The sequence below is a fragment of the Pseudophryne corroboree genome, chromosome 8, assembly GCF_028390025.1.
Source record: "Pseudophryne corroboree isolate aPseCor3 chromosome 8, aPseCor3.hap2, whole genome shotgun sequence".
Lineage (NCBI taxonomy): Eukaryota > Metazoa > Chordata > Amphibia > Anura > Myobatrachidae > Pseudophryne > Pseudophryne corroboree.
Window position 1 is genome coordinate 457,412,250 of NC_086451.1, and position 124,870 is coordinate 457,537,119.

A 124,870-nucleotide genomic window follows, 5' to 3' on the forward strand; every position below is an offset into this window, starting at 1 on the left:
AGATAGGTAGGATGAGAACCAAGAAAGGGCTGTGTCCTGAATACCTAGGGATTGTAGTGTTTGTATGAGAAGAGAGTGGTCAACAGTGTCAAAAGCAGCAGAGAGATCAAGGAGAATAAGTAGAGAGAAATGTCCTTTAGATTTAGCAGTGACCAAATCATTCACTACCTTAGTCAGTGCTGTCTCTGTGGAGTGTTGGGCACGAAATCCTGACTGAAGTGGGTCCAGTAGGCTGTGTGAGTTAAGAAAGTGTGTGAGGCGAGTGTAGGCAAGTCTCTCCAGTAGCTTGGAGGGGCATGGGAGCTGAGAGATGGGACGGTAGTTAGAGAGAGTGTTCGGGTCAGAGTTTTTTTTTTCAGAATGGGAGTAATCACTGCATGCTTGTACAGAGAAGGAAAGGTACCAGTAGAAAGGGAGAGATTACAGATGTAAGTTAAGGTTGGGATGAGCACAGTAGACAGAGCTTTACTAATTTGTGAGGGTATAGAGTCAAGGGGAGAGGTATTAGAGTAGGCAGATGAAAAGAGTGCAGATACTTCATCTTCATTTGTAGGATCAAAGGAAGAGAAGGTGTTAGAGGGTTCAGGTAGGGAATTGAGCAGGACACTTGCTGTGGAAGAGCATACCATTTCATTTCGAATCTTGTCAATCTTGTCCTTGAAATAGGAAGCAAGATCTTGCGCACTGACAGTGGCTGGTGGGTTAGGTGAGGGAGGGACAAGAAGTGATTTAAATGTATTAAAAAGTCGCTTGGGGTTAGAGACTTGAGCAGAGATGATAGATTGAAAATATGTTTGTTTGGCAGTGTCCAGAGCAGTACGATAAGAGTGGTAGGTGGTCTTATATGTGAGAAAGTCACTTGAACTACGAGATTTACGCCACTGGTGTTCAACTTTTCGTGAGTTTTTGTAAGTGTCTAGTGTATTTAGAGTGCCACGGTTGACATCTAAGTCTACGTGGAGTGTGATGGGTAGCTGGAGCCACTTCATCAAGTGCTGTTACTAGAGTTTGGTTATACATGTGCTCCCATTCTCCTATACATGTGCTCCCATTCTCCTACACATATGCTCCCATTCTCCTACGCATGGCGCCCATTCTCCTACACATGTGCTCCCATTCTCCTATACATGTGCACCCATTCTCCTATACATGTGCGCCCATTTTCCTATACATGTGCACCCATTCTCCTATACATGTGCTCCCATTCTCCTATACATGTGCTCCCATTCTCCTATACATGTGCACCCATTCTCCTATACATGGCACCCATTCTCCTACACATGTGATCCCATTCTCCTACACATGTGCGCCCATTCTCTTATACATGTGCTCCCATTTTCTTAGACATGTGCTCCCATTCTCCTATACATGTGCTCCCATTCTCCTATACATGTGCTCCCATTCTCCTATACATGTGCTCCCATTCTCCTATACATGTGCTCCCATTCTCCTACACATGTGCTCCCATTCTCCTACACATGTGCTCCCATTCTCCTATACATGTGCACCCATTCTCCTATACATGTGCACCCATTCTCCTATACATGTGCGCCCATTCTCCTACGCATGGCGCCCATTCTCCTTCACATGTGCTCCCATTCTCCTACACATGTGCTCCCATTCTCCTATACATGTGCACCCATTCTCCTATACATGTGCATTCATTCTCCTACACATATGCTCCCATTCTCCTACGCATGGTGCCCATTCTCCTACACATGTGCTCCCATTCTCCTATACATGTGCACCCATTCTCCTATACATGTGCGCCCATTTTCCTATACATGTGCACCCATTCTCCTATACATGTGCTCCCATTCTCCTATACATGTGCTCCCATTCTCCTATACATGTGCACCCATTCTCCTATACATGTGCACCCATTCTCCTATACATGTGCTCCCATTCCCCTATACATGTGCTCCCATTCTCCTATACATGTGCTCCCATTCTCCTATACATGTGCACCCATTCTCCTATACATGGCGCCCATTCTCCTACACATGTGATCCCATTCTCCTATACATGTGCTCCCATTCTCCTATACATGTGCACCCATTCTCCTATACATGGCGCCCATTCTCCTACACATGTGATCCCATTCTCCTATACATGTGCTCCCATTCTCCTATACATGTGGATCCATTCTCCTCTTTTAGCTGCAAGAAGTGAAAAGCTATAAGGACCAGATGTGAGGTGAGGTGTGGTGATTGGTTGCTATGGGCAACGTCTGCATTTGTCCACTTCTCCAGTCTTTAGAAGGCTTGATATAAGGGATGACCATTGACGGCTTTGCCATCCATGGTTGATCAGTAGTAACCATCTATGGCGAGCCAACGGTTGTTAGGCTATGTGACTGTGTATATGACGCAAATGCCTAACAGGGCTGGCGCCCACCATTGCTGGGATCAGACACCGATGTTTACTATTGGTAGCCTCTGCTTGATATAACTCTCTGAAGCAGGAATAGTATCAAATCTTGGATAGAGAAAGTACCAACCAATCAGCTCCATGCTGACATTTTATATGCTGTGTTTAGAAAATGGCAGAAGATGATTGTTTATACTTTATCTCTCTCTGAGGTTTGATACATCTCCCCATATGTTCCTAACATTTACAATTACTGTATGTACCCTGACATGTGTGCCTCTCAGTATACTGTGACATATATGTGTGCTGCACGGAGATACAGCACATATGGGGCCTAATTCTGAGTTGATCGCTCGCTAGCTGCTTTTAGCAGCAGTGCAAACGCTAAGCCGCCGCCCTCTGGGAGTTTATCTTAGCTTAGCAGAAGTGCGACCGAAAGGATTGCAAAACTGCTCCAAAAATATTTTCGAGCAGTTTCTGAGTAGTTCCAACCCTACTCCTACCTTGCGATCACTTCAGACTATTCAGTTCCTGTTTTGACATCACATATACGCCCTGCGTTCGGCCAGCCACTCCCCCGTTTTCTCAGCCACGCCTGCGTTTGTATCTGACACGCCTGCGTTTTTCAGCACACTCCCTGAAAACGGTCAGTTACCTCCCAGAAACGCCCCTTTCCTGTCAATCACTCAGTGGTCAGCAGTGCGACTGAAAAGCGTCGCTAGACCTTGTGTGAAACTGCTTCATTTGTTGTGAATGTACGCAGCGCGTGGGCATTGCATCCCATACGCATGCGCAGAAGTGCCAATTTTTAGCCTGATCGCTGCGCTGCGAACAACGGCAGCTAGCGATCAACTCGGAATGACCACCCTAATTCAGACCTGATCGCAGCAACAAATTTGTTAGCAGTTGGGCAAAACCATGTGCAGTGCGGGGGGCAGATGTAACATGTGCAGAGAGAGTTAGATTTGGGTGTGGTGTGTTCAAACTGAAATCTAAATTGCAGCGTAAAAATAAAGCAGACAGTATTTGCCCTGCACAGAAACAAAATAACCCACCCAAATGTAACTCTCCATGCACATGTTACATCTGCCCCCCTGCCCCCCCCCCAGCAGAGCACATGGTTTTGCCCAACTGCTAAAAAATTTGCTGCTGCGATCAACTCTGAATTACCCCCCCGTAGTGTATTTCATGCTATAAGCCGGAGGATTGTGTTTTACTGTTGAGTGCAGAACATAAGATAAAACCTTGTGCAACGTATAATTATATAATCTGTTACCTATTTTCTCTGCTTACCAAATATGTGCTAAAAACAGTCTGATATAGAATAAACCTTTATACCTGGTGTCGCCCTGCCCCCAGGCGCCAGGTCCCTTACTGGTTCTCAGGTAGGTAGGAGGCCAGGGGTAAGGGTCACATCTGGGCACCAGGTAAGTCAGAGGGAAATTGTGGAAATTATTTCTAATAAAATACAGACAACAAAGTAACTACTGACTGTTGCTCTGTGTGATGCTGCAGGTGTCCTGTAACCATTGTAGGATGTTATTGATGTCATTGTAGGACCTTATTGCACTGTGTAGCCTGTAACAGGGCTCTGTGTGTTTGTGTGCGCCGGCCCTTTAAGAGTCCTCTGCTGCCTCTCCCCTGTGTTCCTGCTGCAGCTGCTCCTGTGAAAGTTTTCTGATCTCTCTCTCACTCTCCCTTTTCCGCATTGTGGAGACAGGAGCCTGGATTATACCCTCCACACTGCAGCCTGGCTCCTTCCACCAAGAGCAGGTAGGTCCCAGACCCCTGATTACCCCTTAGCAGGTGTCACCTCAGTGCAGACACCTGTTCCAGCCACTCACCTGACCTGCCGCCTGTTTCCTGGTCACTATTGCAGCAGCTTTTGTGATTGTGTGTCCTACCCCTACTCCTGATGTGAGGCTTCTAGCTGTGGCTTGTGGTGCAATTATTGTACATATGAAGCACCGGCATAGTACACAGTATTGTACTGACACCTCTGATGCCTGTTTACAGCTCCTGTGTGATGAAGAAGGGAATATATAGGACATTTGCAGGACAATGGGGACTGGCGGAGTGCATGAGCACTTCTGCTGCAGATGCAGATTACACCTGAAAGCTGCTCAGCTAGACCTCAATTCCCTGCTGTTATCAGATGGCTTTAGTTCTCTCATTAACTGAATGAGTCCTAATGCGTGGAAGTCATTATCGGCCCTCTGAGATCAGGGTTCAGCAATTCTTGGCACGCCGTCTATTGATGAACTACAAGTTCCAGCAATACTTTTAAGACTTAGCTGCCAAGCACGCTGAGACTTGTAGTTCCACATCAGATGCAGAGCTTCCGCTGTAACTTGTTCTACTGCCATGGTTGTCAGTCATTAGAAGCTGTAGTTTTTTGTTATAAAGTCTGAGATGTATGAAGTTCTAGGTTGTCTGTAATTACTTTTAGTGTAAGTGACCTGCATGTGCTAAAGTTACTATTATTTACACTTGTATAGCGCCTGCATATTCCGCTGCCATTTATAATGTTCTTTTTTTTCCCCAGCCTCTGAGCTATTACATGTATAACCGTCCCCCTGGGTGACGCTTAGGAAGGGTGTGAGCGCTCTGGCTGTGAGTTCTTCTTGAGATGATAAACGTGGATTATTCTGCTGCACTTCCTGCTGGTGTTACCTGGTGTACACAGAGTTATGTTCTGTGTGTGTTCTGCTGCTGTACTGTTACATGGATGTGTCTTGTAACTTTGTATTACATGATTAATGTACACACATGGTACATGTGAGGAGGTCAGAGAGCTATACTAAAGGGAGACCAAGGGCGTGGACTGGAAAGTAACTTGTGTTTTAGTCCTGTATTGTTATTACAGCTTTCATGCATTGCGTTTTTAGCAACACAATCATGGACGTTCTGTATTTATGATAGGCGCAGGGTGGGCAGTGCATAGGGACCAGGGAGGCCCACACTGCACACCTTCAGAAACCTTATCTCCGCGTTTGTGCAGGGACAGTTCTAGACCTTGTGACGTCCAGGGCGAAAGTTTCCATCGGCGCTCCCCAGACAGTTAAAATAGAGTTAGCGTGGCCTCAGGGAAGGGGCATGGCCACAGAATAGTGCCCCCAGTGGTAATGCCTCCGTGTAGTATTGCCCCCTAAAGATGTGCCCCCTATTAGAGCCTCTTTCACACACAAAAATCCACACACAATACTCACCAGCCCCGCTCCTGCTCAGTGACCGTCCTCCCGCTCCTCAGCTCTATGGGAGAGACCTCATGACGTCTCTTCCATAGCGCCGTACAGACAGTAGAGGTCAATTAGGAGCTCTAGCGTCTGATTGGTGCCGGCTGCAGCTGTGGTACGGGATGCAGGTGGGACGGACGCCGGCGGGGTGACTATGGACGCAGAGCCACGGGCACTTGCCCGGCTTGCCCGCGTCTAAAACCGCTTCTGCGTTGGTGCCACAGATTTCACCAGAAACATGGTGCAGGTGTCATGTTTCCAGAGATCTGTACATGCGCGCAAAAGATATTGGGACGTCATTTTCCTGGAGATCGCCGCATGCCACTGCAGAAATTTGCCAATGAGAGAGAGAGAGGGGCTGCATGGGGGCTCTTTCCTCCTTTTATTCACTCCTGAATACAGTCTACTGGGCTGGTAGCGCATGTTAATGCATAGGAAATGTGCTTGTGTTGATATCTAAAACTTTAGTGCAGTCTTGACCTCAGCCTTCGTGTTTTCCCAACAGGTCATGTTTTCCGGATTACAGTCTGTGGATGCAGCTGTAATAATTATTAATTAATGTCCAGGCAAAAGAGATAAACTAATCTATGAATGATTAAAGAAATTCGCTAAACATGACCTGTTGGTGGTAGTTGAGGAATCTTTCATTCTACTTTTCTCGCGTTCGGTTACTATAATGTTATATAGATTAAGTAAATTCCGTTTTGGCTTCTAGAACGTAGGATGACCAGAACATCTATGTAAATCTGGACACATTAATTACAAACTCTGTAATTGTCACTGTGCAGGTGCGCTAACGGCAGTGCAGCCTGTGTAATATACTATACATGTGCGTTCACATTACTGATGTTCTGAAGTATGTACACAATAATAATTGTGTAAAAAAACAAACAACATTTTTTACATTGTTGTTCTCTTGCTCATGTTTCTCCACACAATTGTCAGTTGTGTTTATATGATGATTGTTTCATTTTTTTAACATTTGTTGATGACATAACTGAGGATTATTTTAGAAATTGCGTTGTGTAGCACAGGAGGAATGTTAGGTGTGTGTTGTACCCCTCTCAGACACCCCGCAGGAATTTCCCAGCTCAGATCCAGGTTTTACAACTCTGCAAAAACACAGGTTTTTGCTAGAGACCTCCTTGCACAATACACACTGCACACTGGACCCGGGAAATCCATGGCCGATCCAGTTCACAATGAACCTGGGAATTGTAAAGGAAAGAAATATAAATGTGTGTGTATGTGTGTGTGTGTGTATATATATACACACACACACACACACACACACACACACACACACACACACACACACTGCTCAAAAAAATAAAGGGAACACTTAAACAACACAATGTAACTCCAAGTCAATCACTCTTCTGTGAAATCAAACTGTCCACTTAGGAAGCAACACTGATTGACAATCAATTTCACATGCTTTTGTGCAAATGGAATAGACAACAGGTGGAAATTATAGGCAATTAGCAAGACACCCCCAATAAAGGAGTTGTTCTGCAGGTGGTGACCACAGACCACTTCTCAGCTCCTATGCTTTCTGGCTGATGTTTTGGTCACTTTTGAAAGCTGGCGGTGTTTTCACTCTAGTGGTAGCATGAGACGGAGTCTACAACCCACACAAGTGGCTCAGGTAGTGCAGCTCATCCAGGATGGCACATCAATGCGAGCTGTGGCAAGAAGGTTTGCTGTGTCTGTCAGCGTAGTGTCCAGAGCATGGAGGCGCTACCAGGAGACAGGCCAGTACATCGGGAGACGTGGAGGAGGCCGTTGGAGGGCAACAACCCAGCAGCAGGACCGCTACCTCCGCCTTTGTGCAAGGAGGAACAGGAGGAGCACTGCCAGAGCCCTGCAAAATGACCTCTAGCAAGCCACAAATGTGCATGTGTCTACTAAAACGATCAGAAACAGACTCCATGAGGGTGGTATGAGGGCCCGACGTCCACAGGTGCTGTTTGTGCTTACAGCCCAACACCATGCAGGACGTTTGGCATTTGCCAGAGAACACCAAGATTGGCAAATTCGCCACTGGCGCCCTGTGCTCTTCACAGATGAAAGCAGGTTCTCACTGAGCACATGTGACAGACGTGACAGAGTCTGGAGACGCCAAGGAGAACGTTCTGCTGCCTGCAACATCCTCCAGCATGACCGGTTTGGCAGTGGGTCAGTAATGGTGTGGGGTGTCTTTCTTTGGGGGGCCGCACAGCCCTCCATGTGCTCGCCAGATGTAGCCTGACTGCCATTAGGTACAGAGATGAGATCCTCAGACCCCTTGTGAGACCATATGCTGGTGCAGTTGGCCCTGGGTTACTCCTAATGCAAGACAATGTTAGACCTCATGTGGTTGGAGTGTGTCAGCAGTTCCTGCAAGACGAAGGCATTGATGCTATGGACTGGCCCGCCCGTTCCCCAGACCTGAATCCAATTGAGCACATCTGGGAGATCATGTCTCGCTCCATCCACCAATGCCACGTTGCACCACAGACTGTCCAAGAGTTGGCGGATGCTTTAGTCCAGGTCTGGGAGGAGATCCCTCAGAAGACCATCCGCCACCTCATCAGGAGCATGCCCAGGCATGTAGGGAGGTCATACAGGCACATGGAGGCCACACACACTACTGAGCCTCATTTTGACTTGTTTTAAGGACATTACATCAAAGTTGGATCAGCCTGTAGTGTGTTTTTCCACTTTAATTTTGAGTGTGACTCCAAATCCAGACCTCCATGGGTTAATAAATTTGATTTCCATTGATAATTTATGTGTGATTTTGTTGTCAGCACATTCAACTATGTAAAGAACAAAGTATTTAATAAGAATATTTCATTCATTCAGATCTAGGATGAGTTATTTAAGTGTTCACTTTATTTTTTTGAGCAGTGTGTGTATGTGTATGTATATGTATATACAGGTTGAGTATCCCATATCCAAATATTCCGAAATACGGAATATTCCGAAATACAGACTTTTTTTGAGTGAGATAGTGAAAACTTTGTTTTCTGATGACTCAATGTACACAAACTTTGTTTAAAATATTGTATTAAATGACCTTCAGGCTGTGTGTATAAGGTGGATATGTAACATAAATAGAAAAGAACGTCAGTGGGTGTGGTCCCACAGACAAACAGTGGGCGCTGATTACTAAAACTAATTTAATTAGAAGAAATAATTAATTAATTGAATAGGTGTTATACCTATGGTGTAAAAATCTCCTATTAGCTGCCCACAATGGTGGACCTGGGTATCCACCTGATTATGCGAAGAGAGAAAACTAATAAAAATGTGGGCGCTCAAGGGATTGGTAAATGCAACGGCTGCTGGTTTTGTAAAAAATCAATAACATTTATTAAAAAGAGCAAATCAACATGTAATAAACGGTTGCCATGAATGGCAACTAATAACAAATTAATAAACCAAATAATATTGCAATAGTTTAAAAAGTATTAGTAATCACTGTGTCCTGGGTCCCGGGACTTTAAATGATGTTAGTGCACTTTATCCCAGATTTAGGTTGTTAGTTCTTTTGCATGCATGCATATAACTGTTAATTAGTGATAGAAATAAAGTGCTGTTACTGGCTCAAAAGCACTTTGCGGGAAGGAGGAAGAAAAAAGGCTGTAGATAACCAATGCTTGTTTATACTTCACCGATTGGTGTGGCTAATATGGTGGTATGCCAATCCCGCAGCTGTCTCCCTCCGTACGACTGACCGCACTGCGGCGGTTTCTCTTGGGGCCGTGCCTGATGTGTGTGTCACAATGTCCTGTAGGCTGGTATTCGGCTACGTCGGGAGCGGAGACAGAGAGCCGTATGTGGGAATCCTCGGTAGCAGGGGACGCTACGATGCCGCGGCTCGCGGCTTCCGGTTACGGTGCTTCCGGCTTCCGGTTTGCGGTCCACCTGCGTTCCACGGCTGTGTAGATCACCTAAATCTGGGATAAAGTGCACTAACATCATTTAAAGTCCCGGGACCCAGGACACAGTGATTACTAATACTTTTTAAACTATTGCAATATTATTTGGTTTATTAATTTGTTATTAATTTGTTATTAGTTGCCATTCATGGCAACCGTTTATTACATGTTGATTTGCTCTTTTTAATAAATGTTATTGATTTTTTACAAAACCAGCAGCCGTTGCATGTAACATAAATGCATTCTGTGCTTAGATTTAGGTCCCATCACCATGATATCTCATTATGGTATGCAATTACTCCAAAGTACGGAAAAATCCGATATCCAAAATACGTCTGGTCCCAAGCATTTTTCCATATATATATGGAAAAAAAGGGGGGAATAGGGGTACCAGCGACTTACAGTGTCTACCAAATTAATATAACTATGAAGAATATAGCAGGATACGGTTTTAGAAAAGGGGTAACAATATATTTATTTATACAATTTATAACATAATGATGGGATAAAAAAGTAGGTACAAATTTGATATGCAGTAAAAAAAGATTATTTTAAAAAACATAAACGGGTTAAAATAGAGTATATAGTTTAGCTAGAATCCAAAATCATGAAAAATCAGTAAAAACAATTTCATACTGATAAAAAATATTTTAGGATGATAAAAATGATGCTTATCTTTTGAAGATGGAGAGTCAGTGGAGGTACATCCAACGCGTTTCGTCCTCAGACTTCATCAAGGGGTAAGGGACTAGTGTACAAACACTCTTATTTATAGCAGCACTGATTAAGGAAGAGTGTCTATGATATCACTTCCTGTTAGTGTTAATCTTTGAGAATTATAACACAAAATTGGATTTAGATGTAGGTAAGAGGTATGGCTACTGATAGTGAGCCCAAATATAGTTTGTGTTATGAAAAACGAGCAGAGTACATGGAGAAATCGTCTGAGGACGAAACGCGTATCCTGCTATATTCTTCATAGTTATATTAATTTGGTAGACACTGTCGCTGGTACCCCTATTCCCCCCTTTTTTTCCACATTTTAAAGGCAGCTTATCACTGCTGATTATTTAGGGGTTAGCCGACACCTTACATTCTCAAAAGGAGTGTCTATAAATAACATATTATATATTGTTTTAATAATTATATAGGGCCGTAACTACGTGTGTGCCAAGTGGGCTTGGCACACAGCGCAGTTGCCCTGAGCGCGCACGGCCAGCGGCATGTAATGAGTCAAATTGACTCATTACATGCCGCCCCTGCTGTGTGCGCCGCGCTGGAGGGAGAAGAGACCAGCGCTGGGTAGCGGACAAGGAGGAGGAGGGAAGGGGAGCAGGGAGCCGCAGCAGCGCTATTTCATTGTTAGTAAGCGCCGCTGCAGCATCCCCCTCTCCTTCTGTATTGGCTGCCCGGCGCTGCTATGGATGCTGGGATGCGGTTCCTCCCAGCATCCACAGCAGCGCCAGGCAGCCAATACGGAAGAAGAGGGGGATGCTGCAGCGGCGCTTACTACCAATTAAATAGCGCTGCGGCGGCTCCCTGCTCCCCCTCCCTCCTCCTCCTTCTAACCTCACTGCCTGCACCGAGAGGGAGATGCCAGCACGAGGAGCCTGTCAGCGGGGAGAAGGTAAGTATATCCCTTTCTTTCTCTCTCTCTCTCTCTCTCTCTCTCTCTCTCGGACACCGTCTGCTGCAATGTGTAAAAAGGGGGCCTGGCTGCCGCAATGTGTAAAAAGGGGGCCTAGCTGCCGCAATGTGTAAAAAGGGGGCCTGGCTGCCGCAATGTGTAAAAAGGGGGCCTGGCTGCCGCAATGTGTAAAAAGGGGGACTGGCTGCAGCAATGTGTAAAAAGGGGTCCTGGCTGCCGCAATGTGTAAAGAGGGGGCTGGCTGCCGCAATGTGTAAAAAGGGGGCCTGGCTGCCGCAATGTGTAAAGAGGGAGACTGGCTGCCGCAATGTGTAAAAAGGGGTCCTGGTTGCCGCAATGTGTAAAAAGGGGGACTGGCTGCCGCAATGTGTAAAAAGGGGGACTGGCTACCGCAATGTGTAAAAAGGGGGCCTGGCTGCCGCAATGTGTAAAAAGGGGTCCTGCCTGCCGCAATGTGTAAAAAGGGACTGGCTGCCGCAATGTGTAAAATGGGACTGGCTGCCGCAATGTGTAAAAAGGGGTCCTGGCTGCCGCAATGTGTAAAGAGGGGGTCTGGCTGCCGCAATGTGTAAAAAGGGGTCCTGGCTGCCGCAATGTGTAAAGAGGGGGCTGGCTGCCGCAATGTGTAAAAAGGGGGCCTGGCTGCCGCAATGTGTAAAGAGGGAGACTGGCTGCCGCAATGTGTAAAAAGGGGTCCTGGTTGCCGCAATGTGTAAAAAGGGGGACTGGCTGCCGCAATGTGTAAAAAGGGGGACTGGCTACCGCAATGTGTAAAAAGGGGGCCTGGCTGCCGCAATGTGTAAAAAGGGGTCCTGCCTGCCGCAATGTGTAAAATGGGACTGGCTGCCGCAATGTGTAAAATGGGACTGGCTGCCGCAATGTGTAAAAGGGGTCCTGGCTGCCGCAATGTGTAAAGAGGGGGTCTGGCTGCCGCAATGTGTAAAAAGGGGGCCTGGCTGCCGCAATGTGTAAAAAGGGACTGGCTGCCGCAATGTGTAAAAAGGGACTGGCTGCCGCAATGTGTAAAAAGGGGGACTGTCTGCTGTAATGTGTAAAAATAAAAATTTACTTACCGATAATTCTATTTCTCGTAGTCCGTAGTGGATGCTGTGGACTCCGTAAGGACCATGGGGAATAGCGGCTCCGCAGGAGACTGGGCACATCTAAAGAAAGCTTTAGGACTATCTGGTGTGCACTGGCTCCTCCCCCTATGACCCTCCTCCAAGCCTCAGTTAGGATACTGTGCCCGGACGAGCGTACACAATAAGGAAGGATTTTGAATCCCGGGTAAGACTCATACCAGCCACACCAACCACACTGTACAACTTGTGATCTGAACCCAGTTAACAGCATGATAACAGAGGAGCCTCTAGAAAAGATGGCTCACTACAGCAATAGCCCGAATTTTTTTGGTAACAATAACTATGTACCAGTATTGCAGACAATCCGCACTTGGGATGGGCGCCCAGCATCCACTACGGACTACGAGAAATAGAATTATCGGTAAGTAAATTCTTATTTTCTCTAACGTCCTAAGTGGATGCTGGGGACTCCGTAAGGACCATGGGGATTATACCAAAGCTCCCAAACGGGCAGGAGAGTGCGGATGACTCTGCAGCACCAAATGAGAGAACTCCAGGTCCTCCTCGGCCAGGGTATCAATTTTGTAGAATTTTACAAACGTATTTGCTCCTGACCAAGTAGCTGCTCGGCAAAGTTGTAAAGCCGAGACCCCTCGGGCAGCCGCCCAAGATGAGCCCACCTTCCTTGTGGAGTGGGCATTTACAGATTTTTGGCTGTGGCAGGCCTGCCACAGAATGTGCAAGCTGAATTGTATTACAAATCCAACGAGCAATAGTCTGCTTAGAAGCAGGAGCACCCAGCTTGTTGGGTGCATACAGGATAAACAGCGAGTCAGATTTCCTGACTCCAGCCGTCCTGGAAACATATATTTTCAGGGCCCTGACAACGTCTAGCAACTTGGAGTCCTCCAAGTCCCTAGTAGCCGCAGGCACCACAATAGGCTGGTTCAGGTGAACGCTGAAACCACCTTAGGGAGAAACTGAGGACGAGTCCTCAATTCCGCCCTGTCCGAATGGAAAATCAGATAAGGGCTTTTACAGGATAAAGCCGCCAATTCTGACACGCGCCTGGCCCAGGCCAGGGCCAACAGCATGACCACTTTCCATGTGAGATATTTTAACTCCACAGATTTAAGTGGTTCAAACCAATGTGACTTTTGGAACTCAAAAACTACATTGAGATCCCAAAGTGCCACTGGAGGCACAAAAAGAGGCTGTATATGCAGTACCCTTTTTACAAACGTCTGAACTTCAGGGACTGAAGCTAGTTCTTTTTGGAAGAAAATTGACAGAGCCGAAATTTGAACCTTAATGGACCCCAATTTCAGGCCCATAGACACTCCTGTTTGCAGGAAATGTAGGAATCGACCCAGTTGAATTTCCTCCGTCGGGCCTTACTGGCCTCGCTCCACGCAACATATTTTCGCCAAATGCGGTGATAATGTTTTGCGGTTACATCCTTCCTGGCTTTGATCAGGATAGGGATGACTTCATCCGGAATGCCTTTTTTCCTTCAGGATCCGGCGTTCAACCGCCATGCCGTCAAACGCAGCCGCGGTAAGTCTTGGAACAGACAGGGTCCTTGCTGGAGCAGGTCCCTTCTTAGAGGTAGAGGCCACGGATCCTCCGTGAGCATCTCTTGAAGTTCCGGTTACCAAGTCCTTCTTGGCCAATCCGGAGCCACGAATATAGTGCTTACTCCTCTTATCAATCTCAGTACCTTGGGTATGAGAGGCAGAGGAGGGAACACATACACTGACTGGTACACCCACGGTGTTACCAGAGTGTCTACAGCTATTGCCTGAGGGTCCCTTGACCTGGCGCAATACCTGTCGAGTTTTTCCCAACGGTTTATAATCATGTGGAAGACTTCTGGGTGAAGTCCCCACTCTCCCGGGTGGAGGTCGTGCTTCCCAGTTGTCCACTCCCGGAATGAATACTGCTGACAGTGCTATCACATGATTTTCCGCCCAGCGAAGAATCCTTGCAGCTTCTGCCATTGCCCTCCTGCTTCTTGTGCCACCCTGTCTGTTTACGTGGGTGACTGCCGTGATGTTGTCCGACTGGATCAACACCGGCTGACCTTGAAGCAGAGGTCTTGCTAAGCTTAGAGCATTGTAAATGGCCCTTAGCTTCAGGATATTTATGTGAAGTGATGTCTCCAGGCTTGACCATAAGCCCTGGATATTCCTTCCCTGTGTGACTGCTCCCCAGCCTCGCAGGCTGGCATCCGTGGTCACCAGGACCCAGTCATGAATGCCGAATCTGCGGCCCTCTAGAAGATGAGCACTCTGCAACCACCACAGGAGGGATACCCTTGTCCTTGGTGACAGGGTTATCCGCTGATGCATCTGAAGATGCGACCCGGACCATTTGTCCAGCAGGTCCCACTGGAAAGTTCTTGCGTGGAATCTGCCGAATGGGATTGCTTTGTACGAAGCCACCATTTTACCCAGAACCCTTGTGCATTGATGCACTGAGACTAGGCTCGGTTTTAGGAGGTTCCTGACTAGCTCGGATAACTCCCTGGCTTTCTCCTCTGGGAGAAACACCTTTTTCTGGACTGTGTCCAGGATCATCCCTAGGAACAGAAGACAAGTCGTCGGAACCAGCTGCGATTTTGGAATATTGAGAATCCAATCGTGCTGCCGCAACACAACCTGAGATAGTGCTACACCGACCTCCAACTGTTCCCTGGATCTTACCCTTATCAGGGAATCGTCCAAGTAAGGGATAACTAAAATTCCCTTCCTTCGAAGGAAAATCATCATTTCGGCCATTACCTTGGTAAAGATCCGGGGTGCCGTGGACCATCCATACGGCAGCGTCTGAACTGATAGTGACAGTTCTGTACCATAAACCTGAGGTACCCTTGGTGAGAAGGGTAATTTTGACATGAAGGTAAGCATCCTTGATGTCCCGAGACATCATGTAGTCCCCTTCTTCCAGGTTCGCAATCACTGCTCTGAGTGACTCAATCTTGAATTTGAACCTCTGTATGTAAGTGTTCAAAGATTTTAGATTTAGATTTAGAATCGGTCTCACCGAGCCGTCTGGCTTCGGTACCACAACAGTGTGGAATAATACCCCGTTCCCTGTTGCAGGAGGGGTACCTTGATTATCACCTGCTGGGAATACAGCTTGTGAATGGCTTCCAAAACTGTCTCCGTGTCAGAAGGAGACATCGGTAAAGCCGACTTTAGGAAACGGCGAGGGGGAGACGTCTCGAATTCTAATTTGTACCCCTGAGATATCACCTAAAGGATCCAGGGGTCTACTTGCGAGTGAGCCCACTGCGCGCTGAAATTCATTGAGACGGGCCCCCCCACCGTGCCTAATTCTGCTTGTAAAGCCCCAGCGTCATACTGAGGGCTTGGCAGAGGCGGGAGAGGGTTTCTGTTCCTGGGAACTGGCTGATTTCTGCAGCCTTTTTTCCTCTCCCTCTGTCACGGGGCAGAAATGAGGAACCTTTTGCCCCTTGTCCACGAAAAGACTGCGCCTGATAATACGGCGTCTTCTCATGTTGAGAGGCGACCTGGGGTACAAACGTGGATTTCCCAGCTGTTGCCGTGGCCACCAGGTCTGAAAGACCGACCCCAAATAACTCCTCCCCTTCATAAGGCAATACTTCCAAATGCCGTTTGGAATACGCATCACCTGACCACTGACGTGTCCATAACCCTCTACTGGTAGAAATGGACAACGCACTTAGACTTGATGCCAGTCGGCAAATATTCCGCTGTACATCACGCATATATAGAAATGCATCTTTTAAATGCTCTATAGGCAAAAATATACTGTCCCTATCTAGGGTATCAATATTTTCAGTCAGGGAATCCGACCACGCCAACCCAGCACTGCACATCCAGGCTGAGGCTATTGCTGGTCGCAGTATAACACCAGTATGTGTGTAAATACATTTTAGGATACCCTCCTGCTTTCTATCTGCAGGATCCTTAAGGGCGGCCATCTCAGGAGAGGGTAGAGCCCTTACAAGCGTGTGAGCGCTTTATCCCCCCTAGGGGGTGTTTCCCAACGCACCCCAACCTCTGGCGGGAAAGGATATAATGCCAATAACATTTTAGAAATTATCAGTCGTTATCGGGGGGAAACCACGCATCATCACACACCTCATTTAATTTCTCAGATTCAGGAAAACTACAGGTAGTTTTTCCTCACCGAACATAATACCCCTTTTTGGTGGTACTTGTATTATCAGAAATGTGTAAAATATTTTTCATTGCCTCAATCATGTAACGTGTGGCCCTACTGGAAGTCACATTTGTCTCTTCACCGTCGACACTGGAGTCAGTATCCGTGTCGGCGTCTATATCTGCCATCTGAGGTAACGGGCGCTTTAGAGCCCCTGGCGGCCTATGAGACGTCTGGACAGGCACAAGCTGAGTAGCCGGCTGTCTCATGTCAACCACTGTCTTTTATACAGAGCTGACACTGTCACGTAATTCCTTCCAACAGTTCATCCACTCAGGTGTCGACCCACTATTACAGGCAATCTGCTCCGTCTCCACATCATTTTCCTCCTCATACATGTCGACACAAACGTACCGACACACAGCACACACACAGGGAATGCTCTGATAGAGGACAGGACCCCACTAGCCCTTTGGGGAGACAGAGGGAGAGTTTGCCAGCACACACCAGAGCGCTATATATATATATACAGGGATAACCTTATATAAGTGTTTTTCCCCTTATAGCTGCTGTATCTTTAATACTGCGCTTAATTAGTGCCCCCCCCCCTCTCTTTTTTAACCCTTTCTGTAGTGTAGTGACTGCAGGGGAGAGACGGGGAGCTTCCCTCCAACTGAGCTGTGAGGGAAAATGGCGCCAGTGTGCTGAGGAGATAGGCTCCGCCCCCTTATCGGCGGCCTTATCTCCCGTTTTTCTATGTATTCTGGCAGGGGTTAAATGCATCCATATAGCCCAGGAGCTATATGTGATGCATTTTTTGCCATCCAAGGTGTTTTTTATTGCGTCTCAGGGCGCCCCCCCCCTAGCGCCCTGCACCCTCAGTGACCGGAGTGTGAAGTGTGCTGAGAGCAATGGCGCACAGCTGCAGTGCTGTGCGCTACCTTGTTGAAGACAGGACGTCTTCTGCCGCCGATTTTCCGGACCTCTTCTGCCTTCTGGCTCTGTAAGGGGGCCGGCGGCGCGGCTCTGGGACCCATCCAGGCTGGGCCTGTGATCGTCCCTCTGGAGCTAATGTCCAGTAGCCTAAGAAGCCCAATCCACTCTGCACGCAGGTGAGTTCGCTTCTTCTCCCCTTAGTCCCACGATGCAGTGAGCCTGTTGCCAGCAGGACTCACTGAAAATAAAAAAACCTAAACTAAACTTTTATTCTAAGCAGCTCAGGAGAGCCACCTAGATTGCACCCTTCTCGGCCGGGCACAAAAATCTAACTGAGGCTTGGAGGAGGGTCATAGGGGGAGGAGCCAGTGCACACCAGATAGTCCTAAAGCTTTCTTTAGATGTGCCCAGTCTCCTGCGGAGCCGCTATTCCCCATGGTCCTTACGGAGTCCCCAGCATCCACTTAGGACGTTAGAGAAAAGGGGGACGCTGTCTGCTGTAATGTATAAAAGGGGCTCTACCTGGTGTAGTGGCGCTACTGTGCAGCGTAATTTGAATAATGTAGACTACTGTGCACCGTAGTATGAATTGCTATTATTTTGTGGCCACGCCCCTTCCCCGTGAAGCCACGCCCCTATAAATTTTTCGTCTTAGCTCCTTGCAATGGCGTGAACAGCGCATGCAGGGCCCGATGAATCACCTAGTAGGTGCTGTGGTTGTGGGAGTGGCGGATGCGGGGGAGATGCAGATGGGGTCATTGGGTGCCACGGGTGGGGGAGGGGTGGTTGCGTGGGGTGCCGCGGGTGCAGTGGTGCTGCGGGTGGGAGAGGGGTGGGTGCCGTGGGTGGTGAAGGGGGTCAGGAGCCACTGCGGGTGTGGTAGGAGCGGTTGTGGTGGTGCCGCCGGTGGGGGAGGGGCGGGTGCAGGGGTGCTGAGGGTGGGGGAGGGGTCTGGAGCCACCGCGGGTGGTGGAGGAGGGGGGGGTGTGCCATTGATGGGGACTGGAGGTACTGCGAGTGGGGGAGGGGCGGGGCGGGTAATGCTTCTCCTGGAAACAGCTAAGCTGCTGTCCTCCCTTTGGCAGTGGCTCTCCCGGAGACTCACACAGCAGTCAGTCACTATTCTTGGCGCCGGTGTCCCAACGTGTCACATTACAGGGAAGAAGTTGCACTCAATAAACTACAGCTCCCAGCAGCCGTTAGCGCTGGAATGCTTCGGCGCTAAGGGCTGCTGGGAGCTGTAGTTTATTTAGTGCGTCTACTTCCCTGTAATGCGGTGCGTTGGGACACCGGCACTAACAATAGCACTGCACAGCACTGTCACCTTTAACATTGATTCAGCGTCCAGACATTATCCTCCGCGATATCACTCACTCTATCCATTACATTAGCCATCTCGGGGCTTTCAGGCCGGCAGCCCAGGTCCCTTTTTTTTATGGTCTGTACCGATTTTTGGCTCTCCAAACTTCCATTGAAAGTATAGGGAAAGGCCCTTTACCCATGGCCACGCCCCCTTTTCGAATTTGTACCAATTTTTATGTGTAAAATGTTGGAGGGTGTGTTGCTGCAGATTCAGTGGGCCTAATTTGGGTTCTCTAGATCGACAGTAACTAGGTTGACCACTATTGGTCGACAGGGTCTATAGGTCGACATGTTCTAGGTCGACATGAGTTTCTCAAAAACAATTATTTTTTTAAATATTTTTTTATACGTAGCGATCCACGCGGACTACGATTGGCAATAGTAACCTGCCGCGAGCCATGCGAGGGGACGCAGTGCACTTATTGGGGTTTAAGGTCACTGATTGGAGAAACGACACCAAAAAAACATAAAAAACTCATGTCGACATTTTGACCTGTTAACCTAGAACATGTCGACCTAGTGTCCCTGTCGACCTAGTTACTGTCTACCTTCCATACCACACCCTTGTTAATCCTGCTCTGTGAACACAGTGCAGTTAAAGGGCAGAGGTTCCCATTGGATGTAACCTGTGTGGGCGAGAAACGCCCTCCCAATCAGCTGTGGACTGGGTGTGATAGACCTGCCGCTAACCCAATGAGAGCTCCTAGCCACGCCCAGCGTTATCCACACAGTCACAGAGTGACAGATCTGGGCCATTATATAGGAGATATTATATTCATTCGAGTTTGCCTGCGGCTTCACCACAAATATTTTTTACTCTCCATAGTTCATAAACTCCGGACTGCGCAGGGGATTTCACGTGAGTAGCGAGATCCCGCGCATGCGCTGAGGAGCCGGCCGGGAAGGAGACACAGCGCGTCAGCACTGAGCTACCCCGCTTCGTCAGATAAGACGTTCTTGCATTTTGCCGATGTCACTTCCTGCTTCACCGCGCCAGTGAGGTGAAGCAGAAAGTGTTGTAGCAGCGCAATGCGTGCTGCTATAATACATGTACCCAATTATACTCAACACAGGGGCGGAACTACTGGCGGGGCAGGCAGTGCATTGCACTGGGGCCCCGCCGCACTCAAGGGCCCACAGCCGCCGGCCGGCATTTAGAACAGATTGACATGCGGACGAGCGTCCGCATGTCAATCTGCGGTCTCCTCTCCCTCCTTGCTGCGGTGCCTGCTCCCCCGGCCCCCCCTCTATGTGTTGGAGGGACACGAGCGCATCGCGCGTCTCTCCTGTGTCCCTCCTGGCTCTCCCCCGGCCGGTCTAAGGAAGCATGTGCCGTTCGTGAGCTCTGATTGGCTCACGAACGGCACTTCCTTCATTAGACCGGCCGGGGGGAGAGCCAGGAGGGACACAGGAGAGACGCGCGATGCGCTCGTGTCCCTCCAACACATAGAGGGGGGAGGGGGGGCCGGGGGAGCAGGCACTGCGGCATATACCTGGCACTGGGGGGACAGATCTGGCACTGGGGACATATACCTGGCACTGGGGGGACAGATCTGGCACTGGGGACATATACCTTGCACTGGGGGGGCATATACCCGGCACTGAGGGCATGTACCTGGCACTGGGGGGGCATATACCCGGCACTGGGGGGGGCATATACCTGGCACTGGGGGCATATACCTGGCACTGGGGGGGGGCATATACCCAGCACTGGAGGCATATACCTGGCACTGGGGGGGAAGCAGGCACTGGGGGGGAATATCTGGCACTGGGGGCATATACCCGGCATTGGGGGGGCATATACCCGGCACTGGGGGCATATACCCGGCACTGGGGGCATATACCTGGCACTGGGGGGGGAAGCAGGCACTGGGGGGGAATATCTGGCACTGGGGGCATATACCTGGCACTGGGAGCATATAACTGGCACTGGGGGGGCATGTACCTGGCACTGGGGGGGCATGTACCTGGCACTGGGGGCATATACCTGGCACTGGGGGCATATACCTGGCACTGGGGGGGAATATCTGGCACTGTGGGAGAATATCTGGCACTGGGGGGGCATATACCCGGCACTGGGGGCATATACCCGGCACTGGGGGCATATACCTGGCACTGGGGGGGAATATCTGGCACTGGGGGGGAATATCTGGCACTGGGGGCATATACCTGGCACTGGGGGCATATACCTGGCACTGGGGGGGCATGTACCTGGCACTGGGGGCATATACCTGGCACTGGGTGCATATACCTGGCACTGTGGGGGAATATCTGGCACTGGGAGCATATGTGGCACTGGGAGCACGGCCCTAGCAACAAGCACTACCCACTAGCAACGAGCATGGAACCAAGTGCATGAAACCCCTGGCAACAAGCAGGTAATTTAAAAGTAATTGGAAGCCTTACTGTAGAACTTAATGTGTAATGGGCATTACGGTGTGTGGCATAATGTATCACGGACATTGCGGTGTGTGTCATAATGTGTCAGGCATTACGGTGTGTTGTATACTATATCACGGGCATTGTGGTATGTGGTATAATGTCTCAGGATCATTGAGGTGTGTGTCATACCGTGTCACAGACATTGTATGTGCTATAATGTATCAGGGGCAGTGCAGTGTGTAGCATAATGTATAACGGGCAATGCGGCGCACGCATTTTTCTACCTTTGCTAGTGCCAATTACGGGGTGTATGGGGGGGGGGGGGGGGGGCGAAGGATTTTTTGGCTTGGGGGAGAAAAATTTCTAGTTACGCCACTGGTCACAATGACTCATTGTATGTCATGCCGCAGCCGCACACCAGCGCTCCCGTGACCCGCCCGTCATAAGGAACGATTCTGGCCACCCGCACACGAAGGAGGGAGGTGGGTCCGTCCCTCCCTCCCTCATATACAAACAGGTCACAGTCTCTCAGTGAAGGAGAGAGCCGCAGCAGCGCTTTGTTACTGGTGGAGGCGCTGCTGCTGCTGCTCCTCTGCTTCACTATAGGCTGTCTCTGAGAACAGCCTATAGGGAAGCAGAGGGGCAGCAGCAGCAGCGCCTCCACCAGTAACACAGCGCTGCTGCGGCTCCCTCCTTCACCTCCCTCCTCCTTCTTCTCTACTGCCCGGGAAGCTGCACCGAGGAGCCTGAGCCAACAGAGAGGGTAAGTATAATTCATTCTTTCTTTCTTTCTTTCTTTCTTTCTTTCTTTCTTTCTTTCTTTCTTTCTTTCTTTCTTTCTTTCTTTCTTTCTTTCTTTCTTTCTTTCTTTCTTTCTTTCTTTCTTTCTTTCTTTCTTTCTTTCTTTCTTTCTTTCTTTCTTTCTTTCTTTCTTTCTTTCTTTCTTTCTTTCTTTCTTTCTTTCTTTCTTTTTTCTTTTCTTTCTTTCTCTTTCTTTTTTTATTTGTTGGGACTGCCTGCCGCTATGTATAAAAATGGGGAATCTGCCTGCCGCTATGTATAAAAATGGGGAATCTGCCTGCCGCTATGTGTAAAAAGGTAGAATCTGCCTGCCGCTATGTGTAAAAAGGGCACGCTATCTGCCGTTATGTGTAAAAGTGTATGGTGTCTGCCGTAATGTGTAAAATGGGGACGCTGTCTGCCGTAATGTGTAAAATGGGGACGCTGTCTGCCGTAATGTGTAAAATGGGGACGCTGTGTGCCGCTATGTGTAACGAGGGCACGCTGTCTGCCGCTATGTGTAACGAGGGCACGCTGTCTGCCATTGTGTAAAAATAAGAATTTACTTACCGATAATTCTATTTCTCGGAGTCCGTAGTGGATGCTGGGGTTCCTGAAAGGACCATGGGGAATAGCGGCTCCGCAGGAGACAGGGCACAAAAAGTAAAGCTTTAGGATCAGGTGGTGTGCACTGGCTCCTCCCCCTATGACCCTCCTCCAAGCCTCAGTTAGGATACTGTGCCCGGACGAGCGTACACAATAAGGAAGGATTTTGAATCCCGGGTAAGACTCATACCAGCCACACCAATCACACTGTACAACCTGTGATCTGAACCCAGTTAACAGTATGATAACAGCGGAGCCTCTGAAAAGATGGCTCACAACAATAATAACCCGATTTTTGTAACTATGTACAAGTATTGCAGATAATCCGCACTTGGGATGGGCGCCCAGCATCCACTACGGACTCCGAGAAATAGAATTATCGGTAAGTAAATTCTTATTTTCTCTATCGTCCTAGTGGATGCTGGGGTTCCTGAAAGGACCATGGGGATAATACCAAAGCTCCCAAACGGGCGGGAGAGTGCGGATGACTCTGCAGCACCGAATGAGAGAACTCCAGGTCCTCCTTAGCCAGGGTATCAAATTTGTAGGATTTTACCAACGTGTTTGCCCCTGACTAAATAGCCGCTCGGCAAAGTTGTAAAGCCGAGACCCCTCGGGCAGCCGCCCAAGATAAGCCCACCTTCCTTGTGGAATGGGCATTTACATATTTTGGCTGTGGCAGGCCTGCCACAGAATGTGCAAGCTGAATTGTATTACACATCCAACTAGCAATAGTCTGCTTAGAAGCAAGAGCACCCAGTTTGTTGGGTGCATACAGGATAACAGCAAGTCAGTTTTCCTGACTCCAGCCGTCCTGGAACCTATATTTACAGGGCCCTGACAACATCTAGCAACCTGGAGTCCTCCAAGTCCCTAGTAGGCGCAAGGCACCAAAATAAGCTGGTTCAGGTGAAACACTGACACCACCTTAGGGAGAGAACTGGGGACGAGTCCGCAGCTCTGCCCTGTCCAAATGGACAACCAGATATGGGCTTTTTTGAGAAAAAAAACCACCAATTTGACACTCGCCTGGTCCAGGCCAGGGCCAAGAGCATGGTCACTTTTCATGTGAGATGCTTCAAATCCACAGATTTGACTGGTTTTAAACCAATGTGATTTGAGGAATCCCAGAACTACGTTGAGATCCCACAGTGCCACTGGAGGCACAAAAGGGGGTTGTATATGCAATACTCCCTTGACAAACTTCTGGACTTCAGGAACTGAAGCCACTTCTTTCTGGAAGAAAATCGACAGGGCCGAAATTTTGAACCTTAATGGACCCCAATTTGAGGCCCATAGACACTCCTGTTTGCAGGAAATGCAGGAATCGACCGAGTTGAAATTTCTTCGTGGGGCCTTTCTGGCCTCACACCACGCAACATATTTTTGCCACATGTGGTGATAATGTTGTGCGGTCACCTCCTTTCTGGCTTTGACCAGGGTAGGAATGACCTCTTCCGGAATGCCTTTTTCCCTTAGGATCCGGCGTTCCACCGCCATGCCGTCAAACGCAGCTGCGGTAAGTCTTGGAACAGACATGGTACTTGCTGAAACAAATCCCTTCTTAGCGGCAGAGGCCATAAGTCCTCTGTGAGCATCTCTTGAAGTTCCGGGTACCAAGTCCTTCTTGGCCAATCCGGAGCCATGAGTATAGTTCTTACTCCTCTACGTCTTATAAGTCTCAGTACCTTAGGTATGAGAAGCAGAGGATGGAACACATACACCGACTGGTACATCCATGGTGTTACCAGAACGTCCACAGCTATTGCCTGAGGGTCTCTTAACCTGGCGCAATACCTGTCCCGTTTTTTGTTCAGACGGGACGCCATCATGTCCACCTTTGGTATTTCCCAACGGTTTACAATCATGTGGAAAACTTCCCGATGAAGTTTCCACTCTGCCGGGTGGAGGTCGTGCCTGCTGAGGAAGTCTGCTTCCCAGTTTCCATTCCCAGAATGAAACACTGCTGACAGTGCTATCACATGATTTTCCGCCCAGCGAAAAGTCCTTGCAGTTTTTGCCATTGCCCTCCTGCTTCTTGTGCCGCCCTGTCTATTTACGTGGGCGACTGCCGTGATGTTTTTCCCACTGGATCAATACCGGCTGACCTTGAAGCAGAGGTCTTGCTAAGCTTAGAGTATTATAAATTTACCCTTAGCTCCAGTATATTTATGTGGAGAAAAGTCTCCAGACTTGATCACACTCCCTGGAAATTTTTTCCTTGTGTGACTGCTCCCCAGCCTCTTGGGCTGGCCTCCGTGGTCACCAGCATCCAATCCTGAATGCCGAATCTGCGGCCCTCTAGAAGATGAGCACTCTGTAACCACCACAGGAGAGACACCCTTGTCCTTGGATATAGGGTTATCCGCTGATGCATCTGAAGATGCGATCCGGACCATTTGTCCAGCAGATCCCACTGAAAAATTCTTGCGTGAAATCTGCCGAATGGAATTGCTTTGTAGGAAGTCACCATCTTTACCAGGACCCTTGTGCAATGATGCACTGATTTTAGGAGGTTCCTGACTAGCTCGGATAACTCCCTGGCTTTCTCTTCCGGGAGAAACACCTTTTTCTGGACTGTGTCCAGAATCATCCCTAGGCACAGCAGACTTGTCGTCGGGATCAGCTGCGATTTTGGAATATTTAGAATCCACCCGTGCTGTTGTAGCAGTATCCGAGATAGTGCTACTCCGACCTCCAACTGTTCCCTGGACTTTGCCCTTATCAGGAGATCGTCCAAGTAAGGGATAATTAAGACGCCTTTTCTTCGAAGAAGAATCATCATTTCGGCCATTACCTTGGTAAAGACCCGGGGTGCCGTGGACAATCCAAACGGCAGCGTCTGAAACTGATAGTGACAGTTCTGTACCACGAACCTGAGGTACCCTTAGTGAGAAGGGCAAATTTTGGACATGGAGGTAAGCATCCCTGATGTCTCGGGACACTATATAGTCCCCTTCTTCCTGGTTCGTTATCACTGCTCTGAGTGACTCCATCTTGATTTGAACCTTTGTAAGTGTTCAAATTTTTTTAGATTTAGAATAGGTCTCACCTAGCCTTCTGGCTTCAGTACCACAATATAATGTGGAATAATACCCCTTTTCTTGTTGTAGGAGGGGTAATTTGATTATCACCTGCTGGGAATACAGCTTGTGAATTGTTTCCCATACTGCCTCCTTGTCGGAGGGAGACCTTGGTAAACCAGACTTCAGGAGCCTGCGAAGGGGAAACGTCTCGACATTCCAATCTGTACCCCTGGGATACTACATGTAGGATCCAGGGGTCCTGTACGGTCCCAGCGTCATGCTGAGAGCTTGGCAGAAGCGGTGGAACGCTTCTGTTCCTGGGAATGGGCTGCCTGCTGCAGTCTTCTTCCCTTTCCTCTATCCCTGGGCAGATATGACTCTTATAGGGACGAAAGGACTGAGGCTGAAAAGACGGTGTCTTTTTCTGCAGAGATATGACTTAGGGTAAAAACGGTGGATTTTCCAGCAGTTGCCGTGGCCACCAGGTCCGATGGACCGACCCCAAATAACTCCTCTTCCTTTATACGGCAATACACCTTTGTGCCGTTTGGAATCTGCATCACCTGACCACTGTCGTGTCCATAAACATCTTCTGGCAGATATGGACATCGCACTTACTCTTGATGCCAGAGTGCAAATATCCCTCTGTGCATCTCGCATATATAGAAAATGCATCCTTTAAATGCTCTATAGTCAATAAAATACTGTCCCTGTCAAGGGTATCAATATTTTTAGTCAGGGAATCCGACCAAGCCACCCCAGCTCTGCACATCCAGGCTGAGGCGATCGCTGATCGCAGTATAACACCAGTATGTGTGTATATACTTTTTATGATATTTTCCAGCCTCCTGTCAGCTGGCTCCTTGAGGACGGCCCTATCTATAGACGGTACCGCCACTTGTTTTGATAAGCGTGTGAGCGCCTTATCCACCCTAAGGGGTGTTTCCCAACGCGCCCTAACTTCTGGCGGGAAAGGGTATACCGCCCATAATTTTCTATCGGGGGAACCCACGCATCATCACACACTTCATTTAATTTATCTGATTCAGGAAAAACTACGGTAGTTTTTTCACATCCCACATAATACCCTCTTTTGTGGTACTTGTAGTATCAGAAATATGTAACACCTCCTTCATTGCCCTTAACGTGTGGCCCTAATAAGGAATACGTTTGTTTATTCACCGTCGACACTGGATTCAGTGTCCGTGTCTGTGTCTGTGTCGACCGAAAGTAAACGGGCGTTTTAAAACCCCTGACGGTGTTTCTGAGACGTCTGGACCGGTACTAATTGTTTGTCGGCCGTCTCATGTCGTCAACCGACCTTGCAGCGTGTTGACATTATCACGTAATTCCCTAAATAAGCCATCCATTCCGGTGTCGACTCCCTAGAGAGTGACATCACCATTACAGGCAATTGCTCCGCCTCCTCACCAACATCGTCCTCATACATGTCGACACACACGTACCGACACACAGCACACACACAGGGAATGCTCTGATAGAGGACAGGACCCACTAGCCCTTTGGAGAGACAGAGGGAGAGTTTGCCAGCACACACCAAAAACGCTATAATTATATAGGGACAACCTTATATAAGTGTTTTCCCTTATAGCATCTTTTATATATTTCTAACGCCAAATTAGTGCCCCCCCTCTCTGTTGTAACCCTGTTTCTGTAGTGCAGTGCAGGGGAGAGCCTGGGAGCCTTCCCTCCAGCCTTTCTGTGAGGGAAAATGGCGCTGTGTGCTGAGGAGATAGGCCCCGCCCCTTTTTCGGCGGGCTCGTCTCCCGCTCTTTAATGGATTCTGGCAGGGGTTAAATATCTCCATATAGCCCCCGGAGGCTATATGTGAGGTATTTTTAGCCAAAAAAGGTTTTCATTTGCCTCCCAGGGCGCCCCCCTCCCAGCGCCCTGCACCCTCAGTGACTGCCGTGTGAAGTGTGCTGAGAGGAAATGGCGCACAGCTGCAGTGCTGTGCGCTACCTTAAGAAGACTGAGGAGTCTTCTGCCGCCGATTCTGGACCTCTTCTCGTTTCAGCATCTGCAAGGGGGCCGGCGGCGAGGCTCCGGTGACCATCCAGGCTGTACCTGTGATCGTCCCTCTGGAGCTAATGTCCAGTAGCCAAAGAAGCCAATCCATCCTGCACGCAGGTGAGTTCACTTCTTCTCCCCTAAGTCCCTCGTTGCAGTGATCCTGTTGCCAGCAGGACTCACTGTAAAATAAAAAACCTAAGCTAAACTTTTCTAAGCAGCTCTTTAGGAGAGCCACCTAGATTGCACCCTTCTCGGCCGGGCACAAAAATCTAACTGAGGCTTGGAGGAGGGTCATAGGGGGAGGAGCCAGTGCACACCACCTGATCCTAAAGCTTTACTTTTTGTGCCCTGTCTCCTGCGGAGCCGCTATTCCCCATGGTCCTTTCAGGAACCCCAGCATCCACTAGGACGATAGAGAAAAGTGTATGCTGTCTGCCGCTATGTGTAACGAGGGCACGCTGTCTGCCGTTATGTGTAAAAAGTGCACGCTGTCTGCCGTTATGTGTAAAAAGGGGAATCTGTTCGCTGTAAGGAGTAAAAGGGTCTCTACCTGGTGTAGTGGTGCTACTGTGCGGCGTAATTTGAAGAATGGAGACTACTGTGCACCGTTTTATGAATTGGTATTATTTTGTGGACACACCCCTTCCCCACGAAGCCACGCCACTATGTATTCTTGCGCGCGCCTATGGCGCGCACTGCCCATGGGGTGGACTTGGATGGGATGGGGGGGGGGGGGGGGCCCAAAGCATTTTGTTGCACCTGGGCCCACCGCTTGCTTGTTCCGCCACTGACTCAACATGTACAACTTTGGTGAGTTGTCCTCTTGGGGCCGCACTGTTACTGGCAGGGCACTGAGTAAGCTGTGATATTAGATGTCTGCACTTGGGACCTGTAATCGGACTGCTAGGCCTGGGTGTGAGGATTAAATGTCACACTTGATTTGATAGAACATCTGAACACCTCCAACCAGGGCTTGCTGAATCTACTATTAGGACCTGTCACTCTTCTCCCAGCTGTCACCAGGGTTATGGTCCTGGGTGTATTCAATAAGTGTAGGACGCTGCCGTCTTGTCAGAAAGGCGGCAGCTTCTGACAGATTTAGGCCGGATGGGGTTCCGACTTATTCATTAGAGGCCCTTTTTTACGACAAGTCGGGAAATCCAACTTGTCAGAATACACGCGGATCGGCGTCTTCAGCCGCTGAGCCGCGTGTATTGTCGGAAGCAGGGCCAAACCCGTCAGGTTTTAGCCCCGTTTCCGACAATGTCAATCCGATTTTTTTTTTAAAAAGTCAGATTGACAGTGTCGGAAACGGGCCAAACCTGTCGTGTTTGGCCCGGCATTGAATAGAGAGCTGTTGGGTCCTTTCCGTCGGACAGCTATTGAATACAGCCCAATGTAAGAAAGGTGGTCCGAGGCGGAAGCCCATTGAAGCACTACGTGGGGAGACAGCTGTCCAAACAGTGACAACTCTTTTAGGGTAGAGAGAGAAAGTGGTTGATTGTCTGGTATTTTATCTCTGTCCACTTAATAGCTCTCCAAGGGTTAGTAAATAGACCTCAAAGTACCAGCCAATCAGCTCTAACTGCCATGTTACAGACCGTGTTTGAAAAATGACAGTTAGGAGCTGATTGGTTTGTACTTTTATCTCCGTCCACTTTATCTCTCTCCACGGCTAAGTACAGCTCTAAGACTGATGCTTGGAATAGCTATTCAAAATGTTAGTACATAATGTAAAAGTACATGGGATACAGATTTATTCAATTGATTTTGAATATGATATCGTCGGCCTTGATTCGTAATACACATTTGTTATCGATTTCTGAAGTTTTACATCACTCAGCGGGTAATGTCCGGCGTTACCGCTGCAACTTCCTGATGAAGCTCACTGTCATCAGTGTTGTCGTTACTGGGCGGAAAACATCCTCATCCGCTTCATGACAGGCTTCTATACAGCCAGTGCGGCCATCTGATAGCTGAGGGCTTACAAACATCCACCAATGAACTGAAGGCTGCTATACACTAAGAAATTATGATATAATATTCAAAACCAGTTGATAATCTGAAAGTGCATGAAATACAATTTATTATGTACTAACATATTAAAAAGCATTTCCCATGCCTCACCTTGTACATATATTTATAGAGTGATATAATGTTTATTTTCAGTAGCAAGAAACATAGATCATTAAACAAACTGATGACAGCCTTCAACAGCACTAAATTTCAAGTAGCGTTAGCTCCCCCCCCCCCATGGCCATGAAAGTGTATAGGGCTATGGCCCCCTATATTTAGCCCTATAGATGTTATTATTTCTGCATATTGATACATTTTATTATTACATGTGCATACTGCCCAACTGTCCCGATTGGAGGGCTCTGTCCCTCTGATAGGGTTGTGACTGAACTCTCCTATTCAGCAGGCAGATGTGAGATAGGCACATGATAGTGGGGAGGTAGGCTCGTGATAGCTGGGCAGTTGGGAGGTAAGCACGTGATTGCCAGAGAGTTGGGAGGTAGCCGCGTGATGGCTGGGCTATAGCACAGTGGTTCTCAAACTCGGTCCCCTGGACCCCACGCAGTTCCTGTTGTACAGGTCACCTGTGGCTCTTTGAAATGTGACGGTTGGTCATACACCTGTGTCCGGCTAGGTAACATAGACACGTGACCTGTGTGGGGTTCCGACTCCTGAGGACCGAGTTTGAGAACGATTGCTATAGCATAACAGAGCAGCAGTGATCGGATTCTGCAGCAAAGAAGAGGTGCTATGTGGGGGACGGGAGAGGGGTAATAGGCTGCCTAGTAATTTTCAGTGCTAGACACACCCCTGGGAGTGGCTGAGATGCCTCCTAGATGTGACCACACCCTCTGCCACAGTCGCTCAGCCCCATTGTTGGGGTGTATGCATTTATGAATATTGGGAGGTACTGTTTGCATGGATGTGTGTGTCTGTAGCATATCCTCCATAACACCTATCTGATGATGCCCCTAGGCCCACCACCCGGCTGCAGCTAGTCCCTCTCATCTCTGGATAGAAGTAACAGAAATAAAACAAGAGACCGGTAAAGTGCTGCAATAATAACACAGGAGACAGTGGACACCAGGTCATCTTCTGAGTATACGTTATTATCTGTGTAATTACACATCGTGTTACTCAGTCTGCAGGGGAACACGTTATCTCTCCACAGTTATCCTTACTGTACATGGTAAGTACATACAGTCTCTGACTCTCACAAATCAATGAGTCATATTCACCTTCATCATCACTCCACCTCTGCTCAGACTTAATGGGTGATGTTATGCTTTCTTGTAACAAGAGCTGACGCTCGCCTACACTCCACTTATCCCCATCCTGACATGCGCCTTCTGGGTAACTGATTTATGATTACGCCGTAGCTTAGATGTCACTTATTCCCAAGGGAATTGGTATCCAAATTCACTCTTTAATAATGTTAAAAATGCTGCACAATTCTCCTCAGCGATGTATAAGTGTCCTAGTAATATGGACCCGTCGTACACCGGAGCACGCCCCTGCCCACCGTCTGCTTTTCCACTCTACTCTCTGCGTCCCCTCCGGGCTCTCTGTATCCTGGCTGCGCACTGCTGTGAGATTCAGCCGCAACACAGATCATCCTCCTTCTGCCTCATGTTGTCCCGTGTCTGTCCCAGAAGTGGGGAAGGGGGGTCTCAGTTCCCACTGCGCATGTCGGAGACGGGACAGATAATACGGGATTGTTATATAGAAAAATTTGGCACAAACATAGTAATAAAAAAGACTAGGTATTAACAGATGAAGAGGTAACCTATGATAGTTACATACACACATACTAGGGAGGCCAATCCCAGGCCGTTTTTTTCAATCGGGAATGAAAAATGGTCAATCCCGGACAAAATCCCAGGATCTCACTGATCCCGATCCTGGGATTGGCCACCATAATTAATAAATTTTTTCATAAAGTCGATTAGAAAAATTCATCATTTAACAATATCTACAGAGTACCGCCACTTCAACTACTGCGGCACCTGTAATACTATAACATTCCATTCACTGCGCCATAGACGTGGGTCAGAGGTGAGATGTGGTCCCTGACTGAAATCCATTAGATTATCGCTATGGATGCTGGGAAGCTGTACAGCTCCTCCCCGTGACTTGGAAACATGGCGTTGGCGTGGAACATAAAGACACCTGCTAATGCCAAGGTATTGTAATATTTAAATTGTAAATAATAATAAAAAAAGAAAAGAAAAGAAGAATTTACTTACCGATAATTCTATTTCTCATAGTCCGTAGTGGATGCTGGGGACTCCGTCAGGACCATGGGGAATAGCGGCTCCGCAGGAGACAGGGCACAAAAAGTAAGCTTTTAGGATCACATGGTGTGTACTGGCTCCTCCCCCTATGACCCTCCTCCAAGCCTCAGTTAGGTACTGTGCCCGGACGAGCGTACACAATAAGGAAGGATCTTGAATCCCGGGTAAGAATCATACCAGCCACACCAATCACACCGTACAACTTGTGATTTGAACCCAGTTAACAGTATGATAACAACGAAGAAGCCTCTGAAAAGATGGCTCACAGCAATAATAACCCGATGTTTGTAACAATAACTATGTACAAGTATTGCAGACAATCCGCACTTGGGATGGGCGCCCAGCATCCACTACGGACTATGAGAAATAGAATTATCGGTAAGTAAATTCTTATTTTCTCTAACGTCCTAGTGGATGCTGGGGACTCCGTCAGGACCATGGGGATTATACCAAAGCTCCCAAACGGGCGGGAGAGTGCGGATGACTCTGCAGCACCGAATGAGAGAACTCCAGGTCCTCCTTAGCCAGAGTATCAAATTTGTAAAATTTTACAAACGTGTTCTCCCCTGACCACGTAGCTGCTTGGCAAAGTTGTAATGCCGAGACCCCTCGGGCAGCCGCCCAAGATGAGCCCACCTTCCTTGTGGAGTGGGCATTTACAGATTTAGGCTGTGGCAGGCCTGCCACAGAATGTGCAAGTTGGATTGTGCTACAGATCCAACGAGCAATCGTCTGCTTAGACGCAGGAGCACCCATCTTGTTGGGTGCATACAGGATAAACAGCGAGTCAGATTTTCTGACTCCAGCCGTCCTTGAAATATATATTTTCAATGCTCTGACAACGTCCAGCAACTTGGAGTCCTCCAAGTCGCTAGTAGCCGCAGGCACCACAATAGGCTGGTTCAAGTGAAAAGCCGAAACCACCTTAGGCAGAAACTGAGGACGCGTCCGCAGTTCTGCCCTGTCCGAATGGAAAATCAGATATGGGCTTTTGTACGATAAAGCCGCCAACTCTGATACTCTCCTGGCTGAAGCCAGGGCCAGTAGCATGGTTACTTTCCATGTAAGATACTTAAAATCTACCGATTTGAGCGGCTCAAACCAATGGGATTTGAGAAAATCCAAAACTACGTTGAGATCCCACGGTGCCACTGGAGGCACAATCGGGGGCTGTATATGTAGTACACCTTTGACAAAGGTTTGTACTTCAGGCACTGAAGCCAATTCTTTCTGGAATAAAATCGATAAGGCCGAAATTTGAACCTTAATAGACCCCAATTTGAGGCCCATAGACAATCCTGCCTGCAGGAAATGTAGGAATCGACCCAATTGAAATTCCTCCGTTGGGGCCTTCTTGGCCTCACACCACGCAACATATTTTCTCCAAATGCGGTGATAATGTTGTGCGGTCACTTCCTTCCTGGCTTTAATCAAGGTAGGAATAACTTCCTCTGGAATGCCCTTTTCCTTTAGAATCCGGCGTTCAACCGCCATGCCGTCAAACGCAGTCGCGGTAAGTCTTGGAACATACAAGGTCCCTGCTGAAGCAGATCCCTTCTTAACGGTAGAGGCCACGGCTCTTCCGTGAGCATCTCTTGAAGTTCCGGGTACCAAGTCCTTCTCGGCCAATCCGGAGCCACGAGTATTGTTCTTACTCCCCGTAGCCGTATAATTCTCAGTACCTTTGGTATGAGAGGCAGAGGAGGAAACACGTACACGGACTGGTACACCCACGGTGTTACCAGAGCGTCCACAGCTATTGCCTGAGGGTCTCTTGACCTGGCGCAATATCTGTCCAGTTTCTTGTTGAGGCGGGACGCCATCATGTCCACCTTTGGTTTTTCCCAACGGTTCACAATCATGTGGAAGACTTCTGGATGAAGTCCCCACTCTCCCGGGTGGAGGTCGTGTCTGCTGAGGAAGTCTGCTTCCCAGTTGTCCACTCCCGGAATGAACACTGCTGACAGTGCTATGACATGATTTTCCGCCCAGCGAAGAATCCTTGCAGCTTCTGTCATTGCTCTTCTGCTTCTCGTGCCGCCCTGTCTGTTTACGTGGGCGACTGCCGTGATGTTGTCCGACTGGATCAACACCGGCTGACCCTGAAGCAGCGGTTTTGCCAGGCTTAGAGCATTGTAAATCGCTCTTAGCTCCAGTATATTTATGTGAAGAGACGTCTCCAGGTTTGACCACACGCCCTGGAAGTTTCTTCCCTGTGTGACTGCTCCCCAGCCTCGTAGGCTGGCATCCGTAGTCACCAGGACCCAGTCCTGTATGCCGAATCTGCGGCCCTCTAACAGATGGGCACTCTGCAACCACCACAGAAGAGACACCCTTGTTCTTGGTGACAGTGTTATCCGCTGATGCATGTGCAGATGCGATCCGGACCATTTGTCCAGCAGATCCCACTGAAATATTCGTGCGTGGAATCTGCCGAATGGAATTGCTTCGTAAGAAGCCACCATCTTTCCCAGGACTCTTGTGCATTGATGTACTGACACATTTCCTGGTTTTAGGAGGTTCCTGACAAGTTCGGATAACTCCCTTGCTTTCTCCTCCGGGAGAAACACCTTTTTCTGAACAGTGTCCAGAATCATTCCCAGGAACAGCAGACGTGTCGTCGGGGTCAATTGAGATTTTGGAAGATTCAGAATCCACCCGTGTTGTTGAAGCACTACTTGGGTTAGTGCTACTCCGACTTCCAGCTGTTCTCTGGACCTTGCCCTTATCAGGAGATCGTCCAAGTAAGTGATAATTAATACGCCTTTTCTTCGTAGAAGAACCATCATTTCGGCCATTACCTTGGTAAAGACCCGAGGTGCCGTGGACAAACCAAACGGCAGCGTTTGAAACTGATAATGACAGTTTTGTATCACGAACCTGAGATACCCTTGGTGTGAAGGGTAAATTGGGACATGCAGATAAGCATCTTTTATGTCCAGGGACACCATGAAGTCCCCTTCTTCCAGATTCGCTATCACTGCTCTGAGTGACTCCATCTTGAACTTGAATTTCTGTATGTACAGGTTCAAAGATTTCAGATTTAGAATAGGTCTTACCGAACCGTCCGGCTTCGGTACCACAAATAGTGTGGAATAATACCCCTTTCCCTGTTGTAGGAGGGGTACCTTGACTATCACCTGCTGAGAATACAGCTTGTGAATGGCTTCCAATACCGTCGCCCTTTCTGAGGGAGACGTTGGCAGAGCAGACTTTAGGAACTGGCGAGGGGGAGACTTTTCGAATTCCAACTTGTAACCCTGAGATACAAGGGTCCACCCTGAGATACAAGGGTCCACCTGTGAGCGCGCCCACTGTGTGCTGAAAATCTTTAGTCGACCCCCCACCGCCCCTGAGTCCGCTTGTACAGTCCCAGCGTCATGCTGAGGGCTTTGTAGAAGCCGGGGAGGGCTTCTGTTCGTGGGAAGTAGTTGCTTGCTGCACCCTCTTACCCCTTCCTTTGCCTCTGGGCAAATATGACTGTCCTTTTGCCCGCTTGTTCTTATAGGAACGAAAGGACTGCGGCTGAAAAGACGGTGTCTTTTTCTGTTGGGAGGTGACCTGAGGTAAAAAAGTGGATTTTCCGGCTGTTGCCGTGGCCACCAGATCCGATAGACCGACCCCAAATAATTCCTATCCTTTATACGGCAATACTTCCATATGCCGTTTGGAATCCGCATCACCTGACCACTGTCGCGTCCATAAACTTCTTCTGGCAGATATGGACATCGCACTTACTCTCGATGCCAGAGTGCAAATATCCCTCTGAGCATCTCGCATATAAAGAAAAGCATCCTTTAATTGCTCTATAGTCCATAAAATACTGTCCCTATCCAGGGTATCAATATTTTCAGTCAGGGAATCCGACCACACCACCCCAGCACTGCACATCCAGGCTGAGGCTATTGCTGGTCGCAGTATAACACCAGTATGTGTGTATATACTCTTCAGGGTAGTTTCCAGCCTCCTATCAGCTGGATCCTTGAGGGCGGCCGTATCAGGAGACGGTAACGCCACTTGTTTTGATAAGCGTGTGAGCGCCTTATCCACCCTAGGGGGTGTTTCCCAGCGCGCCCTAACCTCTGGTGGGAAAGGGTATAATGCCAATAACTTCTTTGAAATTAGCAGTTTTCTATCGGGGTTAACCCACGCTTCATCACACACGTCATTCAATTCCTCTGATTCTGGAAAAGCTACAGGTAGTTTTTTCACACCCCACATAATACCCCCCTTTGAGGTACCTGCAGTATCAGAGATATGCAAAGCCTCCTTCATTGCCGTGATCATATAACGTGTGGCCCTATTGGAAAATACGTTTCTTTCTTCACCGTCGACACTAGATTCATCTGTGTCGGTACCTGTGTCGACTGACTGAGGTAAGGGACGTTTTACAGCCCCTGACGGTGTCTGAGACGCCTGGACAGGTACTAACTGGTTTTCCGGCCGTCTCATGTCGTCAACTGACTTTTGCAGCGTGCTAACATTATCACGTAATTCCATAATTAAAGCCATCCATTCCGGTGTCGACTCCCTAGGGGGTGACATCACCATTACCGGCAATTGCTCCGCCTCCACACCAACATCGTCCTCATACATGTCGACACACACGTACCGACACACAGCAGACACACAGGGAATGCTCTTATCGAAGACAGGATCCCACTAGCCCTTTGGGGAGACAGAGGGAGAGTTTGCCAGCACACACCAAAGCGCTATAAAAATGTATATAAACAACCCTAAAAGGTGTTGTTTCTGTTATATGCGCTTAATATATAAAAATATCGCCAAAATATGCCCCCCTTCTCTGTTTTACCCTGTTTCTGTAGTGCAGTGCAGGGGAGAGTCCTGGGAGCCTTCCTCACAGCGGAGCTGAGCAGGAAAATGGCGCTGTGTGCTGAGGAGAATAGGCCCCGCCCCCTAAAACGGCGGGCTCTTCTCCCGGAGTTTGCGATATATGGCAGGGGTTAAATACATCCATATAGCCTCAAGGGCTATATGTGATGTATTTTTAGCCATAGAAAAAGGTATTATACATTGCTGCCCAGGGCGCCCCCCCCCAGCGCCCTGCACCCTCAGTGACCGCTGGTGTGAAGTGTGCCGACAACAATGGCGCACAGCTGCAGTGCTGTGCGCTACCTTATGAAGACTGAAAGTCTTCTGCCGCCTGTTTCCGGACCTCTGGACCTCTTCAACTTCGGCATCTGCAAGGGGGGTCGGCGGCACGGCTCCAGGACCGGACTCCATGGCTGGGCCTGTGTTCGATCCCTCTGGAGCTAATGGTGTCCAGTAGCCTAAGAAGCAAATCCATCCTGCACGCAGGTGAGTTCACTTCTCTCCCCTAAGTCCCTCGATGCAGTGAGCCTGTTGCCAGCAGGACTCACTGAAAATAAGAAACCTAAAAAACTTTTTCTAAGCAGCTCTTTATGAGAGCCACCTAGATTGCACCCTGCTCGGACGGGCACAAAAACCTAACTGAGGCTTGGAGGAGGGTCATAGGGGGAGGAGCCAGTACACACCATGTGATCCTAAAAGCTTACTTTTTGTGCCCTGTCTCCTGCGGAGCCGCTATTCCCCATGGTCCTGACGGAGTCCCCAGCATCCACTAGGACGTTAGAGAAAATTGGTGATCACCGCAGGAGCGCCCCCAGACGCTGTGCCATCAAGCAGCCATTTGACCGAACCTAATAGTCAGCAGTCTTGTAGGTTGAAGGTATCCCCTCCTGAATGTGCGACAGTGTAGGGTCCAATAACGGAATAAATCGCTATGGGCCATTGCTTCAGATCAGCATTGAATAATGTAATGTAATCGGCTACAGCTACATGAAGCAATGTCAGCAATGTTTTCCTGATCCGTTCCCAGGAGACAATACAGGAATATAACTTGGCAGGGGGACCTGGGCTTTGTCCTGTGTAATGTTTGTGTTGGTGTATATTTATTCAGTCAGCTGTGCGGCTTCGTCCCTGCAGGAGAGTGTCGTCCAGTTGTTACGTTCCTGAGCTTCACGTGTTATAGGAATCTTTGCTGTTTTCATGGCAGTTTTTATTTATTTTTTAAGTCTCTCATAGGGGCCTATTTATTAAAAATGTTTTACTAAATAAAAGTGTATTAAAGGGTTTGGAGCAGTTTTTCACGAAAACTGCTCCAGAAGCCCTTTAATACATTCAGGTGATAGTAAAATAATGTGAAAAGGAGTGATTTCACACCCTTTCCACATTATTTTAGTATCACCTGAAAGTATTAAAGGGCTTCTGGAGTAGTTTTCGTGAAAAACTACTCAAAACCCTTTAATTCTCTTTTATTTAGTAACCAAATTGCATTTCACATACTTATAGGGGTATATTCAATAAGTGTCGGAAGCTGCCGTCTTGTCGGAAAGACGGCAGCTTCTGCCAGTTTTAGGTCGGAAGGGGTTCCGACCTATTCATTAGTGCCCCGTTTATTCCGACAAGTCTGGAAACCCGACTTGTCGGAATGCACGCTGATCGGCGGCTTCAGCCGCGATCAGCATGCATTGTCGGAAGCGGGGCCAAACCCGACAGGTTTTAGCCCCGTTTCCGACAATCTCAATCCGACTTTAAAAAAAGTCGGATTGAGATGAGTGAGTTGAGAGCAGGAGACGGGGGGAGCAACGGGGAGAGCAGGTACCCAACGGCATCGTCCACCCGACTCCAGCAAGCGATGTCCCGCTTGCTGGAGCCGAGTGGACGCTGCCGTGAGCCTCCGCTGCTGCAGCCGCTGCTCCCTCATCTCCTCCCCCGTCCGCTCCGTCTCCTCCGGCGCCACAGACGTCACCTGCTCCCGGCACCCGTCGAAGACAACACCTCCTCTAGGTGGCCGGCGCCGCTGACAGCTCCCCCCGCTGCTGACAGCAGCAGGACACGGGAGCAGCCAAATCCGATAGTCGGATTTGGACGCTCTTTTGAATAGGGGTTGTCGGGTCCATTCCGACAATTGCATGTCGGAATGGACCCGACTCTTATTAAATATACCCCATAATGAGAAATGTGATTTGGTCGTATTTACTAAAAAAAAATAGTAAAAAAAAAAAATGTAGTGAGCCCTGTGATAATAATGCTATCTCCAGATAGCATCATCACAGGGCTCACTGTGGTGTCTTGCCTCCTGCACAGCTTTCTCTGTCTGCAGAGAAAGCTGTGCAGGGATTGGCCAGTGTGATCAGCTATGAAAAATACCCTAATACGTAGCAATGTTTTACAGTATTAATATCGTAAGCGGGATTAATATTTTATTTTTGATTCATGCAACAACAACAAAAACATTTTTAACACCCCCCCCCCCCAAGTTTATATTGTGTATGTGTTTTCCCCCCCCTAGAATGTAAGAATGTATTAAAAATTGCATCATGGGAATCCCCTCCCCACTACCCCTCCACTGTGCTCCTGCGGCTCCAGGCTCTGTTCTGCCTGTCAGCATACAGGAAGAGCAGAGGCAGGGTAACCTGAAAGGAAAACGACATAATGCCATCTTCAGATGGTGTTATTATTGCAAGGCTCCCTCCGTTGTTGTTGTTATTATAAAAAAAAAATTTCCCCACAATTTCCCTTTAGTGAAGCTGTAAAAGACTTTAAGGGGAATTTTATGAAAAGAAGAAAAAAAACTCTTCCAAAAGCCCTTTGATACATTTAAGTGATACTAAAATAACGTGAAAAGGGTGTTGTTTCAAATATGAACTATATATGATTGAATAAATAACTACAAACAATATAGAGAAATTAAGGTTCAGAGCAGTGGATGATGATTATTATTTACATTAACCTTTATTTTAATTGCCTGTAACGAGTGCATTGGAATGTGAAACTTTATTTATGACGTGGATGATTATTTCTTATCAAATGATTAAGTAGTTGGGATATCCATTAGTAACCTAATTAGGAAATTACATTCCAATCGGCAAATTACTTATCCCCATGGTCACTGAGGCATTCTGCACATCCCAATTCGGTGGGGATGAGGGTGGAGGGGTAGCACCTGGTTGCGGACCCAGCATTGTAGCCCCCCCCCCTCAACGACCCCCATCCCAGTCCCCATGTGCCTATAAATTATTCACATTTCACATTTCTCATTTCTATAAAAGCTCATTCCTGCTTCAGTAATAAACAGATTACAATGCTTGGATTTAAAATTCTGCGCATTAATTATATGTTGAAGGGATTGTACAGGAATCATTTGTTTAAAAGATAAATAAATTAATGCGTTTGTGATAAATTGATGTAATTACAAGTAATAAATATTTGCACCTCCTAAGTACTAATTTAGGATGTGCACATCCTGCTGCTTTCAGGCAAACGCCAAACAAATCCTGCACAGTAAGACAATGTAAAATCTCCCTCTTTTTCTTTTTTTAATTTACACCTGGAGACTTCTCTCTATTTTTTCTGCCCTATACACAAAGAAGAGCCAAAGTGCGTTGCAGTAATACAATGCGGACGCTAATGCCCCGTAATTACCTGTAACAAAGGAACCTTTTCCTAAATATAGACACGAGCAGGAGTGAAACAATGATTGCCGCTGCGACAATGTGCTCGTTTATCAGGAAAGCAGTTAGCATGCCTCAAGCCTCAGTATATAAACACACCACACCTCACCCCTCCTGCGTAGCCTGCAGCAGCAGCGCACCTGTATACAGCGAGTCCATCACTCAGGTGATGTAACCGACCTGCTAGGTAGCACTAACCTGTTCGCCTTCCAGTAGCCCTGGTTCCTCTACGCTGTAGGGTGAAGATGTCGCAGCTTGGAGCTTAGTGATGTATGACCTCCGACACAAACGCTGACATGTAGTTACAGGTCAGACACAGGCGTATTCCAAGCGGCAGTGCCCCGGATTCAGCAGGAGGTCATAGGCCACAAGCCCAACCTGCAAAGGGGAAGAAAAAGATGCAATTATAATGACATCATATATTTACTATATTCCCTAAACTTTCAATACCGGTATAGGCTCAGAGGTCGGGGGCTAGGTAATGATTGTGGGGGGACCCCTTTTTTATTTTTAACATGTTTTAAAGCTTATTAATAAAACGAAGTCCGCTCGGATTATAGGTCTGTTACTTGGGTGGGTTTGCCATCACCTTTGCGGCAGATTCTAAACCGGCTGCTTAGTAAATCCGGGGTTACTATTCTTCTATCTGATGAAACAACACTGATAGTTGGTTGGATGGTCTCACCTACAAAGCCTCACCCACTATTCTATTCCCTACATCTCCAGCCTTATTCCCACACACCCCTCCCGCCCACTATGCTGAGCCAGTGACCGCTGTCTCTCCTCCATCATCATCATCACCTCCTCCTTCATCATCATCATCATCACCTCCTCCTGCGTCACGCTCTGAGATTTCTCATGTGTGGCTCACACGCCTACCACGCTTTATCAGACACTCATCCAGCCTCCAAGCCTTCAAATGTGCCCTTTAAAACCCAGGGCCCCCGAGACATCAGACAGGTCCCAGTGTTCGAGCGGTAGCAGGGTCAGTAGAGTGCAGGCTCTTGTGCGCAGGCCCCACTCTGCATCGTTATGTCATTTGCGGATTGTTATTATGTTTACATATAAAGTTGTGACTTAACATACAGTACCTATTTCTTTCTTGCTTGTGTTATGCCATTGGTTTGTATGATCTATCCGTGTGCTTTACTGAACAACCCTTGAGATGCCATCAAAATAAAAGATAAAAAAATACATACCAGAAAGTAAAAACCGTTTGCACATTCCCGTTGCGTCGGTCATTCAACCTCCCCAATTCATGGTCGAGCGGTCTCTGTAATGAAGTGCTCTGGGAGTGGAGTGCTGTTATGGTTGTGTTTGGTGATTTTGCGCATTGCTAAAATTAACCCTGTGATGCAAAATCCCTGCGACTGTGAAGTGAGGAGCTTTATTCTATTCTTGAATGCGCAGAAAGTGAGGCCTGCACAAATGTATCACCAATTAAAGCAGAAGTATAGTGATGTGAGGAAGTGGTGTGATATGTTTAATAATGGACAAACAAACATGTATGACGGATACCATTACTGAGTGGGAGGTTTTCGGTCACCCACTCTATATTCCAAACTTTCCTCCAAGCGGTTATCACCTTTTCACTAAGCTCGGAGCAGTGGCGTATATCTATAATGGGTGCAGTGTGTGTTGTGAACACGGGCCTCTGGGTCCAGAGGGGCCCACACATCACACCCTGCACCCATTTTTTCATGACTTATCTCCCCGGAAACCCTGCAGCAGTGACAGTGACTCTGAGCATTAGGTGGTACACAGGTCTCCGGGAAAATGTTGTGGCAGTCATTTTGAAGTATTTTGCAAATGCAGAAACATGTGCATCACCTAGTGCTCAACGTTGCTGCCTCTGCCTCCTAGTGAGGACGGGGCCCGTCCTCTCTTAATACGCCCCTGGCTCAGGTAGTTACTGAGCAGAAAGTGTTGTGGAAGTGATGAGCTGAAGCTTGCTATCCGTATCTGTTTCAATGGACTGGAGGCAGCTGAGTTCAAGGGACTCAGGAGACCGGCGCTGGATCACCGAAGGCCGTCATTCCGAAGGAGAGTATTGGAGTACGGGATAGGGCCCAGTGGGGAAGTGTTACAGTTAGTTACGGGTTAGGGCCCAGTGGGGAAGTGTTACGGGGGGGTTTGGGTTAGTCACTGGGGGGGCGGGGGGGGGGGTTAGAATACTTACCCCATGTGCTGTTTGGATTTTCGGTGTGGGGATGCCGCAATGGGTCATGTGACCGCCAGCATCCAGACCACCGGGATTATATATATCGAATCCGAGTACAACAAGGGGATTCTAAAGCTCATGCGCAGATGTGATGAATGCATTAAATGACGGAGGTGATTAATTATGTGGAGAAATAGACAAAGGTGCTCTGTGTTTAATTATCTTTTTACATTCAAACGTCTTTATTTCCTGGATTCCCCTCATACTTTTTTAATGTTTTTCCCTTTTTAGTGTAGTATGGTGCCCCCATCAGTCCTTACTTTACGGATTTTAGAGAATCCGGGAAATATTCTCTTGTATACAGGATAGATGCAAAAAAAAAAAATACATCCAAAAACACAGAGACCTAAACCCTGTAATCCGGCGTAAGTATGTCAGTCTACCTTGTCTGCAGCTGTACAGCCTTCATAACAGCGACGTGGTTACATAACCATATACTGTGTACAAGAGAAGTGCTGCTTACTCATCTGTGACCCTGGATGAACCAAACCATAAACCGATCCTTATCGCCGGGCTGCGGAGTTATTCTGGGCAGATGGAACCAGCGTAAAGGGGCATCGCTGCAGCTGGCACAGAGCTGTATGATGCGTCTGCGATCCAGACGAGTCATCGATAGTAGATAACATGCATCCATCTATCAGATGTTATATATATATATTTTTTAAATGTATATATTTTTAGCTTTACTTACCAGAGATCACTTGGGGGACACTTACGTCTTGCGATGCACATACCGTACCTCCCAATATTTCTACATTCCAAATCGGGACAAAATAAGCCAATTGTGTGTGTGTGTGTGTGTGTGTGTGTGTGTGTGTGTATATCTATATATATATATATATATATCTATATATATCTATATATCTATATATATATATATATATATATATATATTAATATTCCTGGTGATGGAGTTATCCCTAGTGGTAAGGAAATAGTTATCTAGGACCGTACATCTCCCCGTATCCCTCCGCCCTGGCACCGCTGTGTCTGATATGCGTTGATTACATACTGTGGGCGAGATTTACTAAAGGGAAAATGCGGTAAAACCCCCGTTTTACCGCATTTTCATATGTACTAACTCCCAACCGCCGCGTTTTCGCCTCATAGAGTTACGCCATCTCTTTATGGCGATACCCTATAGAAGCCTATGGGATTCTTGCCGCCGCCCCACCCCTCCGCCGCCCCACCCCTCCGCCGCCCCTGCGCCGCTCACGATGACCCCCCCCCCTTCCGGCTGCAGGGGGGAGGAGGAGGAGCCGGGGACTCCCTGCCCACGTCACCTCCCGAGTCTGGGAGGTGACGGAGACCCCCGCAGACCCCGGCAGACATCATCGCGGGGGGCCTCCTATACAGTATTGCGATACTAATCGCATATGTTAGTACATATGCGATTAGTATCGCAGCGAGAGGCGGCGATTACTTATAGTAAATCCCACCCTGTATGTTTCCTGTTGTACTGTGTGTTATGATAGCAGTATATAGTAGCTGTGTGTTTGCTACCTGCAGGCATTTTCTCTGTGCTCGTGAGAAAAGTCTATTTTGCTACTGGGCGACAATTGTTTCATACTCCCAAAACGAACTGTTTTCTCTGGGTCCAACCCAACTTACAGAGCCCCAAAGGGTGTAAGTTCTGTTAAATCAGGGTGTGGCTGTAAGGATCGGGCAATGGTTGCCCAGTCTTGAGCTCCTTGTTTAAATGTTGGGAGTTAGGTGGTTGCGTTAGTAAATACGACAATTTCTACAGTGCGTCCGCCCAGGGAAGCAGGAAATATGTGAATTATTTGCACATTTTTCTGGGTGACTTCCTTGAACTTGTATGAGAGGTATTTATCATCTGGGCCGGTTACATGTGTACCTCACAGACAGGTTTGGCCTCATTCCTCACATCCTGAATGTGGCCATAAGTCAGCTGGTAAACAACAAAGAAAGACATGGGGGCAGGACAGACGTCCATGTGACGCGGCGCCCAGTGTACAGCGTGTGACGGCGCTTCCATCCTCTGTGCTGCTCCCATTCATAATGAAAGCGCAACAGTGACCTTAAAGGCATAACAGAATTCCTGCAGCAGCCAGATAAGTGGTGATTTACTGAGTGCTGGAAACGCCTGTCTCCAATCAAAACAGTCGTTTTTGACTGAGATAGGGGTCATCCCTGTGTATCGAGGGCTAGAGATTTAGTGCACCGAAAAGCATGGGGAAGCCTATGTAGCTAATGCCGCTTTCACATTGCAATGCCGGGTCGCACCCGGGAAATGGAAACTGCGTGGAGAGATCATCTCCACACCGCCTCTCCCTATGCTGTGAACGGATCCCGGGTCGCAACGACCCGGCAACCCGTTCACACTGCAACTGACCCGGTAATAACCCTTCTTTATTCTCGGGTTGAATTACCGGGCCAGGCAACCTGGGAATTCGTCAGTGGCCCCTTTCACACAGCAGTGCAGCGACCCGCGTTGACTCAGCAATATACCGGGTTGACACCGGGTTATTTGTGTGGTGTGAAAGGGGTATTACAAGGATTGCGGCAGTACATGCAATTCTCGCATCACTGCCACCCTTACAGCATGGCAATAGTGCAACACCGGGAGAAATCAATTCGAAGTATTCATTCAAATAAAGCAACTTTTTTTTTAAGCTGAATTGGGGGAAATTTATATAGATAACCAAAAAAGCACAGGGAGGCGGCATTCTGGGGACTTTAATCCACTAAAAAGAATGCTCGTCACAGCATACACTCATCCTGATGCGGACAGCATCATGGCAACGTGTTTCCTCTATATGTGGACAAATGCCTGACCCTGTGTTGCGTGTTTGTGTAGCCCCTTATACACATTGCGCCAAGTAGCCCCTTATACACATTACACCAGGTAGCCCCTTATACACATTACACCAGGTAGCTCCTTATACACATTGCACCAGGTAGAGCCCCTGTATAGAGAGAGAGAGAGACTGGTGCATCCGTACCGCGGCCTGTGTCCCCATCACTCATCATCCGACGCTGGCTTCTGTACATGAAGGGAACCGGGCTCCTCCTGTCCAGTAGGTCCCCTATGCGCCCTTACCTTACTGAGTAGTGAGTAGCGGGGGGTGGCGGCGGGGTGCGGACAGCATGAGGCGACTGGGGGGGGGGGAGAGCAGTCATCGCGGTGCGGGCAGCAGACAGGCACTGATGGCACTGGAAGGATGATCAACGCCCTCAGGTGCTGGGAGGTATGTCCGCACCTACAGGCTGGCCTGTTGAGACAGAGCCCAGATGGAGCTGGGCAGACACACAGTCCAAGTGGGACTACAGACAGTTTGCAGTATGCTCAGAGGCTATTGAAGCCCTGTGGATAAACTGCACTGTGCATAAAGCCAAGCCAGGCAGGAGCCTGTGTTACCTGCAAGGGAGCAGGTCAGACAGCGAGCCTTGAATGTGAGTAGGCCGGAGCCTGTGTTATGCCTACACGTAACAAGAAAGGCTGAGAAATGAGAAGCCAGAGGCCTAGCCAGGCTAGCTACACCTGTGAGACACAGGACGGGAAAGACTTTTGAGACTTTTATTTGCAGACTAGATGCACAATTATAGCATACTTGCCTACCTGTCCCTCTCCATGAGGTAGAAAATGCTCTGTTCCTGGACTTTCCTGGTAATGTATGATTGCCATCACCTGTGGTGAGCTAGGTAATTGATAAGAAAGGTGTTTCACCACAGGTGATGGCAATCCTACATTACCAGGAAAGTCCAGGAACAGAGCATTTTCTCCCTCATGGAGAGGGTCAGGTAGGCAAGTATGCTGCAAAGTGATGAGAATTCTCTTACATATCGCTGACAGCTGTCATCACTGTGATAATGGCCCGGCAGTACTTTCTTGGTAACTAGTGTAAATAGAGGCTGATCATGTTATATCTAATACCAGTTAGAAGTTCCTCATGAATTTATTGCATTTGACGAATCGCTCCTGTTTGGAGAGGAGTTGTCACTTGTTGTAACACGTGGAAGTATTCTGTGATGGAATGTGTACCTGTCAGGTAAAACACCTGGATACTGGCAGGTGAGATGTGAGAATCACAGGGACACTGAGACGGAATCTGTCACACTTATTTGTTGCACTGTTTGTGGGAAGATAAAATCCCTGCGCTGACAACACCTTTCTAGTGTCAACAAAGCTGCTGCTATGGGAACGGGACACAAAGCCACAACACAAAGGCTTTTAAAGATTTGTGTTTAACAATTCACACGCCTAATCCTGAGATTGTACAATATTGTTTCAGAGGTTGGCTGTGCATGCTGAGAATTGTAGTACCACAAAACTAATGAGCCCCATTGAGGCCTATCTTTGCTGTAGAGCAGTGGTTCTCAAACTCTGTCCTCAGGACCCCACTCAGTTCACATTTCCCAGGTCACCCAGCAGCTACACAGGTGTTTGCAGTACTCACTGACACATTTTAAAAGAACCACAGGTGGTGTTCATTATTTCACTTGTGATTATGGGCGGGATGTATTAAGATACATCGCCGCTTATCGCAGCGATGTTGATCGCATATGTACTAACATATGCGGTCAATATCGCAATGCGGTGACGGAGGCCCCCCGTGATACCTGTGAGGTGGTCTGGCGGGGTCTCTGTCATCTCCCTCAGCTCTCCAGACTCCTCCAATACTGGGAACCAGCAGCAGGCTGCCCCCGGCGCCTCCTCCTCCCCCCTGCAGCCGCAAGGACCTCCGGCTGCGTTGCTAGGGGGAGGAGGAGATTACCTTCCGGGTCCAGGGCTGCCTGGAGGAAGGTATGCCGGGGGGGAGGGGGGGCGGCGGGTTGCGGCGGTCGGCGATAAGAAGCCCATAGGCTTCTATAGGGTATCGCCATCCAGAGATAGCGATACCCTGGACGTCGAAAACCCGGCGGTAGAGTCTTAGTACATTTGAAAATGCGGTAAAACCCCCGTTTTTGTCGGTTTTACCGCATTTTTCCTTTAGTACATCCCACCCATGTGAGGAGACCTGGAAAACATGCTCTGTGTGGGGTCCTAAACACAGAGTGCCTAATTCAGAACTGATCGCTCCTCTGCGAATTTACAGAGGTCTACGATCGGATAGTCGCCGCCCAGACAAAGTGAATAAGCGTGCAAGTCTTCGTACGACGTGCGAAAAGTTTAACAAATTCCGGACAGCTGCAAATCCGTTTGCAACTCACTCACCATCGAATTATTTTTCCTGTCTTTGCGCAGCCCAGGACTTAAGGGGGGTACACACGGAGCAATGTTCAGCTAATTTCTAAGCAATCTGACTAGATTGCATGAAATTAGTTGAACATCGCTCCGTGTGTAGGGGTGCCGGCGACAGCGAGGCGTGGTCCCGCGCGTCGTTATCACCGGTGCTAGATTGGCCTGCATGCAGGCACAATCTAGCAAGGTCGCTCATTTCACCGCTGGGTGAAATGAGCGCCCTTCCCCCGTCCGTCCCCTCGCTCAGCACACATCGCACTGTGCTGAGCGGGGGAAGAGATGTTTGCTGAGCGGTCTGTGCTAGATCGCTCAGCACACATGTCTGGGGAAATCTCCCCGTCAGTACGGCCCTTTACGCCTACAGTGTGATACAATCAGACTGATCGGGCCGGAGCTGACGTCACACACCCTCCCTGAAAACGCTTGGGAACGCCTGCGTTTTTCCTGACACTCCCAGAAAACGGCCAGTTACCACCCCCAAACGTCCACTTCCTGTCACTCAGCCTGCGTTCGCCAAGCGATAAAAAAAAAAAACCTGCAGGATTTATTTGCAGTTTGGCCGCGCGCCTGCGCATTACGATCCGTACACATGCGCAGTAGTTCGATAAATGGCCGCTGTGCGATTTCGCACAACAGTGATATCGCCTGAATTAGGGCCCGAGTTTGAGAACCTGTGCTGTAGAGCACAACAAACAAATTCCTTGTTAGGGTGGTTTTCTGGCTGCTTGGTAACCTGCATAGACCTGCTCTGCTGTTTTGCATTTTGTTTGCAGAACTCCAAATAAATTTGTTTGATATTGTCTCTCTTATTAGGCGCGCTGAAAATAGGTGAACCGCTGCGCTCTGCACAGGTTACTATTCCCAATCGTAGTCCACGTGGTTCGTAAACAATGAAAAAAATTGTGAAAAACTCATTTCGACCTTTTCATGTGTCGATCTTTGTCATGCCGATCTAAGTACTGTCTACCTGAAGACCAGAATTCCACTGAAAATAGGCAGCAATATTGGGTAATTGACACTAAGGGGGACATTTACTAAACAGTGATAAGAGTGGAGAAGTGAGCCTGTGGAGAAGTTGCCCCATCAACCAATCAGCAGCTCTGTATCATTTTATAGTATGCAAGTTATAGATTTTACTTCAGTGCTGATTGGTTGCCATGGGCAACTTCTCCACTGGCTCACTTCTCCGCTCTTATCACTGCTTAGTAAATGTCCCCCTTAGATCTCAATGCATCTGAAAGCATTCATAGGACCTATACAACCCCTGCTGCCCAATGATAATCCAGTAAGACGGGAAGCTGTGCGGGTACCATTCTAGCCCATAGCCGCCTATATAGCGTATGAACTCTGATCATGTGATTGGCTTGGCCTATTACAGTCCTCTCTACAGCAGGTGGGCTACTTGCTCAGATGGCAGTCAATTGATGTGCAGATACAGTATATCTATAGACGGACCGGGCAGTCTGTTGAGCATACACACTGCCCGATCCATCGGGGATTGACGTCACAAACTGGGCGGGCGTTTATATGCGCCCACACAGTTCAGCAGTCAATCACCGGCGGCTGCTGCAGCATATGTACGGGCAGTCGGCTGACCGCCCGTACACGCACAGCGATACACCAATATATATCGCTAGATATATTGGTCATCGGCTGTGCTGCAGGGCAGGCGCGATATGTCTGTGAACGACGGCCTTCACAGACATATCGTTCATACACACTGGCCGACGGACCCGTGATATATCGGCCAGTGTGTACGCACCGTAACAGGTGCAAATTATGGGAGATAGGGACTTATAAGGCTAGGGATGCAGAGGAAATAATAAAGGAAGAATATAACAGATACTGGGGGAGGTTTATCAAACTTTGGAGAGAGCTAAAGTACCAGCCAATCAGCTTCTGTTATTTTACAGGCTGTGCTTGAAAAATGACAGGAGCTGATTGGTTGGTACTTTATCTCTCTCAACGTTCTCTCACTTTAAGCTCTGATACATCTCCCCCATAATCTATACCGGAGAAGTTAGACGGCAATATAACTGCGATCCAGATAGCTGTGGCAATTCCTGACTACAGAAACAGACCTATAGGAAGAGTCTAGGTGCTTTCATTTATCATGGGGTAGAGACAGGTGCAGGTAAGAGAGGAGGGACGCCTGTGCGCTCATTGCGGGCCCCTCCTGTCTCTGTGCTGCAGATGCGAGTAGACTGGCACTGCACCCGCATAGGTCTGCAGAAACATTGTGCTGTGGTAAAAAATCCAACTGCTTGGCAGCCCCCACAGAAACCAGTGTGGGGCTGCTTTGCGGTCAGAATTGGAGGGGCAGCAGCAGATATTGGACATATTAAATGCTGTAAATCCTTTATATTTTCTGCCCTTTAAATATAATCTAATTAAGGTTTAATATAGTATGTAAGGGTCACCCCAAGCCTCCCCCCTGTTAGTTCCTTAACTAATGTAGAGGCACTAAACAGAGTTAGAGACCCTTATGACATCTATTATCCACCGGACACCCACTGAGTGCTAGCTCATACGCATAAGAAAGTATATTTTGGCTATTAACCTAATTAACCTTTTTTATATTAAACAAGGGTTACAGTAATAATCTGGTTGCCATGGGTGACACCTCCACTTGTCCTTTGACCCTTATTGATCGCTTCCAGTATGAGCCTTAGCCTCATTGGCTCAGCAGGTCGCCGGAGCATCAGCCCCACATTCTGATTGGAGCATATCTCCCCCGCTACCGCTGTGTGTCATGGAGAGGCCACAGCAGGCAATGATTGTGTCCCTTTAAAATCACACCCCTTTCACACCAGCAGCTTTGTCCACGGGTTATTGGCACATGAGCGCGCATAACCCGTGTTCCTGTGCGGTGTGAAAGGTACCAGGGGCAATATATTGAGCGACCCGGTATTTCAACGCTGCTAGCGAGCAGGGTTGAACTCGTGTTCAACCCGACTTGCTGTGCGGTGTGAACGGGAGCCGAGTCAGTGCGACCCCTTTCCCGTTCACAGTGTGTGGGCGGGCGGCTCTTGGAGATCATGTGATCTCCCAGCACCGCCCACGCCGCGTCACTGCCGATGTCACCAACCCGGCAATATGTCGGGTTGCAGTCTGCAGTGTGAAAGGGGTATTGAGGCGGGTCGCACACTGGGAGCTCCCATGTCAGGCTTCCGGGTGTGAAAGTGGTATCGGGGATTGTCCTTGGGAATCAGTCAGCGTTGGCTGCATTGCATGACCACACGTTATTGTACCACAATGCATCGGTGTACAGTGATAGCTTGTGGTGGTTCCATATGACTCACTGCAAATATTATGGATCGCACCAGCCAGCCCAATTTACAGCCTGTGGGACCAGGATTTGTCCTTTCTATCTACTGGATCAGCCCTTTTCATAAGCAAAGGAAACCTTTATTCTGGGTGTGTTGTACAAGAGATTGGCACACCTCACTGGGCCCGTTCTCTTGGCACGCACCTTCTGAGCTATTTACAGCTTAATAGTTTGATCCTTATTACACCCATATAATGAAAACAGCTCAAGTGTTTGATTGACGTTAATTATAATAACCTCTCTAAATATCCAGAAATAACTGACTGGAATATTTACATTTCATCACAAAGCAAATTGTGTGTCCTCCCAGGCAGAGGTTTTTGTTTCCGGATGTGGGCACCATTCAACCGTCCAAGTACCGCTCCGCTCTGTGGAGCATTGGATCAAGTCCCGGGGAGCAGATTTATCAAAGTTCGATTTTGATTTTTGAGCGATTTCACCTTTTGATTTGGTGTTTGGAGATTTACTAAAAGGCAAAATTGAATGTGAAATCAAATATAAAACCCAATCCCACTCAAAATAGAATATCGGAAAACCATCAGTGTTTTTCCATAGACCCCTGATGCACTAACATTCGACTTGAAAAAGGACACAAAATCGAACTTGAATTCCCCAAAATAATAGATTAATAACATACAGGGATGCAGTCAATATGGCGGCTGTTGGGATCATGGCGTCCAGGAGACCGACACTGGAATCCCGAAGGCCGGTGATATGCCGCCGGACGGAATACTGACCAACGCTCTGTATTCCCACTTGGTTGGTGGGTCCATACCACCATCCGAGTGGGAATAGAACCTGTGGCAAACGAAGTGAGCCACCGAGCCCAAAAGGGGACTTGCTGCGTCGCTACCGGGATTCCGGCAGACGGGATATTGCTGTCGGTATACTTAACAGCCGACATCCCGTCTGCAGGGATTTCATATGTATTCCACAGACAGGCGATTTGAGCTTCTAAACAATATTCAATTCCATAAACCTTCATTATGATGCCTCTAATAATAGAGATGGCGGTCAGTGGTGAGATGCGCAATGATTGACGCAACCCATCCTCAATGTACTGAAAGACTTTTCGTCAGCATGAACATGTTTTCCTGTGAGTTTATTTTGAGTGCCGACTACAAATCCGTTGCAGTGCACTAGTAGAAAATCCGCAAGTATTGCTGCCACCCAGAAATTAAGAGACGTCCACCCGAGCCATCGCAAACTCAATCGCAAATCGTACACATTCGCTGAGTACGCGCAAAAATGAGGAACATCGGAGCTAAGGGGTAGCCCTATAGCTACACAGACTGAACACAGCATTAGCAACTCGGACGCCATCTTTTTGCACGCACAAGCTCGCAGCCGTCAGCAGAAACACGCCCGCGAAAATGGCCATGACACTCCTGCGTTTTCTCAACCGCTCCACATTGACTCCTCCAAACAGTCACTTCCTGTCCATCATTTGGTGATGTAATCCTCATGGCGAGCGAGATCGCAGCAGCACCTTGACGCATGCAGCACGCAAACTCAACCCATGCGCAATCTGACGATAATCGCTACATTGCGTGATAATCGACCATTGCATACAAACATGACCGGTCCAACGTAACGGATTTTAGATGTTTTTATCAATTTTAAAAGGAATCAAGAAACACTTGAGGATTTGCGCACATCTCTAATAAAAAGGGACCCAAACATGTGCTTTACTGTGGTTATAGGAATTATGGGCCTCGGATGGACGCAGTGCAGCTCCTGCATCTTTGGATTCCCCCAAACGGAGACCGTCTGCGGCTTAGGGGGCACTGTGTGCGAAAATGCAGGACCCAGTGCTACACATGCACAGAACAGATCCTGAGTATGCACAGGTGCACCACCAACAGAGAATTACGCAATCCAGCGCAGGTGCACCACCATCGGAGATGCACGCAAACCAGAATTAGAGGAGCCACTGCAGCTTCTTGCATGTGATCTATTTGGACCATACTTGCCTACTGTAAATTGCAGGAGACTTCGGGGGGCGGGACAGGGCTGTGTCATCATCAAGCCACGCCCCCATATTGGGAAAACGCCACGATTCGTGAGTATGCGACAAGGGGGCAGGGCTAAAATGACGAGATTCACGTCATTTTAACCCCTTCCCCACCCCACGGACCCACGAATTCGGGAAAGTATCTCTCCATCCTGGATGCGGGAGACCTGCCTACTCTTCCGTGGGGGAGGGGGGGGGGGGGGAGCCTCTCGCAGCTTCCAGGAGAGTTGGCAAGTATGATTTGGACCAATAGGAATAAATGAGGAAGTTATTTTTTATTTTGCATTCAATTTTATAGGTGATTTTTAAAGGATTTCTTAAACCGAACACAATCACTTCTCCAAATCGATCCTTGAATTAGATTTTAATATCGAATGCAAAATCGAATCTTACTAAATGTGGGATTTGATGAGTGATTTAGAAGTTTCAGTCGACCATAAAATCGAAGCCAAAATCGAACGTTAGTAAATATACCCCCTGGAGTCTCGTGGAGCAGCAGAAGAGCCTTACACATGGACATATGTACATATCTCCCAAACTTCTGGGTAGATGGGGTCCGGTTTGCACGCTGGAGACTCGTGGCCCAGAAAGTGGGTGTGGCCTAATGGGAAATGCCATTCCTAGATTTAGTGAGTTTTTTTCTTTTTGGATTAAACTTGGCAGGAACGCACCGCGCAGGTTAGCTCTGACGAGCGCAAGTGCCAACATGGTGACGTAATATCCATCACCACTTTTTGTATGCAGATATAATATATATTTTCAAAGTTAAAGCCCATTTGCTCAGCTAAACTGTTGGAATGGGCCTAAGGACATTAATGATTAACAAAGTGTCACCAATCCTGGACAGGAACATGTCACGCTAGTCATTCCTTGAAATGCATCTGTTCTGCTTGACATTGTGCCGTCTCCCTTTTATTGGCGCTTTGAGGATCTAATTGGAGATAATGTACCAGTAAGAGCTGGAAGGGGCCTGGCGACTATGTGAAAGAGGGTTGTGCTCATTTCTCATCCAGCTTTTATATTGAGTTAGGCTGCGAGTACACAGAACGCAGACAATTAGCCTCAGCGCTCGGCCGTAGCTGGGAGACCCTGTTCAAGAACTTCTGGACATTTTACACTGACAAAACATCTTCAGAATTTTTGACAACCTCGGTAGACGGGATTGTTGTATGACCTATGTAACGCATTACTCCAGCCTGTAGTAATATAATACCTTATTTTTTAAACTGTGTTTTTTCCTTGTTTGTCCTTAAGGCTGTCACCTGACTGAGGAATTCGCTGCATAAGACGAAGATAGCCGTGGAGCCGTCATGGCCCAAAACTCAGAAGTGGTCAACCTGTCCTTTCTGTCTGAGACGGAGCGAGAACTCATCATACAGGTTCTACACCGTGATGAGGAGCTGCGGAAAGCGGAAGACCGGCGAGTCAGGTCAGCGCGCTATTGTTGTATTCACAATATCACTAACTACACTATTTACTGCTCCAAATTCCTGTATACACAGTTGGAGGACACTGTATCCGTGGGGTATAAGGGTGCAGGCAGGAGCTTGGGCACTTTTAGAAACTCTCCCACAAATGTGCCTATTTATTAATTAGAGAAGAGCCCAAAAATAGGTGCTTCTTCCTATCCATCATGGCCTTTGTCTGGCCAGTTCCCCTACCGCTGCCAGCCAGTATCAGTTGGCACTCAATAATCAATTTTTTTTGGGGTAAATCATGGTTCTAGGAGGCTTTCGATCACTCGCATAAGGGGGCGTAGAAGACCAGCCCGGGGCCACCTAAAAGCAACAACCCAAAAATCTGAGGTTCTCCCTCTAACCCAGCCTGCAGGTCTGACACAGGCGGTTTACCTGGTGGCATGACTCGTGTGCCAGGTACCGGAACGAGGTACCGGTGAGCACCTCATAATGCCGCTTGCCGTTTTCCCTCTGAACAGGCCCCTGATGGGAGGAGGGGTGCACGGTCACTTGGGTGGGACATAGAAGCCCTTGCCATCAACATTTGGTCATTGCTGGGGATGAAGCGGGGGGGATTATAGAACGAAAACTTGTGGAAAAACATGATGGATGATTTTAAATGTCATTGTCTTTTGCGAGAGGTCAGTGCCAATCAGAGCACAGCAGGAGCCAGGAAGTCGGGAAGTTGATGGCGAATCATTACTCATCGACCTCAAAATATTGATGTTTGCAAAAAAAACCCAATCACTGTTGAAGTTCTCATTCCTGTTAGAGAAAAGCTGGAAAACCCGCTAAAGATTTCCAGACCATGAGAGACCCCCGGTTGTTCCTGCTCCCCCCCCCCCCCCCCCTCTCTATCTCTCCTGCGAGGGAGGTCTCAGAAGGAATATTTGTGCTTTTCTGCTAATCTAACCTGCAGATCCCGGCCTGTGTTGTGGGCTTATTCCCTTTATGTTGCTTGTGTACTCCTACGAAAGAAAAGATTGTGATTGCAGAGGGATGTATTTCTATGCACACAGGAGACTTCCTGTTCAGAAATCCCATACAGGGACACTGTAGTCAGCTCCTCCTGCAGCCTGAGATGGCTGATAACAGAGAAAAATAGCTTCTATTCATGGAACAGCAGATGAGAATACCTCAAGTGTTCCGTCTATTTCTGCTGTTGCCATCAGTAACGTCTTTATGTAAGGTAATCCTTTTAAATGCTATGGACTTGATGCGGAGTGGAATGACACAAGTGTGTATGGCGTTAAGTGGCCTTGCAGGTAACTGGAGACTTGCAGCAACACCCATATATAAACGCCTTTTGGTCTTGGATAATATTTAATATTAACAATTCCAATTCAGGAAATATTTTTGGAATGGTTGGGTTTCGCGGTCCACTAATAAGATCACCTGACAGAACCGTCCATCCTTTTAATAGGACGTTAGGAGGAAATACTAAATAGAGGGACCTAAGACACACCTAAATTATATAACTTTACAAAAACTCTCATTTAGGGACATATTTACTAAGCAATGGGTTTTTAAAATCATCGATTTTTGCAGATCATCTCTGCCAGATTTAAAGGGGCAATAATATTTTATGTAACATATCGCAGACAATTTACAGAAATTGAGTGTTTTGAAAATCTATTGCTTAGTAATTATACGCTTTAATGTGATTACAACATGACCTTTCAAACTACAGACAAAGCACTATTTCCAGGCAATGGGCAGCGCAGGGATTGTTCCGCCCTCCTTTGCAATATTTTGAACTTTTTGTATGAATGTGTGACAGATGCTGCTTTTTTACATTTATTTTCTATTTTTTAGTGCAACTGGACATAAATAACAGAACATAGGTTCCCGGGCCCAGTGACCCCTGTGCGTACAATAAGTGGTTAAATATCAAGTTACAGTTTTTGTTGAAGTTATTAGGACCTTTCAGCTCAGTTCAACAATTTTTTAGTTGCATCACTGAAACATAAGTAGCTACCCCTTTCAGACGAAGGGGTCTATTCATGAAGCAGTGAAAAGTGTGGAGAAGTGAACCAGTGGAGAAGTTGTCCATGGCAACCAATCAGCATTGAAGTAACATTTATAATTTGCATACTATACAATTGTACGGAGCAGCTGATTGGTTGCCATGGGCAACTGCTCCACAGGCTCACTTCTCCACTCTTTTCACTGCTTCATGAATATAGTGTTAATACCGGGTTTTTGCCGGGCTTTGCCAAACTACCCGAGTCTCACTTATGTCTGAAAGACACCGACACGGGAACACGGGTCTGCCCCCCTGCTGTTGACCAGGCTTTTTCCCGGGACATAAGGTTATATGTGAATGGTGTGACCCGGATTATAGTCCTGGGTCGCCCATAGAAGCTCCCGATTGGCTGGCCAGGGCTGTCTGGAGGGGGCGGGGCTGCCTCTCACCTGGGCTATAACAGGAGATGTTGGACGAGACGCTCAGTCAGAGATAATTCTCATAAATACCTACGGATAGCATTGCATGGCACTGAATGTACCAGTCTTTCTGTCCCGCAGGTACTCTGGTAGTGGCTAGCAGGGATTGGGCTAACGACGCTCGCACGCAGTGACGATGTTGATGCCAGGGCAGACCTGGCTTATATCTGAAAAGGGACGACCCGGGAATCTCCCAGGTCTCAGGTGTGAAAGGGGGTCTCATACAAATACCCGGGATTTTGCTGAGGTGAAACTCCTGGGTCTGAGCTGGGAAATTCCCGGGTGGTATATCTTAGCGTACAGTATAATGTCACAGTGCTGCTGCTGAAACATTACCTCAGTCCAGTGAAACCGATCATTATGTGAGTGCGCAGATTGCAGGATCTGACGTTGACCAGAATTCCCACTAAATCCCTTTCTCCACAGGAGGCTAAAGAATGAACTTCTGGACATCCGGAGAAAAGGAGCAAAACGGGGGAGTCAGCGCTACAGCGACCGTGCCTGTGCCCGCTGCCAGCAGAATGTGGGGCGTATTGCGCCCAAAGCCAACACGTGCCGGAGCTGCAACCACCTGGTGTGCAAAGACTGCCGTACGGAGACGGCCACCAGCGGCTGGAAGTGCAACGTCTGTATGAAGGAGGCGTGAGTTCAGTTCTAAATCTCTCTCTCTCAAAAAAAGACAATTTAACTAGTTAATTATAATTAACGTGGACGGTGACCCACGTTGCACCAGGTTACTTGTGCTCTTTCCGCCTCACCAGTAATAATATCCCTTGTATTTTCTGGTCACACTGGTATTAGTGCACCAGTGTGGCGTGACCCATACATGTAGCGTGTGTAGTTGTGTATCCCATGATGTCCTCTTACACATTAACCTTCTGATTGGCTGAACCAGTGGTCATGAGAACACAGCCTATCAATTCTCTGGGAACTGCTGACATCACTGAGCCACATGGTATTAGGTCATGGTGAAATGAATTTATATAGCAACGCCATACTCTGTATGTGAGGACACTTGTGTAGGGGCCTATTTATCAAATAATATTTCCGACAGCACGTAGGTTTGCATGTGGGCTGCTACTCTGTAGGTTTTCCCAAACTTTGGAATACTTCTTATCTTGGAGCTGGCCCCAGCGGCTGTTGCCATCAGATGGCAATAGTCTCTGCAGCCACAAATTACTGGAAGAGCGCTCTGTAGGATCCATCCGTAGCAATGGTTGGCGCACATGTGCAGTCAGCGGATGACGCACGTGCAGTAGCACTAATGCATTCACTTCACCTCTAACACATCGCAGGGACAGGCTCATTTTGCAGCCCTCCCTCCCACCTCGTGTCTGTGTAAATATAATCTGTAAAACATGTGACTTCTGATGCATCTGGGATAAGCGATTAGTCAGTGGAGCGATAGCAGCTTCCTAGCACTATGCAGCCTCATGTCACCAGTGTGCAATGAATTTCTAGTTTGAAAATAAAAAGGAGCAGATGAGACCCCAGTAAAAGTACTTGGCACTGATCCATGTCTCTCCGTCGTTCCTGTTTGATGGGCACTTTATGTGTGCGCTATTAGCAGCCTGTACACAATGTAATATTCCATTATTTACAGGGATCTGAAGAAAACAACCGGAGACTGGTTCTACGATCAGAGAGTGAATCGTTTTGCGAATCGCCTTGGCAGTGACCTAGTGCGGATATCGCTCCGTCATAAACCCGCAGGTGTGACAGGTATTGGTGAATGAGCTCTGAGAGCTGCGTGGTCTATGTACACTCATTGTGGACACACGGGGGGGCATGAGGTTGGAAAAAAACACAGTTTGCATGAGGCTTGAGAGATACAAGGGGAGGCATGAGGCTGGGGAGACACAGGGGAGACATGAGGCTGGGGAGACACAGGGTAGCCATGAGGCTGGGGAGACGCAGGGGAGACATGAGGCTGGGGAGACGCAGGGCAGACATGAGGCTGGGGAGACACAGGGGGGACATGAGGCTGGGGAGACACAGAGGAGACATGAGGCTGGGGAGACACAGGGGGGGACATGAGGCTGGGGAGACACAGGGGAGACATGAGGCTGGGGAGACACAGGGGGACATGAGGCTGGGGAGACAGGGGGGACATGAGGCTGGGGAGACACAGGGGAGACATGAGGCTGGGGAGACACAGGGGGGGACATGAGGCTGGGGAGACGCAGGGGAGACATGAGGCTGGGGAGACGCAGGGGAGACATGAGGCTGGGGAGACACAGGGGGGGACATGAGGCTGGGGAGACACGGGGGGACATGAGGCTGGGGAGACACACGGGGGGGACATGAGACGGGGGGACATGAGGCTGGGGAGACACAGGGGGGGACATGAGGCTGGGGAGACGCAGGGGAGACATGAGGCTGGGGAGACGCAGGGGAGACATGAGGCTGGGGAGACACAGGGGGGGACATGAGGCTGGGGAGACACAGGGGGAGACATGAGGCTGGGGAGACACGGGGGGACATGAGGCTGGGGAGACACACGGGGGGGACATGAGACGGGGGGACATGAGGCTGGGGAGACACAGGGGAGACATGAGGCTGGGGGGACATGAGGCTGGGGAGACACGGGGAGACATGAGGCTGGGGAGACGCGGGGGGACATGAGGCTGGGGAGACGCAGGGGAGACATGAGGCTGGGGAGACACAGGGGGGGACATGAGGCTGGGGAGACACAGGGGGGGGACATGAGGCTGGGGAGACACAGGGGGGGGACATGAGGCTGGGGAGACACACGGGGGGGACATGAGACGGGGGGACATGAGGCTGGGGAGACACAGGGGGGGACATGAGGCTGGGGAGACACGGGGGGGACATGAGGCTGGGGAGACACAGGGGGGGACATGAGGCTGGGAAGACACAGGGGGGGGACATGAGGCTGGGGAGACACAGGGGGAACATAGGGGGCCTCGAGGCTGGAGAGACACACTGCGAGTAATGAGGCTGGGGAGACTTAGGATGGGCATGAGGCTGGAGAGATACAGGGTAGGCATGATGCTGTAGAGACAGAGGGGGGCTTGAGGCTGGAGAGGACATTGATAAATGGGGCTGGGGGACGCAGTGTATGGAGCTATATGGGGGCCACACTAGCCTGCGACCCATGGAGTGACTGACCATTTTGTCGTCTCTACAAATATTCATGATAATACATCTTAGAAAATAAATGGTAATCTGAGTATGTCTTCTGTCTATAAATGGCTTCCTCCAGTATATATAGGGAGTGGGTACACACCCCCCAATCAGTGGTGGAACTACCGCCATGTAGAAGCTACAATTCCCAGAGGCCCAGCACATGCTCAGAGTTACAGAGCAGGTGGCCCGCGGGAGGAAGGATCCACCCCTGAGCCGCCCACAGTAACTGTTGCTCTGGTCAGTGGCGTCGAGAGAGGGGGGGAGAGGGTACAAATTACCTGGGCCCAGGTGCTGATTCCCGCCTTACCTGGAAGCTGCAGCTTTTCTTCTCAGCCCAGCACACGCTGCTATGTGCTGGGCTGCAGTGTGACCAGGGAAGTGCTTTAAAAAAAAAATCATTATTTTTCTTCTAAGGGTGCATGGCTACGCCTACTGTGATTAGGCCACACCCCCGAAAAGTACCTGTGCCCAGCCAGGCTTTCTACTGCCCTGGCTGGTAGGAATGCCATGCTCCTGTGAGTGGGTGCTTCACATGTGCTAGACACGCCCCCAAAGAGGCGTGTCTATGCCCACAGCATGCTGTGGTCACACCCCCTCCAGGGGGGAGGGGGCGCATGGGGGCCCATGAAGTTGTTGTACCGGGGCCCAGGATTTCTCTTAGCAGCCCTGGCTCTGGTACCTGTGACGTCATTTTCCTCTCCCGCTGCCAACACTCACATTCACTTTTCTTTTACAAGAGGCATAACCATGTCATAAGGGGGACGTGCAATGTATCTTCTGATGCACTAGGCTGACCCAGCCCCCCTCCTCTACCCAAAAAACAATTGTGTGCCTTGTGGTGAATGGGGCACACTTCCCAATGCTTCCGGCTTTTGGGATAAAACTTCTGACTGTTGGGGTGTCGGGCTGTCCCCCAGAATCGGCACTGTCTGCCCTAATGTGGGAATCTTGTGACATATGTGTTATGCTATTATTTCGTCAGATGGGAGACTGAAATCATAATAAATACGTTGTTATTAACAGCGAACAAGCGCGAGACCACGGCACAGACGCTGCTGGAATATTCCCAGCAGATGAATGAGCAGAAAGCAAGAAAAGGACAGCGGAGTCCTCAGGACAGGCAGAGGCCTACTGGGTAAGTGGGATGTGACCCACCTGCATCTTATAACGCTTCTTCCTAGAGGATAACATTGCCTGATAACGTCCAGGCTTACACATTGCGCAACTTGGCTAAACAACGTAGATAACGTGATAAACGACATAAATATTGGTAGAACCCGGATGGTTTCAATAGGGTTCCAGCGGAATGTGTAGTCCACACAGATGTCCTCAACCAGGCTTGCGGGTTTATTGGTAACGGTACACGCAGTGACGCAGAGTAACAGTGGTAGTCACCGGTGATGGCTAAGGCAGCGGTAATACAGGTGGGAGGTATTTGATATGCCGGCTGTTGGGATCCCGGTGTTCCCAACAGCCGGCATACCGACAACTACTCTCCCTCTTGGGGGTCCATGACCCCCCTGGAGGGAGAATAAATAGCGTGGTGCATGTAGCGCACCACTATGCCTGAAAGGGGCTCTTTTGCTCTATCGCCCCGCTGCCAGCATGGCGGCGGTCGGGATTCCAGCGCCGGTATGCTGTGCGCCGAGATCCCGACCGCCGGCATAACATACTACATCCATACAGGTAATGTGTGTCTCATCTAAGGAGTGTACTTTGACACACTACACATGCGCCGGTTCGCAGTGTCTTACATGTCATCCCGCCGACGTGTCACCATAGAGACAGCGCAGGAGTGCACTTCCCTCTAACAATAAAGTCAAATTATTGTAATAAAAGATACAAGTAATTGTCCGAGGCCGTGCAAGAAGCTTACAGTCCTCTCTTTGTTTTTATAGCAATGTTCAGTAAAGGCAAAGTTATTTATCAATCACATATTAATCATTCTTGCTAAAATACACATAATTAGATCTAATGACTGCATTTTAATGTGAATTTATTGTATGCCATCAATGATGTGCCGTACAAAATGTGCCACCCGACGCGTTTCAGGGTTTAGTCTACTCTCTGCTCTCGAAAGACATTTCCCCTGCACCTAGGATTATGGTGAGAAGGGAAAATCTGAAATAATGCAAATGTGTTAATGTTGCATCAAAGTCCAAACTCCTGCCCCCTTTAGTAACGGCCCTTTCATTGAATAAGCCACTTTTGTTTCCCCCAAAAATACTGGTCGGTTTAGCCGCGTTTATGCTGAATCGTGAATCTCAACAATACGGGGCTTCCGTGGTCATAAGTCACATCCAAAAGACGGGGAAGGGGTGCTCAGGGTTAGAGATTGGGTGGTTCCTGGCGTGGCTTATTTTAGATGTAGGTGGATTATACATGTCTAATCATTGGGCGTTATGAACTATGACAAAAATATTTCATGAGAGAGAGAGGGGATATTATTATAACTTTCTTCATTACATGTGATGCTTTCAAAGCGTTTTCTTTCTTTTTACATTGTGTAATGTGGTCCCAGCAAAGTCTGCGGGAAGTCGTGTATTATGTGGGCGGGAACCATAAGAATATTTATCTGGCAGCTCCTGTACTAGTAATGCTCCGCTTTCAGCACTTGGTACCTGCACAGTGTTTAATATTAAATGCTTTACTTGTATTGCAGCAGGATTTCTGGATCTCCAGATCTGAGGGATCAGCGCAGTGATACAGAGTCCACAGAACAGATGAGCCTCAACAGCTACAAAACGGATTCCAAAAGAAGTACTCCGGCTACGTCCAGGTGACTGTCTCCTATGTAGCTGCCTAATCATTATATGTAGCATCAGGGTACATTGTATAAAGAAGTACTCCGGCTACATCCAGGTGACTGTCTCCTATGTAGCTGCCTAATCATTATATGTAGCATAAGGATACACTGTATAAAGAAGTACTCCGGCTACATCCAGGTGACTGTCTCCTATGTAGCTGCCTAATCATTATATGTAGCATAAGGATACACTGTATAAAGAAGTACTCCGGCTACATCCAGGTGACTGTCTCCTATGTAACTGCTTAATCATTATATGTGGCATCAGGGTACATTGTATAAACAAGCACTCCGGCTACGTCCAGGTGACTGTCTCCTATGTAGCTGCTTAATCATATGTAGCATCAGGGTACACTGTATAAAGAAGTACTCCGGCTACGTCCAGGTGACTGTCTCCTATGTAGCTGCCTAATCATTATATGTAGCATAAGGATACACTGTATAAAGAAGTACTCCGGCTACATCCAGGTGACTGTCTCCTATGTAGCTGCCTAATCATTATATGTAGCATAAGGATACACTGTATAAAGAAGTACTCCGGCTACATCCAGGTGACTGTCTCCTATGTAGCTGCCTAATCATTATATGTAGTATAAGGATACACTGTATAAAGAAGTACTCCGGCTACATCCAGGTGACTGTCTCCTATGTAACTGCTTAATCATTATATGTGGCATCAGGGTACATTGTATAAACAAGCACTCCGGCTAAGTCCAGGTGACTGTCTCCTATGTAGCTGCTTAATCATATGTAGCATCAGGGTACACTGTATAAAGAAGTACTCCGGCTACGTCCAGGTGACTGTCTCCTATGTAGCTGCCTAATCATTATATGTAGCATCAGGATACACTGTATAAAGAAGTACTCCGGCTACATCCAGGTGACTGTCTCCTATGTAGCTGCCTAATCATTATATGTAGCATCAGGATACACTGTATAAAGAAGTACTCCGGCTACTTCCAGGTGACTGTGTCCTATGTAGGTGCCTAATCATTATATGTAGCATCAGGGTACATTGTAGAAAGAAGTACTCCGGCTACATCCAGGTGACTGTGTCCTATGTAGCTGCCTAATCATTATATGTAGCATAAGGATACACTGTATAAAGAAGTACTCTGGCTACGTCCAGGTGACTGTCTCCTATGTAGCTGCCTAATCATTATATGTAGCATCAGGATACACTGTATAAAGAAGTACTCCGGCTACATTTAGGTGACTGTCTCCTATGTAGCTGCCTAATCATTATATGTAGCATAAGGATATACTGTATAAAGAAGTACTCCGGCTACATCCAGGTGACTGTCTCCTATGTAACTGCTTAATCATTATATGTAGCATCATGGTACACTGTATAAAGAAGTACTCCGGCTACATCCAGGTGACTGTCTCCTATGTAACTGCTTAATCATTATATGTAGCATCATGGTACACTGTATAAAGAAGTACTCCGGCTACGTCCAGGTGACTGTCTCCTATGTAGCTGCCTAATCATTATATGTAGCATCAGGGTACACTGTATAAAGAAGTACTCCGGCTACATCCAGGTGACTGTCTCCTATGTAGCTGCCTAATCATTATATGTAGCATAAGGATACACTGTATAAAGAAGTACTCCGGCTACATCCAGGTGACTGTCTCCTATGTAGCTGCCTAATCATTATATGTAGCATAAGGATACACTGTATAAAGAAGTACTCCGGCTACATCCAGGTGACTGTCTCCTATGTAACTGCTTAATCATTATATGTGGCATCAGGGTACATTGTATAAACAAGCACTCCGGCTAAGTCCAGGTGACTGTCTCCTATGTAGCTGCTTAATCATATGTAGCATCAGGGTACACTGTATAAAGAAGTACTCCGGCTACGTCCAGGTGACTGTCTCCTATGTAGCTGCCTAATCATTATATGTAGCATAAGGATACACTGTATAAAGAAGTACTCGGACTACGTCCAGGTGACTGTCTCCTATGTAGCTGCCTAATCATTATATGTAGAATCAGGGTACATTGTATAAAGAAGTACTCCGGCTACGTCCAGGTGACTGTCTCCTATGTAACTGCTTAATCATTATATGTAGCATCAGAGTACACAGTATTAAGAAGTACTCCGGCTACGTCCAGGTGACTGTCTCCTATGTAACTGCTTAATCATTATATGAAGCATCAGGGTACACTGTATAAAGAAGTACTCCGGCTACGTCCAGGTGACTGTCTCTCCTATGTAGCTGCCTAATCATTATATGTAGCATCAGGATACACTGTATAAACAAGCACTCCGGCTACGTCCAGGTGACTGTCTCCTATATAGCTGCCTAACCATTATATGTAGCATAAGGATATACTGTATAAAGAAGTACTCCGGCTACATCCAGGTGACTGTCTCCTATGTAGCTGCCTAATCATTATATGTAGCATAAGGATATACTGTATAAAGAAGTACTCCGGCTACGTCCAGGTGACTGTCTCCTATGTAGCTGCCTAATCATTATATGTAGCATCAGGGTACATTGTATAAAGAAGTACTCCGGCTACATCCAGGTGACTGTCTCCTATGTAGCTGCCTAATCATTATATGTAGCATCAGGATACACTGTATAAAGAAGTACTCCGGCTACGTCCAGGTGACTGTCTCCTATGTAGCTGCCTAATCATTATATGTAGCATCAGGGTACATTGTATAAAGAAGTACTCCGGCTACGTCCAGGTGACTGTCTCCTATGTAGCTGCCTAATCATTATATGTAGCATAAGGATACACTGTATAAAGAAGTACTCCGGCTACATCCAGGTGAATGTCTCCTATGTAGCTGCTTAATCATTATATGTGGCATCAGGGTACACTGAGTACTCCGGTTACATCCAGGTGACTGTCTCCTATGTAGCTGCCTAATCATTATATGTAGCATAAGGATACACTGTATAAAGAAGTACTCCGGCTACATCCAGGTGACTGTCTCCTATGTAACTGCTTAATCATTATATGTAGCATCATGGTACACTGTATAAAGAAGTACTCCGGCTACATCCAGGTGACTGTCTCCTATGTAACTGCTTAATCATTATATGTAGCATCATGGTACACTGTATAAAGAAGTACTCCGGCTACATCCAGGTGACTGTCTCCTATGTAACTGCCTAATCATTATATGTAGCATCAGGGTACATTGTATAAAGAAGTACTCCGGCTACATCCAGGTGACTGTCTCCTATGTAGCTGCCTAATCATTATATGTAGCATAAGGATACACTGTATAAAGAAGTACTCCGGCTACATCCAGGTGAATGTCTCCTATGTAGCTGCTTAATCATTATATGTGGCATCAGGGTACACTGAGTACTCCGGTTACATCCAGGTGACTGTCTCCTATGTAGCTGCCTAATCATTATATGTAGCATCAGGATACACTGTATAAAGAAGTACTCCGGCTACGTCCAGGTGACTGTCTCCTATGTAGCTGCCTAATCATTATATGTTGCATAAGGACACACTGTATAAAGAAGTACTCCGGCTACGTCCAGGTGACTGTCTCCTATCTAGCTGCCTAATCATTATATGTAGCATCAGAGTACACTGTATAAACAAGCACTCCGGCTACGTCCAGGTGACTGTCTCCTATATAGCTGCCTAACCATTATATGTAGCATCAGGATACACTGTATAAAGAAGTACTCCGGCTACGTCCAGGTGACTGTCTCCTATGTAGCTGCCTAATCATTATATGTAGCATAAGGACACACTGTATAAAGAAGTACTCCGGCTAAGTCCAGGTGACTGTCTCCTATGTAGCTGCCTAATCATTATATGTAGCATCAGGATACACTGTATAAAGAAGTACTCCGGCTACGTCCAGGTGACTGTCTCTCCTATGTAGCTGCCTAATCATTATATGTAGCATAAGGACACACTGTATAAAGAAGTACTCCGGCTACGTCCAGGTGACTGTCTCCTATCTAGCTGCCTAATCATTATATGTAGCATCAGAGTACACTGTATAAACAAGCACTCCGGCTACGTCCAGGTGACTGTCTCCTATATAGCTGCCTAACCATTATATGTAGCATCAGGATACACTGTATAAAGAAGTACTCCGGCTACGTCCAGGTGACTGTCTCCTATGTAGCTGCCTAATCATTATATGTAGCATAAGGACACACTGTATAAAGAAGTACTCCGGCTAAGTCCAGGTGACTGTCTCCTATCTAGCTGCCTAATCATTATATGTAGCATCAGGGTACACGTTATAAAGAAGTACTCCGGCTACGTCCAGGTGACTGTCTCTCCTATGTAGCTGCCTAATCATTATATGTAGCATCAGGGTACACTGTATTAAGAAGTACTCCGGCTACGTCCAGGTGACTATCTCCTATGTAACTGCTTAATCATATGTAGCATCAGGGTACACTGTATAAAGAAGTACTCCGGCTACATCCAGGTGAATGTCTCCTATGTAGCTGCTTAATCATTATATGTGACATCAGGGTACACTGAGTACTCCGGTTACATCCAGGTGACTGTCTCCTATGTAGCTGCCTAATCATTATATGTAGCATCAGGATACACTGTATAAAGAAGTACTCCGGCTACGTCCAGGTGACTGTCTCCTATGTAGCTGCCTAATCATTATATGTAGCATAAGGATACACTGTATAAAGAAGTACTCCGGCTACGTCCAGGTGACTGTCTCCTATGTAGCTGCCTAATCATTATATGTAGCATCAGGGTACATTGTATAAAGAAGCACTCCGGCTACGTCCAGGTGACTGTCTCCTATGTAGCTGCCTAATCATTATATGTAGCATCAGGGTACACTGTATAAAGAAGTACTCCGGCTACGTCCAGGTGACTGTCTCCTATGTAGCTGCCTAATCATTATATGTAGCATAAGGACACACTGTATAAAGAAGTACTCCGGCTAAGTCCAGGTGACTGTCTCCTATGTAGCTGCCTAATCATTATATGTAGCATCAGGATACACTGTATAAAGAAGTACTCCGGCTACGTCCAGGTGACTGTCTCTCCTATGTAGCTGCCTAATCATTATATGTAGCATAAGGACACACTGTATAAACAAGCACTCCGGCTACGTCCAGGTGACTGTCTCCTATCTAGCTGCCTAACCATTATATGTAGCATCAGGATACACTGTATAAAGAAGTACTCCGGCTACGTCCAGGTGACTGTCTCCTATGTAGCTGCCTAATCATTATATGTAGCATAAGGACACACTGTATAAAGAAGTACTCCGGCTAAGTCCAGGTGACTGTCTCCTATCTAGCTGCCTAATCATTATATGTAGCATCAGGGTACACTTTATAAAGAAGTACTCCGGCTACGTCCAGGTGACTGTCTCTCCTATGTAGCTGCCTAATCATTATATGTAGCATCAGGGTACACTGTATTAAGAAGTACTCCGGCTACGTCCAGGTGACTATCTCCTATGTAACTGCTTAATCATATGTAGCATCAGGGTACACTGTATAAAGAAGTACTCCGGCTACATCCAGGTGAATGTCTCCTATGTAGCTGCTTAATCATTATATGTGACATCAGGGTACACTGAGTACTCCGGTTACATCCAGGTGACTGTCTCCTATGTAGCTGCCTAATCATTATATGTAGCATCAGGATACACTGTATAAAGAAGTACTCCGGCTACGTCCAGGTGACTGTCTCCTATGTAGCTGCCTAATCATTATATGTAGCATAAGGATACACTGTATAAAGAAGTACTCCGGCTACGTCCAGGTGACTGTCTCCTATGTAGCTGCCTAATCATTATATGTAGCATCAGGATACACTGTATAAAGAAGTACTCCGGCTACATCCAGGTGACTGTCTCCTATGTAACTGCCTAATCATTATATGTAGCATCAGGGTACATTGTATAAAGAAGCACTCCGGCTAAGTCCAGGTGACTGTCTCCTATGTAGCTGCTTAATCATATGTAGCATCAGGGTACACTGTATAAAGAAGTACTCCGGCTACGTCCAGGTGACTGTCTCCTATGTAGCTGCCTAATCATTATATGTAGCATCAGGATACACTGTATAAAGAAGTACTCCGGCTACATCCAGGTGACTGTCTCCTATGTAGCTGCCTAATCATTATATGTAGCATCAGGATACACTGTATAAAGAAGTACTCCGGCTACTTCCAGGTGACTGTGTCCTATGTAGCTGCCTAATCATTATATGTAGCATCAGGGTACATTGTATAAAGAAGTACTCCGGCTACATCCAGGTGACTGTGTCCTATGTAGCTGCCTAATCATTATATGTAGCATAAGGATACACTGTATAAAGAAGTACTCCGGCTACATCCAGGTGACTGTCTCCTATGTAACTGCTTAATCATTATATGTAGCATCATGGTACACTGTATAAAGAAGTACTCCGGCTACATCCAGGTGACTGTCTCCTATGTAACTGCTTAATCATTATATGTAGCATCATGGTACACTGTATAAAGAAGTACTCCGGCTACGTCCAGGTGACTGTCTCCTATGTAGCTGCCTAATCATTATATGTAGCATCAGGGTACACTGTATAAAGAAGTACTCCGGCTACATCCAGGTGACTGTCTCCTATGTAGCTGCCTAATCATTATATGTAGCATAAGGATACACTGTATAAAGAAGTACTCCGGCTACATCCAGGTGACTGTCTCCTATGTAGCTGCCTAATCATTATATGTAGCATAAGGATACACTGTATAAAGAAGTACTCCGGCTACATCCAGGTGACTGTCTCCTATGTAACTGCTTAATCATTATATGTGGCATCAGGGTACATTGTATAAACAAGCACTCCGGCTAAGTCCAGGTGACTGTCTCCTATGTAGCTGCTTAATCATATGTAGCATCAGGGTACACTGTATAAAGAAGTACTCCGGCTACGTCCAGGTGACTGTCTCCTATGTAGCTGCCTAATCATTATATGTAGCATAAGGATACACTGTATAAAGAAGTACTCGGACTACGTCCAGGTGACTGTCTCCTATGTAGCTGCCTAATCATTATATGTAGAATCAGGGTACATTGTATAAAGAAGTACTCCGGCTACGTCCAGGTGACTGTCTCCTATGTAACTGCTTAATCATTATATGTAGCATCAGAGTACACTGTATTAAGAAGTACTCCGGCTACGTCCAGGTGACTGTCTCCTATGTAACTGCTTAATCATTATATGAAGCATCAGGGTACACTGTATAAAGAAGTACTCCGGCTACGTCCAGGTGACTGTCTCTCCTATGTAGCTGCCTAATCATTATATGTAGCATCAGGATACACTGTATAAACAAGCACTCCGGCTACGTCCAGGTGACTGTCTCCTATATAGCTGCCTAACCATTATATGTAGCATAAGGATATACTGTATAAAGAAGTACTCCGGCTACATCCAGGTGACTGTCTCCTATGTAGCTGCCTAATCATTATATGTAGCATAAGGATATACTGTATAAAGAAGTACTCCGGCTACATCCAGGTGACTGTCTCCTATGTAACTGCTTAATCATTATATGTAGCATCATGGTACACTGTATAAAGAAGTACTCCGGCTACATCCAGGTGACTGTCTCCTATGTAACTGCTTAATCATTATATGTAGCATCATGGTACACTGTATAAAGAAGTACTCCGGCTACGTCCAGGTGACTGTCTCCTATGTAGCTGCCTAATCATTATATGTAGCATCAGGGTACACTGTATAAAGAAGTACTCCGGCTACATCCAGGTGACTGTCTCCTATGTAACTGCCTAATCATTATATGTAGCATCAGGGTACATTGTATAAAGAAGTACTCCGGCTACATCCAGGTGACTGTCTCCTATGTAGCTGCCTAATCATTATATGTAGCATCAGGATACACTGTATAAAGAAGTACTCCGGCTACGTCCAGGTGACTGTCTCCTATGTAGCTGCCTAATCATTATATGTAGCATCAGGGTACATTGTATAAAGAAGTACTCCGGCTACGTCCAGGTGACTGTCTCCTATGTAGCTGCCTAATCATTATATGTAGCATAAGGATACACTGTATAAAGAAGTACTCCGGCTACATCCAGGTGAATGTCTCCTATGTAGCTGCTTAATCATTATATGTGGCATCAGGGTACACTGAGTACTCCGGTTACATCCAGGTGACTGTCTCCTATGTAGCTGCCTAATCATTATATGTAGCATAAGGATATACTGTATAAAGAAGTACTCCGGCTACATCCAGGTGACTGTCTCCTATGTAACTGCTTAATCATTATATGTAGCATCATGGTACACTGTATAAAGAAGTACTCCGGCTACATCCAGGTGACTGTCTCCTATGTAACTGCCTAATCATTATATGTAGCATCAGGGTACATTGTATAAAGAAGTACTCCGGCTACATCCAGGTGACTGTCTCCTATGTAGCTGCCTAATCATTATATGTAGCATAAGGATACACTGTATAAAGAAGTACTCCGGCTACATCCAGGTGACTGTCTCCTATGTAACTGCCTAATCATTATATGTAGCATCAGGGTACATTGTATAAAGAAGTACTCCGGCTACATCCAGGTGACTGTCTCCTATGTAGCTGCCTAATCATTATATGTAGCATAAGGATACACTGTATAAAGAAGTACTCCGGCTACGTCCAGGTGACTGTCTCCTATGTAGCTGCCTAATCATTATATGTAGCATCAGGATACACTGTATAAAGAAGTACTCCGGCTACGTCCAGGTGACTGTCTCTCCTATGTAGCTGCCTAATCATTATATGTAGCATAAGGACACACTGTATAAAGAAGTACTCCGGCTACGTCCAGGTGACTGTCTCCTATCTAGCTGCCTAATCATTATATGTAGCATCAGAGTACACTGTATAAACAAGCACTCCGGCTACGTCCAGGTGACTGTCTCCTATATAGCTGCCTAACCATTATATGTAGCATCAGGATACACTGTATAAAGAAGTACTCCGGCTACGTCCAGGTGACTGTCTCCTATGTAGCTGCCTAATCATTATATGTAGCATAAGGACACACTGTATAAAGAAGTACTCCGGCTAAGTCCAGGTGACTGTCTCCTATGTAGCTGCCTAATCATTATATGTAGCATCAGGATACACTGTATAAAGAAGTACTCCGGCTACGTCCAGGTGACTGTCTCCTATCTAGCTGCCTAATCATTATATGTAGCATCAGGGTACACTTTATAAAGAAGTACTCCGGCTACGTCCAGGTGACTGTCTCTCCTATGTAGCTGCCTAATCATTATATGTAGCATCAGGGTACACTGTATTAAGAAGTACTCCGGCTACGTCCAGGTGACTATCTCCTATGTAACTGCTTAATCATATGTAGCATCAGGGTACACTGTATAAAGAAGTACTCCGGCTACATCCAGGTGAATGTCTCCTATGTAGCTGCTTAATCATTATATGTGACATCAGGGTACACTGAGTACTCCGGTTACATCCAGGTGACTGTCTCCTATGTAGCTGCCTAATCATTATATGTAGCATCAGGATACACTGTATAAAGAAGTACTCCGGCTACGTCCAGGTGACTGTCTCCTATGTAGCTGCCTAATCATTATATGTAGCATAAGGATACACTGTATAAAGAAGTACTCCGGCTACGTCCAGGTGACTGTCTCCTATGTAGCTGCCTAATCATTATATGTAGCATCAGGATACACTGTATAAAGAAGTACTCCGGCTACATCCAGGTGACTGTCTCCTATGTAACTGCCTAATCATTATATGTAGCATCAGGGTACATTGTATAAAGAAGCACTCCGGCTACGTCCAGGTGACTGTCTCCTATGTAGCTGCCTAATCATTATATGTAGCATCAGGGTACACTGTATAAAGAAGTACTCCGGCTACGTCCAGGTGACTGTCTCCTATGTAGCTGCCTAATCATTATATGTAGCATAAGGACACACTGTATAAAGAAGTACTCCGGCTAAGTCCAGGTGACTGTCTCCTATGTAGCTGCCTAATCATTATATGTAGCATCAGGATACACTGTATAAAGAAGTACTCCGGCTACGTCCAGGTGACTGTCTCTCCTATGTAGCTGCCTAATCATTATATGTAGCATAAGGACACACTGTATAAAGAAGTACTCCGGCTACGTCCAGGTGACTGTCTCCTATGTAGCTGCCTAATCATTATATGTAGCATCAGGATACATTGTATAAAGAAGTACTCCGGCTACGTCCAGGTGACTGTCTCCTATGTAGCTGCCTAATCATTATATGTAGCATCAGGGTACACTGTATAAAGAAGTACTCCGGCTACGTCCAGGTGACTGTCTCCTATGTAACTGCTTAATCATTATATGTAGCATCAGGGTACACTGTATTAAGAAGTACTCCGGCTACGTCCAGGTGACTGTCTCCTATGTAACTGCTTAATCATTATATGAAGCATCAGGGTACACTCTGTATAAAGAAGTACTCCGGCTACGTCCAGGTGACTGTCTCCTATGTAACTGCTTAATCATTATATGTAGCATCAGGGTACACTGTATTAAGAAGTACTCCGGCTACATCCAGGTGAATGTCTCCTATGTAGCTGCCTAATCATTATATGTAGCATCAGGATACACTGTATAAAGAAGTACTCCGGCTACGTCCAGGTGACTGTCTCCTATGTAACTGCTTAATCATTATATGAAGCATCAGGGTACACTGTATAAAGAAGTACTCCGGCTACGTCCAGGTGACTGTCTCCTATGTAGCTGCCTAATCATTATATGTAGCATAAGGACACACTGTATAAAGAAGTACTCCGGCTACGTCCAGGTGACTGTCTCCTATCTAGCTGCCTAATCATTATATGTAGCATCAGGGTACACTTTATAAAGAAGTACTCCGGCTACGTCCAGGTGACTGTCTCTCCTATGTAGCTGCCTAATCATTATATGTAGCATCAGGGTACACTGTATAAAGAAGTACTCCGGCTACGTCCAGGTGACTGTCTCTCCTATGTAGCTGCCTAATCATTATATGTAGCATAAGGACACACTGTATAAAGAAGTACTCCGGCTACGTCCAGGTGACTGTCTCCTATATAGCTGCCTAATCATTATATGTAGCATAAGGATACACTGTATAAAGAAGTACTCCGGCTACATCCAGGTGAATGTCTCCTATGTAGCTGCCTAATCATTATATGTAGCATAAGGATACACTGTATAAAGAAGTACTCCGGCTACGTCCAGGTGACTGTCTCCTATGTAGCTGCCTAATCATTATATGTAGCATCAGGATACACTGTATAAAGAAGTACTCCGGCTACATCCAGGTGACTGTCTCCTATGTAACTGCCTAATCATTATATGTAGCATCAGGGTACATTGTATAAAGATGTACTCCGGCTACATCCAGGTGACTATCTCCTATGTAGCTGCCTAATCATTATATGTAGCATCAGGGTACATTGTATAAAGATGTACTGCGGCTACATCCAGGTGACTGTCTCCTATGTAGCTGCCTAATCATTATATGTAGCATCAGGATACACTGTATAAAGAAGTACTCCGGCTACGTCCAGGTGACTGTCTCCTATGTAGCTGCCTAATCATTATATGTAGCATCAGGGTACATTGTATAAAGAAGTACTCCGGCTACATCCAGGTGACTGTCTCCTATGTAGCTGCCTAATCATTATATGTAGCATCAGGGTACATTGTATAAAGAAGTACTCCGGCTACATCCAGGTGACTGTCTCCTATGTAGCTGCCTAATCATTATATGTAGCATAAGGATACACTGTATAAAGAAGTACTCCGGCTACGTCCAGGTGACTGTCTCCTATGTAGCTGCCTAATCATTATATGTAGCATCAGGATACATTGTATAAAGAAGTACTCCGGCTACGTCCAGGTGACTGTCTCCTATGTAGCTGCCTAATCATTATATGTAGCATCAGGATACACTGTATAAAGAAGTACTCCGGCTACATCCAGGTGACTGTCTCCTATGTAGCTGCCTAATCATTATATGTAGCATCAGGATACACTGTATAAAGAAATACTCCGGCTACGTCCAGGTGACTGTCTCCTATGTAGCTGCCTAATCATTATATGTAGCATAAGGATACACTGTATAAAGAAGTACTCCGGCTACGTCCAGGTGACTGTCTCCTATGTAGCTGCCTAATCATTATATGTAGCATCAGGATACATTGTATAAAGAAGTACTCCGGCTACGTCCAGGTGACTGTCTCCTATGTAGCTGCCTAATCATTATATGTAGCATAAGGATACACTGTATAAAGAAGTACTCGGGCTACGTCCAGGTGACTGTCTCCTACGTAGCTGCCTAATCATTATATGTAGCATCAGGGTACACTGTATAAAGAAGTACTCCGGCTACGTCCAGGTGACTGTCTCCTATGTAACTGCTTAATCATTATATGAAGCATCAGGGTACACTGTATAAAGAAGTACTCCGGCTACATCCAGGTGACTGTCTCCTATGTAGCTGCCGAATCATTATATGTAGCATAAGGACACACTGTATAAAGAAGTACTCCAGCTACGTCCAGGTGACTGTCTCCTATGTAGCTGCCTAATCATTATATGTAGCATCAGGGTACACTTTATAAAGAAGTACTCCGGCTACGTCCAGGTGACTGTCTCTCCTATGTAGCTGCTTAATCATTATATGAAGCATCAGGGTACACTGGATAAAGAAGTACTCCGGCTACGTCCAGGTGACTGTCTCCTATGTAGCTGCCTAATCATTATATGTAGCATCAGGATACACTGTATAAATAAGTACTCCGGCTACATCCAGGTGAATGTCTCCTATGTAGCTGCTTAATCATTATATGTGGCATCAGGGTACACTGAGTACTCCGGCTACATCCAGGTGACTGTCTCCTATGTAGCTGCCTAATCATTATATGTAGCATCAGGATACACTGTATAAAGAAGTACTCCGGCTACGTCCAGGTGACTGTCTCCTATGTAGCTGCCTAATCATTATATGTAGCATCAGGATACACTGTATAAAGAAGTACTCCGGCTACGCCCAGGTGACTGTCTCCTATGTAGCTGCCTAATCATTATATGTAGCATAAGGATACACTGTATAAAGAAGTACTCCGGCTACGTCCAGGTGACTATCTCCTATGTACCTGCCTAATCATTATATGTAGCATCAGGATACATTGTATAAAGAAGTACTCGGGCTACGTCCAGGTGACTGTCTCCTATGTAACTGCTTAATCATTATATGTAGCATCAGGGTACACTGTATTAAGAAGTACTCCGGCTACGTCCAGTTGACTGTCTCCTATCTAGCTGCCTAATCATTATATGTAGCATCAGGGTACACTGTATAAACAAGCACTCCGGCTACGTCCAGGTGACTGTCTCTCCTATGTAGCTGCCTAATCATTATATGTAGCATAAGAACACACTGTATAAAGAAGTACTCCGGCTACGTCCAGGTGACTGTCTCCTATCTAGCTGCCTAATCATTATATGTAGCATCAGAGTACACTGTATAAACAAGCACTCCGGCTACGTCCAGGTGACTGTCTCCTATATAGCTGCCTAACCATTATATGTAGCATCAGGATACACTGTATAAAGAAGTACTCCGGCTACGTCCAGGTGACTGTCTCCTATGTAGCTGCCTAATCATTATATGTAGCATAAGGACACACTGTATAAAGAAGTACTCCGGCTACGTCCAGGTGACTGTCTCTCCTATGTAGCTGCCTAATCATTATATGTAGCATCAGGGTACACTGTATTAAAAAGTACTCCGGCTACGTCCAGGTGACTATCTCCTATGTAACTGCTTAATCATATGTAGCATCAGGGTACACTGTATAAAGAAGTACTCCGGCTACATCCAGGTGAATGTCTCCTATGTAGCTGCTTAATCATTATATGTGACATCAGGGTACACTGAGTACTCCGGTTACATCCAGGTGACTGTCTCCTATGTAGCTGCCTAATCATTATATGTAGCATCAGGATACACTGTATAAAGAATTACTCCGGCTACGTCCAGATGACTGTCTCCTATGTAGCTGCCTAATCATTATATGTAGCATCAGGATACACTGTATAAAGAAGTACTCCGGCTACATCCAGGTGACTGTCTCCTATGTAACTGCCTAATCATTATATGTAGCATCAGGGTACATTGTATAAAGAAGCACTCCGGCTACGTCCAGGTGACTGTCTCCTATGTAGCTGCCTAATCATTATATGTAGCATCAGGGTACACTGTATAAAGAAGTACTCCGGCTACGTCCAGGTGACTGTCTCCTATGTAGCTGCCTAATCATTATATGTAGCATCAGGGTACATTGTATAAAGAAGTACTCCGGCTACATCCAGGTGACTGTCTCCTATGTAGCTGCCTAATCATTATATGTAGCATCAGGGTACACTGTATAAAGAAGTACTCCGGCTACGTCCAGGTGACTGTCTCCTATGTAGCTGCCTAATCATTATATGTAGCATCAGGATACACTGTATAAAGAAGTACTCCGGCTACATCCAGGTGACTGTCTCCTATGTAGCTGCCTAATCATTATATGTAGCATCAGGATACACTGTATAAAGAAGTACTCCGGCTACGTCCAGGTGACTGTCTCCTATGTAGCTGCCTAATCATTATATGTAGCATCAGGATACATTGTATAAAGAAGTACTCCGGCTACGTCCAGGTGACTGTCTCCTATGTAGCTGCCTAATCATTATATATAGCATAAGGATACACTGTATAAAGAAGTACTCGGGCTACGTCCAGGTGACTGTCTCCTATGTAGCTGCCTAATCATTATATGTAGCATCAGGGTACACTGTATAAAGAAGTACTCCGGCTACGTCCAGGTGACTGTCTCCTATGTAACTGCTTAATCATTATATGTAGCATCAGGGTACACTGTATTAAGAAGTACTCCGGCTACGTCCAGGTGACTGTCTCCTATGTAGCTGCCTAATCATTATATGTAGCATAAGGATACACTGTATAAAGAAGTACTCCGGCTACATCCAGGTGAATGTCTCCTATGTAGCTGCCTAATCATTATATGTAGCATCAGGATACACTGTATAAAGAAGTACTCCGGCTACGTCCAGGTGACTGTCTCCTATGTAGCTGCCTAATCATTATATGTAGCATCAGGGTACACTGTATAAAGAAGTACTCCGGCTACGTCCAGGTGACTGTCTCCTATGTAACTGCTTAATCATTATATGAAGCATCAGGGTACACTGTATAAAGAAGTACTCCGGCTACGTCCAGGTGACTGTCTCTCCTATGTAGCTGCCTAATCATTATATGTAGCATCAGGGTACACTGTATAAACAAGCACTCCGGCTACGTCCAGGTGACTGTCTCCTTTATAGCTGCCTAACCATTATATGTAGCATCAGGATACACTGTATAAGGAAGTACTCCGGCTACGTCCAGGTGACTGTCTCCTATGTAGCTGCCTAATCATTATATGTAGCATCAGGGTACATTGTATAAAGATGTACTCCGGCTACATCCAGGTGACTGTCTCCTATGTAGCTGCCTAATCATTATATGTAGCATCAGGATACACTGTATAAAGAAGTACTCCAGCTACGTCCAGGTGACTGTCTCCTATGTAGCTGCCTAATCATTATATGTAGCATCAGGGTACACTGTATAAAGAAGTACTCCGGCTACGTCCAGGTGACTGTCTCCTATGTAACTGCTTAATCATATGTAGCATCAGGGTACACTGTATAAAGAAGTACTCCGGCTACATCCAGGTGAATGTCTCCTATGTAGCTGCCTAATCATTATATGTAGCATAAGGATATACTGTATAAAGAAGTACTCCGGCTACGTCCAGGTGACTGTCTCCTATGTAGCTGCCTAATCATTATATGTAGCATCAGGATACACTGTATAAAGAAGTACTCCGGCTACGTCCAGGTGACTGTCTCCTATGTAGCTGCCTAATCATTATATGTAGCATAAGGATACACTGTATAAAGAAGTACTCCGGCTACGTCCAGGTGACTGTCTCCTATGTAGCTGCCTAATCATTATATGTAGCATCAGGATACACTGTATAAAGAAGTACTCCGGCTACATCCAGGTGACTGTCTCCTATGTAACTGCCTAATCATTATATGTAGCATCAGGGTACATTGTATAAAGATGTACTCCGGCTACATCCAGGTGACTGTCTCCTATGTAGCTGCCTAATCATTATATGTAGCATCAGGGTACATTGTATAAAGATGTACTCCGGCTACATCCAGGTGACTGTCTCCTATGTAGCTGCCTAATCATTATATGTAGCATCAGGGTACACTGTATAAAGAAGTACTCCGGCTACGTCCAGGTGACTGTCTCCTATGTAGCTGCCTAATCATTATATGTAGCATAAGGATACACTGTATAAAGAAGTACTCCGGCTACATCCAGGTGACTGTCTCCTATGTAACTGCTTAATCATTATATGTAGCATCAGGGTACACTGTATAAATAAGTACTCCGGCTACATCCAGGTGAATGTCTCCTATGTAGCTGCTTAATCATTATATGTGGCATCAGGGTACATTGTATAAACAAGCACTCCGGCTACGTCCAGGTGACTGTCTCCTATGTAGCTGCCTAATCATTATATGTAGCATCAGGGTACACTGTATAAAGAAGTACTCCGGCTACGTCCAGGTGACTGTCTCCTATGTAGCTGCCTAATCATTATATGTAGCATCAGGATACACTGTATAAAGAAGTACTCCGGCTACATCCAGGTGACTGTCTCCTATGTAGCTGCCTAATCATTATATGTAGCATCAGGATACACTGTATAAAGAAGTACTCCGGCTACGTCCAGGTGACTGTCTCCTATGTAGCTGCCTAATCATTATATGTAGCATAAGGATACACTGTATAAAGAAGTACTCCGGCTACGTCCAGGTGACTGTCTCCTATGTAGCTGCCTAATCATTATATGTAGCATCAGGATACATTGTATAAAGAAGTACTCCGGCTACGTCCAGGTGACTGTCTCCTATGTAGCTGCCTAATCATTATATGTAGCATAAGGATACACTATATAAAGAAGTACTCGGGCTACGTCCAGGTGACTGTCTCCTATGTAGCTGCCTAATCATTATATGTAGCATCAGGGTACACTGTATAAAGAAGTACTCCGGCTACGTCCAGGTGACTGTCTCCTATGTAACTGCTTAATCATTATATGTAGCATCAGGGTACACTGTATTAAGAAGTACTCCGGCTACGTCCAGGTGACTGTCTCCTATGTAATTGCTTAATCATTATATGAAGCATCAGGGTACACTGTATAAAGAAGTACTCCGGCTACATCCAGGTGACTGTCTCCTATGTAGCTGCCTAATCATTATATGTAGCATAAGGACACACTGTATAAAGAAGTACTCCAGCTACGTCCAGGTGACTGTCTCCTATGTAGCTGCCTAATCATTATATGTAGCATCAGGGTACACTTTATAAAGAAGTACTCCGGCTACGTCCAGGTGACTGTCTCTCCTATGTAGCTGCCTAATCATTATATGTAGCATCAGGGTACACTGTACTAAGAAGTACTCCGGCTACGTCCAGGTGACTGTCTCCTATGTAGCTGCTTAATCATTATATGTAGCATCAGGGTACACTGTATAAAGAAGTACTCCGGCTATATCCAGGTGACTGTCTCCTATGTAGCTGCTTAATCATTATATGAAGCATCAGGGTACACTGGATAAAGAAGTACTCCGGCTACATCCAGGTGAATGTCTCCTATGTATCTGCTTAATCATTATATGTGGCATCAGGGTACACTGAGTACTCCGGCTACATCCAGGTGACTGCCTCCTATGTAGCTGCCTAATCATTATATGTAGCATCAGGATACATTGTATAAAGAAGTACTCGGGCTACGTCCAGGTGACTGTCTCCTATGTAACTGCTTAATCATTATATGTAGCATCAGGGTACACTGTATTAAGAAGTACTCCGGCTACGTCCAGGTGACTGTCTTCTATGTAACTGCTTAATCATTATATGAAGCATCAGGGTACACTGTATAAAGAAGTACTCCGGCTACGTCCAGGTGACTGTCTCCTATCTAGCTGCCTAATCATTATATGTAGCATCAGGGTACACTGTATAAACAAGCACTCCGGCTACGTCCAGGTGACTGTCTCCTATATAGCTGCCTAACCATTATATGTAGCATAAGGATACACTGTATAAAGAAGTACTCCGGCTACGTCCAGGTGACTGTCTCCTATGTAGCTGCCTAATCATTATATGTAGCATAAGGACACACTGTATAAAGAAGTACTCCGGCTACGTCCAGGTGACTATCTCCTATCTAGCTGCCTAATCATTATATGTAGCATCAGGGTACACTGTATAAACAAGCACTCCGGCTACGTCCAGGTGACTGTCTCCTATGTAGCTGCTTAATCATATGTAGCATCAGGGTACACTGTATAAAGAAGTACTCCGGCTATATCCAGGTGACTGTCTCATATGTAGTTGCTTAATCATTATATGAAGCATCAGGGTACACTGGATAAAGAAGTACTCCGGCTACGTCCAGGAGACTGTCTCCTATGTAGCTGCTTAATCATTATATGTAGCATCAGGGTACACTGTATAAAGAAGTACTCCGGCTACGTCCAGGTGACTGTCTCCTATCTAGCTGCCTAATCATTATATGTAGCATCAGGGTACACTGTATAAACAAGCACTCCGGCTACGTCCAGGTGACTGTCTCCTATGTAGCTGCTTAATCATATGTAGCATCAGGGTACACTGTATAAAGAAGTACTCCGGCTATATCCAGGTGACTGTCTCCTATGTAGCTGCTTAATCATTATATGTAGCATCAGGGTACACTGTATAAAGAAGTACTCCGGCTACGTCCAGGTGACTGTCTCCTATGTAGCTGCCTAATCATTATATGTAGCATAAGGATACACTGTATAAAGAAGTACTCCGGCTACGTCCAGGTGACTGTCTCCTATGTAGCTGCCTAATCATTATATGTAGCATAAGGATACACTGTATAAAGAAGTACTCCGGCTACGTCCAGGTGACTGTCTCCTATGTAGCTGCCTAATCATTATATGTAGCATCAGGATACACTGTATAAAGAAGTACTCCGGCTACGTCCAGGTGACTGTCTCCTATGTAGCTGCCTAATCATTATATGTAGCATAAGGATACACTGTATAAAGAAGTACTCCGGCTACGTCCAGGTGACTGTCTCCTATGTAGCTGCCTAATCATTATATGTAGCATAAGGATACACTGTATAAAGAAGTACTCCGGCTATATCCAGGTGACTGTCTCATATGTAGTTGCTTAATCATTATATGAAGCATCAGGGTACACTGGATAAAGAAGTACTCCGGCTACGTCCAGGAGACTGTCTCCTATGTAGCTGCTTAATCATTATATGTAGCATCAGGGTACACTGTATAAAGAAGTACTCCGGCTACGTCCAGGTGACTGTCTCCTATGTAGCTGCTTAATCATATGTAGCATCAGGGTACACTGTATAAAGAAGTACTCCGGCTACGTCCAGGTGACTGTCTCTCCTATGTAGCTGCCTAATCATTATATGTAGCATAAGGACACACTGTATAAAGAAGTACTCCGGCTACGTCCACGTGACTGTCTCCTATCTAGCTGCCTAATCATTATATGTAGCATCAGGGTACACTGTATAAACAAGCACTCCGGCTACGTCCAGGTGACTGTCTCCTATGTAGCTGCTTAATCATTATATGTAGCATCAGGGTACACTGTATAAATAAGTACTCCGGCTACGTCCAGGTGACTATCTCCTATGTAGCTGCTTAATCATATGTAGCATCAGGGTACACTGTATAAAGAAGTACTCCGGCTATATCCAGGTGACTGTCTCCTATGTAGCTGCTTAATCATTATATGAAGCATCAGGGTACACTGGATAAAGAAGTACTCCGGCTACGTCCAGGTGACTGTCTCTCCTATGTAGCTGCCTAATCATTATATGTAGCATCAGGGTACACTGTATAAAGAAGTACTCCGGCTACGTCCAGGTGAATGTCTCCTATGTTTAGTCATTATATGTAGCATCAGGGTACACTACTGTATAACGAAGTACTCCGGCTAAGTACAGGTGACTGTCTCCTATGTAGCTGCCTAATAATAATAATAATAATAAATTTTATTTATATAGCGCTCTTTCTCCAATAGGACTCAAGGCGCTTAACAGATACATAGCATAATATAGTACAGAAAATAATGAAGTACAGAACAGATTTTCATAAAATACAGAAGCATGAAGATACTAAAGGGACATTATGGAAATGCTGAGTAAACAGGAAAGTCTTGAGTCTACTTTTGAAGGATTCTGTAGTTGGGGCCTCTCGCACTGTGCGGGGAAGTGAGTTCCATAGAGTCGGAGCCGCATGACTAAAAGCTCCGCCCCCAGATGAATTACGGGAGATTCTAGGTACTGCTGAAAGTCCTTCATCTACAGATCGCAGTAATCGAGTGGGGCAGTATGGGATCAGAAGCTGTTTCAGGTACCTTGGGCCCTGGTCATGTAATGCTTTGAAGCTCAGTAAGCCAATCTTGAAGATGATTCGCCATCTTACAGGCAGCCAGTGAAGGGAGTAGAGGATGGGTGTTATGTGGCTAGAACGGGGCTGGTCGGTTAACAGCCTGGCAGCTGTGTTTTGCACCAGCTGTAAGCGGTGCAATTCTTTTGCTGGGAGACCATGGTAGAGGGCATTACCGTAGTCTAATCGAGATGATACAAATGCATCTATGACTTTTGGCAGATCATCTGAGGTGAAAGAATGAGGATTTGATTGTGGCTGATATCTGATGTTTAAGTGTCAAGCCACCATCCAGGACAACGCCAAGATTCCGTGGTTTGTAATTCTGAATCCCCGAGTTTAAGTCCAGTTGGTTGGCTATGCTGCAGTCTTGTCCTTTGATGTTGCGGTCCTATCATAAGGGCCTCTGTTTTATCCGTGTTCAGTCACAGCCAACTGGCACTCATCAACTCCTGGAGCTCAGCTAGACAGCCATTTAGGGTTGTTATTGGGTTATCAGTGCCGGAGCAAAGGACAAGTACAGTTGTGTATCGTCTGCATAACAGTGGTAGACTAGCCCATGGCGCCTGATTATTTCACCCAATGGGAGCATGTATACTGCAAACAGCATGGGGGATAGTATGGAACCTTGTGGGACACCACATGGCAATGGCACTGGTTTTGATGAGTATAATCCAGACGATACTCTCTGTGACCTGCCTGTGAGAAATTATTTGAACCAGCTTAGGACTGTGCCATCCAGTCCACAGGTATCAAATGTTGCAGAGAGATCCAGAAGGATTAATATTGAACAGTCACCTCTGTCTCTTGTCATCAGAAGATCATTTAAAACACACACACTAGGGCTGTTTCAGTGCTATGTCTTCTCCTGAATCCTGATTGGAATGGATCATAAATATCGTGGGTTATCAGGCGGGTTTCCAGTTGATTTGCAACCACTTTCTCAATAACCTTTCCTAGAAAAGGAAGGTTTGAAGTTTGTCATGCAGTCGTGATCTAAATTAGGTTTTTTAAGAAGAGGTCTAACAATTGCTTCCATTGTATGTAGCTTCAGGGTACACTGTATAAAGAAGTACTCCGGCTAAGTAAAGGTGAATGTCTCCTATACTTAGGTATTGTATGTAGCATCAGGGTACATTCTATATAGAAGCACTCCGGCTACATCCTGACCATGTGACTGTCTTTTATGCTTAGTCCTTGTATTATATGTGTGGTACCCAGGGTGTCTTGGTCAACACTGATAAGGTAGGTGTAGATGGCACTTGACAGCTGAGACGGCAGCTTCAGAAGCTTATCCACCTCAGGCTGTAGCAGAGAGGCTAGTCTCGTATACACAGTGAAATGACAAAAAGTGACAGCTTTGATAAATAAAATAATCAAGTAGACTTATTAAAGGGGGGTATAAAAGGATGTTGGTCTAGGGAAAGTCACTGCACCAGGGCAAGTCACTCACTAATGATAACCATACATATGACAGGCAATTCAGCACAAATTGTATATGACACGTGTAACACAGTAGTTTGCAATACAGTAGTAAATAAGCATTGGTCAATAACTCTTTCTAATAGATAGCTTATTTTTGGCTATAAGTAGGAAAAATGCAGTTTCTCAGTTGCTTCAATACACTCAATGTTTTAACACACAATACCCTTCCCAAAACACACGCATAATGAAATAGCAAAACATTCATTTCATTTTAAAGTGAACACAAAGTTATGTCATTGGAGTAGTCTCTTGCTAGGTGGTCACTGTCCACGATAGGCAAACGTAGTAGGATTAGTATCTGCTGGTCTTTCCTGATTCCAGAGAACAATAGCTTTGACTTTCCAGTCATAAAGCACTATAAACACAGTTGCACTTTCAGTAGCACACTTATCTTAAGCATCATTAGTATCAGAAGCTCAGTTCCAAAGTGCACTTTAATCAGCTTATAGCTCACAAAATGACTTCCTCTCTTTATACTAAGACTCAGTCACTAGTTTGATAGTAACTCAAACTACACGTTGTCAGCACATTCGGATCTCTAGCTCAGTTTTTTGTAAATGTTCGAGTTCCTCAGACCTTTCAATTTAATTTCAGTATGCTTTCAACATGTTCTCAATATGTTTGTGACAGGGAAGCTTCCCTTTTTAACAGCTTTAACTCTCTGCTGCTGCTCCCAATGTTGTTTCAAGATCTCAGCCTCACTTCTGCTGTTGTCCCCTGTGCATCATCGGTGGGCATTCAATGGCCCTTTGCACTTGTCATCACTTCAGCGCTGTTGTTTGCCCAGTATCTCTCTTCAGACTAGTGGCACCTCACCCCTGCTGCACGTCACAGCATCCATCAGTCTCCACTGTACATATGCAACCATTGAAATCCTTCTCTGTTGCCAACTTTTCTCTTTTTGGGATGTTGCAGTTCCACCTAGTGGCAGCCTCCTAAATTACAGTGTCCATTGACTCCTATAGAGCCAAAGGTATCAGATCTGTAGCATCAGGGTACATTCTGTAAAGAAGCACTTGAGCTAATTAACCCTAAGATGCCTGAAATTGCCATATGTTTTCATAGACTTACATACAGATTTGTTGTCTTCGTGCACCCTTTTGTATGCAGCATTATTCTTGTAGAAAATTAATTTTATATTGAAACTAGCTGTTCTACCCGTTATTCTCACAGGAGTTTCTGTTTTTCACGGTTGTAAATATAAATGAGTGTTAAAAATTTGGTCAATCTATAGAGCTGTAAATTTGAGGCGTCTTAATGTAAGTAAATATTAATCCATGGTTCTTGGCGTTACCCGAGGAGCACCCGTAGCAGATACGGTAAAAAGTGATAGGAACATTTTTGTAGTTTATTAAATTCTACACACTGGAGGTGCAATCCAAATTTTTATCCGATTGTCCGTTTGGGCGTTCTCGTTCATGCAACGCAAGCCACGCATCAGTAATGATGTCATTATGTCAACCCTCTTTTCACCCCCTTAGGGAGGTTTATTAAAATTCTAAATACATAGTTTTCCTAGTTCCCACCTGAAGAATACCTATGTTACATTTCATCTTTCTAACATATCGGGAAGTAAGAGAATGAGTGAGGACTTTCGTATGTGTACTATATAATCATAATTTCAGTCCTCTCTCTCTCTCTCTCTCTCTCTATATATATATATATATATATATATATATATATATATATATATATATATAACTGAAATTATGATTATATAGTTTATGTCAGGTAAATTTTATTGGAAATGCTAAGTGCACGGACAAATATAAATATAAAGTGATATCGTCTATATAATATTACAAAGCCCGGTATCTGCGCAGTGAGAGTCGGATGTTGGCGTCAGAATAGGAGAGTGACACAGGATTAAAAAAAGGGAAAGAGACAGGGAAAGAGTGGGTGGGGGAGAGAGACATTGCCGGCCCCAAACAAGTTGATGCCCTAGGCAAGATTTTTGCTGGTGCCCCCTAGCACCGCTGCTAGTCCCGCCTCTGACCCAGCACCCCTCTCTTGGCACGGCACCCATCAGCCCTCACCCATAGCAATTCACAATTTGGTGCCCTGTGCCAGCAAGTACATTGGCACCCGTCCCCCACCACCCCATATTTTAAATAGGGATAAAAGGGGGCATGTTCTTGCTGGGAAGGGAAGTGGCCACACAATAGTACCCCCAATTCAAATTATGCCACACAGTAGTGCCCCTTATTCATGTTACGTCACACAGTAGTGTCCGTTTTTCACATTACACCACACCGTATTGCTCCCTATTCACATTACACCACACCGTATTGCTCCCTATTCACATTACACCACACCGTATTGCTCCCTATTCACATTACACCACACCGTATTGCTCCCTATTCACATTACACCACACCGTATTGCTCCCTATTCACATTACACCACACAGTTGTACCCTTTATATATGTTACGACACACAGTAGTGCCCATTAGACGCATAATGCCACACAGTAATTTCGCCCCTTATACACATAAGGCCACACAGTAATGTCCCTTACACATATGCCACACATAAAAAGATAGGGAGAGAAAAGGGTGTTGCACTGTACTGGCATAGTACAGTACAGTACAATACAATACCCTTTTCTCTCTGTGGGGAGATGTACTAAGCCATGGAGAGAGGGAGATAATGTACCAGCAATCGGCTCCTAAATGCCATTTTACAGGTTGTGTTTGATAAATGACAGGAGCAGATTGGTAGTTTATCTCTCTCCACTTTATCACTCGCCAAGGCATAGTACACCCCCCACCCACCCACGCCCTATAACTGTAATTGATTGATAGATAATACGGGGTCTGAAGACCTAATTTTGAGACTCGATAGGATAATTGGCGCTGCTTTCTGTTCTCCTGGAATACGTATGCCACACAGTAATGCCCCTTACACATATGCCACACATTATTACACCCCAACCTTATTGGTTGGTACTTTATCTCTCTCCAATATTTGTTACATCTCCCCCAGTGATGATATATTTTATGAAGTGATATTATAGTTAGTACGTCTTGTATATAGTTAGTATAATTTAGTCGTGTTTTACTGAGTTTGTATTTGTTTTTCAAGGAGAAATTCTTTAGAGAAAATGAGCACTTCCCAGGACGGAAGAAGAAACTATGGACCTAGTGGAGCTAAAGTTGATACGCTGACTGTTCCTGTCCGGGCCAGGGATTACCACCACTCGGATTCTGATGGAGTAGGTTGATATATCCAATGCTCTATACAAGACCATAGCCAGAACTTTGTGGGCCCCATAGCGACCAACTAACCAAGCTGGGGTGGGATCAAGGGCCTATAAATATTATAACTTCTTTGAGACTGGAAAGTTCCCAATAAAATGTGCCCAGTCTCCTCAGGAAAACCAACCAACCCTGGCTGCCTGTAGAATACAAACATAGAAGAATGTCCCTCTTTAGATTCTGAAGAACATGTCTCCATGAAACCTTCTGGCCTTGTTTCGATGGTTTTATTCTCCCTCAGCCCTCCTCTCGTCACAGTAAATCTATTTTCTAATATCTGAATCTCTTTGTCTCCCCCATTACACATTTTCCTTGAGGAGAAACCACCCTGCTTTGCTGTCGCGTCATTAATTGGCGGCGGGTGGGCTGGGAGTCGGAGTTTTGGGAATTTGTTGTTCTTGAAGAACCAAAAATTCCTAATTTTGCTGTCAAAAAGTTTCCACTCCTTTGTAAATCATTATGGTATCTTGCAGTTTCCTTCTTTCTGTAAATGTGGGTGTTTTGTAGGGTTTTAGCTGCTGATCCTCAGCTGGGCTTTGGGCTGCTTTGTACATACAATGCCTCCGTCGTGTGTACCCATGGCACCGTGATATGATGTTGTACGAGTATTTAATTCCTGGAAAAGACTTGTCATTACGCCTAATGTGACTGATATGTTTGTCCAGTCAACAGAAACGTCTTCATCTTACTGTACATCGCTGCTGGGGAAATGAAGGCAAACAAGCCATGGAGAGATTAGTAGCGGGGAAGGCTGTGTATTACGTCTAGGTGATTAGTATTACAATGAGTGAATGTGACTGATAGCAGCGTGTACAGTATACACACTATAAAGACAGCTGCATTGGTCTACACACCCTCCTTTATTATTACGCTAGCTGCAGTACCCACTCCGCTTGGGTGGAAGGGGTCTATTTACTAAGTCTTAGCTGGAGATAAAGTACCAGCCAATCAGCGCCTGACGTGTCACAGGCTGGGTTTAAAAAATGTCAGTTAGGAGCTGGTTGGTTGGGACAAGACCCCTAAGTTGGTGATAACAGTAGTCAGTTACCTAGGGTTTTGGAATTTTGGTATTGTATAGGGGAACGTGGAGGGTGTTACGACGCTTACCTACAAATGTGCTGCGATGTTATGATCAGTTGCTATTGAGACTGCCGACATGCCAAGAGCAGTGCAGGGGACACCTTCCCTCAGAGCCCCGCCCACAGTGCCCTGACGACCAATCGGTTAGTATTGAGGCACATATGCCTGTCGCTACCGATTTGCTGAGATTAGTGCATGGAACCCCTCCCCACGGAGCCCCGTCCACATCCCCCCGACATCCGATCGTGATGATACTTAGCCTAAAACCTGGGAAAACTACCTACACAATGATGAAAACCGCATCGCAATTGGTTGAGTGGTTTCAGAGATGATTGCAATCAGACAAACAAACAGACGCTCTCATCTATAAGATGTATAGATAGATAAATGATGATACACTACTGTGACTGACTAGATAATACGCAAAGCGCAGGCGCGCACTTTGGGGCTGTTAGCATCTTTTTCCGCAGTTGCCTCTGACTCTACAAGGGCTGAGACGCCCACTTCTAGCAACAGTGAACCTTGCGGCGGCCACATGTTAGGTGCTGAGTCTCCATTAGAATACGGCATCCAAGGTGATCGATAATGCGCATGTAACCACTTCATTGATACGTCCATAAGACGGTACATCTCCGGTCTTCCGGTTAGCCCACCACGCCACCTCCCAGTCATGATCAGGCAAATGTAATACATTTCTAAGATCATGCGTCTCGGTTGCACCTATGTGCACAAACTCTGGACGTAGGTTCGGTGCAGCTTAGATGTATGCACAGTAGAAAATAATTTCTCGACCGCGTCTGACATTGTCATTGCATGCCACTCGGAATCAGGCCCTTTAAGCAGCGAGACCATCTCCCTACACACAGCCAGCGCCTTTTATATAATTCATTAATTAGGGCGTGCGGATAAAAATCCCCCGTCTTAGGGGCTGATTTATCAATGAGTTTTATCATATGCAATGAGTTTTATTGGCTGTAGCACCATTTATTATACAAAACGGGTTTTAAAACTGATTGAGTATGCTAAAACTCATTGATAAATCAGCCCCATAGTGTATTATTTTCTAGGCTTGAGGTTTCCTTAATTTTGGCCGAGCGCGACACCAAACTAATGGACCCTACACATTTGCCGATAACGATGATCAATATCCTTTAAAAAATGAACGATAAATCATTCATATCGGTCAGTGTGTATACAGCAACGATGAACGATGTGTGGCCCCGCGATTGTTCATCGTTGATCTATCCTCGTTTATACATGCAAGTCAATTTGGACGATCTAGATGTATGTACTCTCATACCGTCCAACTTAGCCATCGATATCGTCCAGTGTGTAGGCAAAAATTGCTGGCGGAAAAATCGACCAGCGATAATATCATTGGTTGATAAAATCCCTAACGTCTGTAGGGCCTGTAACTGTAGCTATTTCTCTGATTTTGTAGCATTTCCTGAGTATGTTCCAAGTATGTTACTTTGTTTTTGCTGTAGGAGCCACGTCTCGGGAACCGGAGTGCAGGCTCCGCAGACGAGAGTGACACCATCTTTAAGAAAAATCCTCGCAGACTCCCAAAGCCATCAGGTAGAAAGGAGAAGATTATATTTGTTCCGTTATTTTAATCACAAATACATCTTCTTGTTCTAACTATCAGTCGCCCATTATTCTCTCAGATTACAGTAAATCGGTCATCGATCTCCGCAAGAGAGAGAAAATGGAAGAGGAAAACCTGATGGGTGACAGGAGTAAGTCTGTTCCAGGCCTTAATATGGATAATATGGTATGTATTATCCATCTTGGATTTCATTCATACAATAAATTATCCCTTCAGAAAATAACGATGTATAGTTATATTTACAGTTATCAGATCTCTGTACTTTCCCTTAAAAGTATACCATGGGTTCTCAAACTCAGTCCTCAGGACCCCAAACAGCCAGCTCACATTTCCAAGGCAGAGCCGGATTAAGGGGGTGGCCCTGGGGGTAAGTACCCTGAGCCCCCCTATCTAAAACGGCCCCCCGCCGCAGATTGGATCTCCCTTCAATCTGATCCGCAGTGCTGCGCTCACGAGTCCCGGATCCTCGCTGTCCTGTCAAATATCGGCGCCGTAGTAGAGCTGTAGTCAGTACAGCTGAGCGACGGCTCAGCTGTCCAATTGCTGTCCAGCTCAGCAAGCCTGTGGCTCAGTCAGTGGCGCGCCGCTGGCTACACTGAAGAAGGAGGAGGGACTCTTAGCGACGAGTGGAGCACCGGACGCTGTGGCTGTGTTTGCTTCCTTGGAGGAGAGACTATATATATATATATATATATATATATATATATATATATATATATATATATATATATATATATATATATATATAATCCTATATAATAGCCTTGTGACTCTGTGCTTGGCTCTCTAACACTGGGCGGAGTCACAGGCACAGATCTGGGTGGCTGGATGCAGGCCAGGAACAGTCCCCTCCCTGGGTCCGCCCATCCCCACCCAGTCCCCTCTTTCCCTCCTCCCTGTACACTCCCTGCACCCTGGTGGCACTGCACCCGGTGAGTCTTGCGGCTGCCGCACAGTCCAGAGGAGAATGCCGTGGACGAGCTCTGACTGCCGCAACCGCATCCCCTCCCACCCGCGGCACCCACAGCCTTCACATCATCCACCCCCCACCCGCGGCACACTCCCCACGGCAGCACCCCCCGCCCCTCCCCCACCCGCGGCACTCCCGCCCCCACCCATAGCACCCACATCTGCAGCACCCCCCACCCTCCCACACCCGCGGCACTCCCGCCCCCACCCATAGCACCCACATCTGCAGCACCCCTCTCCCTCCCGCAGCACTCACGCCCCTCCCCCACCCGCGGCACTCTCTCTCCCTCCCCCACCCATAGCACCCACATATGCTGCACCACCCGCCCCTCCCCCACCCGCGGCACTCCCGCCTCCTCCCCCACCCATAGCACCCACATCTGCAGCACCCCCCACCCCTCTCCCTCCCGCAGCACTCCCGCCCCTCCCCCACCCATGGCACTCCCTCCCCCACCCATAGCACCCACATCTGCAGCCCACCCGCGGCACTCCAGCCCCACCCGCTGCACACACCCCTCCCCCAACCGCGGCACTCCCGCCCACTCCCCCACGCATTGCACCCACACCTGCAGCATCCCCCGCACCTTCCGTACCCGCTACACTCTCGCCCCTCCCCCACCCATGGCACTCCAGCCCCCACCCGTAGCACCCACACCTGCAGCTCCCCCACCCGCGGCACTCCTGCCCCCTCCCCAACCCGATGCACCCACACCTGCAGCACCCCCCGCCCCTCCCCCACCCACAATACACGCCCCTCCCCCACCCACGACACTCCCTCCCCCACCCATAGCACCCACACCTGCAGCGCCACAGATAGGCACCTCCACCTCACTGAACCCACCCCCTTAACAAACCCCCCACCCCCACACACACTGAACTTCTGTGAGTATAGTTGCTACCAATGGACATTGGATTAATAAAAAAAATTAATACTGTGGCCATTATGTGTCTAAGCGACACTGCTACCTGTGGGCACTTTACGTATAAATGCAGCTACTACCTGTGGCCATTGTGTCTTCAACCAACTCTGCTACCTGTGGCCATTGTGTCTACAACCAACTCTGCTACCTGTGGCCACTGTGTATATAAGCGACTCTGCTACCAGTGGCCATTGTGTGTATAAGCGACACTGCTACCTGTGGCCATTGTGTGTATAAGCGACACTGCTACCTGTGGCCATTGTGTGTATAAGTGACACTGCTACCTGTGGCCATTGTGGGTATAAGCGACACTGCTACCTGTGGCCATTGTGTGTATAAGCGACACTGCTACCTGTGGCCATTGTGTGTATAAGTGGCCCTGCTACCTGTGGCCATTGTGTGTATAAGCGACACTGCTACCTGTGGCCATTGTGTGTATAAGTGACACTGCTACCTGTGGCCATTGTGGGTATAAGCGACACTGCTACCTGTGGCCATTGTGTGTATAAGTGGCCCTGCTACCTGTGGCCATTGTGTGTATAAGTGGCTCTGCTACCTGTGGCCACTGTGTGTATAAGCGCCTCTGTTACCTATGGGAATTGTGTGTAGAAGTGGCACTGCTACCCCCACGCATTGCACCCACACCTGCAGCATCCCCCGCACCTTCCGTACCCGCTACACTCTCGCCCCTCCCCCACCCACGGCACTCCAGCCCCCACCCGTAGCACCCACACCTGCAGCTCCCCCACCCGCGGCACTCCTGCCCCCTCCCCAACCCGATGCACCCACACCTGCAGCACCCCCCGCCCCTCCCCCTCCTGTGAGTATAGTTGTGTGTAGAAGTGGCACTGCTACCGGGGGCCATTGTGTGTATAAGCACCACTGCTACCTGTGTCATTGTGTGTATAAAGTGCTTTGCTACCTGTTGGCACGTTGTGTATAAGCGTCTCTGCTACCTGTGGGCTCTGTGTGTATAAGCGGCTCTGCTACCTGTGGGTATTGTGTGTATAAGCTGCCCTGCTACCTCTGGCCACTGTGTGGATACGTGGCTCCGTTACCTGTGGCCATTGTGTGTATAAGCGGCTCAGCTACCTGTGTCCATTGTGTGTATACGCGGCTCTGATAGCTGTGACCACTGTGTGTATAAGCTGCGCTGCATACACTAGCAGTATATACTACACTATGTTATTTATTGTGCCCTGCGGCCACTCTTCACGCCCTCACAAAGGCCTATGCCCCCTTGACAATTGCATGCCCTTCCCCCTTGCAATATTTACCCACTACCATACAATTTTTTGCAGGTAATACTCCATATAATAACAATTATAGCACAGCTGAAGACCGTGCAGGGGTTAACGGGTCGTAGCCTCTTGCAACGGTATTTTCTCTCTAACACCTTGCCTCTCTTTATCCTCTCCCTACCACCCTGCCTCTCCCTATCCTTTACCGATCGTACAGCGTTTCTGTACATTCCTTTCTCCCCCCCCCTACGCCTCTCTATCTTTTCTCAACCGGACCGCATTTCTGTATGCCCTCTATACTGCCCTGCATTTCTGGATCTGTTATCTGCCGGCCTGCGTATGTTCAAAGGCGTGCAGGGGTTAACGGGGCGTAGCCCCTAACGACGGTGTGAAGAGCGCCCGTAGGGTGCGATGAATCACCTAGTGTATGTATGTATATGTATATGTGTGTGTGTATATGTGTGTGTACATATATATATATATATATATATATATATATATATATTATTCTATACCGGACTGGAGAGTGCCGCGTCGATCTTTCTATAGTGGAGGTCGCCATACCTAGAGCTGGATTAAGGGGGGACGCTGGGGGTATGTACTTCTGGGCAATTTTAGACCTTAGGGCCCCCCTGTCTTAAATACCTCGGGCCCCTCAAAGCCTTAATCCAGTTTTGTTCCCAGGTCACCCGGCAGAAGCATGGGTGTAGTCATTACTCAAAGATCCACAGACCTGGAAAACACGAACTGTTTGGAGTCCTGAGGACCAGGTTTGAGAACTTATGATGTAAACTTATAAGTCATTTCATAAAATATTAGTCAAGTGCAAATTATTTACTAACAATTACTTGTATATCGCCAGCATACTCCATGCTCTTTACAATTGGGAATAAAACAGTAATAAAACGAGACTGGGCAATTGAGGTAAAATGCACTTATACAAATCACTGTTTCTGCTGTGTTGTTGCACTAAGAGGTACATTCAAACCACTTGTTGGAGGTCTGATGAACTGACCAATAATATTGAAGGTATGGGACAATGGACAAGGGTGTCCTCCGTGATCTACTAGTTGAGAGAAGACTGACTGTTGGGAAAATATCATTTGGTTTAAGGTCTTACGCGTGTCCTACTCATTTCATGACCTACCAGCCAGACTTCGCTGTGGAGCTCCTTAGCCATTGCCAGTCTTCAGGGGCCATGCACTAAACAGTTATGTACGGTCATGTAGAGTCTTTTGTCCACCAATTTATGCCATACATGTGACCAGAAGGACCCAGCTACTCCAATCTCAGAGTGACTCCTATTGCCAGGTTGGTTGCTCTAGATCAGTGGTTCTCAAACTCGGTCCTCAGGAACCTGTGCTCTAGACTAAATTGCCTCCAAATCAATGTGCGTGGGCCCAAAGTGCCAAATGGTGCCAATCAACATCTTAACGGCAGAAAATCCTTTCGGCCCATGACCACAATCTGATCTCGGTGACTAGTTCTCATGTGATTCGGTTTCTCAGCCTGACTCCTTATCTGCCGGGTCCATCCAATTTGGTCACCTCTACGTGTGAGAGGCAGTAGTCAGTAAATGTACAGAGAACACAAGCAAGTTTATTTAGTAGGCATTGATACTTGTTACATTAGGCGTATTTAGTTGTATGTTGGTCTTGACTGTTTAAGGGCATGTCGTCTGCTTGCTTCATATAACATACTTTCCCTCTCGATGTGTAACAAATGAGGGGGTGCTCTCTTGTGGGTTTTGTAGTGGAAAACGCAAAATGTTCTATACACCAAAATGATATATAATTATGATACCTGTATTGCCAGTGAAAGTAATTGCCCATAGTACTCTAATCATGGTGTGGGAGTATGGTCTGCTAGCTCACATGTAAGTACCTCTGTGGTCCTCTCAATGACCCATTGCTGCCATACTCTGTGTACACCACCCAATGTCACACATGGCCCCCATACTGAGAGGAGGAACACACCTCAATCGGCGTGATATGAGAGCACTGGGGTAAATAAATGATTATGGTGAAATTAATAGAACTGTACTATATGGTGCGCTCTACAAACACTTACTAGCGCCGCTGTAAAGTCCTGTAATCAGGATAGTTGTATCCAGTCATCAGACAAATGCAAGAAATAGTTGTTAATAGTGCCATAAAAAATGACTGCTTGCATTCCTGACCATTGTCCTATTAAATGTCGTTTTCTACATGATCAATAAAAAAATTAATACAAAATACTCACGTATACTTTTATAAATGTTCATTTGATGTTGGATTTGCAGTGAAGACGCATAATTCTAGAATTTCTCCTGTGTATTTTTTGTAGGAAGAGGATGATGAAGATATTGATAACTTGGTGCAAATTCATCGTTTGACCACATCTAGAAGCAGCTTACGCAGTGGGACGTCCACGGTTAGTCCAGGAGGAGTGTTTTGTTTTTGTTTTTTATTTAAAATTTTATAAGGTGCCATTTACCCTCACCACCAATGCATTTACTCACAATTGCTGATGGGCAACTGACCAAGATGCACTCCAGTTATACTTTCTTACTTATATACCTAGGTCCACGTGGGAGTGAGGGTGGGCAAATCGCATTGTCACAGCAATTGCGCGGCAGGGTCACAGCCACAATCACGCAGCTGGCCGTGGATTGTGGCATGTTCTTGGGGAAATAGGTGGGATCCGTCAGTATCTGGATGACAGACAGACAGTGCATAGGTCGACAGTCAAAAAGTCAACATGACAATGGTCGACACAAATGGTTGACACTTTTTGGGGGATTTTTTTTCATGTTTTCCCAATATTTGCTTGATTTACTGTCCATGTGGACATCTGTTGGGAATAGTAACCTGTGGCTGGTGCTTTATCACCGTCTACTTTATCACTCTCCAAGTTTAAGCACATTTGCCCCTTAAACAGTTTGCCAGATGTAGAAGAGTGTTGGGTGCTCTGGAACTTTGGCACCACCATGAGCTAGACCCCGTGTCCACCACCCATATAACGTTCACGTCTCGGTCTCCCTCCCACAGAGCACCCTGGGGAGTATGATGAGCATTTACAGCGAGGCCGGAGATTACGGGAATGTGATCGTAACAGGAGAGATCATGTTCTCCCTGAAATATGACGGAAAGACACAGATCCTGAGCATAGGAGTGAAGGAGTGCCGGAACCTGGCGCATGGGGACGAAGCGAAGCGGAGATCCAACCCGTGAGTAACCGCAGCCTTATTACGCTTTATTCCGAGCGCTCAGTGATAACATCACGTATCCTGTAATAGTTATATAATAGTTAGATAATCTGCTGCCTTTGTATCCAGCAGCCGAGTTACAGCTTAGTATCATTAGTTTGTGCAGTTGTGCAGAGATACTTGGTTTCTGAAAGATATTGGGGTCATGGACTAAGCCTTAGAAAGAAGAGAGATAAAATACCAGCCAATCAGCACCTAACTACCATGTCACATGCTGCATTTGAACAATGACAATTTGGAGTTGATTTATCTCTCTCTACTCTATCTCTCTCCACGAGTTAGTACATCTGCCCCATAGTGTTCCAACTTAGTGTTCATTCTAGCACCCTGCACCTTTTAAATCCTGTGCAGTTCCTCTTTCCTGCCTGGGCTGTCACTCTCTGCTCTGGTGCTTCTCAGTACACACAGGTCTGTATCACAGCACTGAGTAACAAATCAGAGTGTACTGAGAAGCACCACAGCAGAGAGTGACACCCCAGGCAGGAGAGAGGAACTGCATGGATTTTGAAAGGTGCAGGGTGCTAGAATGAACACTACCAACTATTTCACTTCTTACTGTATCTGGATGATGTTAGAATCTGTGCCCTAGCAGGGTAAATCTGTGCCCTGTGCCTGCCCCCGTTGCCCCACATATATAAGATGGGAACTGGGCGCACTATGCACCAAAAGGACATGCCAGATCTTTTTTAGACAACGTGGCGCCCTTCCAGGCATACCAGATGCTAGAGATAGATGGCGCCAGTATTTTTGACTTTAATAAATTACTCATAATTTTCTACAAATTCAAATGCAACTGAAAATGAACATAAAATAGATAAGTGATTGGGTCTAGCCAGTTATAGTATCAACAGAGCTAAGAGCAATAATAGATGTATAGAACAGATCAGATTCCCGTCAGCTGAGTGGGGTCTCCTACAGTACAATAATTGAAGAGCACATGAGACAAACGTTTGGCTATTGTTAAGAATTAGGGGCCTATTTATTTCCTTTACATCAATCGTTGATATAAGTATCACTTTTCTATAGACGCCTATCGACTGCATTTATTTAAAAAATATCACAAAGGCAGCTGAGTGTGTTTGAGTGATACTGACACACAGCGGTAAGTGCGTCATAGGTGCCGACTTTGGATGTTTTTTTTACGTGCCAGCCATTAATTCTGGCTGGTACTGTTGCTGGACATTAGCAACAAGACTACTGAGGCCAAGCATGCTAAGGGAAGAAAAGGTTTGGCCATTTAGCACCTCGAGAACCAGAGGATCCGTCTTGAAGCGTACTGTATATTGCGTTTGAAGTAGCTGTGGACATTTACCATGGCGAGACGCGTTAAGCAGGGTACTCCGTCTGGACACTGTGGAAGCTGTGGACATTTACCACGATGAAACGCGTTAAGAAGGCTACTCTGCCTGGATACTGTGGAAGCTGTGGACATTTACCACGATGAAACACGTTAAGCAGGGTACTCCATCTGGAGTCCATTAGGTGTCTGTACTATTACTGGTACTGATTTTATTAATTTTATTAGACTTATTTATATAGCAGCATTCATAAAAACCTTGAATAACTTCAACCAAACCATATTTATATTTTTATTATAGTAACATTATATTTATATATGTTTTTAAGTACTAACAGTCAATTGCTGTTTATTGATTTATTTTATACTGATTCTTATTAGCGCTTGTTCATCTTTTCTTTAAAATAAATAAATCTCATTGCCTGGTCTTGGAAAGCGGCGTTATCCATTCATGGTGTCTTCTCTCCAGGTATGTCAAGTCTTATCTTCTGCCTGACAAGTCCCGCCAAGGGAAGCGCAAGACCACAATTAAGCGCAACACTACAAACCCTTTGTATGGTGAAACCCTGCAGGTAAGTACAACAGTTTCTGGTCTGTCTGACGATCTTAAAACAGATCTGTGGCTTTGCGAACGTCTTCTTACGACCAAGTAAATTTCATCTGTGATTGAGAAAACTCCCAGTCCCCATTTATTATGTAAATGTTTCTGTTTTCTTAATTACACATTTTCCGATTCCTCTCTCCCCGAAGTACATAGTCCCAGAGTCGGTCCTTCTTATGAGAACCCTGCAACTCTCCGTGTGGCACCATGATCGGTTTGGGAGGAACACCTTCCTTGGAGAGGTGAATCTGCCTCTAGATTCCTGGAACTTCGACAGCACAATTGAAGAATGTCTTCCGCTGCATGGGAAGGTTTGTCTCATCTGCCCTCATATGTGTGCATAAGATTACAGAGGCTTGTGTAGAATTTATTAACAGGTCTTTAATAGCAAGGCTATAACCACAATCTCCAGTCACACTTAGTATCGTGTTATGGGTTGTGTTGGGGTAGTATCGTGTTATGGGTTGTGTTGGAGTAGTATTGTATTATGGGTTGTGTTGGAGTAGTATTGTATTATGGGTTGTGTTGGAGTAGTATTGTGTTATGGGTTGTGTTGGAGTAGTATTGTGTTATGGGTTGTGTTGGAGTAGTATCGTGTTATGGGTTGTGTTGGAGTAGTATCGTGTTATGGGTGGTGTTGGAGTAGTATTGTGTTATGGGTGGTGTTGGAGTAGTATTGTGTTATGGGTTGTGTTGGAGTAGTATCGTATTATGGGTTGTGTTGGAGTAGTATTGTGTTATGGGTTGTGTTGGAGTAGTATTGTGTTATGGGTTGTGTTGGAGTACGGACAGAGTTTGCGTTGGGAGTAAAGTATTGCTTAGTTTGCCCAATAGTGCAGGTAGTATTGGTTCTAGTAGGTCTGTCTGCCTGGTCCACCATAGGCTTATACAGTCCAGTGTTCCGTTACTCTTTCCTTTGTCACTTGCCAGTTTTCGCGTGTTTGCGTCCATGGGCGATGGCTTTGGCTGCAGAGTTTTGCGCGGAGCTCTGCTGATAAATAATGTAGTCCAAACAGTGGTTCTACTCTAGTAGTAATTTATTAAAGTTTACCCCAGCATGACGTGCCCTACTAACGATCTCACTGTAACAAACTGAATACGGATTATACGGAAGCTATATATAACCGTATGTTACCTTACACTCTCTGTAGGAGTAAGATGTGCACTTTTTTTATTTATTTTATGTTTATATTCTACAACAATCATTAAAAAAAATAGTATTAATATATTTTGAAACAAAGTATTCTTCCCTTTTCCTTTTATATCATATACTCAAGGTGAATATCATTACTGTATCATTAGTACGATAAACACTGGATTTATGTAGTAATGATCAAAAAATTACAGGCAACAAAATAGATTGCAGGTGCAGGAAGTGTGTGTATGTATGTATGTATGTATGTATGTATGTATGTATGTATATGTATATATGTGTATATGTATGTATATATATATATATATATATATATATATATATATATATATTTATTCACTACTCACCAGCCCATGAACATGACGAGGCAACATAACAGTAATGTCAGCGTGCGAGCTTGAACGGAGCAACAATTGAATTGCTCTGTCGGGTGCCATCTAGTGGCCGCCGGCGCGCAAAACACTTTAATTCCCCCCCCATAGAGGCGAGGAACAGTGTTAGCCTTTTATTATATAGGATGGGACCTCTGGCTCCACGTTTGACTTCGGCTGCTGACAAGGCTGCATGTGCAGCTTGTGTTACTTGTGTATTGTCTGCCTCTGATCACCGTTTTCCGGTTGTGTTACAGGGCAACGCAGATCCCGGCTACATGTCCAACTACAAAGGGGACTTGGTTGTCTCCTTAAAGTACATTCCGCCGTCAAAGTCCACAAGCGGAAGTGAGAGGAGAAAAAGTGAGTACTTGTCTGATTCATTAGTCGTATAATGGGTACTAGTATTGCTGTGTCTATAGAGAAGTAGTCTAGAGCCTAATCAGTACTCCGGGCAACGCACATAGGGTTCCTATTTGCATTCCGAATGCGGCCGTATTCGGACCCGAATGCGATTCAGCAGGGTATCTGAATCCAAAAATGGGGGTTCCTAATTGCAGTTATACTACTACTTGCAGGAATAGTTTTCAACAGCCCATTTCAGGCGGCAGTCCTTATTCTTCAGGCATCAGGAAGGAATCCAGAATTGTGATATCCGGCAAAATGATTTAAAGCAACCAACACAATTTTCGAGTAGCTGGAACAGGGAACAATAGCCAAATAAATCACTTATTGGACATTGCTCATATAAATCCACTAGATACTTTTGCAGAATCCGGGGGCCTGTTAATATTTACCCTAAAATGCAGTTTGCTAGTTCCCATGGGTATAGAACTGGCAGATATGTGTATAGTAAGATGAAGAACAAAGATCTGCAGTGTACCATGTATCTGATTGTTCCTGTAACACTGTGCTTTACATGCACATGGGCACAATGTCCCCACAAGCAGAGATCCTTAGTACAGAAGTAGGTAGGGTTGGGGCTGGCTGGGTGGACAAGTGATGGAGGACTGGCACCATTTGGGGATTTTGGGGTGACCTTCAGTCTTGCATGTTTCACTCTCAGGGTCTGCGGTGCTTTATATCGAGCTCTGGAAGGGGTTAGGGAAGGAAATTTGTTCTTATTAAGCCTTTAGTCTTTTTTTTTTAATTTTTTTATAATTGTTTTCTGACCAGATTCTAATCCATATTCCCCATAGGAATGGTGATACCACCGAATTTCCTAGCATTTACTTTTCACTGGTGGTTGACATATTTTTAACACAAATGATCCACCTTAACCTAGCCCCACGTAAATAAACAACTTTGGGTGGTGATATAAAGACATTGGTGAAGAGCACAGAATAGAGCTAGACAGTACCGGACTAATGACCGCTGTTACAGCTTGTGTGTGAGCTGTGGTGTAGATGCCATTTTTTATTTTATTTTTTTGTATAAGGTAAATCAGACGAAGGAGGAGAACTTCAAGTCTGGATTAAAGAGGCCAAAAATCTGACTGCCGTTAAGCCAGGAGGAACCTCTGATAGCTTTGTTAAGGGGTGAGACATGATAATGGAATATAAATGCTACATTTTATTTCTTAGACTGTGATTTATAATAATGCATAGTTGTCGTGACGTGAGGGTGTGATAGATACCTCCCTGTCTTTCTAAAGGGATTACAAATCCCTTATATTATATCTCACATTCATTATTAAACGCTTGGTTCTGCTAAAATGAAAGCTTGGTTCAAGAGCTGACATATTTTAAGAAGTCTTCATTTACTTTCTTACTAATCTAAAAATGTAATCAGACTTCTTATAAACTCCAAAAATATCTGCCTTAACAACCAAGCAACAATTACATGTGCATTTAAGAACACAAAGACAGAGCATTGTTAAATTGATGTGACATAGAAGGTCACAATGCTTAATGCATACAAAAAAAAAATAACAAAATGACCCAAAACATACAATTGCAAAACAAATTTATTTGAAATTAAACATTAATAAAATAGAAATGACCATTCCATCCTCCAAATTCTGCAACTTCTGTACGGTTAGATGGACTTTTCAGTTCATTAGTAGAAAGAGAGAGCCTTAAGAAGTGACCGTTTTCACAATTTTCATTACCTTTGTAAAACGTCTTTATACTTTAACCCCACCTCATGGTTTTAGAATTCTTTTTACACACCTTTTTCAAGTGCTGAACTCGATAAAGCACATCAGAGTTTTAACAACAATTAAACAGAACATGAGTTTACACACACACAGGCATATGAAACAACATTAGAAATTGTGGTTTAGGAAGACATGTAATTTCTCAATGTTCTCAATGAGGTTTGATATTTATAGTTGACACATGTCATGTAGCTCATTCCACTAATTACAGAAAGGCACGGAGATCTCCCAACACATGGATTAAGAAAAAGTTTTTTTAAGTATCTTCCTTATAGGAGATAACAGGAGATATCCTCAACCATTGTCTTTTTGTAGGCACAGTATCATTACTGGTTATAGATGATTTGCTGATCTTATCCTTTAGTTGCTTCCTTCTTCTTACTCTAACAATGTGGAAAAAACTTACGGTCATATTTAACAAAGAATGAAGAGGCTTTTTGCTGGCGAAAATATATTTTTGCCGGCAACAGGCTGATTTTCACTTCACGCTATATACTACTATTATTATCACAAGTGCTGAGTATCTCAAGTGGACCTTTCTCAGGCTTCATCATGAAGTCTAATGCATTCATATTTATTGCAGTTAATCTTTTAGCAAATTGAAATTTCTCTAACGTCCTAGTGGATGCTGGGGACTCCGTCAGGACCATGGGGAATAGCGGGCTCCGCAGGAGACACAGGGCACATCTAAAAAAGCTTTTAGGTCACATGGTGCGTACTGGCTCCTCCCCCTATGACCCTCCTCCAAGCCTCAGTTAGGTTTTTGTGCCCGTCCGAGAGGGTGCAATCTAGGTGGCTCTCTTAAAGAGCTGTTTAGAAAAGTTTTTTTTTAGGTTTCAATCTCAGTGATTCCTGCTGGCAACAGGATCACTGCATCGAGGGACTTAGGGGAGAGATTTCCAACTCACCTGCGTGCAGGATGGATTGGAGTCTTAGGCTACTGGACACTTAGCTCCAGAGGGAGTCGGAACACAGGTCAGCCTGGGGTTCGTCCCGGAGCCGCGCCGCCGATCCCCCTTACAGACGCTGAAGAGACGGCAGAACGGAGGTCCGGAAAACAGGCGGCAGAAGACTCCACAGTCTTCATGAAGGTAGCGCACAGCACTGCAGCTGTGCGCCATTGTTGTCACACGGCTCACTGACTCAGTCACGGAGGGTGCAGGGCGCTGCTGGGGGCGCCCTGGGCAGCAATATAATTACCTTTAGTGGCAAAAGAAATACATCACATATACCCATTAAGGCTATATGTATGTATTTTGACCCAGGCCAGTTTCTTAAAAACCGGGAGAAAAATCCCGCCGAAAAAGGGGCGGAGCTTATTCTCCTCAGCACTCAGCGCCATTTTCCTGCTCAGCTCCGCTGGTGAGGAAGGCTCCCAGGACTCTCCCCTGCACTGCACTACAGAAACAGGGTAACAAAGAGAAGGGGGGCATAAATTGGCGATATTTATATATTAAGAGCGCATATATAGTAAACAACACCTTCTAGGGTTGTTTTTATACATTTATAGCGCTTTTGGTGTGTGCTGGCAAACTCTCCCTCTGTCTCCCCAAAGGGCTAAGGGGTCCTGTCTTCGATTAGAGCATTCCCTGTGTGGCTGCTGTGTGTCGGTACGTGTGTGTCGACATGTATGAGGACGATGTTGGTGTGGAGGCAGAGCAATTGCCGATGATGGTAATGTCACCCCCTAGGGAGTCGACACCGGAATGGATGGCTTTAGTTATGGAATTACGTGATAATGTCAGCACACTGCAAAAGTCAGTTGACGAAATAAGACGCCCGGCAAACCAGTTAGTACCGGTTCAGGCGTCTCAGACACCGTCAGGGGCTGTAAAACGTCCTTTACCTCAGTCAGTCGACACGGGTACCGACACAGATGAATCTAGTGTCGACGGTGAAGAAACAAACGTATTTTCCAATAGGGCCACACGTTATATGATCACGGCAATGAAGGAGGCGTTACAGATCTCTGATACTGCTGGTACCTCAAAAAGGGGTATTATGTGGGGGGTGAAAAAACTACCTGTATTTTTCCCAGAATCAGAGGAATTGAATGATGTGTGTGATGAAGCGTGGGTTACCCCCGATAGAAAATTGCTAATTTCAAAGAAGTTGTTGGCATTATACCCTTTCCCACCAGAGGTTAGGGCGCGCTGGGAAACACCCCCTAAGGTGGATAAGGCGCTCACACGTTTATCAAAGCAAGTGGCGTTGCCGTCTCCTGATACGGCCGCCCTCAAGGATCCAGCAGATAGGAGGCTGGAAACTACACTGAAGAGTATATACACACATACTGGTGTTATACTGCGACCGGCAATAGCCTCAGCCTGGATGTGCAGTGCTGGGGTAGTGTGGTTGGATTCTCTGACTGAAAATATTGAGACCCTGGATAGGGACAGTATTTTATTGACTCTAGAGCAATTAAAGGATGCTTTTCTTTATATGCGAGATGCTCAGAGGGATGTTTGTACTCTAGCATCAAGAGTAAGCGCGATGTCCATATCTGCCAGAAGAAGTTTATGGACGCGACAGTGGTCAGGTGATGCGGATTCCAAGAGGCATATGGAAGTATTGCCATATAAAGGAGAGGAATTGTTTGGGGTCGGTCTTTCGGACCTGGTGACCACGGCAACTGCCGGCAAATCCACCTTTTTACCTCAGACCCCTTCACAACAGAAAAAGACACCGTCTTTTCAGCCGCAGTCCTTTCGCTCCTATAAAAAGCGACCAAAAGGACAGTCTTATCTGCCGAGAGGCAGAGGAAAGGGTAAGAAAGGGCAGCACGCAGCCCCTGCCCAGGAACAGAAGCCCGCCCCGGCTTCTACAAAGCCATCAGCATGACGCTGGGGCTTTACAAGCGGACCCAGGAACGGTGGGGGGTCGACTCAAGATTTTCAGCAATCAATGGGCTCACTCACAAGTGGACCCGTGGGTCCTGCAGATAATATCTCAGGGTTACATGCTGGAGTTCGAAAGGTTTCCCCCTCGCCGGTTCCTAAAGTCTGCTTTACCAACGTCTCCCTCAGAAAGGACGTCGGTTTTGGAAGCCATTCACAAGCTGTATTCTCAGCAGGTGATAGTCAAGGTACCCCTCCTACAACAGGGAAAGGGGTATTATTCCACACTATTTGTGGTACCGAAGCCGGACGGTTCGGTAAGACCTATTCTAAATCTGAAATCCTTGAACCTGTACATACAGAAATTCAAGTTGTTGCCTTATAGGTAATTGTCTGCACTTAGTATAATATTAGGGCAATGGATATTGTCTGAATCAAAATATAATTCATTATAAATAGGCGATGTTACCATAGTGGACAGTATACTGGATATATATAGTAAGGAATAGATATGAAATAAGTTTGAATGTATGAGGTAATGTTTAGCTGATTTAAGAGATTAGGTTTGTGTATGTGTTTATATAGATATACTGTATATTTGTGTTTTACAGCAAGATGGTAAAAAATAGTGTAGGGAACAGGTTTATTCTGCTCTAGTCATAAATAAGGCCAGAGAGGTTACAGTAAGATCAAGAGTCATTGTAGAGAAAAGGTATTAGGCCATAAATGATAATAGGTATGTGACAGAGCTCTGTTGGTCATTGGAATTCACAGGTGTGCTTACAGTAGATCAGAATCTACTGGTTTGTCTATTGTCCAGTGAAGGTTAAAAGCTAGGGAGTATAAATTAACTACTATGAAAAGAGATCACATCCATTGATAAAACATTGTGTAACCGACCCCAGGAAAACTTGTCAATACAACAGAACTTTGGATGAAAAGACATTCCAGATTTTACAATACTATACTTGCTTAAGGCAGTGTGGACACCACACTTTTATGACACCATGCCTCCGTGAACAGGACACGACAGCCCAGTTCAATGTTTGTTTTATTACACCTTGGAATCTGACAAACCTATAATTACCTATTCCATTGGAAACTATGAGAATATGATAGTTTGAATTGGTAAAATATGAGATAAAAGGACCAGACTTGTAGTTAGGAGTTAGAAGGAAGAGGGAGAGGGAGAAGAAGAAGAAGGAAGGAAGTCAGTCAGGAGGAGAAGTCATGGAGAACATGCAGAAGGAATGATTCTTGGGATGGCAATCTTTAACTTGCAAGTATACATTTTATGTTAGCAATTGAAACTGTTTGTGAAACTTATGTCATGTTGTTTTATGTTATGTAACGAAGGAAGCATATATAATTATAATTAGTATATATATCACTACTGTGTATATCTTATTCTGTACGATTTGATCTGCCTGTAAATAAAGAATCATATAAAAAGAGCGGTAATATTCAAGCTTGAACTCTCTTTAAGGAATCTTAACTTAATAACTTCATAAGTCATATGTATAAGGACTGCATATATGTATCAGCCAATTAGTTTGTAAGCCTGACATAATATATTTGCAGATATATATGATAAATGCATATTAATTGAAATATATCCATATATTAAATACCATATATGATATATTAAATATTAATATTCATAAATATGATTCCATAAATCAATATTGGCGACCACGAATTGGACTTGTTATTACTGAATCTGATTATCTGATTTATAATATTTATGAGGAGTAGCAAATGCTATAAGCTGGCTACCAAATCTGCAGAATCACGGTGGGGATGTATCTATGAAAATTTATTACCATTGTGTAATGTCAATTTTGTATTCTGTATAACCTAGGATAAATGTGTTAGTGCAATATACGTTATTTTAACTAACATAATATCTATTAGGAAGCAGCACCAAAGGCTATAAGCCTGCTGGCAAAATACAAGATCACAGTGGAATAGGTTACAAATGAGAATAAAGAATTTAAAGGCCTAGAATAGAAAATGTGCACAGTGGAAAAGAGTATTTCCAAATAAATGTATAAATGTACCAGGTATTAGAGTTTAACCTTAAGACACCGGTCAATCTTAAGGAGAGGATACCTTCAGTACTAAAAACAAAGAATATATAAATTTAGCATTGAAATGTTAAAAATGCAAAAGTTTTCTGTAGCATTTAGAAAAATGCGCAGAACTGCGGCTCTAGAAGCCAAACAGAAATGTAAAGAAGAATCAGGTTCACGTCTTCGTAAGGCGTGCCTGACCATTAATGCAAAAATGCATTCGTTATTTAAGTCCCTTAAACAGAAAAATAAACAGAAAAAGTTTGGGGCAGAAGCGAAAAGCCTGACAGTTTGTAATCAAATTGTCAAGATCTCTGATGAAGAGATAACATCCAGCAAGCAAGCTGAGATAGAAACACCAAACAGGAATAGTGTTGAGGTATGTGAAACTCTGTACACAGAGTCTACAGGAGTCAGAAATGACTTAATCAGTCAAGATCCTAAAATTAAGGAAAGTTACATGTTGCAGGACTGCATCAATGTGCAGCGCATGGAGTCTGCTATGGTCACACAGACCACCAGCAGAACAGCCTCTGTGGTAAAGGAAGAAAGTAGCAATGTGCCGGATGTGTCTATCATCAGACAGCACATTAATGTAAAGGAGGTAGCAGCAATAGGAGATGTCCCCTATACTGTGTCTAGTAAGGGGGAAGATCATTGTAACTCAGATTATGAGTATTCTGCTGAATACACTCTCAGAGTTCCCAATGTAAATGAAGAATTTGTTATGCCCTTAGGCAAAGGTGAATTGTCAGCAGATTTAAACACTGATAGCAGCAGTACAGTGCACACAGGGGTGGGGAAGTTCCCCATGGTGAAAACTCCCATGGCAACCAGAGTTGCAAACCTTGAAATGTATTCACCTGGAAACATGTTTAAAGGGAAAATCCATGAAATTAATTCAGGAATGCATGTTTACAAACAAAGTTCCCAAACTTATGTAACCCCCACAGAGCACTCAGAGACTTCTAGTGATGGTGCAAATGTTTGCATGCTCTCAGAGAGACCACATGCAGAGTGTCATTCTGCAAACCACACACCAATTAACAATGACAAAAAGGATCACCAGGATGAAAATGTTTTTATGCCCTGGTGCCATAACCATTTTATTACAGGTGTGGAAAGACAGAAAGCCCTGGGACCTGCAATACATATTTGGCAAAGTTTAACAAGTTTCTCTCCCCACAAAAGTAGGTTTTTTCAGAAGCTCCAAGATTCTTCCAAACTAAGGAGCCACACCAAGCAGCAAACGCTATGGTTAAAGACAGTCTGGGACCAGGCTGCATCACAAGGGAGTATGGTCACAAGTGAATACGGTAGTATCATTCCTTTACTTGTTAGATCCAATGAAGCCATTGTTTGCTTTGATGTTCAAACAGCCACAGTTTCCAAATTAAACCTGCATCATATCTGCAGCGACAATTGTGCTGTCATTGACACACAATGTGACAGGAAAGATTGGCACAGGCCAGAAACAATTGTTTGTTTGTTATTCAATCGTTAAAAGACACATTTGTAAATTCTGTACCTGATAACATGCAGCAGATAGGACAGAATGCATAGCAAGCTATGTTAAATCACTGTATAAATATCTGTGATAGTCATTGTATGTATTTTTGTTTGATTCATAGTAATCCTGGCAACCTGTATACAGAATGGTGCAAGACTCCAAAAAGACTCCAATTTACAAGGGAAAAGGTCTTCATTAACCCTTTCATCGCTGCTATCCAGCAAAATCTACATAGCATCCCTAAAGACTGATATATGGACAAATCCTCAAGGAGTTTTCCAGTTTCACAAGAAAGGGGAAGGTTTTCATTAACCCTTTCATCACAAGTAATCATTACTTGTCTTTCAAACTACATGTACACTCCCACAACAGTGTACAGCACATCTCATCACTGTGATTATACAGAACTGTCTCATCCCTTCATATACCTTAATCACATATATGTAAACATTTGTCTGAGATATATTTTATATCATTGCATATATACCTTGTAAATATTTTATGTTTTTTTTATATATTACACAATAGATACTACCTATGCTTCCTTCGTAAAAGCTTCAAAAGTAATTAAATATCTAATACAGGATGGTATACCACGTTATAACAAATTGGGCCGAGATTATTAAGTGGGATGAATAATTCTCTTAATAAAGACTGTCACAAGTCTAAGATAATTATTTGTAGCATAACAGGGTCACTGTATATGCACATGGCTGCATATAAAATAATATTGGATGGAATTAGATATATTTAAAGCCATTCCTAAATGATATTTAATATCTGTTTGAAGCAAAATTATATTCATTTATTGTATTGATAGGATGTTACTATATACACATCAAAAGCATTTTAAATAATTATTAGTCAAAATATAGGTAGGATAGAAAACGCCTTTATATGGGTTAAACTGGTATAAGTTTATGTAAGATTGAGATGTATAAATAGGTACAAGGTAGAATAAGGAGATTTAAGACTGCATGGTAATTTATTCAGTGAGGAAATACAGAACAGAGTAGGTGTACTACTCACAGCCATTTGTGGTACTATTGCCCGAAGACAATTAAGACCTACTATTAACAAGCAAGGAAAGAAAGAAAGAAAGAAAAAAAAAAAAAGACTGTTTCATATATGCCTGTTCTATTCAAAATCACAACCTGTTTGTGCAAAAGCAATATGGACACTGGTCACAACTGCGGCATTGGATAAACGCAAAGGAAACAGAACTGCTAAAGACTGTATAAAGACTATTACTATTACTGAGGGTCGTCACAAGTACTGAATGTTCAAGACACAGCACTCGACGTACACAGCCCTCTGCCTCAAACAGCGAAATGGCAAGCAAAGGAGCAGCTGCTACGAAGAATTCTACTTCTAGTAATGGTGCAAATGTTGCAAACGCAAGGCCATAATGCAAACGCAAGGCATCTCCAATTGCAAGCAAACCACGCAGATGACAGTCTTATCCCAGTAAAATTGCTACATACAAGAACAGCAAAAATGTCCAAACGTACTGATCCAGATACAGAAAAAAGGTCTACAATTGGGCTATGGTATTCCAAATGTCTGTAGAAATTAGTTTTCCTCATGAATACTGAATAAAAACCTCAGTTTTGTCTGCTTTAGTTAAAAGTAGAATAAGGTTAGGTAAGCTAAGAATTTTTAGAGATTTTTAAAATCATAATGGTTATTATTATTACACTTATGGTATATATTATGGTTACAACGAAAGTTATGTTTGAAGGAATATTTTGAAATGTATTTGGAAGCAATTACGCTAGTTTAAGGTGTGGCCAATCAAAAGAATTTCTCATGGCCACAAGGGGGCGACTGTTGCCTTATAGGTAATTGTCTGCACTTAGTATAATATTAGGGCAATGGATATTGTCTGAATCAAAATATAATTCATTATAAATAGGCGATGTTACCATAGTGGACAGTATACTGGATATATATAGTAAGGAATAGATATGAAATAAGTTTGAATGTATGAGGTAATGTTTAGCTGATTTAAGAGATTAGGTTTGTGTATGTGTTTATATAGATATACTGTATATTTGTGTTTTACAGCAAGATGGTAAAAAATAGTGTAGGGAACAGGTTTATTCTGCTCTAGTCATAAATAAGGCCAGAGAGGTTACAGTAAGATCAAGAGTCATTGTAGAGAAAAGGTATTAGGCCATAAATGATAATAGGTATGTGACAGAGCTCTGTTGGTCATTGGAATTCACAGGTGTGCTTACAGTAGATCAGAATCTACTGGTTTGTCTATTGTCCAGTGAAGGTTAAAAGCTAGGGAGTATAAATTAACTACTATGAAAAGAGATCACATCCATTGATAAAACATTGTGTAACCGACCCCAGGAAAACTTGTCAATACAACAGAACTTTGGATGAAAAGACATTCCAGATTTTACAATACTATACTTGCTTAAGGCAGTGTGGACACCACACTTTTATGACACCATGCCTCCGTGAACAGGACACGACAGCCCAGTTCAATGTTTGTTTTATTACACCTTGGAATCTGACAAACCTATAATTACCTATTCCATTGGAAACTATGAGAATATGATAGTTTGAATTGGTAAAATATGAGATAAAAGGACCAGACTTGTAGTTAGGAGTTAGAAGGAAGAGGGAGAGGGAGAAGAAGAAGGAGAAGGAAGGAAGTCAGTCAGGAGGAGAAGTCATGGAGAACATGCAGAAGGAATGATTCTTGGGATGGCAATCTTTAACTTGCAAGTATACATTTTATGTTAGCAATTGAAACTGTTTGTGAAACTTATGTCATGTTGTTTTATGTTATGTAACGAAGGAAGCATATATAATTATAATTAGTATATATATCACTACTGTGTATATCTTATTCTGTACGATTTGATCTGCCTGTAAATAAAGAATCATATAAAAAGAGCGGTAATATTCAAGCTTGAACTCTCTTTAAGGAATCTTAACTTAATAACTTCATAAGTCATATGTATAAGGACTGCATATATGTATCAGCCAATTAGTTTGTAAGCCTGACATAATATATTTGCAGATATATATGATAAATGCATATTAATTGAAATATATCCATATATTAAATACCATATATGATATATTAAATATTAATATTCATAAATATGATTCCATAAATCAATAAAGTTCAAGATGGAGTCACTCAGAGCAGTGATAGCGAATCTGGAAGAAGGGGACTTCATGGTGTCCCTGGACATAAAGGATGCTTATCTGCATGTCCCAATTTACCACTCACACCAAGGGTATCTCAGGTTCGTGATACAAGACTGTCATTATCAGTTTCAAACGCTGCCGTTTGGTTTGTCCACGGCCCCTCGGGTCTTTACCAAGGTAATGACCGAAATGATGGTTCTTCTACGAAGAAAAGGCGTATTAATTATCCCTTACTTGGACGATCTCCTGATAAGGGCAAAGTCCAGAGAACAGCTGGAAGTCGGTGTAGCACTAACCCAGGTAGTGCTTCAGCAACACGGGTGGATTCTGAATCTTCCAAAATCTCAATTGACCCCGACAACTCGTCTGCTGTTCCTGGGAATGATTCTGGACACGGTTCAGAAAAAGGTGTTTCTCCCGGAGGAGAAAGCAAGGGAGTTATCCGAACTTGTCAGGAACCTCCTAAAACCAGGAACGGTGTCAGTACATCAATGCACAAGAGTCCTGGGAAAGATGGTGGCTTCGTACGAAGCGATTCCATTCGGCAGATTCCATGCACGGACATTTCAGTGGGATCTGCTGGACAAATGGTCCGGATCGCATCTGCACATGCATCAGCGGATAGCACTGTCACCGAGAACAAGGTTGTCTCTCCTGTGGTGGCTGCAGACTGCCCATCTGTTAGTGGGCCGCAGATTCGGCATACAGGACTGGGTCCTGGTGACTACGGATGCCAGCCTACGAGGTTGGGGAGCAGTCACAAAGGGAAGAAACTTCCAGGGCGTGTGGTCAAACCTGGAGACGTCTCTTCACATAAATATACTGGAGCTAAGAGCGATCTACAATGCTCTAAGTCTGGCAAAACCGCTGCTTCAGGGTCAGCCGGTGTTGATCCAGTCCGACAACATCACGGCAGTCGCCCACGTAAACCGACAAGGCGGCACGAGAAGCAGGAGTGCAATGGCAGAAGCTGCAAGGATTCTGCGCTGGGCGGAGAATCATGTCATAGCACTGTCAGCAGTGTTCATCCCGGGAGTGGACAACTGGGAAGCAGATTTCCTCAGCAGACACGACCTTCACCCGGGAGAGTGGGGACTTCATCCAGAAGTTTTCCACATGATTGTGAACCGTTGGGAAAAACCAAAGGTAGACATGATGGCGTCTCGCCTCAACAAAAAATTGGACAGGTATTGCGCCAGGTCAAGAGACCCTCAGGCAATAGCTGTGGACGCTCTGGTAACACCGTGGGTGTACCAGTCAGTGTATGTGTTCCCTCCTCTGCCTCTCATACCAAAGGTACTGAGAATTATACGGAAAAGAGGAGTAAGAACGATACTGGTGGCTCCGGACTGGCCAAGGAGAACTTGGTATCCGGAACTTCAAGAGATGCTCACGGAGGATCCGTGGCCTCTACCTCTAAGAAGGGATCTGCTTCAGCAGGGACCTTGTATGTTCCAAGACTTACCGCGTCTGCGTTTGACGGCATGGCGGTTGAACGCCGGATTCTAAAAGAAAAGGGCATTCCAGAGGAAGTTATTCCTACCTTGATTAAGGCTAGAAAGGAAGTGACTGTACAACATTATCACCGCATTTGGCGAAAATATGTTGCGTGGTGTGAGGCCAAGAAGGCTCCAACGGAAGAATTTCAATTGGGTCGATTCTTACATTTCCTGCAAGCAGGATTGTCTATGGGCCTAAAATTGGGGTCCATTAAAGTTCAAATTTCGGCCTTATCAATTTTCTTCCAGAAGGAATTGGCGTCAGTGCCTGAAGTACAAACTTTTGTCAAAGGTGTACTACATATACAACCCCCAATAGTGCCTCCAGTGGCACCGTGGGATTTGAACGTGGTTCTAAATTTTCTCAAATCTCATTGGTTTGAGCCGTTAAAATCGGTAGAATTAAAATACCTTACATGGAAGGTAACCATGCTGTTGGCCCTGGCTTCTGCCAGGAGAGTTTCAGAGTTGGCAGCTTTGTCATACAAGAGCCCATATCTGATATTCCATTCGGACAGGGCAGAATTGAGGACACGTCCTCAATTTCTCCCTAAGGTGGTTTCGGCATTTCACTTAAACCAGCCTATTGTGGTGCCTGCGGCTACTAGCGACTTGGAGGACTCCAAGTTACTGGACGTTGTCAGAGCATTAAAAATATATATTTCAAGGACAGCTGGAGTCAGAAAAACTGACTCGTTGTTTACATTGTATGCACCCAACAAGATGGGTGCTCCTGCGTCTAAACAGACGATTGCACGTTGGATCTGTAGCACAATCCAACTTGCACATTCTGTGGCAGGCGTGCCACAGCCTAAATCTGTAAAGGCCCACTCCACAAGGAAGGTGGGCTCATCTTGGGCGGCTGCCCGAGGGGTCTCGGCATTACAACTTTGCCGAGCAGCTACGTGGTCAGGGGAGAACACGTTTGTAAAATTTTACAAATTTGATACTCTGGCTACAGAGGACCTGGAGTTTTCTCATTCGGTGCTGCAGAGTCATCCGCACTCTCCCGCCCGTTTGGGAGCTTTGGTATAATCCCCATGGTCCTGACGGAGTCCCCAGCATCCACTAGGACGTTAGAGAAAATAAGAATTTACTTACCGATAATTCTATTTCTCATAGTCCGTAGTGGATGCTGGGCGCCCATCCCAAGTGCGGATTGTCTGCAATGCTTGTACATAGTTATTGTTACAAAATCGGGTTATTACTGTTGTTGTGAGCCATCTTTTCAGAGGCTACTTCGTTTTGTTATCATACTGTTAACTGGGTTCAGATCACAAGTTGTACGGTGTGATTGGTGTGGCTGGTATGAGTCTTACCCGGGATTCAAGATCCTTCCTTATTGTGTACGCTCGTCCGGGCACAGTACCTAACTGAGGCTTGGAGGAGGGTCATAGGGGGAGGAGCCAGTACGCACCATGTGACCTAAAAGCTTTTTTAGATGTGCCCTGTCTGTCTCCTGCGGAGCCCGCTATTCCCCATGGTCCTGACGGAGTCCCCAGCATCCACTACGGACTATGAGAAATAGAATTATCGGTAAGTAAATTCTTATTATTTTACTAAATATTCTCATTTTAATGGAGAGGTGATACTGGAAGTCCAGGCCATCAGTAGAGGATGAAATGTGCACAATTATTAAAACACTCCATCTTATGTAGTAACAACAACCAGTACCAGAAATTGTCGTTAGCTCTCTTGTCTGATCTGCACCCGCCCATAAATTAAGTAGAAGTGGAGAGTTAAATTAAGGAGAAAACCCCTTCAAAGTTTCTGAAGCTCGTAAACTCTGATATTCTTTTTGAAAATCTATTATTTAGCATTTTCTCTTATTCAAAAAGTTTGTCGAGCATTTATAAATAGATCTGTTGCGATTTTATTTCCCACAGTTACTTGTTACCAATAAAGGGCAGAAATACCAAACGGAAGACACCAGTGATGAAGAAGTCCCTGAATCCACACTATAATCACACTTTCGTTTACAATGGAATTAAGCCCGAAGATCTGCAAAACATGTGTCTGGAGCTGACTGTTTGGGACCGAGAACCACTGTCCAGCAATGATTTCCTGGGAGGGGTGAGACTCGGCCCAGGGACTGGTGAGCAAAACCACTTCTACAAAAATCAGTACTTGTTTTATAAATAGGAAATGTTACATTTGGGGAGGGATACAATTAAATAGCAAATCTAAAATAAATATATACATTTGGAATCTCAGGGGGAGATGTATCAACGTTTGGAGAGATAAAGTACCAACGAATCAGTTCCTAAATGTCATTGTACAGACTCTGTTTGACAATGGCAGTTTGGAGCTGATTAATTGGACTTTACCTGTCTCCAAGCTTTGATACCTCTCCTCCATAGATAATTGTAGGTCAGAGAGACCAGGATTATTTTTAAGAAGGTGTAGTTTCACCATGGATCAGATGACATCAGTATTTCCTGCCCAACCAAACAACATGAAAAAGACCATATAAGACTCCCATAGGACGGATTGCTGTCCAGCCTCCACTTCTGCCCTTGGGCAATTTACTGCATTAACAGTTGAAAAGTATTTCAAACGAATTGCTGCTGTAATGATACTATATATTTGAATATTATAAGTTAAGATATTAAGAAGGAAGCTGTGTTTGAGTGTCACTCGCTGCGTATATAATGTATTGATATTAAATATTACTCCCTGTGTCCATATTTATATTGCTGTCTATTTCCTAGGCTTTTTTAATGGACAACCAGTGGACTGGATGGACTCCACAGGAGAGGAACTGAGCCTCTGGAAGAAGATGAGACAATACCCCGGCTCCTGGGCAGAAGGGACCCTACAGTTGAGACCCTCCATGGCCAAGTGAATATAATCCTATATAACAGAATCGGGAGGAAGGGACTGAAATATGTATTTTATGAATATAAAAACCTACTGTATTTTTATCCAGCCAATGAGAAATGTATATTTTGCCGATTATTTATTTTCCTTCCTTTTTATTTTAAATGACATAAGCAGCAATCCTCTTTAGGTATTAACACAGATGTCTATGCTACCCTGTACTGGCGCTGCTATAATGAGGAACACATGTACCAGAATTGCTGCTTAGAGAACCATACATTATAGAGATAATAAATGCTTGCTGCTTTCATCTGTTCCATCAGACTGTCCACGTGAACCCAAAAGAGACCGCTCCTGCTTGCTGTCTTACATAGCTGCCATTATTGTACTGCGGAATATATATCTGAATCAGTGATGGCAAAAATACAACGCCATGTCTCCGTATGAAAATGGTCGCATAGTAGCGTGTTTGGTGAGCTTTGTTGTACGGTGCGATAGGTCTGTATTATTTAGGTCAAAGGGTTTAACTAACAAAGCTCTAGCACAGTAACCATTCTACAACCAAGACACCGCTATCGGAGAATCCTGTTATTCTGCTGTGCAGGCGTCTTCTTGGTTCATTACACTTAGGTACAGAGGCAGCTACAGTTATATCCACTGCCCTGACCTGAGCTCATCTGTTTCTGTATATACGGGGCAATTCCGTTATCTGCTGCTGCCTGCATCCTGGATAACTGCGGAAAGCAACATGGCTCCTGCCACTGCGCACCCCTATGGGGGGGGGGTGCATGGTGAAAGGAACGGTGGCCCTCATTCCGAGTTGATCGCTAGCTGCCGTTGTTCGCTGCGAAGCGATCATTAAAAAAAACGGCTAAACTGCGCATGCGTATGCACCGCAATGCGCACACGCGGCGTACGGGTACAAAGAGCATCGTGGTTTTGCACAGGTTCTAGCGACGCTTTCAGTCGCACTGGCGGTCGCAAGGAGATTGACTGGAAGTGCGAGTTTCTGGGTGGCAACTGACCGTTTTCTGGGAGTGTTTGGGAAAATACAGGTATGGCCGAGCGTTTGCAGGGCGGGTATCTGACGTCATTACCGTGTCATTCGTCGCAGCAATCATCGCACAGAATAAGTAACTACAGGGCTGGTCTTGTATTGCACAAAATGTGTTTGCAGCCACTCTGCTGCACAGGCGTTCACACTCCTGCTAAGCGAAAATACACTCCCCCGTGGGCGGCGACTATGCGCTTGCACGGCTGCTAAAAACAGCGAGCCAGCGATCAACTCGGAATGAGGGTCGGTGTTGTGTCTGCTAAGTGCCGTCATTACCAGTATTTTGGGCTAAGTTGTTCCCACCTAGATGATAGAGTTCCCCTTTAAGTCCAGGGGGCTAAATGGATATTACAGAATTAGTTACTTGCAGATGTTTATGGTGTACATATATTTCTGTTACTTCTCGGTGCTCTGTCTACGCCTATGTATTTATGTGTGTACATATGTATTGTATTCAATATAACTGTATCTCTCGGGCAATGTTAACACGCACGCAATGGTTTTTAAATGGACTTTAAAATGATCATCTAAGAGTTTATTGAACAATTTGTATTTACATGAACAATCTACCTGTGAAAATGATATTGCCTAATTAAGTTAATTATGCGGAGGAATAGAATAGGACTTCAAGCTGAAATTGGCAGTTGAAATCTCAGAAACACAGCATTTCGACTATTTGACACATTAAGTGTAAGTAACTAACTATCCTTAGCGGCATCTGAAACAATGGAAACAGACTATGTAATCCACCATTTATTTCTATGGTTCAAAATGCTGCTGAGAAAAATCTGTTCCTTACGTCTTTGCTGACAAATTGCAGTTATGCTACAGTATATTTCTCAGTTTTCAACAGGTGATTTTAGGCAGAAGTCCTATTTTAAGTACAGGAGTTTTTGGAATAAGTTGTAATACCAAGTATAATGATTATAATGGTTTTTTTTTTTGTTTTAAATATGGTTGATAAACCAGACACCTGTTCACATAGAAAATTATTTTCAAGTTAAGGGTAATGAAATGATCAAACCGACAAATAATCCTATTTTAAACAAATCTATTGGATTAGATTGCACCATTTAAGATTGTGAGTGTTTTGCAAACTGAGCGACAATTGTAAGATCTCATTTAATAGGATTGTTTCCGAAATTACAATGGTTGCATGTGTGTAAACTCAAAGATGTTAGCAATGGGAATAAAATAAATAGTAGTGTAATATTTGCACAGAAGGTTAAGCATACAGTATATTATAGATACCACCCCAGTATATATTTTAAATGTCTTTATATACCAGTACCTTGAATTACCAATGTATGCGCCTCCGCCCTACACAAAAGAAGCCACGTTCCTTTAGTGGCTATTCCATGTCACTACACTGAATACTATTACAATATCATAATAAACGGAAGATAAAGTTAAGTACGTGTTCGTTATAGTATCAACACTTTTGAAGCTTGATGAAAGGTCTCGCTGTGTAAGTGCGCAGTTTCCAGCTGTGCCGGGACTTAGGGTCTACAAACAATAGATGTGTCTTCTATAACAGTGGCATATTCTGATTTGTGTATAATAAGATACAAGGTTTATTACTTAGGAAATTGTAAGTTTATTACAGATCCTGTCATCAATTCAATCACTTGGGTCAAACGGCGCTAATTCAGGTTGGGCAGTCACAATTTGGGGGTTCTATCTTGTCTGTATCGTGGTGGGAGAGTTGGGAAGTATAGCCGATCACTGCTGCTACATGTAGTGGAACACAGGTTCTCAAACTCAGTCCTCAGCACCACAAACAGTCCATGTTTTCCAGGTCTTCTCACAGAATCGCAAGTGAGGTAATTATCTCCACCTGTGGATCTCTTCAAATGTGTCTGTGAATAATGACTACACCTGTGCACCTGCTGGGTGACCTGGGGAACGTGAGGTGTTTGGGGTTCTGAGGACCGAGTGCGTGTGACACTGAGGGGTAAATTTACTAAAGCCTCTAAAAATGAAAAGAGGTGATGTTGCCCATAGTAACCAATCCAGATTCTGTCTATCATTTCTCTATTGCATCCTAGAAACTGACACAGAATCAGAGTGGTTGCTATGGGTAACATCCTCTTTTCATTTCTAGAAGCTTTTAGTAAATTCACCCCTGAGTGTGTGGTGGCAGTGGTGAGGAGGGGGCACTAACGAGCCGCTTGAGTGCTAGAGCAATACCCAATAAATATTTAACTTTTTCTAAAAATAAAAGCTTTAAAAAAACATCCCTGCCTTTTCAGCTAACAGGGCCGCATAATATTGATCCACTGTCCATCTCCTTGGATGTAGACCAAACATTAATGGAAATATGGCAGCATGGATTGGGCAACCTGTGAATAGTTGTCTGAGAAAAACCCAGCTGTTCTGACAATTCATGGAAAGAAAACAGGATAATTCAACATATCAAGCTGCTGCCAAATTATCACCCATATATAAACCTCTCTCCAGCCAGCCGCACAAATACCAGTCAGCAACCAGAAGACAACCTGGAGGAAATCCGTTGGATGAGAGAACATATTTTGCACAAAGAATTCCTATAGATGACACTGTTTTGCTACTAAAATAAACTGAAAAGTTCAGTTACACTTAATTTCCAGATTTGAATTGAGTACAGTTCCCCTTTAAAAAGACCATGTGCGTACACTATACAATGTGCTGTATGCTTCCTCAGCAGTCTTCTGTACAAACGTAACCTGAAATCCTGAACAGTGAGCTCATAGTGATTGGTTTGTGGTCAGAGCTAGAACACTGCCCGGGTTGTGGTTAATGACCATATAATGACGCTGAATTTCCCTGGAAGAGAAGACCCAGAAATCTGACCAGATATTTTATATAGTAAAGCACTGATCATTGTACTGTACATCATACGACAAGGCAGACGTTACTTTTGTTTTGATATGACCTTGAATAGTTGAGTGCTGGATTTTCCAACATGGTTTTGCAGGGCCGGCTCCCAGAATTTTTGAAGCCCTCCCCGACCCCTTCGCCACCGCGTAAGACGCACGCTCCTGGGAAAGTAGACGTGGCCTCGCAACTATATTTTATGTCGAATATATAAATAAATACATCGTCACCAGCCCCTTTATACACACACACAATTAGCAGCCTTACACATAACTGGCCTAATTCAGACCTGATCGCAGCAGCAAATGTGTTAGCTAATGGGCAAAACTATGTGCACTGCAGGGGGGGCAGATATAACATGTGCATAGAGAGTTAGATTTGGGTGGGTTATATTGTTTCTGTGCAGGGTGAATACTGGCTGCTTCATTTTTACACTGCAATTTAGATTTCAGTTTGAACACATCCCACCCAAAGCTAACTATCTCTGCACATGTTACATCTGCCCGCCCCCCCCCCCCCCCCCACCTGCACTGCACATGGTTTTGCCCACTAGCTAACAAATTTGCTGCTGCGATCAGGTCTGAATTAGGCCCAATGTCCCCAGTATAGTGCCCGATACACATAATGCCCCAGTAGTGCCAATTACACATAATGCACCCATTATTTATAGAACACACACATTTCAGTCCTGTACATCAGTTCCTGCCCCAAAGGAGCTTACAATCTATATTCTCTACTACCATATAAACTAAGTTAAATTTCTGTGTCAGCAGTCATTTAACCTACCAGTATGTTTTTGTAGTGTAGAAAAAAAAAATATGGTGAACATACAAACTCTACACAGATCAACCATGTTCAGGAACAGAGCTCATGCCCATGGTGCTGAGAGGCAGCAATACGGACCACTACACCAACCATGGCATCATTAATTGTTTTCTTTCCATTATTTGACAAAATTATGTTGATATTTATGGGCTCAAAAGAAATAATTTTAATGATACCGTCAAATAAATAATTTCATCAAACCTAAAATAAAGAAACAAAATATTGAACTGCACAATACAAACAAAATATTTATTCACGTATAAATGAAAATCATTTTTGGTTCCCGTAGATAGTGTTAGAATAATTCATGTTTTGGGTACTTGGCATTCGGATAATCAGAGTACTACTGTAACATATAGAATATATACCTTACTTGGGATTAAACTGAAAACTACTTTTGCATGTGGTTAATTAATGATTATAGTTATTAAATGGGCATTAGCATATTTGCTTCGTTATTCGACCCTCTGTGCAGATTAATACAGTGTAGAATATGACATCCTTTGATACGGATCATGACCAGTGGCCTATTATGGGCCTAATTCAGACCTGATCGCAGCAGCAAATTTGTTAGCTAATGGGCAAAACCATGTGCACTGCAGGGGGGGCAGATGTAACATGTGCAGAGAGAGTTAGATTTGGGTGGGGTGTGTTCAAACTGAAATCTAAGTTGCAGTGTAAGAATAAAACAGCCAGTATTTACCCTGCACAGAAACACTACAACCCACCGAAATCTAACTCTATCTGCACATGTTACATCTGCCACACCTGCAGTGCACATGGGGGGGGGGGGGGGGTAGTTCCGAATTACGCTACAATCATGTTCCCAGACATGCGGGGGGACGCCCAGCACAGGGCTAGTCCACCCCGCATGTCTGTCCGCCCCTCCCACCGCACAAGTACAAAAGCATCGTACAGCGGCGATGCTTTTGTACTTGTTGAGTAACTCCCGGCCAGCGCAGCTCCTGCGGCTAGCCGGGAGTTGCTCGTCGCAGCAGCTGCGTGTAACGTCCGGTCTGGCCACGCCTGCGTTGGCTGAACCGCGCCCCCAACACGGCGGCCTAAAGCCGCCGTGCCGCCCATCGACTGCCTCTGCCCGGCGCAATTCCGACCCGAACGCTGCGCTGCGAACAACTGCGGTGAGCGATCGGGTCGGAATGACCCCCATGCTTTTGCCCATTAGCTAACAAATTTGCTGCTGTGATCAGGTCTGAATTAGGCCCGATGTGCCACGTAACCATCCACAGAAAACAATACATACAGGGCCAGATGTACTAAGCCTTAAAAAAGTGATACCGTGGAGAGTGATAAAGTGCCAGCCAATCAGCTACTAACTGGCATGTCACAGGACAGGAGCTGGTTGGTTGGTAGTTTATCACTCTCCACTTTATCACTTTGAGGCTTAGTACATCTGGCCCACAATATGGGAGGAGCCTTGTCCATGATTGGTCAGCAATCCATTATCTGTATGTGTGATTTCCCGGCAGACTCAGGACAGTGAAGGCTCATGGACCTCAGTTACAACAAAGCCGTGCAGATAGGGGAGGTCACATGTATATAGACAATGTATAATGGTAGATCAGACCACAATTTCCTTGCCTGCATATGCTTGAAGTTACAGCTAACCTGACACGTACCCATCCCCAGCTCAGTGCTTCCATACAAAATGCCTGTGTTAGAACAACGGGTCAGTAGGCCAATGCAGGAGAACCAAAGTTACTGGTGAGCCATCTACATGGACTATAGTGTGAGCTCACAACCAGCAGGTCACATGACTGATTACATCACCATTAAAAGTCTTGGACAAAGTTTATCTAACAACCAAACCTTAAATTTGGATGCTTCCTGCGCCAAGTGTCATTAAATGTGCTTGAGTTTATATAAATGGTGGGGTGCATAATTGTTGCAGGGATTTTTGTCTCCATTACAAGTATATATTTATTTTGGTGCCATTTTCCATTATGTTCTTTAAAAAAAAAAAAAAGCTTGCTACAACATTTTTCCAGACAAGACTTTTTTTGTTGCTAGGATTGTTCTTTAAGCAGAACATGGGAATAAGTGCCAAGGATTAGTCACGGAAATGTCTGGGTCAGGTTTGCAGGATGACGCTATGTAGAAAAGGCAGACGGGGTTTCCTAGGATCAGTCTGGAGCGGAACACGTTAAATAGAGCTGCGGTCACCTCTTATTTATTGAGTGATCAGTCATTGAGATCCTCCAGCACTGGGCTCCTGTTCTACAGACGGTCAGGGGTTGGAACATATGAAACACTAACTCTGATCACTGCAGAATATAAGGGACGCAATGGAGTGATTTGTGTGTGTGTCCATGCATCTAAGTCGCACTGCGCATGAGTCCCGGTTGTGGGTGAGACGCATGGGAGACGTACGGTTAACCAGCAAAAGATGCTGCAAATCTGCCCTAAAACGCCACCATACCCTTTTTTGTGGACAATATTGTAATTTAGAAGTTGTGCGTTGTAGTGTGCGTCCTTTTAGTATGAAGCGGAGGTAAAACCGGGCGATTGGACAGCAAAATTGAATTCTAAATCTGTTAAATATTTAACAATTTACAAAAATCTAAAAAATATATACCTCTAAATTCACAAATAATTATGTAATGTCTGCTATCAGGTGAGGCAGCGCACGTGCTGGAGGCACGAGGTGTGAGGCCTGAGAAGAACATTCTGGTGCGCCGGTACCCCAAGATTGTCTAATGTTTGCACTTGAATGGAAATTACAGGCAAAATAGGAACTTCTGGTTTAATCTGCGCCCTCCCTCCAGCTAGTAGAGACACGGGTAATACTCACTCGCTCAGGTGAGTGTAACCTGTAACTGTTATGCCTGGAGAATTTCCAATATGGACGCCATCGTGTTGTGTTGCCAGGCCGAAACGGCTTGGTCAGAGCCCCGCATCCAATCAGCTTCCATCTTGAGATGCGTTTATATCATGCATACTGTATGTGCGGAAATCGGTAACGTTTGTCTTTTTTTTTATTTACCTTAGTGCCTTTTGTATGACCATTTTTTTACAATGGCTCCTCCCCTGTCTAAATCTCTATCCGTTTGATAGATAGACAGTGTCTAGTTAGACAGTCAATAGATAGACACCATATATTAGACAGACATTAGGTTGACAGGGTCAAAAGGTCGACAGGGTCAAAAGGTCGACATGGAAAAGGTCGACCGGTCAAAAGGTCGACATGAAAATGGTCGACATAAAAAAAGATAGACAAATGTTGTTGTTTTTTTAATGTAACATGTCTTTG

The 124,870-nt window shown here is 45.6% G+C and overlaps 1 protein-coding gene across 2 annotated transcripts; it reads left to right on the forward strand.

The window, feature by feature from the left end:
* The first annotated feature begins 3,985 nt into the window (after window positions 1-3,985).
* Window positions 3,986-119,334, forward strand: SYTL4 (synaptotagmin like 4). 2 transcript variants are annotated; one of them, XM_063938346.1, is made up of 17 exons: window positions 3,986-4,143; window positions 54,372-54,546; window positions 57,446-57,661; window positions 58,623-58,741; window positions 61,193-61,304; window positions 62,832-62,948; window positions 88,137-88,266; window positions 90,877-90,967; window positions 91,057-91,163; window positions 96,454-96,540; window positions 97,158-97,336; window positions 99,142-99,244; window positions 99,423-99,584; window positions 101,055-101,160; window positions 102,236-102,335; window positions 115,934-116,142; window positions 116,759-119,334. In XM_063938346.1, the coding sequence occupies exons 2-17, from the start codon at window positions 54,428-54,430 to the stop codon at window positions 116,890-116,892; spliced, it is 2,091 nt and encodes a 696-aa protein (XP_063794416.1). In that variant the 5' UTR covers window positions 3,986-4,143; window positions 54,372-54,427; the 3' UTR covers window positions 116,893-119,334. The 2 variants fall into 2 exon arrangements, with proteins under 2 accessions (XP_063794416.1, XP_063794417.1); XM_063938347.1 differs by having other exon boundaries at window positions 3,989-4,143; window positions 58,623-58,732.
* The last annotated feature ends 5,536 nt before the right edge of the window (window positions 119,335-124,870 follow it).

Excerpts from the sequence above, each read along its gene's own strand:
- SYTL4 (XM_063938346.1), top strand. The coding sequence starts at position 54,428 with ATGGCCCAAAACTCAGAAGTGGTCAACCTGTCCTTTCTGTCTGAGACG. Across the intron at positions 57,662-58,622 it reads AACGTCTGTATGAAGGAGGC|GGATCTGAAGAAAACAACCG; the intron begins GTGAGTTCAGTT and ends CATTATTTACAG. Across the intron at positions 91,164-96,453 it reads GCCTTAATATGGATAATATG|GAAGAGGATGATGAAGATAT; the intron begins GTATGTATTATC and ends TATTTTTTGTAG.